Source organism: Neolamprologus brichardi, chromosome 1, assembly GCF_056152115.1.
Source record: "Neolamprologus brichardi isolate AB-2024 chromosome 1, ASM5615211v1, whole genome shotgun sequence".
In the NCBI taxonomy this organism is placed as follows: Eukaryota; Metazoa; Chordata; class Actinopteri; order Cichliformes; family Cichlidae; genus Neolamprologus; species Neolamprologus brichardi.
In genome coordinates this window covers 26,644,566-26,762,416 of record NC_142104.1, presented here as the reverse complement: position 1 = coordinate 26,762,416, position 117,851 = coordinate 26,644,566, and the positions used below count along the sequence as shown (strand labels likewise).

At 39.9% G+C, this 117,851-nt stretch overlaps 8 protein-coding genes across 18 annotated transcripts; 4 read left to right on the top strand and 4 right to left on the bottom strand.

The window, feature by feature from the left end:
• Positions 1-293: 293 nt before the first annotated feature.
• On the bottom strand, positions 294-7,382 carry LOC102777018 (BTB/POZ domain-containing protein 1-like). 2 transcript variants are annotated; one of them, XM_006780427.3, is made up of 8 exons: positions 6,792-7,382; positions 5,229-5,385; positions 4,278-4,383; positions 3,989-4,186; positions 3,642-3,834; positions 3,460-3,547; positions 1,193-1,339; positions 294-1,098 (listed from the first exon to the last, which is right to left on the bottom strand). In XM_006780427.3, exons 1-8 carry the CDS (start codon positions 7,205-7,207, stop codon positions 940-942), a joined length of 1,464 nt encoding a protein of 487 aa, XP_006780490.1. In that variant the 5' UTR covers positions 7,208-7,382; the 3' UTR covers positions 294-939. The 2 variants fall into 2 exon arrangements, with proteins under 2 accessions (XP_006780490.1, XP_006780491.1); XM_006780428.3 differs by having other exon boundaries at positions 3,642-3,771.
• On the top strand, positions 6,956-15,862 carry LOC102777497 (transmembrane 6 superfamily member 1-like). 4 transcript variants are annotated; one of them, XM_087840022.1, is made up of 10 exons: positions 6,956-7,377; positions 9,741-9,844; positions 10,062-10,163; positions 10,246-10,345; positions 10,528-10,610; positions 10,804-10,922; positions 12,072-12,176; positions 12,285-12,377; positions 12,474-12,593; positions 14,686-15,862. In XM_087840022.1, exons 2-10 carry the CDS (start codon positions 9,805-9,807, stop codon positions 14,875-14,877), a joined length of 954 nt encoding a protein of 317 aa, XP_087696148.1. In that variant the 5' UTR covers positions 6,956-7,377; positions 9,741-9,804; the 3' UTR covers positions 14,878-15,862. The 4 variants fall into 4 exon arrangements, with proteins under 4 accessions (XP_087696148.1, XP_087696141.1, XP_087696140.1 ...); XM_087840015.1 differs by lacking the exon at positions 6,956-7,377 and adding an exon at positions 9,262-9,631; XM_087840014.1 differs by lacking the exon at positions 6,956-7,377 and adding an exon at positions 9,262-9,631 and having other exon boundaries at positions 12,072-12,377.
• A 669-nt stretch (positions 15,863-16,531) lies between these two features.
• On the top strand, positions 16,532-23,520 carry zrsr2 (zinc finger (CCCH type), RNA-binding motif and serine/arginine rich 2). Its single transcript, XM_006780425.3, has 11 exons — positions 16,532-16,820; positions 17,275-17,354; positions 17,449-17,536; positions 17,645-17,753; positions 18,916-19,002; positions 19,400-19,438; positions 20,788-20,918; positions 21,706-21,919; positions 22,033-22,088; positions 22,180-22,289; positions 22,376-23,520. The coding sequence occupies exons 1-11, from the start codon at positions 16,777-16,779 to the stop codon at positions 23,152-23,154; spliced, it is 1,737 nt and encodes a 578-aa protein (XP_006780488.1). The 5' UTR covers positions 16,532-16,776; the 3' UTR covers positions 23,155-23,520.
• LOC102776720 (AP-1 complex subunit sigma-2-like) lies at positions 23,501-29,350 on the bottom strand. Its single transcript, XM_006780426.2, has 5 exons — positions 29,173-29,350; positions 28,540-28,718; positions 26,520-26,628; positions 26,239-26,376; positions 23,501-25,525 (listed from the first exon to the last, which is right to left on the bottom strand). Exons 2-5 carry the CDS (start codon positions 28,716-28,718, stop codon positions 25,478-25,480), a joined length of 474 nt encoding a protein of 157 aa, XP_006780489.1. The 5' UTR covers positions 29,173-29,350; the 3' UTR covers positions 23,501-25,477.
• Positions 29,351-31,670: 2,320 nt separating this feature from the next.
• Positions 31,671-46,373, top strand: phka2 (phosphorylase kinase, alpha 2 (liver)). 3 transcript variants are annotated; one of them, XM_006780421.3, is made up of 33 exons: positions 31,671-31,963; positions 32,077-32,166; positions 33,852-34,010; positions 34,828-34,875; positions 35,054-35,222; positions 35,371-35,453; positions 35,834-35,914; positions 36,016-36,114; positions 36,200-36,346; positions 36,451-36,504; positions 36,654-36,776; positions 36,890-36,985; positions 38,334-38,441; positions 38,651-38,729; positions 39,146-39,280; positions 39,373-39,482; positions 39,591-39,735; positions 39,934-40,012; positions 40,099-40,250; positions 40,343-40,513; positions 41,167-41,276; positions 41,377-41,513; positions 41,607-41,769; positions 42,247-42,326; positions 42,409-42,487; positions 42,572-42,701; positions 42,820-42,921; positions 43,103-43,221; positions 43,445-43,468; positions 43,918-43,971; positions 44,796-45,029; positions 45,106-45,306; positions 45,387-46,373. In XM_006780421.3, the coding sequence occupies exons 2-33, from the start codon at positions 32,089-32,091 to the stop codon at positions 45,558-45,560; spliced, it is 3,723 nt and encodes a 1,240-aa protein (XP_006780484.1). In that variant the 5' UTR covers positions 31,671-31,963; positions 32,077-32,088; the 3' UTR covers positions 45,561-46,373. The 3 variants fall into 3 exon arrangements, with proteins under 3 accessions (XP_006780484.1, XP_006780485.1, XP_006780486.1); XM_006780422.3 differs by lacking the exon at positions 43,445-43,468; XM_006780423.3 differs by lacking the exon at positions 43,918-43,971.
• Positions 46,374-51,248: 4,875 nt separating this feature from the next.
• ppef1 (protein phosphatase, EF-hand calcium binding domain 1) lies at positions 51,249-62,876 on the bottom strand. Its single transcript, XM_035905805.2, has 18 exons — positions 62,710-62,876; positions 61,711-61,743; positions 59,621-59,748; positions 59,478-59,538; positions 57,891-58,054; positions 57,686-57,800; positions 57,217-57,263; positions 56,731-56,897; positions 56,585-56,621; positions 56,315-56,464; positions 54,220-54,371; positions 53,862-54,102; positions 53,572-53,757; positions 52,596-52,738; positions 52,328-52,434; positions 52,054-52,217; positions 51,570-51,654; positions 51,249-51,478 (listed from the first exon to the last, which is right to left on the bottom strand). The coding sequence occupies exons 1-18, from the start codon at positions 62,762-62,764 to the stop codon at positions 51,249-51,251; spliced, it is 2,265 nt and encodes a 754-aa protein (XP_035761698.2). The 5' UTR covers positions 62,765-62,876.
• A 2,880-nt stretch (positions 62,877-65,756) lies between these two features.
• rs1a (retinoschisin 1a) lies at positions 65,757-70,551 on the top strand. Its single transcript, XM_087839971.1, has 6 exons — positions 65,757-65,868; positions 66,088-66,113; positions 66,332-66,452; positions 68,528-68,669; positions 69,174-69,369; positions 70,397-70,551. The coding sequence occupies exons 1-6, from the start codon at positions 65,778-65,780 to the stop codon at positions 70,547-70,549; spliced, it is 729 nt and encodes a 242-aa protein (XP_087696097.1). The 5' UTR covers positions 65,757-65,777; the 3' UTR covers positions 70,550-70,551.
• A 2,721-nt stretch (positions 70,552-73,272) lies between these two features.
• cdkl5 (cyclin dependent kinase like 5) lies at positions 73,273-115,702 on the bottom strand. Of its 5 annotated transcripts, none has more exons than XM_006780415.2 (21): positions 115,184-115,702; positions 112,068-112,443; positions 108,250-108,284; positions 96,927-96,972; positions 96,712-96,848; positions 96,205-96,325; positions 95,841-95,900; positions 94,849-94,939; positions 92,360-92,462; positions 88,404-88,490; positions 87,855-87,935; positions 87,542-87,717; positions 84,024-84,865; positions 83,459-83,799; positions 82,034-82,135; positions 81,601-81,706; positions 81,319-81,451; positions 79,089-79,194; positions 78,547-78,708; positions 76,872-77,129; positions 73,273-75,418 (listed from the first exon to the last, which is right to left on the bottom strand). In XM_006780415.2, exons 2-21 carry the CDS (start codon positions 112,102-112,104, stop codon positions 75,008-75,010), a joined length of 3,435 nt encoding a protein of 1,144 aa, XP_006780478.1. In that variant the 5' UTR covers positions 112,105-112,443; positions 115,184-115,702; the 3' UTR covers positions 73,273-75,007. The 5 variants fall into 5 exon arrangements, with proteins under 5 accessions (XP_006780478.1, XP_087696095.1, XP_006780479.1 ...); XM_087839969.1 differs by having other exon boundaries at positions 78,586-78,708; XM_006780416.2 differs by having other exon boundaries at positions 115,364-115,702.
• Between the last annotated feature and the right edge of the window lie 2,149 nt (positions 115,703-117,851).

Genomic DNA, 117,851 nt, shown 5'->3' with positions numbered 1-117,851 from the left:
GTTATTGCCAACAAAGGTTATGTTACAAAGTATTGAGTTGTATTTTTGTTATTGACCAAATACTTATTTTCCACCCTGATTTACGAATAAATTCTTTACAAATCCTACCATGTGAATTCATGGATTTTTTTTTTTTCACATTCTGTCTCTCACAGTTGAAGTGTACCTCTGGTGCAAATTACTGACCTCTGTCATCATTTTAAGTGGGGGAACTTGCACAATCGGTGGCTGACTAAATACTTTTTTGCCCCACTGTATCTCACTTTTTAAGCCATATTAAAAAAACCAAAACATTTATTTCCCCATAAAACTGGAACGTTTATTTTGTTGTTGCTGGTTTTTTTTCCTTCTTCTTTTTTCATTTTAACTCTAAGCAAACATGAAGTCATAAATAACAGCATGTACCACTGGCAAAGTTACACAACATACACACACGGAGCGTGATTACAATGCCAAAACAAAGTACTTGAACAGACACATGTTGAATACATGATAAACAGTGCACAATAAAAAAATAATAAAAAATGTAAATATTGTACTTTGGATAAATGCATCAGCAAAACAGATTGTAACCATCTGCAGTCTGACGTGCAGCTCAGATTCACATGTTAACAGACAGACAGCTCTCAGGCCTGTCTCCAGGATGTGTCTGTATTTAGATCATTCATAGCCGATGATACACTTTGTCCCCCGAAAAGCTTTTTTTCTTCTTTTTTTTGACAACAGAGCTGTGATTTTTCCACAACTCAGGCTGTTTCCACATTGCTGATCATGCCTGTACACCAACATCGTATAGACAAATACACACATACAGCACACATACACACACACACTCACATTCGTTATTCCATAGGCTCATGAGGCACTAAGAACAGTCCAGTCTTCCCAGCAGTCCGAGGTCTCCTTGTTTCAGTGTACCTGAATGACACTGCAGCGAGTTCAGCTGTAGTAGATGATTTCTGGTATCTGCCCGTCCTCCACGGATGTGCCGTTGTTATTTCCAGGTGAACTAAAAAAGAAAAATGTTGTCTTGGCCCCCGATGCCAATTCCTGGGTCACTTTCTTTAACCCTTTAGTGCCGTAATGCGAGTCGGGGCCCTGAGTTATAAAATGAAAAAGACAGACGTTAAATTAAGCTCATTTTCAATCATTCCTTCAATTCAGTTTTCAAATACAGCGACCTCAGGCTGACCTTTAAGGTGGCGCACGCAGTGTAGCTGACGTTGGGTAGGATTTCCACGGGCTCTTTGAACATCACTCGGAACGTGTTTGCTGTGCCATCGCAGCTGAAACCTGTCTCGTTCTGTCCCAGTGTGATGCGTTTGTCGCTCTCTATGATCTACGGAGGAACAGGAGAAGGTCTTCACTGAATGTACAACAACAAAATCAACTTCTTACACAGCTGGCAGCATCAGTGTCACATCTGTTTACTGGTGGATTTCTGTAGCTGTAACAAATGTGGAAGCCCCCTGAAATAAACTGTGACACAGCACATATTCAGCTATGTCTCTTCTTACTGGGGACTAAAGTTAACAGGCACAGAGACCAGCCTGTGACCGCTAAACTGCTGAATTCAGTCGTCGATTGTTTACGCCTGTGTGACTGGGGTTTTAGTTTAGTTTAGATGAGCAGCAGCGATAGGAGGGATCACACGCATAAAGGGCCCCAGGCTATACTTTGAAATGCAGGGATGATGCAAATATTGGACCTTTACATCACAGATTGTAATCAGAACATCTACCAAGCACTGTAAGAACCTGGGCTGTTCACTGGTGTGCAGAAGCTTCTGTTAGACTTTTTAACAAATACAGGGAACTGAACAAGTCAGTTGGCATTTGATGGCACATTTTTAGTAAAATAACTGAAAGGCAAACACGTGTCAGGGCTTGGTGTGTGACAGAGATAAAAGGTCAGCTACTGAACACTCGCTTTTAGCAATCGCACATGTTTTATCTTAAAGCTTGTGTTCAAGCAGGAAACAGAGAAACCCGTCATATAAAGAGGAATTATAAATTACACAATAAAAGAGAGTGAGTTTACCATAAAGCAGATCTAGACAGCACACCCTTTTTTGGTATCTTTATTGCATATTTTGGAAAGGATATTACTACTGGTTTCTGTGTTCAGATTTCTAATTTCCCCACTTACCGGTATTTTTTTAACATTATTTCAGCTTTTTTCATAAAAGCAATGTTTTTATCTTTATTGCCAATGTGTGAGCGGACTGTAACGTTACTTAAAAAATAAGATATTTTCCAGCTCTGGGTTACCTCCAAGCAGCCTGTGCAGTAACCTTAATGTGAGGGACTCAGATGAGTTGCCCGCTCCTTAACGCCTTGCCTTTGTCTCTTTCTTCCATTCCTCTACAGCACCAACACTGAGCAATACTGGCTATTTTAGATTGGAAATGGAGCCCACTAATTTATAATGTATGCTTTCCTTCCTGCTAATGGTACTGCTAGCAAAATCTGATGTGACTAGAAACACTAGCTGGCTAGATTGACTCTAAAGCTAAGAGGATTAATAACAGTAACTAATGTATTATGTGTGTATTATATAAAACGATGCTGACTTTAGCCTGTAATTATAGAATAAAAGCTTTGATGCATAAATAACAGTAATAAATAACAGAAATACCCAAGGGTAATGTCAGGGTTCAGTTAGCTCACTATAAGTATTATACTGGTATAAGGAACTGAGGCATACAGATTATACACTGGCGTCTCGCTTGCTTTTACACTGAAGAACATTATTCTGAAATTGTCCCACAATTTGTAGATTTGCAGTTTTTTGCAAAACAGTGAAACTCTGTCTCTGCTGTTACTGAACTCAGTAGCGCTTATTTTTCCATTCTTTTGTTTCCCTTGTCCCAATCTTTTGACAGGTGTTGCTGCCATCAAATTCAGAAGGAGCTGATGTTTTTCATTCAGTGGTAAAAAAGTTCTTATTTTAAACATGTGACATTTTTCTGTGAATAAATTACATGTTTATGAGATTTGCACTGTATTCTGTTTTTGTTTACATTTCACTCTCCATCCCAATTTCTTTGGACATGACACACAGTATACAAAGCTGCACGACAGTCTTATGTATATCTCATCATTATTTTGGCCAATGCTAGCTCTTAGTTTGAGCATATGCTGTATGCTCATGCGAGCTACAGAAACCTGGCTGCAGTTTAGTTAAAGCCTTGAGGAATAATTTGGGGGGATTTTACACACTGAGCCCTTAATTTATAGTTTAAAGCTAAGATATATTAAAGTGAGGATTGATGCTTGTGTTACCACAACTCTGTATTTTAGAAAAGTTGTTTTTCAAAGTTGATGTTTTGTTTTTTACTTGCTGGCAATAATATAAAAATGAAATGACACTGAGTTCTACTAAAAAGTTATAAACCCACTCATCAGCAGTGTAAGTATTTTTTCTTGAACCTCATTATGTCTCCGTGCCAGAAGTTACCTGTATGTTGACCTGATAGTCAGTGGGTCCATGTATGGAACCATACAAGCCAAAGCCCACTATGGATATTCTTCTGTTAACATTGAATCTGCAGAGAGAGAAAGAGATGGAAAGAAAATGAGAAAAAAATCAAGTGTTAATAATTAAAAAACAAAAAAAACAACCATCAAGCCTCCGCTCACCTGATCCTGTCGCTGGTACCACTGTACCCCCATCGACTCTCAACCTGCTGGAATCTATTAATGCTGCACTCCTCCCCCCTGAGGCAGCAGCGAGGCCTGTCGATGTAGTCGACCCGCGGTTTGGGGTTTACTGTAAAGTGTAAAAACAGATTTACCACCTCCCGATCGAACAATATTCCAGACTGGGCAGGCCCTGTTGCACAAGAAAGAATATCAAACTGGTTTCTGTGGTTTGAGTTGTACATGAGGAACATGATGGATATGCTTAGTGATGGCTGAACTGGTAAGAAGAGTGTTGCAAACATCACAGCATTGCAAATAAACTCATATTTCTGTGATTCACTTACCGGCAGCAAACTCCTCAACAGTCATGAGCGGGAAGCGGATGAGCGGGAGGGCTTTCCCCAGAACCTTCTGTTTGTTCTCCGCGGTCAGAGGAAGCTGTTGCCTGTAACACTCAGCCTCCGCCCAGCGGACCACCGCTCCAAACAGACGGTTCTCCCTGATGCTTAGTGTGTCTCTTTCAAGCACCGCGCAAAGAGTGTCTACACATGCAAATACACAAAAGTCTTAATATTTAACAACTCGCATGCAAACCGTGGACAAGAAAACACCTGATCATAAACGCTCACATACCAAGGTCAATATCTGTAAATCCCTCTGCATTTATTGCATCTGCTGTGCTTTTGTCGATGGTGTCTAAGCAGAGACTGGCGAGCTGAGGCTCATCAAATAACCTGGCCTGTAACGAGACCACAAAAGTATCCGTGTAAGTGTCTTGAACGCACCAAAGGAGGGTATCGAATTTACCCCAAACACGTTAGAACAAGCAAAAACAAAACTGAAAGTTTAATGCAAACACTAAAACAATCTAAGTTGGGTGGAACTTCATAATGCTAATGAATAAATCTCCCAAACCACCACTGCTAATAGAGAAAACACTGCTCAGAATATGGTTGCTTTAGCTGATTTACAGTATTGTTTATAGTTTTGTTCTAGTTGCTGCTGAGACCTTTTCTACCCCCCAATCAGATTCAGTAGCAGCCTGAGGGCACAGCAGCCAGCCACTGAACAGAATGCTGAACCCAAACAAACGGCAGCATAAACTAAAAATAGAACAGCTAATGTTGTAAAAGTCCTGCCAGCAATGGCTGGGAGTTGGTCTGGTGCTGACACACACACACACACACACACACACACACACACACACACTTAAAAGAAATACAGTTTATCTCTAACTGTAAGAGCTGCTGTTGAACAGATGGTAAGAGCAATGCCAGATTTTCATTAGATTTTTTTAACATATTGCCTGGAAAATGCATTAAAAAAAATACACACAGCTGATATTAAAACCCTATTCATGCCCACCATTAAAGAAATCTGACTCTTTGTAGACTACATAAATCTGACTATCTATATCTAGTGCCATCGAGGAAGGATAATTCAAAACCAAGCAAGTTAACTTGCAGAATTAAAAAGAATATTTCAACATTAAAAAATTGACAAACCGAAAGTACAATCCAGGCCATCTGGATCTCTCAGTTTTAACGTAAAGGATGCACTATAGTCGAGGAGAGTGAAAGTAACCTGAGTGAGAAGCATAAATGCGTTGTCAGCTCTGAGATGTTTGGTGAGGAACTCCACGCAGTGCCCCTCCAGAGCAGGGACTGCATACTTCTTAGCCGTGTACAGAGTCGTCATCACCGTCTCGGGACCAATGTGGACCTCGTCAGAATAGAGGAACCTGTAGAGAGGAAACAGGCACCAGAACAAAGGGAACAATTACATTTTCATAGTTATTCTACGTAAATTCTGAATATTTGTAGGCCATGCTAAGTTGGAGGTGCCGCAACATTTTGAGTTATTAAATAAACCTCTATATAATTTTCGGCTGTGGTGGTACCTTTCCAGATGTGCAAATTGCAAATTCGCAAACAAGGCACACCGTAACCATCAGTGATGCCACATTTTTAGCTTAATAACTGAAGGGTTTGATTTTGAGATAATAACCCCAAATTTTGATTTAGCTGTGCCTGAGATTTTTTATTTCCAATGGCAGGAACAAGTTCATACAAACATCACTACTCATTTGGCATAAACTGAAATGGTCCTCTAGATAATCACAACAGTTCTTTACTCATTATTAGCTTGAATCACCAGACACCCTGAGATACTATCACAATATTTCCCTCATGATTTGCTATAATTGTAATTTTTACCATTTTGCAATAAGCTGAGTATTTCAATAAGATATACAGTTATTTATTACCTAAATATGTCATCAAAGTATCTGTTTTATCCAATAATATAAAGTTATGTGCTTCAGTTATTTTTCTGTTGAAAAAATGAGATTGTCAAGCATAACAACAATGTCACTAAAATCATCCATCAATGTTGCCATAAGATGGAGTGGGTGGGCTATCAGTCTGTGATTGAATGGGGTCAAGTTGGCAATTATATACTTTGTCCAGCTGAGTGTGTCCATCATTTGTGGTGATAGGTTTTTTTTTTTCAGTTGAGCCCATGTATTGTAAGTTTGCTTGGCTAGCATTATCTTTTCCTGCACCACCATCCTAAATCAGAATCAGAATTCTAATTTAGGATGGTGGTGCAGGAGATGAGCCCTCTTCTTAGTAGAGTAGTATTACAGGGTGTTTTCATGTACTTATTATTTATCTGTTTATTTTCATTCATCTAATAAAATATCGATATTTGGTGTCCCTGCGTCGATACAATATCGTGAAACTGTACTGTATCAATATACCCCCCCACCCCCCTTCTAGTTTTTTACCTTTCAAATTCTTTAATTAAAAAGAAAAGGTCTGAAGGTCACTTTGCTGTGAGACCTCTAAAATGAGGTAGTCAAATTAATAAGTGATAAACTGTTTTTTTAATACAGTACGTTAGAGCGAGGTTTCGTATTTTTCATTAGGCCTATAATTGGTTACCTTCTTTGTATCAACAACAGCTCAGAACGTAAACTTTATATCACCACATAAGCGCCTTGACTTTGATTAACTTTTAAATGCTGTTTTTAATGTTTATGTACACTTGGATCATGAGGTATGCATATTGGTTTTTACCACCCGGAAATAGTGTGGTACTAGGTGGTCTCGAATGCAGGCAGGGCTTGGGGTTCACCTGTCCTACCTGAGCAGCGCGAGGAAGGCGGCCGGCTCCACATCAGGCAGCTCGATTTCAGCAGAGGTCGTGGCCATCCCACCGTTAAACATGGCATCAAAAACGGCACTGCCAGCGGCCAGGACGAACTTATGGGCCGGTATCCTCTGGGCCTGTCTTCCTTTCCCGACTATGAACCTGACGTCGCTGAGAAGCTCGTTGTTGAAGAGGAAGGCGAAGCGCTCCTTTAGGGACCTCTTCGTCGCCTGCCAGTTGTACATGGGCTCCCGGTGAAGGCCGAGGACGGGCGGGGAGCCGGACGGGGTAGGAGCGGAGGCTGGGACGTTGGAGAGCGCTGCTGGTGCTCCGCAATGAGCCGAGTTGGATGCTGCCTCCTGACCGTCATGGTTTGACGGCAATCCGCCACCACTGCTCCCGGTCGCCATAACGACACACTGTTTTTAAGCGTACTTCTACAGAAACGGCCTCGTTATTTGCACGCAGACACGCACTCGCCGTAATGTTTTTGTTGTTATTCATTTACGTGGTATCCATCGCAGCAGACGCCATCACTCATCACTAGCTACCTGCTAGCTACAGAGTCTCCGGAAGTAGCGTGAGTATACTTCCTCCAAAATACATTTTGTCCTGAAACTTTATTGTTCACTTCTAGATGAAAAAAAAAAACTTGAACAGTGTCTTAACATACAGATTTTTTTTTCTTTTTATCTATGTGACCGTTTTGGGCACAATACAATCGGCAAATATGTTAAATAGAATAGAATTAAAATAATAAAATTCTTATTAAAAGCAGCGTTTATACATTCAAACGTGGACGGACGTGTGAGCAAGAGGCACTACACTCTATTTTTTAATTTTTTAAAAATATTTTTTGATCATTACACAATTGGCGCCTTAATTCAAACTTAAAAATGTAAACAAATAAATAAATACATGTGTAATTTATAAAAACAAATAATAAGCCATCAAAAACTGATTTATAAAGGTCAGGCATCAATTGTAAACTTTTTATCAGATATTAGCTGCTGTGTGCTATAATTTTTAAAAACCTATTTTAATTATTAACCATAAAGTTAAAAATTGTCTCTCATACTGAATACTCATTCAGTATTTATTGGCAAATATTGGCTTGAATACCCTATTCACTATAGTAATTCAAACAATTACAAAGCATATAGATCAACCCTCTGTGAACTAAGAGAATCATTTATGCTTACTTTATTAAAAATGTTATGGCAGAAGGGTTGAAATTGGAGTAATATGGTTGAAAGGGTATCTTACTTTTATTTGTAGCTCATGACATAAATGACATAAATAAATACTCAGGACCACCAAAATACTGATTAATAATATTTTATATGCTTTTAACACATGTTTGTAATATTTGTTCTATATGCATGGTAACAGTGTTACAAATCGGTGCTACGATTAGTGTTTTCTTAGAAAAAAGATTCAGCTGTGAATTGCAATAGACTGTGAATTAATAAATGCAGGTGTACTAATAAAGAAATAAAACGCTGAAATTTAATTGTCTTCTTTTGGCTAGTGAAACACTTAATCCAGTGAGAAAAGATTAGAAAATGCTAAATATGTCAAAGAAGACTGACGTTTTGTCGACCAGTGGTAGCTATCAACACAAGGATGAAAGTGCCACTTCATCTTTGTCATGTTGTCTCATGGTCTCACTGCTTGTCTATTCTTTTGTCAGGTCGAATAGGTTTCAGTAACAGGACTGTTAGATTCTTCTTTAAAATATGTCAATGTTTAATAAATTGGTTTAAAAATCACAAGAGACGCTGCAAAACAAAATGGTGGATTTATAACTTATTTCAAATCGTATATTTGACAATAATATCTTTGGATAATTGATTTCAACAACTGGGTTCAAATTTAGTCTCAGAACAAAAGTAATTTACACACCAAATGTATGTTTAAGTATTTTGTGCTGTTTTTTGTTTTATCCACTTTTCTTTATTCTCCTATTATAAACCTCCTCATCCTTGCTTGAAGTTTTCCAGTTGACCGCTGGGTGTCAGTGTCTCTTCGTTAAAAACAAACAAACAAGCAAAACCGTTTTTTTTTCGCAGATGGTAAAATATATATTTTTGTTAAGCACAATGAAGCTGCCCGAGAACAAACATCTTAATTTCTCATTTAGGACGAATATAAAGTTGTGGCGTCCCTGTCCTATTTTGTTGTTTTGTAATTTTTTTGTATTTTTCATGGACTATCATATAAATTCATTTGCACAGCCCCTATATGTATTATTTTACTGTTCCCTCCAGCTTAGTATTTGGATGTATAGAATAATATTAATGAATAAAAAAAAATCGCCACTTCCATCAAATCAGAGATAAAAAGAGAGTAAAAAATGTTTCAAGAAGAAGAAGAAGAGAAAGGCACGAGAATTGTTAATTTACGACATTAAGTTCTGCAGAAAGTCGTTTTTTTGACGTTTTTTTTCCAGGTGAGGGCCCGCCCCCACCATCTGAAAGCTGAAGCTCGTTTGGGTGTAGTGCATGTGTAGGTAAACTGAAAGAGAGAGAGGAGAGGAGAGCAGGCCGACAGACCAGACAAGATTGAGCATGCATGCGGGAGCCGAGCTCAAAGTTTCATTTTTTTCCGGCAAAACTCTGACTTTCCTCCCATCCTGTGAAATGTAACTCGCAAGCTAAGCATGAACATTTTCTGGGGCTGATTCATTTAATTTGAAATTTTAAGTTCTCGCTCAGACAAATCGCTCATAGTCGGTGCGCAATGAGCGCGTCTGCGGGAACGGGAGTGTTCCTGCTCTCCCTGATGTCTATCCCCATCTGCTATTTATTCAATTCTCTCATTTACAGCAACAGGTACGTGGAAACTGGTTCACATATTAACTGTTGGACTTCCGACTTCCACCATCAGCAGCGAGGAGTAACTACTCTGAGAATCATTTATCTGTTTTTTTCCCCCATGCAGTGCTGAAGCTTTCTTCTTCGCTTGGTGCACAACAGTTCTTATTCTGGCCATTTCAGCTCGTTTTATGCTTAAAAAGAAGACTCCAGTAGATCCACTTTTTTATGGTAGGATTTCTCAAATGCACGTTTCTTGCTTTGACCAACAGCGAGCGAGGTTAGTGTTCATTACAGATCAAAGCTCGAGCTAGGACCTTCTGCATATTGTACCTATAAAAACCTGTTGCAGTATTTAAAAAGCAGTGATATTCAAAGCAGCACGTAATGTTTGCAAGTTGTCCTGTCTTTAATTAGAAATTAATATATCAAATATACATCTGTGAAGTGTATGCAGTGCATGCATTCCTCAGTGTGGTGAATCTGATCATTGGACTGGAGCAAGACAACATCATTGATGGATTTGTGACATTTTACCTCAAAGAGGCAAGTGTTGCTCTATTGTGTCCAGATTATGAATGCCCCCACTTCGTCACAGTTTTACTGATAAATCTACATCGTGTTTCAGGCAGATCCACATGTCAACACAGCACATGGGCACATGATATCCTACTGGGATGGCTGCGTGCACTATCTCATGTATCTGCTCATGATTGCTGCAATAACTTGGGGGTAAGAGCTGTCTTGTTTCCAATGTTATTCACCACAGCTGCATCACTAAGTAAGGAAAATATCTGCCACTTAATCCCATCCATATTATACTGTTTGATAAGATAATCTTGATAATGTATTTATATACCTAACGCTTTGAAACTACAATATGATCATCTGGCTTTGCTACATGGTTTGGGCAGGGACAATTACAGAGCTATTGGACTCTACTGGGTGGGATCTTTTCTCATGCGTGCAATGGTCTACATTCTTGGGAATGCTGTGGGTAAGTACACTAAAAATAATGGGATGCTTTTAGATGGCCTGTGTAGGGTAACCCCCCCCCCAACCACACACACATACACACACATGCACACACACACACACACACACACACACACAAACTTTTATATCCTACTTGCTTACAGGGATTTAAACTAGATCATTTCTGATCTAGTTTTTCCCTCATTTTTCCCCAGGGAAGTATGGGACTCACGTTGGCCCTCTCTTCATCCTCCATTTGTTGTACATCTCAGTGTCGGTGTGGGCTTGCTTCCGCATCTTTTGTCAGCCTTCTGCACGGGACGTTGAGCTATCAGTAAGAACCTGACCGCCGCCCCTCTCACAGAGAAAACACCTACTTTTATTGCCCTTAGTCCAATCCATCAGTGAGTCCGTCTCAGGTGTCTGTGAGATTATTCTGATGAGTAATTACCACCACAGAAACAGTGCAAAAAAAATGTATGGGCACATTTCTCAGAGTCACACAAAATGACGACATATTCATCAAAAGTGTTCACGAGTTCCTGCATTCACAATATTCCATCGTTCCCATGAGTATTAATTAAAACTGGCAGAGCCTTTCTCTGTAAAGTATAATATGTAATTACTATGTTTTGTTTTATATCCTTGAGGTGAATTTTTTCTTCAGCAAAGACTGATACATGTTGAGCTGATAAGTCGCTTTACATAAAGAACTGAGGGATAAAGACATAAAACGACAGGAATGTTTATTATTATGCTTTTAGTTGAGCTACAGAGTGTTGTTATGTTGTTATGTCAACAACAATTACAATACAGTGCATTATAAGTTAGGCAAATATGTCTTTGATAGTAGATATATTTAAACATAACTGAAGTTTAAACAGATGCCCATTTATTGGTGACATTTCTTTCTGAAGGGCAGCACGGTGGCACGGTGGTTACAACTGTTGCCGCACAGCAAGAAGGTCCTGAGTTCAATTCCGCCTTTCTGTGTGGAGTTTGCATGTTCTCCCTCTGGGTACTCCGGCTTCCTCCCACAGTCCAAAGGCATGCAGTTTGTGGGGATAGGTTAATTGGTTAATCCAAATTGCCCGTAGGTGTGAATGTGAGCGCGAATGGTGTCTGTCCCTGTGTGTTAGCCCTGCAACAGACTGGCGACCTGTCCAGGGTGTACCCCACCTCTGTCCCCAATCTCAGTCCACGAGGGCAGGTGTCCCTGCAGGTTTTAGATGTGTCCTGGATCCATCACAGCTGATTTAAATGGATAAATTACCTTCTCAACATGTCTTGAAGTTCTCCAGAGGCCTGGTAATGAACTAATCATGTGATTCAGGTGTGTTGACCCAGGGTGATATCTAAAACCTGCAGGGACACCAGCCCTCGTGGACTGGGATTGGGGACCCCTAGGTTAAAGTGTCTTATCTGCTGGAAACACATCCATACTTTGCATCTGCAAATGTTAGTGTTGCTGTTGTGTTCTCAGGACATCGAGAAGGCTCAGAGGGCAGGCTTGCTCCGCAGACCTGTGGACTTGGTATTCATCATCTACCTCATTCCAGCGCTGGCTTTCTGTGTGTTCAGAGGCCTGGTAAGAAACCTCATGGTGATCTGCTTGCCCAGCACGCACACAACTCTAGATTACTTTCTTAGCGTTGGGTGTCTCTCACATATCAAACTGTTATGTTATGTGTTCGAGGTTGTTCTTGACTGTTCTAGCAAATGGTGCCAAGACTACACACAACAGTATGAGCCATACCTCAAAGACCCTTCAGCCTACCCTAAAGTACAGGTAACACGGTGACAGTAAACACTCCAAAAACGTCACTCTAATGCTGTAATGTTAAGCCACATATCTAAAAAAGTAAACTGTGTTACTATTTGACAGATGCTGGTGAGCATGCTGTATTCTGGGCCCTACTACATCATTACTCTGTATGGGCTGTTGGTCCCAGGATGTGACTGGATGCCAGACCTGACTCTTGTACACTCGGGAGCATTGGCACAGGTACTGTTGATCTCTGTATACAGTGAGGGGCCCCAGGTATGATTTACATTAGACACCTAACGTCTCTTACTTATCTGGAATATCTGGAAACCAAATGTCTAAGTGATGAAAGGGTTGTCAGGTTTTAAAAATGAAGGTCATGTGAAAGAGTCGTTTACAGTCTTTTGTTTTCCCACATGACATCATAGATCCAGGTAGATTATGTAATGTTACACAGAGACTGAGAGCCGGCTTCTGGCCAGTTCGGTAAACTTTCTCCTCTGTAGTGATTGCAAGTTGGTCTTTGTTTAGCGTACTCTTCAGAGCTGACAGACTCCAGTGGCTCTATTTACATCTAAAGATGGAAAGTGAAGAGTTGTGGGAGCGGCTATTGGACTGATCACATCTCCACTGCACAATGCAGCCATTGTGTTTGAGCTGCAGGCTGGCGCGTCACTCATCGGCAGGATAAGGGCAGAAGCTGACTTCAGACCAAGAGGAATGGTGGTATTGGTGGTATTCACTTAAATGTCAGCTGTTCAGCCAGGATATAAATAGGAAGGTTGATCCTCTGGCAGCCTTGGTTGCTATGAAACATGTCATGTGTCAGCAGCTTTCTACGAAAAGGTAAATGACAGAAGTGTATTAGATTGAAAATCATCTGAGGATCAGTGGTGGTGCCAGAATGCAGGCATCGTCAGTCCAGTAAAGGAATAATTCACTCCAAAACAGCTGTTACTTTGTTTGTTTTATGCTTCAAATGGGTTTCCTGTGTAAGCCCTTTTTGCTCTGTTATTGTAGATAGATCATTGCTTCCAGCAAGAAAATGTGGGCTTTAGCATCACAGGATTTCCTATAAGATTTATGACTTTGAACTGATGTTTAATACTAATACATGATAATAAGACAATAATGTGCCCAAATTTCTCACTATCCCAGACCACTGAGATTCTGTGGGACAAAACAACAACTAAAAATCTTAGTTAGTTTAGTTTTTTATTTTCTATTATTTTCTGTTTTGATTTTTTTTTTAAATTCAGTTTAGTTTCAGTTAGGATATTTCTGCTATATTCTTATTTTATTTTTGTTAGTTTTCCAACTTCACAAAACAATTTCAATTTTTTTTTATTTAGTTTTTATTTCTGTTAACTAACATTTTTCTGCTTTTAGTTTGGTTTTAGTTAACTATATTAACCCTGGTGCTGACATCTAATTCTATCTCGTTTTCTAAAATTCATAATTCTTCCAGCGCTTTGGTTGTTAAATTACAAAAAAAAAAAGGGGGGGTAGAAAATTGAATTGATTCTATCATTTTTTTTACATCATGAGCTCATAATATTGTTAAAAATATAAGAGATATTTAAGACCAAGATACACGGTATGGACAAAAGTATTGGGCAGCACCTTTTAGTGACTGATTTCAGGTGTTTCGTTCAGTATTGAGCTGTGCATCCACCCTTTATAAACATTTGTCCTTCTAAACAGCTCACTGAATTTGAGTGCAGCAAGTCAGTGTCTGAAATTTCTTCCCTCCTAGATAGATAATGCTTTGGGGCTTGTGTTTCTGGCCTGTACACTTTAGTTCCAGTGGAGGGGACTCTTAAAGCTTCAGGTTACAAAGACATTTTTGACTATTAACAGTTTAGGGAAGGGCCTTTTTCGTTCCCAGCATCTCTGTGCACCATGCCATAAAGCAAGGCCCATGAAGGTTTGGTCAAATGAGTAGAGTGGAAGAACTTGACTTGACACAGCCCTGACCTTAACCCCATTTACCACCTTTGGGATCAACCAGAATGGAAGTTGTGAGCCGACCCCTCTTGTCCAACATCAGTGTCAGGCCTTGCAAATACCCTTCTGGGTGAAAGGGCAAATATTTCTACAGGCACCGTTCAAAATCTTGTAGAAAGCCAGAAGAGTGGAAGCTATAGCTGTAAACAGGGACCAACTCCATAGTAATCCCTATGAATTCACAGTGGGATGTCAAACAAGCTCCTGCAGATGTAATATGTAGGTGACTTAAGATCTTTGTCCATATAGTGGTTATATAAGAATCTTGGTGAACATACCAGCTGTGAAGCACATGCTTATTATCCCTCTCTGCTGCGTTTCACAGGCCCAGTTCTCCCACATCGGTGCATCTCTTCACACACGGACACCGTTTTCATACAGAGTACCTGTGGACAGCCAGCCTGTTTTCTTGCTGGTCAATGTGCTGTACATGCTGGTGCCTCAGGCTCTGTGCTACCGCTGCTGCACACAGCCCGCCTTCTTCCTCAGGACAGCGCCAGAGAAGAAAAATGAATGACAGACTGTCGGGGGGAAAGAGAGAGTGCCACAGATGCCAAAGATGCCTAAAATAAAGGCCCGAAGAACTCGCAAATTCCTGCTGTGTTTGCAGTTATTAGCGGTTGCTATTTTAGAGAGGAAACTGCCACCTGTAAACTTCATGGGGCTATGAGGTGCTAGAAATGGACAAAAATGGAAATTGTGCCATCTACTGTTTTTGATCTGCCGCTTTTTATTGAAAATCTCTGTGTGTAAAGCAGCAGCATCCACATAAGGCACGCACAATGTTACACTGCAGGCAATGGTGCGTTAGAGTTGTGTAACAGATTGATATGACTCACAATAATCATTGTTTGGTATAAAAACAAAACTGTCGTTTGTTGCTGAGATTTCTGCACAGTGCCTTCTTGGCAAATAAATGAATGTGTCTGTGCCTTTCACAGTATTTATTAGCTAATAGCAATTTTTTTAAATTTCTTTTAACTTTTTGTTTTTTTATTCAGTGTGGTTTCAGTCAGTTTGCAGAGTGGGCTCCCTTGATTCAGTTTAGTTTTAATTGTCTTAGTAGTTTCCTTGTTAGTCTGAGTTTCCTTAATTACATTTTAATTATTATTGTATGCCAGGGGCAAAATTTAGGAAAATCCTTACAGCTAATGCAATGAAATCTGTAACAAACTAACAAATACTAAAATTAAGGATATTTTCTATTAATTTTTTTCTTTTCCAAGTTCACAAAATCATTTAATTTCATTTTTTGGTCTAGTTTTTATTTTTTTATTTTGTTAACTAAAATGGGGTTTGTTTGTTTTTGTTTTTTTTAACATCTAGTTCTAATTCACAAGCACTGTCTCCCTGCATTAAACAGTTACATCCGTTATATTTGACACCACCACCATCCCACTTTTAGGCGCTCTCTAGCCCTCATACAATCCTGCTTTCATCTTAATGGGATTAATTGTGATGAAGAAAAGCATAGCACTGAAATGAAATAATAGTTATGGAAAATAATAGAAAATAAAAAATAATAGAAACCTAAACCTGCCCTTGTACTGCCATTGCACCGCCTCTTTATTTCATCCTTTGCGTCTTTTATAATCCTCTTGTGTGCTATATGCTGTGTTATTATATTTGGCCTGTATTTTGTTATTTGTTAATCAAGATGCTCTATAAAATGATCCCTGATGATAGTTAATAAAGTTGTAGAAAGACTTTTTTTGTAGGAAAACAAAAGAGCAAAAGCTAATTTAGCTTTTTCTAAGGTGGTAGAGGAGAGATGAAGACTCAGTTGGTAATAGATGTGTAGCACAGTTAAGCTTAGATAACTGACCGATGGGTTTTCTGTGCACAAGGCAGAATTTATAGCTATGGTATGGGTGCTGCAGTGGGTGGAGGAGGTCAGATTGTGGAAATTGCACATGTGAAGAAATGGAAACTGTTAAGCATGTTTTGATGGACTGCTCCAGCTATTTTATTGAGACAAATATTATGAACATTAAGCCTTTTCTCCTAAAATCAGTAATCGACTTGTATCATTAGGAAGTTTTAAAGGTTTTCTTTTATCTAAAGTTCTGCACCCAAATGGACTACTCGTAAGGATTTAATCCTTGATGTACATTTAGGAAGTACCTGAGCAGGGCAGCAATACGCCTGTGTTGCGTCCTGCCTGCCGGAAATCCACAAAGAAGAAGATAAAGAAGGCAAAACAACTCCGCATGTAGCTAACATTTACAATAAACATTTTTTAGTTGTGCCTCTAACCTGACAAATTATTCCACCTGGAAAATATTTCGTATGAGCAGAGAAGATTTTCTCTAATGTTTCTAATTACATGCAGGCGAGAACAAACAACGCGGGCAGAATTACACTGGGCAGCTAGGTTTAGCCAAAGAAGCTAACCAGCTAGCTCCCATTAGCTGCAATGGCAGCGTCCACTCCTCCAGTGATTTCAGCTCCTGTATTAAGGTCTGTGTTTCTTTGTAGGTCTTTTGAACGTATTTATTTAATGATTTTGAGACACGTAGAAAACAGTGGCGTCTGCCTGCATTTAAAGTATTGTTAAATAAACGCAATAATCGTACAAATTTAGCCTTAGGTTAGATACATTTTTATGAGTGTGGTGGTACTAAAGAAACCGATTTGAATGACTGAACCTTTTCTTTGCAGATAGTGAGATTTTTCAGTATTGGGAAAGGCAGAAGGTGGTGTAATATGGCTAACTGAAGCAAATAGCACATGAAGTCTGTCTTCTTTAGAAGCACCAGTGATGGGAAGAGTTCAGTGATTATTATATGTGACAGGGCACAGGGTCTGCTGTGAACATTGGCTTTTATTGTTTAAGGTGCAAGCCCCGGCTTAGTCTCCCATCTACCTTTTGCTCCTCTGTTGTGATTATTGTTTTCAATCTCTTTCACTTCAGTCAGAAGCAACGCAGGGCTGCTCTGAGGAAAAAGAGGAGGAAACGGAAACGCCAGGCTCTCGCCCATGCTAGAGAACGAGGTATGTGATAGATGTATGAGTCCAGGTTGTGTTGTTCTCATTTGTCTAGTTGCAGTTGTTAAGCAAATTCTTCACCACCTTTTCTCTGTTTCAGATTTAAAAAATGGAGCAAGCCCTACTCCTGGAGAAGAAGACGAAGTAAATGAAGATGGTGAGGATGACGATGTTGCAGAGCAAGAAAGGTAGGGCCATACTGACGCTGCTCTGAAGCTGCTCATTCATTGATACCAGCACAGACCATTTTGCTGCACATGCTGGATGTGTTTGATTTTGTATTTATTTACCTTTAGACAGCGTCTTCATGAAGAGTGGCTGGAAAGAGAGCGGATTGCCCAAGAGGAATTCAGACTGCGGTTGGAGAAGGAGGAAACAGCAAGGAAAAGAAAAGAGGAGGAGGAGGTATAGGGATGGGAATTGACAGGAATTTAGCGTTACTTATTCCGTTATCAATATCAATTATGGATTTAATTCCTTATCGATTCTCTAATCAATTCTCATTGAGTTAGAGAATAAAATGTAGTACAGATGTAGCTAAAGGTATATGAGAGAGCCTCTGAGCCAGACCTTGTCAACTAAATGTTAATACGAGATGGAGATTATTCATACAGTATGGCGCTAACATATTACAATCAACATGACCTGGAGAAGTTTTACGTTGCTTGTGCTGTGCTGTAAGCTTCCCCTCGAGAGTCGCCACCGTCGCTAAGCAGCGTACCAAAGACATTACAGTAGTGCAAATTAACTGTGTGGTCAAATGTTTAAGCATGTTGGAGGCATTTCTCCCCTTTGTTATGATCAAAGCTCTGCACGTGTTGGACCCCCTCCCCCCCAGAAAGGCCCACTGCCTCATAAGAAGCTTGTACAATTCCAGTAACGTAATAATTAACCACCTTGACAGCAGATGTTCCTGGTTCCTTACTGGTTAGCTGATTCAGGAGTTTACAGCGAACACACAACATAACTGTTTTATAATGAGTCAGAGAGGATTAGAAAGATCATTATAAAAATACTCTGGTTTGTTTTCCTATTTTCAGCAGTTCCCATTGACCCACCAAAGCCTCAAAGAACGTGTTCTGATAGATAGAGCTATTTCCCGTTTAGCAGAAGCCTGATCTTGCTTGTTTCATTCAGTCATTATTCTGGTGAACATGACCAGTTTAGTCTAGCTCAGTCCAGCGCACAGCATCCTGCTGCTGTAAATATTGACTGGAGACCCCAACAGATCCATTGTTCTGTTTGAGTAATGGCTTTTACAAACTGCAGTTCACATCAGAATTTTACTGAGCATTTTTAATTATTTACATTTAAAAACACATTATATTTCATTTCGCTGTTGTATGGGATAAAAGCCCAGTACAGCTGACTGGATAAAGACAGTCCGGGCATGATGGCCATACATGCTTGATTTAAAAGAGCTGCATTTGTGGTGAAATGAAAAAAAGGGGGAAAAAAGCATTTCATGGCACCAAAATGAATGGAAATAACAGCACAGTGGAGTCAGTGGAAATTATTTGCAATAAGAATTCCAAATAACTGTCTTTATGTCTTTTTGTGCCTGTAGCGGATGATAAAGGAGGAATGGGAAGCGCAGCAGAGGCGAGAACAAGAAGAAAAAGAGCAGAAGCAGCAGGAGAAGCGAGACAGAGAGGTGATATGGGCTCCAGGAGGATAGAAACAAAAAAGACATATATATCCTCTTCTACATAATCTTGAGATTAAGCTAATGAACCGGCTTAATGTCTCACCCACTGATTGTTTCTTTTGTAACGTGTTTGTGCAACTTTTCCTTGACTGAACCATTTTACTCCTTAACTGAGATACACTCAAAGAGAAAACCCTCAGCTCTCACAACAAGGATGTATCTTTTATATTGTGTTAAAGCTGTGAAATCGCTCCACTAGTGTTGAAAGGATACCTCCCATTAACAACTTTTTTTGTGCCTCTCAGTCTCTGTGAACGTGGTCTTAACCCACAGAAAACAGATATGCTGCAGTTATATTGACTTCTACACATTTTCACCAGCCGTGTCTTTACACCATTTGTAGGAGGCTGTTCAGAAAATGTTGGATGAAGCTGAAAATCAGGTATTCACACACACAAACACGAGTAAAAATTGTCTGTCTTAGCCACAAACCCCCCAAAGTATCATATAGTACATATATACTACTGGTATTCGTCTTTTAATGGGACTTTACTTGAATCGGTTAAATAAAGTTCAGTTAAATGTCATACACTAACAGTGGAAATTCTCCCAAGCCATCATGACTTCAGAAATAAACTTTGAAAATAAATGAGACGCAGAATGATAGTAACTCATTTCCAGTATATTGTATTTTGTAAATGTGTCTGCAGATTAGCAGTAAGTAGGGCTGTTCGATATAACGATATATATCGGATGACGATATAAAAACGTCTCGTTTCATTTTACGCTATTGTTTGTTTCGTGGTGTCGCAAAATAAACTTTACGGCAATATTTTTTTCAATATTTTATGTTCCACATAAACCTTTCACAATAAAGCTCAAGATCCTGTTGAGACTTTTCAAAATAAACTGAATCACGTGAAATAGTATGCAGAGTTTTAACGGATGAGAAGCAAAAAAGAGCCGTCAGATGCTAAAAAATAAACCATAGACGTTAGAACAGGCTTTTCCCCGCAGCACGCCGTGTAATAAATACTCACAAAGAAAACGGCGGCCGTTACAACTTATGTCTAAAAATGTATAGTTTCATACATCGCTAAAACACTCGACTCCAGGTACATGACGCCCAGGTGGAAACACTTCACGCAAGTCGAGCTGCCCGAGATTCACAGAATTTACAGAAAATGTTACATTTTTGTGATTTATATCGTTATCAGACGATAGATGGCTTATATCGGGATATGAGATTTTGGTCATATCGCACAGCCCTAGCAGTAAGACTTGCAGTTACTTCTCAGGAAATGGAAAATATATTTCTTTATTTAAAAAAAATTGCTTTTCTATCAAATCACCAGGGAGTGTGATATTTTTTTTCTTTTTCTGTTTAACCAAATAAAGAGATTTGGAACAGACTTGGTTTAATGACAAAATATTATTTTAATATTGTTAAATGTTAGTATTTGTATTGGCAGTGTACAAATAAAAGCTTTAGGCCTTGTTGTCCAATGTTTTTAAACTCAGCCAGATACTTTCATTTGAGCCTACTGTTCATTTTGATGACTTTTGATGGGCTTTTCTGTTGGTTGGCTTTAAATTTTACTCAAAGTGGTATTTAGAAGCTCTGAAGTTTTTAATTTCACTTGTTTATACCTATAGAAGCATTTAAATTCTTTCAATTCAGTTTACTCTAACTAGTGTCACTGCACTTTGGTGTCATTGCAAACATCTCTAAATATAATAAAAGACTGAAAACTAAGACAGTTTAAATATTGCTCATGGCCTGTCTTACAGCTGGATAATGGTGGCCCGTGGATGAACCCTGAGGCTCCTGTGACAGTGAACTCTGAGAACTTTGGAACGGAGCGTGACGTAGCCAACTGTCCGTTCTTCCTCAAGACTGGAGCGTGTCGATTTGGAGACAGGTACTGATGGGTTTTGGTTTCTTCTGACTTGTTGATAATAATAATTATAACAATAATAATACATTTCTTTTTAGGTGTTTTTCAAAACACTCAAGGTCACCTCACCCAGAAGAGTTAAGAACAATAGGAATAGACAAAAAATCCTATAAAATTAAAAGCAAAGTTACAATAGTTAAAGATCCTTGAGAACAGAGGATTTATGTGAGAAGTGGAAGGCAATCAGAGTGAATAAACTAGTTTAAAGAGGTGCGTTTTGACATGCCACTTATATGCCCTTGAAAAGAAAGCGTCCTGGCAAGGATGACCCCAGACTCTTAATCTGAGGCGAGGGAGAAACTAAGGAGTTGTCAACAAGGAATGAATAGCTGTTACGTTTGGACAGTGAGAAGAACCTCTGTTTTATCACTGTAGTTTGAGAAGGTTGCAGTAGAACCAGGATTTAATTTCCTGGAGGCAAACACAGAGGGCAGTGAGTGGGAGGTGCTGGTAGTTTGGCATGTGGGTAGAGCTGGGTGTCATCAGGATAACAATGGAAACTGATTTATGGAAGATTTGACCAAGAGGAAGGAGATGAGAAAAAAAAAAGGCGGCTCAGGACAGATACCTGGGAGACTCCAGTAATAACTGGAAATTGATGGAATTTGAATTTTTCAGTTGAATGAACGGAGTGCATCCAGTTCAATAGGAGCTAGTCTGTCAAGAAGAATGTTATGTTAGGTTAAATTACACGATGACACTAAAGTGGCCTTTCCCCACGTATTTGAATGTCTTCTCTCTATGAATCCAGATGTTCTCGAAAACATACGTATCCTGCAACCAGTCCAACGCTGATGATCCGCGGAATGTTTAGAACATTCGGTATGGAAGAGTCGCGCCGTGATGACTATGACATTGATGCTTGTTTGGAGCACAGCGAGGAGGAGATGCAGGAGTCCTTCCTCGAGTTCTACCACGATGTTCTGCCAGAGTTCAAGAGCGTCGGCAAAGTGTTGCAGTTTAAGGTGAGATGACATCAAGAAGCTTTCCTCCCGTCATCCTGTCTGTGTTGTAAAACAGACTCACTTATTCCCCCTAAAAACATTTATAGATTTCACCTATTCCTCTCCTCTAATAGGTCAGCTGTAACTATGAACCACACCTGAGAGGAAACGTTTATGTTCAGTTTGACACGTAAGAAGTCACTCAGCCACTTCCCGTCTCTTTGCAATTGAAGTAACACTTCAGAGAAAACACATCATTCTTTGACTTGTTGTCTCTCCAGAGAGGAGCAATGCAAAGAGGCCTTCATCAAATTCAATGGGAGGTGGTATGCAGGCCGGCAGCTTCACTGTGAGATATCACCTGTTACACGGTGGAAGAATGCCATATGCGGTGAGCTACTTTTTAATGCTGACGACACGCACAGTTTCACTTGAAGACATTCCCACAGTGTTTAGCTTGTTTGTTTATCTTCTCAGGATTGTTTGACAGACACAAGTGCCCTAAAGGGAAGCACTGCAACTTTCTGCATGTATTTCGAAACCCTGGGAATGAATTCTGGGAGGCTGACAGGGACCTGCACATGTCCCCTGACCGCAGTGTAAGGGGCAGTCACAGAGACGGGTGGCATTCGAGCCGATCATGGAGGCAGCGTCATTACAGCAGGAGCCCGGTGAGATCGGAGAGATCTGAAAGGAGACGAGACGAAGACAGGCGAAGGAGCAGGAGCAGAGAGAGGAGGCCGTCATACCACAACAGAGAGGACACATGGTCGTCCAGATCCAGACACAGTGACAGGTGGAAAGACAGGCGAAGGAGCAGGAGTAGAGGCAGGTCAAGGAGCAGAAGTAGAGACGACGAGCAAGACAGGCGGAGAAACAGAAGTAGGGACAGAGAGAAGGAGCATAGGGGTAGAGATCAAGAGAGAGACGGTAGAGGAACGAATGACGTTGCTCACATGGGAACGAGAGAAAAGTCGAGAAGTAAAGAAAGAAGCCCCAAGTCACCTGATAAAAGTAAGAAAAAGTCTAATGATGACAGCAGCACACATCGTCGCCACAAACACTCCAAAAAGAGCAAGAAGAAGAGCAAGAAGAAGCACAAGAAGAAAAGCCATTTGCCTGAAGAGACAGCTTCATCGGGAGAGTCTGAAAAAGAGGAGTCAGGGGAGGAGACGGTGGAAAATCTTTCAACATCAAGTCCCGGTGGAGAAAGAAATGAGATGGAGCCAACGCAAAAAAACAGTGAAAGTGAATAGTCCGAGGAAATGTGAGGTGACCTCACTGAAAATATGTTCTCTTTGTAGCGCACACATTTTAAAATCTACAAATCAGATTTTCTTAAAAATAACTTCTAGAAATGTGTGCACACTGCGATACATCTCCGCCTTACCGATCTGGATTTTAAATGAATAAAAAGGGATGCATTGCAGTTTGTGAGTCCTGAGATCACTGTATTCTGATGCGTTAATCCAGTTTAAAATGCAATGATTTTAATGTAGTCAACATTGGCACTTGTCAACACCTTTTGTGTACATATGTGAATATTTTCAAAATGCTCATTGTGGCACTACATGTTACGAAAAATATAAAAACAAAAAACCCTTGCTTTTTGAATACATTTATTTTTAATATCTTTCAAATATAAGAAAAATGTGTTGTCAGTGTTTAATACAAAAACTGATTTCTTTTGCACAAATCAAAGTTTGATAATACGAGTGTTCAACGACAACAGTTTTGATCTTGATAAGGAAAAAAAAAAAGACTTCCACACAGTTTGAGATGAGTAACTATTTAGAAGTTGTTTCCTTGCACATTACAATGATATACCTGATATCTGCAGTTCATGTTTTTATGTTCCCACTCCATGAAGAAAGTCATGATCAACATGTCTGGGTAGACTGGAGTAATTCCATAATACTGGTTTATTGTAGCCAAATAATTCCCACATCCAGTGACATCAACCTGCAGTTATAAATCCCTTTTTTTCTGCTGTTTTAGCCTCCTATAGACACCACTGAGAAGGTAAAACACAGTGTTCTTTGGTCATATGTTAGTCTTTAAGAGTAAGCCAGAGCTATATAATACACAAAATAGTGGTTTTATCTGGGTCACTATCCTAACCTAATTCAGCACTAAGGGAGGAACTGGACCTAAGATATACTTTCAGAGGCTTTTACAAACCTCAGTGTTATTTTTTTTTTTTTGTAAGGACAATAAGTCGATGGTCAAAAACACTACAGAAATACAGTATAGCAAACGTAACACTAGTTACACAGAAACCACCCACATATAGCAAACAATTAGTCTGGAAATGTGAATATGAAATTTGAAGAGAACAATCACAGAAAATAAACCTGTATTAAGCGTTAACACAGACAATGATTATTAAATGTGTAATTTTAGTTACTGGGTTCAGTTTAGCCATGAATAAGTGATTGTAACAGTGTCTGTGGTTCCCTTAACAGCACTGGCCCCAGCTGGTGGCTTTGATGCATTGCCATTACATATGAGCATGCAAGATAGGAACACTGGTTGCTTGTTCACTCATTCAGTCCAACCCTTGTACCTGAACATTTTCAGATGAATGTGTGTTTTTTTTTAACTTGTTAAGCCACTTAACACTGACTGTGAGACAATTAGGCATAAAAAGGTATCATGGGATGAACCAGCATCATCTCCACATGTAACAAAAAACTATGCAAAGGACCAATTTCAAATTTTATCTTTAAGCACTAGGAGCCTGTAACCCCGTAAAAAAACAATTTTTTTTTTCGCCATTTCTTCAGTTGAATCTCAAAAATGTCAGAAATAACAGCCTGAAGTACAGAAAACTGCATTTTTGCAGCAACAAGTCAATTCCCAAAGAGCTGTTATCTTGGCGTGGTGTGCAGTGGAGCCTTAAAACTGAGGAAACTGGACAAAACGATTTACAGCAACATCTGAAGAAGAGCTTTAAATGTCCTTTCAGAACTATTCCTGAACACTAGTTTCTTACACAGCTGGTTTAAGAGAGTTCAGGCTGCAGACTCAAGATGATTAGACCAAACAGAATTTTTCAGGCTGTATTTCCACATATGTTTTTACATGTTTCAATAAACCACTGCACCCATATTCAATTTTCCTAGCAAAGCATAAAGAAATGAGGGGTAGCTCAAGATTTTTTGCAGTGCTGTATTTTCATGATTCTTTGCTATGTGATGGTAAAACATGAGAAGCACCAGCTGCAGACAACACCTTAACAAGCACTTGAGGCCAAACATGTACAGCTCTGCAGTGGGTGATGATGGATTATCTAATGATGCTGGAGTTCATGTCGGTGCTACATTGTTCTCTGTGGAGTTTTAAGTTAAGGGAGTGAAGTACGCTGAGTGCTGCTGAATACAGTGAGGGAGCTTGCACATAGGGAACACATCAGAACCACAGTTGGCACTACACTGAAAGGACAATACAGGATAGTACAGTACAGAATAATACAGTACATAGATGGTGACCACACACACACAACACTGACACGGTAAACAGGAGAGGACTTGGTCGACACACGGAGGTGAGAATCAAACAAGGCAGAAACACGTTGATCTATGTCAGCCCAATCTCTTCTAAAACGCTCCGTGGTGCCTCAGCCTCCTGCAGAAGAAGACAGACAAGTGCTCTTTAAAGCTGTTATGTCAGGTTTTTTAAGTACCCCTTACAAAACATAATTAATAGTGCATGAGTCATAATTGCTAGCTGCTGAATCTAAGATGGGAACAGAAGGGCTTGACAGTGAGTTAGGCATGCACAGCCAGTCCTTCTGTTATAACAATAGTACTGCATGCTTTGCTTTAAATAAATCAAAGAGCACTGAATCTGTCCACTGGAAACAGCCACCTAGGCAGAATGTTCTTTAGTGCACTGGCACAAGAGATGGAAAGAGGTATTAATCAAGTCCTGCAGCCTAAGAATAAACATGATAGCAGGTGCAGGTGAGTGTAAGATGGAGAAAGCCAGCCTTCTGTTTGGATCAACACTTGAATTATTGAGTAAAATTAATTCTATTTCCACAAAGTCAGTGCTCCAGCAACCAACAGAAAGTTGCTGAATTTTGGCAAATGTTTCATTTTGAAAGGATTTATGTCTGTTTTTGTTTCAGCTTATCAAATGTGAAGAACTGCTAGCTTTCCTTGTCTTAGTTGAAAAGATAACACCTTTAAATTTTTGAAGAAAACAAAAAAAACCCCACAAACAAACAAAAAACAAACAAACATGATAGGTTTATCAACACTTTGTCATTGCAACCCCCTGTTCATAGTTACAAGTCAAATGGATTTATTTATCTGCTAAAGAAGAACTGAGCGTACCTCCTGCAGCAGGTCAGCCTGCTCGATGGCCTTCAGCACATTCTTCTTGGATGTTTCCTGGGCCTCTCCGCCCAGCAGGAACTCATCCAGGATGAAGTAAGCCTTCTCAAAGTTGAAGATGATATCCAGCTCGCACACCTGAGAGTCCACAAAACAACAAATAGCAGCAGATCAGAGGAGACACTGTCCCTACTAAAAATCCTTGCAGGAACATTTTTACAGATTTCCCCTTCTGATACCATCGATCAGCATGTTATGTGCGTGATGTTGACACGACTTACGCTGCCAAAATATTTGTCCAGCAGCTCCACGTATCTGTGGATGATCTCGAGTGTGATCAGCTCATTATCCTGATCCTCGACGGCACAGCAGAAATACAGGCTTGCATATCTAGTACACGAAGAAAGAAGATATGCAAAGCATCAATATTTGCGACATCAGCAGTATTAAGTAATGCATTATGACTGTTAAGTGTATATTTGGTAATAAAAGTCAGTCACAAAAAAAAAGAAAGAAAAACAAAAAGCATAGACACCAAGCTAAAATGTCTCATGTCTGGTCCAGAATGTGATAGAAAGAGAGAGCATGCAGCGATATCACAACCCAGCAAGTGTCTGCAGGGCATTTAAAAATGGGCAGGAAGTTGATGCTGAGATAATACACTAACAATCTTTTCTTTTGATACACTTGTTCAAATGCTCCGTAGTGCAAATATTTGATCAGACAATCACATGTTATGAATACAACACATTTAGGCCTGTGTATTGAACTGCATGTGTGTGTATAATACAGCACTATCATGTGGCTGAAATGTTTGTTTGTTTTGCCTTGATAAAGTGGACATTTACATTACTTAGCAGTCATATGTTCATGACAAATCAGGCAATCTCCCCATCTACTCTGTACTCCATTTTTTGGCAGTTATTATTTGAAAAGGAGGTGTTTTTGGCTTCCACAACACACCAGAAGGTGAGCTCTAGATGCCAGAAATCTCAGTGCCTGACAAAATAATCACTGAATCACCAGCTCCCATTAACCACCCCAACAAACCACCACAGATTTACCAGTGATGCAATGAACCAAACGTTAACACATCCTACTAATAAGATCATACCCTGACCTAAAGAAATTACACAACAGTCGGAGTGAAGCTTATCTGGGCCATTTACAGGTTAAACATAAATGCCTGAAGTCAACGATCCTCTTCCTAATGGTTTTTGAAGGTTTCAACCACACCACAGTCATCATGAATTCGGGAACTGAAACTACGCAGTTCTCTTCCTTATAAACTTCTGTTGTCATGTGAACAGTGTTTTATCCAAGTTAAAACACCTCTCCATGAGCCAACTCCATCTGCTGCTGAGACGCAAACTGAAACAATGAAAAAAAAACTAGTATGTGCACCTGGAAACTGGCACTTCACCAGTACCAGCCCTTATTATATTGCTAACAAGGAGGGACAACCATTCAGGAGCCGTCAGACGAGAGCCATTTTGGCCTGACATGAACAGTACACTTGATCAGCTATGATACAGCGAGCAGGAACGCGCTGACAGGCCTGTCAGAGTCCACATATCAGGCACCACTGTTTCACCCTGGAAGAACTGTCCGCATCCCACATGTGCCAATATGGACATCTCTTGGCAAAGCACTCAATCCTGACTTCCCTAATGAATTTCTATTTCAGTTTATGTAAGTCACAAATATTTTTTCACACCGAATTTACTTTTTTTCCTGTTTATTTAAGTCACAACTTGTAGTGCACGGATTACCGCTTCAAAATATGGCAACAGGTAGTCTGGTGCTGCTTGAGGCAGCAGGGGAGAAGCGAGAGGGAGTCTAATTACACAGGTAATTAATGTTGGGAATTACACTCTCTCCTTTAGGTGTAGTGTGTTGGAATCCACAACCTAAGGGAAGAAGCACTGGAAGGGAGTGGGAGTTTGCTCCCACCAGTTGGGGATTTAGAGGAGCACGCATCTTGCTTTAATTCCTCTTACTACTCTCCTCCCTCCTGAGGAGAACCGACGACTGGCACACTAAAAAACAAAATCCCAATAAATAATTTTTTTGACCATTTCTCAACTCAAGTGAACCAATACAAGTTACTTTGTAGAAAACAAATGGTGGTGCTAATAAGCATTACTTAATCTTTAAGGGCAATATTGTGCTGTTGCATTTGAGGATCTGATCTACTCTTACTACTGCACCAAAAGCTGAGCGCAAATGCCACCTGTGATAGAAAGGGAGAGCGTGCAGCGGTATCATAACCCAGTATTTAAACTTGCATTATACACCTACCTTTTGTACACAATCTTCAGGTCTCGCCACTCCAAGAAGCTGCACATTTTGGGCTTCCTGGCCAGTATAGTCTGGACCAGATCCCTGGAGATCTTCTTTCTCTCCTTGTCTGACAGAGGAACATACCACTTCTGCAGCCGCAGCTTTCCCTGCCGGCTGAACAGCAGCATGAACTGCATCTGCGGGAGGAAGTCCAGTTATACAAGAGTGAGATAAACACCGACTGAAAGAGTTATTTGAAGATGAGAGAGAAAGATGAGGAGAAATTAAAATAGCTAGAGGAGGGGGTGCAATCAGCAAGCCTGTGGCAACTACTGAATAACACGTTGGCATGGTATGAAACTTTGAATCACCCAGTTGACTTAGTCACAACAATAAGGAGAGACGTCCAAACAGGAAATACACACATTCTTGACAATGATAACACGACCGCCTAGCCGCCCGTTAAGAATATGTCCAACTTATTATTTTACGCTGAAGAGGTTTTAATACAAAGTTGCATTAGCTAATATCAGCTAATCTTAATTGACGGCCACATAATAACATCAACAACGCGTCTCGTGTCATTTGCGCCCCATCCTGCGAAGGGTTATCTAGCTAAAGCATGCACAAGAAGTAAACACCAGTCTTTACCTTCGACCAAAACGTGAAGATAATCACTTGGATGACTGCTAACTTCACTATGTCCCAGCGAAATACACAAACAAACCGAGTGAAGAAGCTGCTTCTGTGTATCTGCGGTTTAGCCCCTCACCCAGCTTGTTGCTAAACTAGCTAGCGGGTAGTGGTCGAAGGTAAGCAGCGATTGAGACGGCTGCGCTGTGATTGGTTTAAAAAGACACAGCTCTGAAATTTGATTGGATTAAAGATTCCGTTATTCGTTACGTTATTACAAGGAAACAGCAATGGCTGCCTGTGGGTGTAAAGTGACCACTCAGTCAAATTGACTTCTTCTTGTTCAGTAAAGAGCGTATATTAATCCAAGTAACTGGTTTCACGATATGTGTGTGTGTGTGTGTGTGTGTGTGTGTGTGTGTGTGTGTGTGTGTGTGTGTGTGTGTGTGTGTGTAATTTTTACATTTTTGATTTTTGATGATTTCTTTGGAAATTTTCTTTTTTCCAGGGTTTAATGATTGTACGGCGTACATCTTTTATTACTTTAAAAAACTAGAACTGGTGCACAAGTTTGAATTTATTTTGAATTACTCAATTCCACACAGGGTGGAAAGTATACATACATGTTCACATACATACTTACACCCCCACTAATATCTGGTTATCCATTTGCCAGTTGCAGCTTGACCAGATGCGTTTGGTTGCCATTAACAAGCTTCAACAATGCGGCATTATTTTGGCTCGATATTTGACCACTCTTCTCGGCTGAAATAGTGGAGTTAATTTAAATTGGTTGGTTTCCTGTCACGGATCCAGCTTTTAAGCATAGTCCACAAATTTTCAAAGGGGTTGAAGTCACAGCTTTGGGAAGACCGCTCTAAAAGGATAATGTTAGCTTGCATTATTCATTTCAAAACCAGTTTTTATGTGTGTTTGGGTAATTGTCCTGTTGGAATACCCAGTTGTGTCTAGCTATTGATTTCACTATCTGTGACTACATCCTCTTTTTAGTTTTGACAGCATTTCTAATAGATAATGGCAGATGGCTTGCGAATTGAGGCTGCAGTTTGGGGAACTGTTTTGCCTCAGAGGGAACTGGTGGTGGCTCCTGAGCCAGGCAGATCTCCATGTACTAATGACAAGTATATAAATTGAAAAAGGAAGGGAGGGTCAGGCACACAAAATGCAGCTTGTAGTGTCTGGGGGTCATATTTAGACAGAGATCCAGAAGGGAGGTGTATGGAGATGTGGTCCCAGTCCTGAAATTCAGATAAATTTTATCTCCAATTGAGGTGAAGTTGACGAAGTTGGAAGTAGTCCTTCTTCATTATTCCAAAATGGCTTCAGAGTATGATGCTACCACCACCATGCTTGACAGTTGGAGCAGTTTTCTGTAAAACATGTTTGAAAGGGGTTCAAATCCATCATCTGTCTCTGTCTTTCTATGTGGAGTTTGCATGTTATCCTGGTGTTTGTGTGAGTTCTGGGTACGCTGGCTTGCAAATTAGTGGCTTAAGTTGATAGGTTATTCTAAATTGCCTACAGGTGTTATGTGTGTGTGTGAATGGTTTTCTGTCTCTGTGTATCAGATGGGTGAGCTGTCCAGGGTGTACTCCACCTTGTCTTGTGGCAGATGGGATAGACTCCAGTCCCCCCAGAAAATCCAAAATAATTATGAACTTGTGCACCCAATTCTTTTTTTTTCTTTTTTTCTTTAACAGCCATTAGAGACATACACTATGCAATCATTCCTGGAAAAACAACTTTTTATGATTTGAAGAAATCATAAAAAGCCTCAAATTACCATGAAATCTTTTGACCACATATTTTTATGCATTTAACTATGTATATTTAAATTAAATGCTACTTTTAACTGTTCTTTACTTTCCCTGATTTTGAAATCAAGATATACTGGAGATACATTTACTTGAGTACTGGACTAAAATACTGAATCTGCACTACAGCACTGTAATATAGTCCTGGTATACATAAATAATAAACAACAAGGGAAGTTTATGTCTGTTTCTATTTTTTTCTGCTGATATATCTTTCTCAGATTATACGTAAAAAGTCGTCTATACTGTCAACATTTACACAATACACCAACTGTATGTTCTTTACAGTGATGATGACTTTAAGGGCAAAGAACAATGCATGAATTACATTTTAAGTAATGTGCAAAAGTACAGTTCTGTGGTACTCAACGAGTGTTTTCCTTTAATGCTGCTTTAAAATCGAGGGAAATAAAGGGAAACTCTAGCTGAATGCATTTAATAGCTAGATACTTAAACTATTTACATTTTGTATATAAAATATAACCCCCCAAAACCCAACAGTACATGTAATAAATCTATTGTTTGTGAAACGAAGCATATAAACTAGCAGGATACTCGGTCAGTTTTCCCCATTTCTAAATAAAGTGAATACGCTTAAGGCTTAAAGCCTTGGAGTGGAAGGAACGAAAGTGATCTGGTGCCCCCTGTCGTCGAGCAGGGAAACAACAAGAACATAATGTATTATTTTTCTACAGATTGGATGTACAGTCGCTCACAGACGTTTCTGCCCTCCAGCCTCTCTGTGTTTGTGAGACCTTACGTCCGGTCTTCTGCAAGCCCTGACTCGTCTTATCAGGCGCTTTGACCGAGCCGTGTGGTCCTGTGTGCCTAAAAAAATCATGCTGCAAGCTTAATGTTACATGTTGATATCGTCAAAAAACAGCTGGATGCTACCCGGCTAGCGAGCGCTAGCAGAGCAGCCTCTGCGGGGATCGAGTCGGCAAAACAGGAGTGGGAGGATGGGTCGCTGCCTGGTAAGACAGCCTACCTAAGTTATTAAGCGAGAGCCGGTGCTGCTTCGTTTACAAAGAAGTAAATGCTGAGCTTTAAGCGGTCGCTGAGACTTAAACTGTCGTTGTGTGTGCAGTGATCAGAGAGGATGAGGAGTCGCAGTAACTCAGGAGTGCGGCTGGACGGCTATGCCCGGCTAGTCCAGGAGACTATCCTGTGCCATCAGGTGAGTTCAGACATACACCAGAGACGAGGCAGCGCAGTAAAGCTGGAGCACTTCCGCAAAGGTGGATTTACGTTTTTAGGCAGGAAAAGGGAGTAAGAGCCCCTTTTTGCGCAATGTTACTGAGAAACGTTTGAATGAAGCAATAATTCAAGCTCTAAATGTGGAAGCAGTTATTTCAAAATGAAGTATGTACTGTGATTACAGTTATTGATGCGTTACTACCTGTGTACTAGTTTAGATATTGCAGAATGTACGTGGTTGTATATGAAATACTTTCATACATTATTTCAGACACTATAGTCCATTTGAACGTTTAAGTCATGTAAACTTTAAACGAGACAACACCAGGACCCAGTGTTATGCATTTCAGTTATGCATCTCTCCTTCAGAAGCATGCTAGGTATGGACATGTTTTGTAGCCCATATAGGTTAGAGTTCAGCCAAAAGTGAGCTGCACAGAAATAAACAAAGTGTGGGCAAAGTTCAGGCACTGGAACAGGCTTAGGACTGGAAAGCTATGTACTGTTATCTACTGGCTCTTGAGCTCACATTGAGGCACCGTCAACAGCTGTCTATGCTAAACTGTGACCCAGAGAGTACTCAGCTGATAGGAAACATCATCAGCTTTCCACGCATAGCATATACTGACATGTCGGGGTATATGTTTAGTGAGAGAGGAGGGGTGACACAATGATGTCTCAGGCTCCTCCAAATATAAACTGCAACTGCTGTATTATTATTATTATTGGGCACACATTAACTTTCAGTAACTTTCAGTCAAAGGACTTTGATACTTTTTAACAATTTCAGTTTGAATTGTAATCAGTGGGACCATGCTTTCATTCATTTTCAGCTCTGCTCATAGGAGATCACAATAACACATATAAGAATAATAGCTATGAATCTGTGATAGCCAAAGAAGAATCATGCCTCGTTGGCTTAAAGTGTGTATTGGGTCCTGTCTGTGCGTTGTAGTCGTTGGTGGAGTGTTCAGCAGCTAGCTAAAAAGCTGCATCTGTGTGTCTTGTCGTGGATCTTTCACACATGGATTATAGAAAAAAGCTCCTGCTTCTTCAAGCTTGACCGAAATTTGCAACAGCCCACATGGATAAGTCAAATACTCTCTGGAGAAAAATGTTATGGTCAGATGAGACAAACATTGAGCTGTTTGGACACAATGGCACAATGTATGTTTGGGAGAGTAAAGCTGAGGCTTTCAAACCTAAGAACACTTTACAAACTGTCAAGCATGGTGGTGGTAGCATCATGCTCTGTAGCTGTAATGCTGCTTATGATACTGGTACATTGCACAAAGTGGATGGAATAATGAAGGATGACTGACTATCTTCAAATTTTTCAGCTTCACGTCAGATCAACAGCTAGAAAGTTGAAACTTGGACACAGTTGGGTTTTCCAACGGGACAATGATCCCAAACACACCAGAATTGGTTTTGGAATGGAGCTTCTGTAAAGGCCTTCCCAAAGCCCTGACCTCAGAAATGTTAAAGATTTGTGTTTGTGGTACAATCATTCAACTCTGAAAAAACAAAACAAAACCCTAAATCACAATTATGATCACATTCAGGCTCATGATGAGTGCAGGTAAACTATTGACCACAACTGTATCCTTCATACCACCCCTGTCTTTGCTATTAGTTAACATGTCACATGTGTCTTGGTTTCAGAATCCAGTGACAGGACTTCTTCCTGCCAGCGCGCAGAAGAAGGATGCCTGGGTGAGGGATAATGTTTACAGTGTCCTGGCGGTGTGGGGGCTGGGAATGGCCTACCGGAAGAATGCAGACCGTGATGAAGACAAGGCCAAAGCTTATGAACTGGAGCAGGTGTGTTTGCAACATAAATAGAGCGAGTGAAAAAGGGGCCTGTGCATTCTTTCAGTTATGACGGGTTAAATATTTGAAGATAGCAATATTTAGTAAAACTTTAATGAATGTGGGCTTTAGTTAAGCTAAAGTATCACATTAGCTCAACATAAAATATTGTTTTACTCTTAAATAGCTTGAAGTGAAAGGGAATATAAAAGAATCACATTTGTTTTGGTCAGCACTGCGATCATAACGTTTTAGTAGGCTTTAGAAAGAAGAGGATTAAAGAAAGAGGAAAGGATTATTTCACTCTGACATAACATAGTGCACATACTGAACATGCACAGGCTTTCACCCATACATACAACCTACAGTGCATGTACTGAGTGCCATCAATCAACAAGTAGCACTCTGCCCCTAATTATAGGTGGTGTTATAATGTCTAACTTTAAAATCAGGCCAGCAATGATAAAAGTTCCTGATTGAGATTCACTAAAAGAATTAATAAAAAAATCATCTAATGTGTATGAAAAAACCCCCCAATTCATAGTTCTGTTAGAAATTTTTAAGTACATTTTTAGCTCTTGTAACTTTGAGTCAGTGTTTAATAGTCCAAGCTGATAAATTTGCTAACCTGTTTGATACAATACAGCACATTGCAAAAGTCTCGAGCCCCCCCTCCACGGGTTCTTGTGGGAAATGTGAGAATAAATACACAGAGCCACAAGAGATGATTGTAGCTGTTTCCTTTCTAGCTTGCTAGAAATAGAAAGTAAATTGCATCACGGTGAGATTTTTGCCGTTTACTGATAGAGCTGTTTTTGTTTGCTGGCAGAGTGTGGTGAAACTGATGCAGGGGCTTCTGCAGTGCATGATGAGACAGGTAAGATATACCCTGGGTTTGAGTACTGGACTGCCGGGCAAACAAAACAAACAACTTGATGACGTCGCTTTGTACTGTGAAATTATTGACATTGCTGATTAGCTTATGAAGAAACGCATTATAAACTTAGCTAAAGCTTTAGACAAAAAACAATGAGTCTTTGGTCATGTGTTTCCAGGTGGCCAAGGTGGAGAAGTTCAAACACACCCAGAGTACAAAAGATTGCTTGCATGCCAAATATGATACTCCCACTTGTGCCACAGTGGTCAGGGATGATCAGTGGGGTCATCTCCAGGTGGACGCCACCTCGATTTACCTGCTGATGCTGGCACAGATGACAGCCTCAGGTACAATAGTGATGCAGGCTGCTTTTTTTATGTATATATATATAATTTTTGCCTTTTCTTCGCCTTGGTGTTGTAACATCATGTTATTAAAGAATGAGTTTTCCTTTGTTCAAACAGAACTGAACATAGTTGTTATCTTATCCCGCAGGTCTTCGTATCATTTCCAACCTGGACGAGGTAGCCTTCATCCAAAACTTGGTCTTCTACATAGAGGCTGCCTACAAAGTAGCGGTGGGTAATGTTTTTTAGAGGTCTTGTTTGGGTATGTGGTGTCTGGAGGGTGACATATGAGTAGTTAAATGAAAAGACACAGAATAAAAGCTGCTCCCAAAGTATGTGCATGTCGAGTCTTCTACTGTAACACGTCCAGATGTTTGGAAACACTTCTGGGTTTTGGACTGACTTCAGAGTAGTGTAACCACAGGTTTTTGAAACAATGAATGAAAGAAGAATTAGTAGTAAAAAGTCAGAGGTTTGTTTGTTTTTTTTTTGTTTCTGTTATCATAGTTTAATGATAAATTAGCTGAATAGGCTTTTCAGTGCCATGATGAGTTTCAGTACTGGAGAGTTGCTATAAAGAAATGAAGCCATAACCATTTTTACCACTGCAGGACTATGGAATGTGGGAACGAGGTGACAAGACTAACCAGGGCATTCCTGAGCTCAATGCCAGCTCTGTAGGAATGGCTAAGGTACAAAGGATATGTGTTATTTAATAATTATCAGCATGTATGATACACTGTACTGTCCATTCATGGATATAGGGAGATTCATCTGCGTATGCACGTTGCAGGCAGCGCTTGAGGCTATAGATGAGCTGGATCTGTTTGGTGCCCATGGAGGGCCGAAGTCAGTAATCCATGTGTTGCCTGATGAAGTCGAACACTGTCAGGTATCATTTTTAATTAGCCTTTAGCTATGGTAGCATCACCTCTGTTTGTCTTTCTTGTATTCAGCGTGCTGTTTTTCCCCTTCAGTCTATTCTGTGCTCCATGCTGCCAAGAGCTTCAACTTCAAAGGAAATAGATGCTGGTCTTCTGTCCATTACTTCTTTCCCTGCGTTTGCTGTGGAGGATGCTGACCTGGTGGCCGTGACGAAGTCAGAGATCATAAGCAAACTGCAGGTGAAGTCAAAGCATGAGCAAGCTGGACATTTCTGCCAAGGAAAAGTATATAGTTTGGTATTTTGACCTGCGCTCTTTAAATTCTACTCTTTGCTTTATTTCAGGGTCGCTATGGCTGCTGTCGCTTTATCAGGGACGGATATCGATGTCCCAAAGAGGTGATATATTCTAGTATTAAGGCTCATGGGACATGTAAATGCATTACAGCAGTGAACCCAGGGAGGAGGTGCTCTTTTTTAGTGAAGAGTATAGATGTTTATGTTTTTTTGCAGGAAAGCTTATGTAAGCTCTTGATCTTTCTCTCTAGGATCCATCTCGGCTGCATTATGATCCAGCTGAGCTGAAGCTATTTGAGAATATCGAGTGTGAGTGGCCTGTGTTTTGGACTTACCTCATCCTGGATGGTATTTTTGCTGGTGATCAAGTTCAGGTAAAGCAACCAAGGACACTGGTTCATATGCACTTTCTGCTGTACTCACACAATCATTGAGTCACTTTGGATATGGCTTTTTTAACATTAACAACAAATTTGCTTTTGTACAGGTGCAAGAGTACCGTGAAGCACTGGAGGGTGTTTTAATCAGAGGGAAGAATGGCATTAAGTTGGTGCCTGAACTTTATTCTGTTCCTCCTGACAAGGTATCCTAGACTCACGGGGAGCACAACATACAGTTAGTGCAGTTAGTACCTCTGTACACCACCATAGTATGGGTTATATTTTAAAATGAATGTGTGTTTTAAGAGTATTAACAAAAGTATTGCATTAGCTATGTAGGAATTACAGCCATTTTTAAACATGGTCCCACATTTTGACAGATATATGCACCCGTTCTCATAGTAAGGGCTACATTATTGTGTCATGGTCTGACTTAATCCACCTTTCATTGCTTTGTTTTGTTAGACTGGTAATTTTTTAAAGCAGTCTTGAGCAGTAATTCTCTAAGCTTTCTGAAGATCTTTCGAAGTTTGTCTTTGGTCATTGGCATCCTCTTTTTCAGTCCAGTCCTCATACCTGACCATTTTCAGAGAAATGCTTTTTATGGTTTGTTGTTACTGACCTGTGAATCGTTCTGGCATAAAAAGGCAAATAACTCAAGGGATGAACCTGTGTTGTATCAACACATAACAGACAACTTGGCAAAAAAAAAAAAAAAAAAATATCTTGAAGCATTTTGTTACTATCTGGGGAGGATGAAAGAAGCTTATTAGAAATGTGCAAACTCTTTTTTTTTGTCTACTACATTTCTTTGGCATATATTTCAATTAAATCACTGCACCTATTTCCCATTTTCCTAGTGAAATATACAAAATGATGGGGGACTCAAGATTGTGCTGTAAATTAGTCTAAAGAAACTTAATCGAAGATACAAAATTGAGTCTTTTATGAAAAATACTTTTAAAATGTCTGTTGTAATATGACACATATGCCATAGGACCAGCTTTCACATGTGCAATGCTATTGTCGTGTATTATTTTATATTTTTTCAGTATCAAGTTTAACCATAATTAGTTGCATTGTCCTCTAAAAATCAAAAGGTAAAAAAATGGTTGTGCCAAAAAAATGTTTTATTTATTATTATTATATTTACTATTTGTTTTATTCTCGTTTCACAAAATAGTTTGTAGAAGTCATTAAACTTTGTTTAATGACAAATTTTAGACAAGTGAAAAATTAGCTAACTAATGATGGTTTAGCGCTAATTAGAGAACATTAGCATACTAGCATTTGCTAATTAGCTAATAGCTGCGGTTAATACTCTTTTCCCTGTTTTTGTCATCATCTATATTCTATAAAGTTGTAGTTTTGTTTACATAAGGGTTATTTTTGCTAATTTTACTCATAAATTGTCAATCTGTTGGGTAGAAATATTAGCTCCAGACCCTGTCTGCTCCCTGCTGTTCTGTTTATCTGTTGTGACAAAGACAGGGACTGTTTCAATGTATATATCTGTTTATTAAGATACCAAAAAATATGTACCTCTTGCAGGTTGAGGAGGAGTATAGCAATCCTCACTCAGTAGACAGGGTAGCCATGGGTCAGCTGCCACACATGTGGGGACAGTCACTCTACATCTTGGGGTGCCTTCTGGCTGAGGTAGGTCCTGAGCTACACACTAGCTTAAATGTTAGCTAGCCACAAGGCAACTGTTTTTTATCAATGTGTGTATGGCAGACAAATTGGGAATAATGCAGTATTCTAACAGACATTCAATACACAAAAACCACCTCACTTTTTATACGTATAAGCATTCAACGAATGTTATAAATCTTCTGCTTCGTCTTGCCTTTTCTTTTCGGATTAAGGGTTTTTTAGCACCAGGAGAAATAGATCCGCTCAACAGGAGATTCTCTACAAGCTTCAAACCAGATGTTGTGGTACAAGGTTGGTGATTAATTTGTAGGAAACAACTGATATGGGCTGAGAGTTAAAGTCTGGTACATTAAGTAAGATATTAACTAAACACTGCTTTGAAAATAGAGGGACTTTCAGCTTCAGTAACCAATGTCACATTTCTGAAATTAGTCATTTCTGATGTTCTAAAGCCAGCATATTTTTTGTACACACCAATGCACCAATGTGCACACCAATTCATACAAGCACTTTTTTATGCTTAAATGCTTTTTATCTAACACTCACACTCCAATAAATGCATCGGAGAGCAACTTGGGTTTAGTAACTTGCCCCAGGATATTTGGCATCCAGACTGGAGCAGCCAGATATTGAACTACCAATATTTTTAATATCTTTTAAAAATCTTTAAATATCTAAATTGCTTTTTATATGTTTGTTGTTTTTAGTTTGTGTTCTAGCAGAGTCGGAGGAGATCCAGGAGTTGTTAAGAGATCTGGGGATCGAGGTACAGACGATGGCAGAAGTTCTGCCCATCAGGGTCATGCCAGCTCGCATCCTGAGCCATGTCTATGTTAGACTGGGTAAACGAGCACTCTTTTCCTTACAGTGTACAGCTGTGCATGTGAGTTCATATTAAAATAAATAAGAGTACCATCTGGTGTCTCTGCCACAGGGAACAGCAAGAAGCTGAATCTGAGTGGGCGGCCGTACAGACACATTGGTGTCCTGGGAACATCCAAATTCTACGAGATCCGAAATCGCTCTTACATATTCACCCCTCAGGTAAAACTAGGGCATGTTGTGACCTTGTTATGTTAGCCACATTAACATTAATAATTGAACAATAAATATTTGAATTTCTTTATTTCTGCTTGGGCCCCCTTTGTTCAGTTTCTGGATCTGCACCATTTCTATCTGGCTCTGGACAACCAGATGATTGTGGAGATGTTACGGACCGAACTGGCCTATCTCTCTTGTTGCTGGAGGATGACAGGACGGCCCACGCTCACATTCCCCATCACCCGTAGCATGCTGGGTAATAACCAAAGCATATCAGTCTGGAATTGTTCTACATAATATAATTAATAATGTACTGTATTTTTTAGCTAATATAAAAAATAAACTTAGATGTTTAGACTGCATGTTCAAAACAGGAGATGACACTGCTGAACACATGAACTGTGAGTAGCTCCTAATTTTTTACCTGATGAATGTCCATCTTTTTTCTGTCTAGATGAAGATGGAGAAACAATTGATTCATGTATCCTGTCAACTCTAAGGAAACTACAGGATGGCTATTTTGCTGGAGCGAGGTTTGTTTCCCTCTATAGCTTAAAACAACAGATGATGTGACTTTTGTATAAAGTTTGTGTCTGAGTACTTTGGCTGACCACTACAGGGTGCAGATGTCAGACGTCTCCAGTGTCCAGACCACTTCTTTTCACACTCGTCTCAGCTTCCTGGATGAAGAGAATGATGACATATTGCTTGAGGATGGAGGCGATGATGATGATGGATATGGAGAGGAGTATAATATCTGTCGTCCCTCGGGTAATCACTTATTGTCCAAGACTGTACAGCAGTTGAGTGGGATGATTAATTTGTCCTGTGTGTAAACATGGTTCAATTCGATTTAACTCTAGAGGACTCAGAAGATGTATTTGACCAGTACCTCACCCAGCTCCTTCACAGCACCACTACCAAGTGCCATCTTCCTCCCATCCAGAGGGGGCAGCACCATGTCTTCAGTCCAGAACATACCACAAGAGACATCCTGTCTTTTATGGCGCAGGTCCAGGGCCTGAACGTTCCCAGTGAGTTTCTCAACAATGTAATGACCATGCTAGTTTTCATGCTAGTGCAGATACACTAACCATAGTGTGTATTTAAAAGATGGATGTGGTCACAACAATGCCTTGAAGCCTTGTCTTGAGCGTTTTGAGCGTTTTGAGCGTTTTGGTTGTTTTGTTTATTTGAGACAAGCACGGTGTCAGCGTGACTGAAAATGTTTGCTGAGGTCACACATTAAGCAAGGACTTTCACCCCTTGCTGGCCATTAGAAGGACAGGCAGGTTTATGGCACTCGAGCACTGGCTTCCCCCTCCTAGCACAGCCATCTTTTATAAGGAGTCTGTAATGATATAATAAGACTGATGTTAGATTTTTTTGACATCAAAGTAACAAATCTTGTCAAAACACTAAGCCATTGTCAAGTCTGTCAAACCTGCACAGGTCTGGTCTACCTCCTGAACCCAAGGGACGAGTCATCACAGTGTAAGCTGTTACTGCAGTAAAAACTGTGATTGAAGGAACTTTCTAATAATAATCCAGTAATAATCAAAGGCGTCCTCCCTGTTTAACAGCAAAGCAGAGACCTTAAAAGGCATTTTTTTGTAATAAGCTGCCAGTGTGTTAAAAAGCAGAGACTCTCTTTTTAATGCTCCGTTTTAATGACACGCATTTTCAGAGTCTTCCATGTATCTGCCTGTGACTCCGGTCAAGAACAAACATCGCAAATCTCTCAACCTTCTTGATGTTCCTCATCCTCAGCACGGCCCACAGGCGAAACAGCACAAGGTAGGAACAGCACATCCTTCCACCAGCAAACTCATTTCTCTCATGACTTCATCATTGCTATGAGTACATTTGTCTAACCCTGGCACTTTTCCTTTACTAGCCACACTCTGCTGCTGATCTTCATCTGCCTCGAGACTCTCAGGGCAACACAGACTTTGCAGCATTGGTCAGGCAGCTAAAAGAATGCCCCACTCTTCAGGACCAGGCTGACATCCTCTACATTCTCTATGTGATGAAGTATGATCATCAAGACAAAAGTAGAGCAAACGTTTGATTAAAAAAATGCTGCTTTTGTAATTGCCCATCGTGTGTTGTTGTTCTCTTGAGCAGAGGAGCTGATTGGCTGGTGGAGTTGTCAGGTCCTGGGCAGGGTGGGGTCAGTGTGCGATCACTGTTGGAGGAGCTGTATGTAGAAGCCGGAGCCTGCAAAGAGTGGGGGCTCATTAGGTACATCTCTGGAATACTGCGCAAGAGGGTGGAGGTCCTCGCTGAGGTCAGTGTCTTAGGAAAAAGGTGGCTTAGCACCTGGTTAGAGATTATTTTAAACAAAGTGTGTCAGCAACTTGCAGCAGAGATTATGTGCTTGACTTGGACACCTAAGTAATAAGACAGCACTACCACCAACATCATGATGATGCCATTCCACATGTGACCACAAATTGACCTTACAAACATATATCATAAATCATGTATACTTATATATTCAGTCTTTAGCCATGTCATTGGTATCTTCCACGTGGATCAGTCACTGTGATCAGATATCTGGACTCTGTTCTGATCCAGTGTTGTTGAATCATTGCTGTCTGTTTGTTGACCTACCCTATTCCTCCTGCAACAAACAGCTCCAGTAACTCACTCATGCTGCAAGTAAGATTTAGGAAGTTCCTAATAGGTGTGTTTTGAACAGGATCAACAGTGTCCATGACCATTTATTAATAATTCATTCCACATGTATTTGTCCTTTCTGCAGGCCTGCACAGATCTGATTTCCCATCACAAGCAGCTGACTGTAGGTCTACCTCCTCAACCCAGGGAAAGAGTGATCACAGTGTAAGTCGTTATCGCAGTAAAACAGTGTGGCTGAAGAAATGTTCCAATAATAATCCAAGGTCTCTGTCCTGATTCTTTTCAGCCCTCTTCCGCCAGATGAGTTAAACAACCTCATCTACGAAGCCAGTGGTCAGGACATCAGTGTAGCAGTGGTCACTCAGGTAAATCAGTCACCGTTTGGACTGTCTGATAATTTTTTCACACACCAATCTTACAGTCTTGAACTGTGTGTGTCTGTCATGTAGGAAATCATGGTGTATCTAGCCATGTATGTGCGTTCCCAGCCCGCTCTGTTCGGGGACATGCTCAGACTCAGGATAGGACTCATCATGCAAGTGATGGCCACTGAGTTAGCTCGCAGCCTGCACTGTTCTGGTAGGAAAAAACACCCAAACACAACGTACACATGCACATGCACGCATAACCGAGTGGTTGAGCAAAGGAATTAAGTCTGCAGAGTGTGCAATATGAAAAGCTTGAAATGTCTTTGTAGGGGAGGAGGCGTCAGAGAGTTTGATGAGCTTGAGTCCATTTGGCATGAAGAACCTACTGCATCACATCCTCAGTGGCAAAGAATTTGGGGTGGAGAGAAGCAGTGAGTTTTGTTGTTCCCTATGCATCCATCCCTCATCCCTCAGGAACAGCTGAACACCTTTGTAATAATCATGGTCATATATTTTGTTGCTCTCACACAGAGTCTATGTATGTAAATGTATTTGACTTCCCCTAAAACAATCCTGAATCTTTGATCTGTGACTCTTGTTTTTTTCCATCAGTGCGCCCAATCCAGTCTGCAGCCACTAGCCCTGCGATATCCATCCATGAACTAGGTCACACAGGAGCTACAAAGACTGAACGCACAGGAATACACAAGCTAAAGAGTGAGATAAAACAGGTGGGAATAATAAGACATAGAATTCTAAGTATTGTAATTTAAGTATATATATTTCATCTGCTTCAAGTGCCTTTTTATCTATCTATCTATCTATCTATCTATCTATCTATCTATCTATCTATCTATCTATCTATCTATCTATCTATCTATCTATCTATCTATCTATCTATCTATCTATCTATCTATCTGTGAATATAATGACACTGTTCTTCTCTTTTTGCAGCTGGATGACTCTCGCCCTACAAGTGTGGGTTGGCTTTAATAATATCTAGCATGTGACTTTTTCTGACCTTGGTCTAAATGACTAAATCAGTCTAAATCCATAGCTGGAGTGACTCTCATCCCATCCCATGACAGTAGGAGAACAAGACTTGGACTTCAGATAACTTTTCTGCAGTTTGATGAACCAGTCCAGACCTTCATTAAGCTGTTTTCCCCCCACCCCCATAACCCATCTTGTTATAGCATTTGGTCATGGATTGGCATGGTTTGTTTGTTAAAGGATTTCTGTTGTGATCAGCCCTGTCCAGCTATCGTTTTGCTTACAGCAATCTTTCGCGTGTGCTGATTTTCGCAGCTCTGTTTTACCCATGCCCTTGCTCTGTGTGGCACCAGCGCCATCATATTTGCAGTGCGACAACCGTGTGAACCATCTCAAACTGTTCTCTGTCATCTGTCATCCATATCCATGTGTAGATCTTCAGTGGCGGTTTTTCCTTGAGTAGCAATGTCACATCTCCTCGCTCTACGGTAAACCATTTCACCTCGCCTGCTTCATGTCACCTTATTTGTTTTAAGGTTGCAATAGGAAGCATGTGTAGACCAAGCAAACTCCATTCGGATTTCATAGTTTATGTAGATATCTTACAGTTTACTCGTGGCTTTATTTATTTAAGGATGAGGATGCTGTTATTTTGTAATCTATTATTATTAACAACGGTTTTAATGAGAACACAATTGCTCACAAATGTACCCAACTAACAAGTATAGTGTGTTAGAGCTCAATTGATTACTTTCATCTATTTATAAATGATGAAACAGTACATATCAAGACAAGATTCCAATTCTTTGCATTATGTTAAAAACAACGTTAACACAACGTTTTTATTTGATGTCATATCAGCACGGGCTCTACTGTGGCCGAAGCCTGGGGAAGCTTGTGATCATAAATCTCTGGGTCTGGGAGACGTCTGCAGTTATAATAGCTTGACAAAAATAACCCTGGGTGTTTTTATCATAATGAAGCAATGTGGCAGCTGTTGCAACAGTATACAGCATCATTTCTGGTTGGAAGATAATTAGTGAAGGCACAAGTTATATCAGGCTGTTACTACGGCTGCAACACTAGTTAGTAAGCTCTTTAGAGTATTTATCATTAACACCAATAATATAATAATAGCAGCGTTGTCCTTCAGCATATATACTAAAGTGCTTTTTTGCCAAGTTTGATGGAGTGTCAGTATGCATGGATAACTGCATGAAAGGTGGAAAAGCTATAATTTTGTGGTCTGGTGAGCCGGAAAAAAAAGTGCTCCAATATTTCAACCTTTTTTACATGTTTTGGCTCGCCACAGCGGTGCAGTAGCCCTTCCACTCCCAGTGGAATGCTGTCCCCGGTGAGCACTTGTCCAGGAGACGCCCAGCTGCACTGGGAGGAGAGGCAAGGCCAGTGGCTGAGGAGACGCAGGCTAGATGGTGCCATCAACAGAGTACCTATGGGTTTCTACCAAAAGGTGTGGAAGATCCTGCAGAAGTGCCACGGTCTGTCCATTGACGGATACGTGTTACCCTCTTCTACCACAAGAGAGGTAGATACTCGCAGACCTGCTGCAGATTTGGACTTCCTGCATATGCGTGTGTTTAAATTCTGTGTTTTCTGTGTAGATGACAGCAGGAGAGATTAAGTTTGCAGTGCAGGTTGAATCTGTGCTGAACCACGTCCCTCAGCCAGAGTACCGGCAGCTGCTAGTGGAGACTGTGATGGTTTTGGGCCTGATAGCGGACGTAGACGTGGACAACATCGGCGGCATCATCCACGTGGATCGCGTCTTGCATTTGGCCAATGACCTTTTCCTCAGTGACCAGGTACTAACAGAGAAAGGTTTTTGGTTTGTTGCAAGTATTCGTTCACTGGGCTTCACTCTGCGTTGCCTCTTCATCTTTAGAAATCCCACGGCGCCAGTGAGTATTTCCTTGAGAAGGACCCAGCAACCGGAATCTGCAACTTTTTCTACGACAGCGCTCCTAGTGGTAGCTATGGCACCATGACCTATCTCTCCAAAGCAGCAGTCACTTACGTCCAGGACTTCCTGCCAAGTTCCAGCTGCCTGATGCAGTGAATAGGCAGACTGGTGTGTTTTACTAACAGACTCTATAAACACCCGAAGAGGCATGTTTCATAAAACTAACTTCCCGTCATAACCTCATACTGTTCATGCGGTGCTTGTAAGTATACTCTTTAATAAGCTGTGTAGCGCTCATATAACTGATCCAACATCGTAGCCTTAGCTGCCAGTGCAGACCTCTGTATTTCAGTTTATTTCGTCTTTGTGAGTCTAGACCGTAAACCTATTTATTTTGTGAACGTGCTGCTCAGACGTATGTTTATGACACTTACAATCTTACTCTGTTGTCTGTCTTGTAATTTATCGTATGTTAAAGTTCTATTCAGGCTCAGCATTTACCAGAGGAATGTCAATCATATATGCACTACTTATTCCTCATAAATCAAATCCATTTCTGCTGTTAATATCTATTTTTTTTACTTAGTAACATCGTAATTTATTGTTCTGCTGTAATTAATGAGATAATTCCCCAGATATGTGGGAAAAACGAGTAAAATTTACAACTTGTGCCCCCAGATTAGCTTTTCACTCACACATGACCACGTTCATAACAACACATGTATTTATTTTTAAGTGTGATAGTTTCCATGTTCTTTATTATTTTGTTTTCATTGCAGCCAAATATGTTTTAGTACTAACAATACTCTGTTTGGGAACAGTTTTTTTAAAATCTGTGTTGTGTGTATAAAGAATAAAAATCAGTCTATTTCTGCAAATCTCCAGGGTTATGCTACTGATATGTCTGGTCAACTTTACCTCAACATATACTAAAGATTTGTTCATTTAGTGTGAAATAAATAAAGAAAAAAAAAGCTTTCATGTGTCTTTTTTAATATGCACATCCATTTTCCTGTTTCACAGAAAGGACTGCAATGTCGTAATTAATTTACAGCAAAAGTAAGTTAACGACTACCCAACAGGTGGAAGTTGGCCAGGTGTTTTCCTTGGCATAGACTAGCAGTGGGTGTCTAGTCTGTTTTCCCAGCTGCTGAAATTATAGTAGGCCTCTTTTTGCTGACATTTCTATCTGCAATAGTAGCGCAGTAGAGTAACCACATGTGCAGTTAATGATGGCTCAGTGTCACTATTTCTTTTCGAGATACAATTTAAAATAGGTTGTTTGCTAATTTCTCTATTATGTGTAAATACAACACCGGTTTGTTAATTCAGTTAGGTGCCTTTTTTATGCTTTAGTGATTCATAGATGAGTGTTAAATACCTTAAATTTAAAAAAGCATTCCTCTGAAAATGGTCAGGTTAATGTGAAAAAGCAGCTAATGTCCAAAGAAAAATAGAAAGATCTTCAGAAAGCCCGGAGAACTATTTCTCAAGACCACTTTAAAAATCACAAGACAGTGTGGCTCATTGGATGCAAAATAGGACTTCTCCACATTGCTGTGACTTTATCAAGAAGTGAAGTACAATCGCTTTGAACCAACTCACTACTATAAAAACCAACTCACAGTTGTCTACAGTTTGAATTTTTGCATGACATGATCATGAAATAAGATGAAAAATACTTTATTTAGTCCACAGCTGTGCTCACCACAACAGTACCCCGGGACTTTTACTCCTTCCCCACATCAACATCCTTTCCCAGGAACGGCTCGCACAGTTGTCCTTTGGTCCTATTCACATTCAGAAACAGTTGATTTTCCCAAGACAATGCCACAAAATCATCCACTAGTGCTCTGTACTCCTCCTGCCCAACACTATTACATTCAACCACTGCATAATCAGAGTATTTTTGCAGGTGGTATGACCCAGAGTTGTGCTAAAACTCTGAGATACAAGGTGAACAGAAATGGAGACAGCACAGTCTGCAGCTACTGTACTGCTGACAAACTCCAGGCTTTAATGTGGGACTCTTATTTAAAGCCTAAAGTCTGCATGCATGAAGTCTGTACTAATGTTAGTGTTTGCTTTAAACTTTGGTGAAAAACAGTATTTAAGCAGTACTCAGAGTAACAGTAATATAGTTAATCGATTCAGTAAGTTATATCAAGCAAATGTTCTGCAACCTTGGCAGAGGCTATCTGCAATCTGAAGGCTGTGGTCTGCAGGACACAGGCAGTGGAAGCTCCCAGGAGTGTTAGCATATCCAGACATGGAATCTGTGACAACTGCAGGCAATAGGCACTCAACCACATCTGGAAAGCTGGAAAGTGCTGTACTATGCAATGTTCATCGACATAAATGATAGAAACAGTCACAAGTGCACAAATACACACAGCCACTCACACACCTGTACAGCAGGCCTGGTCATGAGTTAACCTTCATTGCAGCCACACTTAAAAGAGCCAAAACATGTTGCAGCATCTCAGCTAAATCTACATTTAGACAGAAGATAAAAGCTGATCATGTCCCTCACTGCTCTGAATCAAACTGGAATCTGAAATCTCATTGATGTGTCTCCATGCTTGCCTGCTGTTGTGGTTTGTAACAAACAAGCCATAGCAAAGATGTTTGCTCGCTTCCTCTTCAGTTTTCCCACACTAACAATTTTCTGCACATGTGCCCTTTCTTTGCATATATTTATGTCCACTGGTAGCCTTCAAAGGTTATGGGGTATCAGGGCGCAGACATAAACACATAAAACATGTTAAGGAGCTTCCCTGAGGTGCTGTAACATGCCTCAGTGCAAACTGTTGTGTAATCAGAAAGAGCCCGAGGGCATCTAGAGAGGAAGAAAAACAACAAATGTTCACTGGTGATCGAGCAGCAAAACTCCAGGTCAGCAGTGTCACCGAGTCCTGGTTTGGGCCTGGCCAGAACTTTGAATTTTGTGGGAGTAGGAACACATCTGGGAACAGCCTTCATTGTTTAGGGTGTCAGTTCTGTATAACAGAAGAACTGATATAACTAAAAAAAAAAACTAAATTTAAGATTAAGGGAGACTTATTGTGCTAATTTCCAACTCTATAAAAATTCTCATGGACTACTAGATCATGATTACATGATTCACGTTTGACAATAATTCTTTGTACTGAATTTTGGTGCAACCCGTGCACATTCACTCTCTATAACAAGCTTTTATATCACCCTCCAAGTCAACTTCCTTTTGAGCAACTTCTCTTAGCAAACAGAAGGTTTGAACAGCGCCTCGAGGCAACTGTTGTTGTGATTTGGGGTTATATAAATAAAATTGAATTGAACAGCAGGGGAGTGTAGCTGCTGATGCATTTTGGCATCATAAAGATCTAAGACTCAAAGTGTGCATGTCCAGAACCATATCCATTTTCCAAAACAGTCCCATCTTTTATTAGAAACTTACAAAATTGTCCTAGTCATATGCAAGCCCGATTTGAATATAAGACATAAGTCAGACCATCTCATACCTACTAAGTTTGCTATTTTGCAGCTTTTAACCTTTTACTGGGAACTTGAAATGCTTGCACACGGCATATTTCACAACCCTAGAGAGTTACTGGAGGATATTACAAGACTGTTACCTTTTATCTTTCCTAAAAAAAATTAAAAAAAAGGTCATTGTTAAGATGCAAATCAAGTAACTGTTTAGATTCCTTGCCAGATAAAGCGTTAATTGAAAATATAAATATTGTATTACAAATTGCTATAGTCATACAGCTAAGTTGCAAAGTGCTTCATAACTGAAATTTTGTAAAACATTAAAAAACAAGAAAAAGTTAAAAACATTTGTAAAAAAAAAAATCTTTTTGATTCAAATAAAAAAGAAAATAAAAACTAAAAACGTTACCAGGATGTTGTTGTTCAGACAGGGGCTAAAATCCTGAGATGTGATAAAAGAACAAAAAAAACCCCCAAACAAACAAACAAACATTGGGATTTGAATAACATTTGTGCAAAATGTTGACTCACTGCAGCTCGTGGACATTTCTGACTGTTTGCAAAAACTCACGAGCAAAAAAACAAATCCACCTATACCCAACCTCATACCGGTGTAATGACATAATTTCCCCGAAAGATGGCAGCATAACAGTGCTACTGTGATGTAAAGGTTTTCGCTAACTGCTACCAGAGACTGGTCTGATAAGCACTGGTCTGATAAGCACACTACAAATCCCATGTCACTGGTATCTGAAAAGATCTATGGCCTGTGTCCCTGTTCTTCTTCACCATCATTAGCTTTTTTGTGTGTTGTTCGCTTCTAAAATGCAGTTGAACGCTGCTCTGTCGACACAGTTGTGCTGCTTTCAAATACTGTGTGTAAAATCTGTCAAATTACCGTGGTGCGTTCAAGCGCTCTCCTTTTATCATATAATTGCTTCAAATTTAAGCAAGTATAATAATAATAATAATTTATTATAATTATAATTATGATGATAAAAAAACACACTCCTTATTTTCTATAATTATAGTGTTGGAATTGATATTTCTTATATTGTCATTTGTGCTAAAATATATAGATATATAATCATTGCCTTTATGTGTCCTAATATGGCTATCATTATGAAGAAAAGGCCGGACAGTCAGAGGATTTATTTTCAACCTTCTAACATTTCCTTTATCTGTGTCTGTGCTGATGTATGGTATGGCTGGAAACACACACACACACACACACACACACACACATACATGCACCTACATGCACCTACACACACAGAATACAGACACTGATGTTGTTCAGATATGACTGCTTAAGAATGTCATGTGTATTTGTAATTGCATATTCATGAATGATTGCTTGTTGACAATAAAAAGGGCTGTAGCAGAGGAATCAGTCGAAGTTGGCTAAGGACAGGTGAAGGCCTGGGCTGACTTCCCTCGCGAGCCACAAAGACAAAAGAGCTCTGTCTTGCCTTGTTTTGTCGTGTAGTTATTGAGTGTCTCGTCTTCCAGCGGGGTTTGTGCCTAGATAAACCCAACAATAGTTATTTAGACCAACTAGTAAATGAAGAGAAAATGTGTGTATACAACTGATGCCAAAGCAGTTTCTAGCGTACTCTCCATCTCTGGACTCTGGTGGAGACAAGAATACATTTAACTAAACATCTTATAGTTTTGGACAAATAATTTAGGGACCTCCCACTGGACACTTATATTTTACAATTTAAGAAATAATAATAAAATTAAAATAAAATAAAATAAAATAATAAAAAAAATATATTTTTTTAAAATAAAAAAATTTAATTAAAAAAACAAACAAACATCTTTTACACCAATACTTGTAAACCTACATTCAGTCAACTTTATTAGGTACAGCTGTACAATCGTTTTCAATTGCACCATATTTTTCAGTTCAATTTCTGTGGAAGAAAATGAATAAAAGTAAATCAAACAGTGCCTGAAGTACACAACGCCTCGAGAGGTTCTTCTGATTTTGTAGCTGATTTTTTTTAATCAGCTCACTGTAAAGGTTTTTCACTCTATTGTGCTGTTCTTTGAAATATTCATTTTACTAGGCCAGCAGTTGTTAAGATGTTTTTTTCTCCACAGTCAGCCCCTCTAAAAAGCTGGTGGTGCAATAAAATACATAATAAAATTAGGGATATATCACTTTATTTAAATCAGCCTTAGATATCGGCATTCCCACAGCCATACCCCTCCTAACCCTAACCCACACACCACAATTGAGAAATCTGCTAATGAATCATGACCTCATCACTTCCGGTGGTATTGTCTTCAAATATTCTGAGATGTATATGCTGTCCTTTGTTATATCCTACAGTATCCTACATTGGTACTTCCACAGTTTAGTATTCAGCCTGTCCTCTTCTCTCCATCCATCTTTTCATGCAGTTGCTGATCTTTGCTGTCCAGTTTGTGTACCACTCTAAATGCCTCTAGGAACTCAGTGAAGTCTATACTGCCATCCTTATTAAAGTCAATACTCCGGGCCAGGTCATCAATGGCACTGTCGTCGATGGCAACTCCCAAGTGAGCGCTAAAAAGACGCCAAGTTTGACGAAACTCCTCAATGGAAATCAGACCTACAGGTTAAAACAAACATCACTCACGTACAAGTCAGTTTTGGCTTATTTGAAACATTATCTCGAAAAAGATTTTTTGCTTTTTATTTACCTGAATGATCTTTGTCTATGATGTTGAATATTATCTCAATGTCTGTCCTGTATCTGAACAGAGTTTCAGCCAAATTTGAAGTGACCTGAAAGATAAAAAACAGGAGTCCTTCCAGCTGTGTTTAACAGCAGCAGTGCTGGGAATATGTACTGCGAAGCTAGAAGTAACTGTACCACTGGGGGCAAAATCCCTCCTCGCAGATACAAGTTCGACATTGTAGACAAAAGAACAGGATCAGGAGTAAAATGGACTCGTTTTAAAAGTGCAAATGAGAAAGAACTGCTATGTAAAAAAAAAAATGCTGTGAAGAGCCTTTCGATAATCTGGATGTTTGTGACTGGAGTATTGTATAATAAGACAAAGGGATGTTTATATTAAGCGTATAACTTCAGATGAAAACAGGGTTTTCCTTCATCTCCTTTTTCCTTTAAGGTCATTTCTCGAGCGAATGTACATGTTTCTTTTGTACCCCTTTGTTTCTGACCTGCGGCAGAGGAATGCCTGGTCCCATATCCTCGAAGCAGGACTGATACTCCAGGCTGCCATCTGGTGCCAGACGGGCTAAGTGTGGACGAAGCGTCCTCCACGGCAGGTCCAGTCTCAGTACAGACTCCAGAACCAGAGCCCACTCGCAGACCGACACACGACCTGAAGCAAGGCGTGTGCAAATGTAAAAACTCTCCAAGTCAGCCTGGGAATCAAACCTGAATATTAAAACAACATGACATTTATAAGAAAATGGAGTGAGAAGAGAGCACCTGTGTTATTCTGGTCGTACTGCTGGAAGCCGGCCATCAGCTCGGAGCGGTGAGCGAACAGCTTCTCCTTTAAGGCTCTGAGAGCAGAGCCCTCAGCGGCTCGCACTCTGCAGACACAAACGTTAACCTAGACCAACCTTTCTTACACATTTAATAGAATTATAAAATTATGCACAAGATTTTGTCATGATTAGTTTCAGTGCTACTACCCTGAGCATTGCTTCATCGCCCCCACAGTACACACAGACAAACCAGACACCCATGTTACCTCTGTGTCAGAGTAAGTTTGCGAGTAGTCCGGCTGACTTGGTACTGGTAGAAGCGGGGCACCAGCTCTCGCCCCAGTTTGACATAGGCTCCTCGGTTGCTTCCCTCCTCGTAATAATTGGATGCAGAGAAGATGGTGATCACCTACAATATGGAAATAGACTCAACAAGGCAAAACCTTTAGACAGTGAACAACCTTTTTTAGAATTTTTCAGAATTTCTTTTTTAATTTGTTGGAATTTCAATGTACTTTATTTGAAATTATAATGTAATTATATTTACCTACAAATACCTAAAGGTAGGCACACTAGAATAAGAGGTAACAAGTCAGTGCTAATGTTGATGCTCATGATGAATGTTTTATTATTCAACTGTCCTTATACTTTTCCAATATAAATGAAATGACTGTTCCGCCTTAAAATTCTCAGGCCTATGTGACCTTATGATGGAGCCAGAGTTAAGCCACTCCATAACACGGCTGGTTCCCCTAAATTGTACAATGTAAGATGGGAAAATACTGTTTGTTTTTCAGCAAAATTAAAGAAATGATGCAGTACAAAATTACTTTAGAAGTACTTAAAATGACAAACAGTCCTTTCCTGTACTATATCTAGAATTTAGGCACAACTAAAATTACTTATGCACTACTTAAATGTAATTACATTGTAATTATTGCTTCTTTAATATAAAATACCTTACGTTATACAAAGTTTAAAGTTCCTCATGCGCCATTTAAAATTACTTAGACATTCATTATAATTATTTAAAGAGTACTTATATTTGCTTAGAGTATAATTATTTCTTTAATTTGTGTAAAAATATTACTTATTATCCTCTTACCCGAGGGTACCTACACTTAACTGTAATTATAATTACAGTGAAATTCCATTTAATTACAGGGGAATTAAGCCCTTAGTCTTGGCTGTATTTTAAAGTGTTAGTGAGACTTTTAAATGAAATGATTGCACCTTGTGTACCTTTCCATTGTGACAGAACTCGTATCCTTCTTGTTTGCACTCATGTGAGCGGATGAGCAGCTGGAGTCCGTGTTGGAGCAGTAGTCTCTGGGTGACGTCAGGGCCAAAGTAGCAGCCGCCACCTCTAAAGGTGTTGGGACTGCAGCCATCTTGGATTTTAGGGTCACTCCACAATATATCCACTATCTGCTCCAGAGTAAAGCAGATGAAAGTGTTGACCAAGGCAAAGAAGGAGCTCATCAAATGAGCGGATTATTAAACAGTGTTAATGTGTTCTCTGCTCCTCTCACCTGCTTCCATTCCTGCTCATGCTGCGAAGGTGACGGGAGGGGAACGGAGGACAGAGAGTCCAGGAAAGGCACTTGGAGGACGTTAACAGAGTAAGGCATGCAAGGAGAAGATGGAAAAGCATGCGGGGAGAGGCAGGATGGGGTTCGAGGAGAGCAGAGTGAAGAGGATGACGAGGAAGACGAGGAGGAGGAAGAGGTGGAGGCGGCACTGTCTTGTCGGCTGAGCCTGCATCGCTTCTTCCTAGAGAAAAAACAAATGGCGGTAGAAAAGAGGCCCTGTAGCTGCTAACAGGAGCTAACTGCACATGGACCTTACTACATGAAAACACATGTGAGTGTCTGTGGGCTGCGGTCACACCTCGTGTTGGGTGTCCTTTGGTTCTTGTTTTGACTGCGACTGCTGCTGGGACGAGAGCTGTCTGTGGATCTCGTTCTTTTGGTCTGTCTGCAGGACTGACTGATGTCCAGGTGCTCCAAACTGCACCTGGGAAATCTCAGGGCTGATTTTACCTACAAGAGGAAGGAATGGGAGGTAGCAGTGAGGTGGAAACAACGTGCTGACAAACAGCAAAATGTGAAGACAGAAAAGTAACATAAGAAAAGGGTGGAAAAAAAAGGTATATACACATCTTTAGTGCAGTGCTTAGCAAGTACTAAAGGAGTATTTTAATGTAAAAAATAAACAAATAAATCAATAAAATCCTCCTTAATGATAACTTTCATACATATTAAAGCATTCTCTGAAATACCTGTGATGACCATTCATGCTCTGTGCTTTCTGCATTTTAAGAGAATAAATGCAATAATTTATTCAAATACAATTTTATTTTTGTGTCATTTTCTTTCAAAACCAAGAGTCCATCATTGAAAATAAAAACAAATAATAAATAATAATAAAACAATAAAATAGCATAGGTACAGGACAGAGTGTTGAAGGTTGCCATATTAGAAGCATTTAAACATCTTTTTGCAATTGTCTGAGACACGCCAGAAGAAAAGCTCTGTGAAACGGAAACTTCGTGAACGTCACCTGAGCACCAAACAGTGAAGCAAAGTCAAACTACTCTGTATTGGTCCTGCAAAATAAGGTGAACCCTCACAAATAGTTTCTCTTAATGTGCATGAATTTCCTACTTTTTTAACCCTTCTGCTGGAAACCTGGCCTCCGGTTTGCTGCTTCATTATTCAGCTAATCCTACCGTGAAACACTGCAATGTCACAGAAACCTTCAAAATTTGTCAGGCTAAATATATATATATTTTTTTATCAAGCAGGAGTCCATTAATCGGACTTTGAGTAGCAATCTTGAATGCAGATTGATACCATAATAAAAGCCCACAAACTGGGGTTAAGGTGGGCTGGAAGTGTCTGGAAAGGCACTGAGGCACTTTAGATTAATGAGCAATTAAATGTGTCTGCTTACACCATCAACACATCCCTTTTTACCTCTCATCTCTGTGATGTGTTCAAGGTGCAGATGTGACTATAGTTTGTTCATGATGGCCTAATTCAGAATCTAATCAGTGCTATAGAGGAGTGAGCATAAACAGAGTAATCATGCAGGGAATTTCAAATGCAACTTTTCAAACAGTTTAACAAACACACAAACAGGTGAACTTTACAATGATGCTGTATGTTGGACTGCAAAGCACACTTTGCTTTTGTTTTCAGTGTTTCATCAAGGACACCAGATTTATGGTGCTGATTAGATTCACTCACCAAATTCCACTTTTTTTTAACTTCTACTTTTTACCAGCTTTATGTTGTCTAGGGGTTGGAAATCAGCCAACCAGCTCACAAACATCTGCTTAGGTCTTAATGAATTCAGTTGGCTAAATCCACAAGGAGCAGTGAATATTGGAACAGCAGCAGAGGCCAGCTGATTATAGGTAGCATACAAATAAAATTTAACTAGAGCTTATGTGACTGATATCTATCATACACATCACACACAGAATCACACTACTCAGGGTTTAGCATCTTGCTTAAGGATGCTTCGGCACACAGACCGGAGGAGTCCGGGATCGATCTGCTACCTTTCCAGTGGGTAAAAGTCCCATTTCACCACCTGAGCCACAGCCACCCCTACTGAGAAGTAGGGAAAGTGATGCCTTTCTCCACACCGCACTCCGACACCCAACCTTAGGGTCTCCCCACCTGCCAAATCCCATTTTAACCCCTATTCACACAGTAGCAGACCTAGAAAGAAGCTACTCGAATAACTTGTCAATAACTGAGCCTTGCAGCTGTTACCGAGAAGCTGCTGAACCAACTCTACAACATGTCTCGATATGCGTCTCAGGAATCGGACTCCTGTTGCTGGATAAAACTACAAACCACTTTTTTCCACGCTGCACACAGCAACATTGTTGTGTGGTGGGTATGAGTGTGTCAGCATGTAAAAAGTTGTTTTTTCTGACCCCTGGTGGCCAAAGCTGATTGATTCCGCTGACCTTGTGTCTCTCTATGGAGCTCAGGAAGTCTAAGTCAGTCTGGTCTGAAATCCCTCCGTGAACAATCAGAATCTTTCCGTCTATAACTGTTGCGATGGGCAGGAGGCTGAAAACATCCTGAAACAGCTGAAGGATCTCACGGCCATGAGTCTGCAAACAGGCGAGAACAGTAATTTAAAATAAAAATCAGCTGTGACAGTCACCAAGCTGCAAAGTGCTTACTGAGTTGTGGACATAAAATCAGACTGACGGCATGAATTTGGACTTCACCTTGTACTTCTGCATGACTTCCTTTGTGAACCCGTATCTGGAAAACGAAAACCACAAACCTTTAAACCCTGATACTCTATTCTCCTCGTGTTTGTGGTGAACCTAGACAGGTAACTATTTTTCACTTCACCCTTTTCTAAACTTGCCTGAGGTTCATTATGTGGTCTTCATGGTTTCCTCGGTTCAGGTGCATGTAGTCTGGGTAAAGCAAAAGGAAGGCAAACAGCAGGATAACCACTTCAACTGACTTTTTTCCACGGTCCACAAAGTCCCCATTAAACACGTACAGTGTCTCTGCAGAGGGAAGGCCATTCTGAGAAAAACAAAAACATGAAAACAGTCAGACCTTCAGCTTTTACTTATTTAACCATCTGAGGTTTGTTGTCATAGAAACCCCCCCCTGCAATGACCCTACAGTCTAAAAAATGACTGATGCGTCTCAGTTAGTTGTTCTTTGCTCTCTGACGGGCAGAAGAATTTATTAAAAAGATAAAAATTACATATAGTGACTGCTTAGGGTTTAACTGCAGACGGTCTTTTATTTATAAAATATCTACATGAAATCTGATATTGCTATGAGGTAGAGGATGCACGAATTATGCTTAAGAAAGCTGTTGTACGGGCAGCCTCACCTTATAAAATATAAGTAGTAAGTCATCAAGTCGCCCGTGCAGATCACCTGTACCAAAAGAAAAAAGTCACTGCAATCAAGAAACTGAAGTCCTGTTGCTTTATGGGTTTACAGAAGTGGTCTAAAACTCCCTAATCATTAGGAAGCTCCACCTCAGCCTTATGAGTGTGTGTTTTCATTTTTGTTACTCAAGTATTCTTGAGTTTAATGACATGCAAAGGTAGGAGGAGGAAAGCTGTGCAAGAGGAGTCAAGTGGCTGATCAGTGTGCAAATAAGTAGGACTTACCTTTCTTGGGAAGCTGCCAGTAAGATACAATCAACTGTTTTTAAACAACACCATCTCTCATTTAAAAACTACAGAGATCATTCATTTGGTCTGTGCTTCACTGATATTAAAATAGATATTTTTTTATTGTCCTCAAAACGTATAATTTTGAATCTTAAATTAACAAGAGACACTGAGACCCACCACATATAGTGATCTCTTTGTAGTAGGATGTCGACAAGTGGACTATGTTTGGCATCTGTTTGAGGAGCTTTTTGGTCTCATACAGCAGCTGGAGAACATATCTGGCATGGAGAGTCTGTGTGGAAAAAAGCAGTGAGCACCCCAAATCCAAACCACCAGACAATCAGATGTTTAAGAGACAAAGTGAAAGGCTCATATTTGGTACCTGCTGATCCTTAAACGCACTCAGGAGCGCATTTGTATCAGCGACGGAGAGAGGAAAGGATAGTCTAGGTCCGGTGTAGGACTCTGGAACATGGATCAAGTTGTAGCAGGTTTCTCTGTCTAACCATGGGTCCACCACCGGATCCAGCAGCTGGGAGATCAAGTCTGAAACGCAATTTACATATCATATAATTTATTTAAAATGAAAGCTAGATGTTCACAAACATGAAATCTTATCTTTCTCAAGAAAAAAATGAGTAAATGGTATATATCTTGTACCTTTTCCTCTATCCTCACCTTTACATCCTTTAAATCAAAAACAGGAATGCGCAATATTTGGTTATATGAAAAAATTATATAACAGCTTAAAAAACCTCAGCTATCAATCCTGGTAAATCCACTGTTGTTAATGCCAGCTCACGAGAGATGATGGCTTAGCTGATGCCCTTCTAAGCACCCCAGTGCAAAATGTTTTCTAGGTGGCACCTTTTAACCTGCTTTAACACGACTATAGGTGCAGCACATCTGCAAGCTGCTTTGCAACCCACCCACCACACAGCTCTTCTTTTTCTGACTTAATCAATGATAAGCTTGTCATCAACAATTTCTATATTGTCTGTACTGGGAGTGTATTGTTGCTTTTTCCCCTCTCTCTTGTAGTCTTAAACTACAAAAATCTCATATACAGGTGCTATACTATAATCTTATATACAGGAAATATAGGATATACTAAATATTCTTCTCATATTTGAGACCTCACTGAAGTTTCAAATATAAGAACAAATCCCGACAGCCTTTAAATTATGCAAACAAGCAGTGCTGGGACAGATGTCTACCCAGAGGCCCATATCCCTCTCCTATTGTGTTATTTCCTCTATAGTGTCTCTGACAAACAAATATAAAAACACAGATCCTGTACGTAGTAAACCGAGACAGCAGAGTCTGGCCTCTTTGCATCCCTTATGTAGACTTAACGTAAAACCCATGAAGAGGATGTTCAGGAGATGATGAGCAAAAAAAGGGTTTCCCTGAGGATTAGCTTGTCAATGAAACATTATGCTTTTGAGCTGGAAGAGCGGGTCAATACACACTTAAGCCACAGCTGTTTCAGTGCACCACACCGACACATTGGCCTCCGCATTCACAGTAGTTGCTAAGCAACAGGGTATACGCAATGGGTTTCCTCGTCTAGATCAAAATATCTAAAGTACAGTGGCATAACAAACAAAATGGTGTTAATTTAAACAACGGGGGTGTTGGAAAAGTTAAAAAGAACAATCATTAAACACCAACTGATAAGAAAACGAATGTTTCTTAAAATGAGGCACATTTATTTAGCTGCTACAGTGTGATAAGTTTGTCGTTTCTGCATACATTAATACCCAGTGAGACCCTGTCTACATAGCAGGACTAGGAAATTATATTTTATTTCAAAAGGAAGCAAACATTACTTCAGCAGTTCCAAATATTATAGGCAAAAATCTAAGTTTTAGACATGCAAAATAATAATAATAATAATAATAATAATAATAATAATAATAATAATACACCCTTTTACGCTGTAGATATGAGAATTTTCTCCCCTAACCTGGCCCATTCCCATTCAGCTGAGTGAAGTTGTCCAGCATGAAAGTGAAGAAACTAGAGAGCTGAAAAACCAAAAAGAAACGCATGTTTAAGCTTTATGATACTTCTGAAATTTGCAAAATAGATGCCTGTAGTGAGAGACACCTGTAGCTGGTCTTGTTCCCCGGCGTATTCAATAGACTGAAAGATGTTCCAAGTGTACCTGCGTCTCATCTCAAGACGGGCCATGTAGCGCCGGTACCATCGCTGGATCAAAACAGCTGCCTTCATAGCTGCAACAAAATGTTGTATTTTTTATTTACAGGCTAAACATGTGAGAAAATACCGGCCACTCTATTAGGTACGCCTCTTCAACTGCTCATTAACACAAATATCTAATCAACCAATCAAATAGCAGCAACTTAGTGCATTTAGGTCAAGATGACCTGATGAAGTTCAAACTGAGCATCACAATAGAGAAGAGAGGTGATGTAAGTAACATGGCATGGGTGTTGGTGACAGATGGGCTGGTTTGAATATTTAAGAAACTGCTGATCTCTGGGTGATGCCAAAGCTCCGAGGACAATGGCCAGACTGCTTTGAGCTGATAGGATGGCAACAGTAACTCAAATAACCACTGGTTACAATCGAAGTATGGAGAAGAGCATCTCTGAAATAAACGGGCTACAGGTGGCATTCCTGTCAGTTAGGAACAGGAAACTGAGGCTACGATTCAAGGATCACAAAAATTGTATGATAGCAACATGCTACATGCTGAAACATTCAAATTGTAGGGCTAAAATTAGTACCCTTGTGATGGCTGCTTCCAGGAAGACAACGCACCATACCACAATGCTCAAATCCCAGCTCCCTTGGGATGTGGTGGAACAGAAATGTCACATCATGGATGTGTAGCAGATGAATCTGCAGGTACTGTGTGATGCTATCATCTCAGTATGGATCAAATCTCTGAGCAATGTTTCCAGCACCTTGTTAAATCTATGGCATGAAGAACTAAGGCAGTTCTGTGGGCAAAAGGCGTACCTAATAAAGTGCCCAGTGAGTGTAAGTAGTAGCAAACAAAGATGAAAACAGATGAAAATGAAAACGTCTTTTTTAGCTGTCTCCATCTCACCCCATCCCTAGCATCGTCCTCCGTCACACCAACCCTCTGGATGTCCTCCTTCACTACACACATGACCCTTCTGTGGTCTTCCTCTTTCCTACTGCCTGGCAGCTCCATACTCAACTTTATCCAATATATCCACCATCCCTCCTATGAACATGTCTGAACTATCTCATCCTCGCCTCTAACCTTGTCTCTACTCAACCTGAGCTGTCCCTCTGATGTACTCATTTCTAATCTTGTCCGTTCTTGTCACTCTTAATAAAAATTTTAGCATCTTCAACTTTGCCATGTCCAGTTCTACCTCCTGTCATTTTGTCAGCACCACCATCTCCAAACCATACATCATAGCAGGCCACAAATCACTCCTGACATTGTGCGCAGTCCATTGCTCTGCATGGCTAAACCCAAATATTTAAACTTGTGCGTCTTTACTACCTGTACTCCTTGCAGCTTCACTGTTACACCTTTCTTCCTCTCATTCACACACGTATTGTCTTGCTTCTACCTACTTCCCCTCTTCTTCTCTTCTCTCCAGTGCCTCCATTGCTCCAGGCTCCACCTGCTCCCTCCTCTCATTATAGATCATAATGTCAGTGAACATCATAGTGTATGCAGACTCCTGTCTGAGCTTCATCTCTCAGCCAGTCCATCACCGCTTTGAACAAAAAGGGGCTCAGAGCTGACTGCTGATATAATCCCACCCCTACCTTGAACCCTTGTGTCACTCCTACTCCACATCTCACCGTCCTCACATACTTCTCTGCCTCTCCTTACTTCCTCATACAGTCCCTCTCTAGATCCACAAAGAGAAAGTGAAGCTCCTTCTGACCTCCCCATACATCTCCACCAGCACACTCAAAGCAAACATCCCATTTGTAGCGCTCACTCATAGCGTGAAACCATACTACTGCTAAACCTTGCTTCAACAACTCATACCTCAGATGCCTATGACTCTTCAGCTGTTATTTACCCATTGTTTTCTTTTTAGTTCTACAGAACTCCACAGGCCACAGGAATCCTCCGTTACTCTTGCAAAATGTAAAAATGCAGACAGACAAGCACACAAACACAGATATACATGCCACATGAGTAAAAGCCTGGCAGTTAAGGATGAGCGGGGTCTTACTCAGAGCCGGGCTGGGAGTCTTAACTGGTTCATCTGCATGAAGGGAAAACTACAATTCAGCGAGAAAACGTGAAACGTGTAATTCAATAAAACTGTGTGAAAATGAGCACACACACACACACACACGATATGAGAGATAACAAGACACAAGGGAGGTCGTGTGCAACAATGGGATTGGGAAAACTAAGCAAATTAAACAAGCTTCTGGGAGCAGCAGCACTCATTAAAGAGAAGAAAAGACAGACTGCAAAGGAGGGAAAGCATCATCTGTCAAAATCAGAGGCACATTTACTGCAGCAAAAAAATAGCTATCATCACCTTGCTGCAGCAGAACAGGTTAGTAACTTACTAAAGCATAGCATTACAAAATGCCTTTGCATAAACACAAGCATTCAGTAACACCTGGAGTACACCCTGCAATTTAGGTGAACTGACTGCAGTCATTTTTTAATAAGGGGCAACTGTATGTGTCTGATGTGTAATCATTTATTAAACTATCTTGTACTCGAGTAACAGGAAATAAGTCTCTGTAAGGGCCCAGAAACAGTAGAGGTGGGCGGATCCATTAAAAAAATATATTGATATTATCACATATCCGTATTGGTACAAGCACGATGGGATCGATACTTTGCTTTAATCTTCTTTGTTCAGTATGTAGCTCACTGAATTATGTTAATCATTTGCTAAGTCGCTGCTTTTCCCTACATAAGCTCTTTATAAGTTAAAAGTATCGGTATTGGTAACATTGGCAGTGTATTTACTTAGTATCGGATCTATACCAACATTTGCAGTATTACACAGCACGAATAAATATGCTGTTTAACATCACATGAGCTTTGCTTTCCAATTAGTGTTTAACACCTATGGCGTGTTTTGTGTGTGTGACGTCTTTGCATGTGGGTTTTTGCCACCTTTCACAGGAGGAACAAATCTCTCTAGGGACAGTATATACACCAATATCCAGTGTACTCCAGCATTAAACCATCTACACATGCTTACCCTGCTCCAGTGTTTCCCCTTGCTTTTCTGTGGCGACAGAGGTGCCACATCCCATGATGGCTAACAGAGAGGGTCCAGAAGGGCTCACATTAGCCGCTTCTTCCAAAGCTGTTTGGTGGCATTTGGTGACATGACACTGATTGATATGAGAACGTGCTCCCTTTATAGAGACACATCGTTAAAGCAGTACTCGATTATCACGTTGCCTTCAATGTATTCAAACAGTGCAGGATTAACTTCAACTTACAAAAATAAAACAATACAAAAAAAAAAAAAAAAAAAAAGACAGTAAGAATTATCCTGCTAGTTAATCGAGTCAAATCATACCAAAATAAAATAAAAACGCTGCTCACTGTCTTACTGTGCGTTACCTTTTAGGACAGCATCGTATTCCAACGAGGTGTTTGTTTGGCAAAAATCATCAGTTCAAACCTACCTGTAGCTCTTATCCGCGCGACAGGGTCATGCAGTTCATTCATACCAATAATAATAAAATACGGTTGCGCTCTATATTGCCTTATTAGCTTATGGAATCGATTTGAGCGTAAAAACGGGTCGATATGAGGACTCTGGAGCGTTTCCGGAGCAGCTCTACATGCAACAGGAGCTACTGGTGCAGGAGGAGAGCTCACAGGAGAGGCGGAGGCATCAGCTGGAGTGAAACCTCAACCCGGGAGGGGCCGGTGTTTGACGAGTGGGAAGTCTCGTTTTTCCTTTGACAGCGTTTTAAGTTTTCAGATGCAGTTTAATTAGCTTGTTAACCAAGTATAATAAGAAAACAGTGTGTATTCTTACTTCTGTCCTCCTGAGAAAAAAAACAAACCAAAAAAACAAACTCAAAATAGTCTGGTTTTCATCCTAGTTATGACAAGAGAGCTTTTATTTGGGGGCAGCCTGGAAAAATCCTCCCACACCCCAAGACACATTTGCACTTAAGGTCATGCCACACCATTTCCACAGGGTTAAGGTCATGACTTCGCCATTTCAAAGGATGGAAATTTCCTTTTAAGTTTACTGATGTTTGAACCATATTGTTGAATCATCCAGCCTCTCCTGAAACTTCAGATTGGACTGAGAAAGCAGCTGTAAAAACCTACTTCAGTGTTTCTAAGCCACTTCAGTGTGAGGATGTTCATACAAAACAGTATCATTTTGTTTTTGTAGTCAGTGATCCTGAAGCCCGTTAACACTGATAGTGTTATAGTGATCTCGCCACATACCACAGGGTGAGCAACTCCAGGCCTCGAGGGCCGGTGTCCTGCAGGTTTTAGATCTCACCCTGGGTCAACACACCTGAATCAAATGATGTGTTCATTACCAGGCCTCTGGAGAACTTCAAGACATGTTGAGGAGGTCATTTAGCCATTTGGATCAGCTGTGTTGGATCAAGGACACACCTAAAGCCTGGAGTTGCCCACCCCTGACATACCACATTTCCAACCATAAATCTGAGCGTACACACTTCCTGTCAGTCCTAGTCTTTCATCTACCAGCTATTAGGGTTAATTACCTAATAGTTTTACTTCAATAAAGAGGCAAAGATTAAAATAAACCCTTTAATAATAAAAAATAAAATTTTGGTATAAAGTCTATATCTTCATGCAGCAGCTCGTGCATGAATCCTCCATTGTACATGTGCAATAGCAGCACTGAGCTCTCTCCGAGTGATGACTTTCAACCTGTTTGACTTGGACAGCCGAGAAGCCTCTAAGCCTACAAGCCTGAGCAGGACTGGTCTGGGGACACCATGCCTCCTGGTCAGAAACTCAGGACTTCTCAGTCCAACAGGACTAACCTGCAGAAGAAGAATACCATGAAAGAAGTGCATGTGAAACCAGTCCTTCATCACATAATAACAGAACATGTACAGGCCAGACAATTACAGTGTGCATTCTGACCTCTTTATGAGCTCTGTAGATGAGAGTGGAGTAAGTATGAATCCTCTTTTTGGTGCGTGGAGGGATCCTACGCGTTGCATGAACAGCCGCCTTCATGTTTGCTGTGTCAAGTTCCTAGAAGGGGAAAAAATGTCATGAAGAGAAATCACCTAGTGAAACATGCAGAATCTTTTTTATAAGGCCACTGGTGAAAGCAAAAGGGCGCACAGGGAGTGAAACTCGTGCTCTAATCAGCACAAATTGGAAACAGCTTTGCTTGATTAGGCTTAATTACTTTTACCCACCTGGCTTTAAAACCCTCAGTGGGAGGAGGGAGAAACGCCACGCTCAAACAAACACAGGAACAGGACACTCGCTTATTTTGTTTTTAAAAGTTGCTTCTGATGATAATTATCCACGTGCTTGTCACCTGCAGCATTTCAAATCCACTCAAAAACAAAATAACTAAATAACATGAAAGAAAATAGATCTATAAGCAATATATACAATGCATGCATTCATTTTATGTTTATGAGAGACTTTTACCTTCAGAAAAATGGTTTATAAATAAAAAATAGTACATTGATACATTTGTGAAATAGTAATATCATCTATGTACTTAGACTCTTAATTGAATTCTTTTCTTTTTTTTTTAAATTTTCTTAATTTAAATTTGTTTTTTATTTTTTTAAACATTTTTTAAATAAAAATAAAATTAAACAATAAATACGATACAATTTTATGTCACTCTAGTTACATCACAGCAAAGAACCAAGTATTAAAAACCAGGTTCCTTCATTCCTTCCTTCAAGCCTAACGTGATAGAAGAGAACTGCAAACATTTGAGGATGACATCCAACTGCAGGTCCTTCTGTCCAATCATATGGATCACTAGGCCCAGCATCAGCCACCAGCATCCATCTCTCTTGCTTTCACTCTTGTACACACACACACACAACTCTAGTGTGGCAATTGGGTGCGCTGGTGTCTTCTTTTTTTTTAATGCAGGATTTTTGACTTGACCTCTGTGACCACATGGAGATTTTCCAGGTATGATGGCATTAATGGTGATGGGTGAATAGCTGTAGGAGGGGCTTTGTTAGATAAGGATGGCATTAGATAAGGCCATTAGTGTCCCGTGGATTATTGTAATCCAGCCTTCCTATCACTACTAGCTTGAATGCTCAGTCTATGGTCAGTCTGGTCTGGTTTGGAGCAGGTTGGAAGATGGCTCTCATCATACAACATTTCCTGCTGGGCCTCCTTCTCCTGGGAACAAACGGTACAGTTTCACTCTTACACTTGCACTGATATTATATTTTATCACCAGTGTGTGTTGTGTTTATTTACCTTTTCTTAATGTGGTTAAACTAACAGATTGATTCACAGATTTTAGTATCCAGAAAGGGTGACTATGATGTCCTAACAGTCCTGTTTTTTTTCTTCTTCTTCTGTGCCTCATCAACTGGCTTTTTTCCCTCCTGTCCATCTGGCTGAACAGTGATCATCAGTATTTATGCTCAGGAGGTATGAAAAATCTCAGCAACCCAGCAAAATGTCACAGATGATTTAACTGTCACAGTGTTAGGATTTGCTTGTAAAGAAAAAGAAAGAAAAACAACATCAACAGCAAAACACAGATAACACCAGAGTTATTATGTTAAATTATTCTCTTTTTATCATTTGTAAATGAGCTCTATGTCAATTTTCAGCTGATAAACGTTGTTTATGTGTGTCTGTATAAGAACCCTGGGGCGTGGACTAACAAGTCCTGCAAATGTGATTGTGATGGAGGCGAATCGCAGACGGAGGTTTACTCCATTGGGTCTGGCTCATCTTTGGTGCGAGGAGTGGACTGCATGCCGGGTGAGAGCCATTAAACGTCACTCTGAGTGGACATGAATCATATAAGTAGCTTAAATCTCAATCACTACTTAATTTATTCATAACACCAGTGTGCTTTAACCCTCTGTGTCAAGACTTATTTACTAATGAGATTTATTACGTGACTTTTGCTGATCTACAATTGCACCACTAAAGTGATAATAGTTCTTAAAAGGAGGAGGGAAGGGTGTGTTAGATAGACAAGAATTAACTGTTGTTTAACCTGCTCAAAACTGAAAGGTCTGTACTTAACAGTGATTTTTATTACTGATTAATCTGCTGCACAACCAGAGAATTGAAGCCAACTGAAGACAAAGTAAGACTGCAAATCTTCATATATGAGGAGCTGAACGCTTTAATTTTCTGGGACTCTTGCTTGAAAATTGCTCAAACGATTATCGCTGCTGATACAAGTAGATGGACAGTTTCAGTGTGTGCGCAATTGTGTGTCTATAGTTCGTGTTCATGCAATGAGTGCATTAGGCTCCAGATTTGACACCGCAGGGTGGATGGACATGCTTCACTGGACATCCTTGGAGAAAGGGAAGAAGAGGGGGGGACATATGAAGAAACAGAAGCTACCTGTGATAACACTGCACAGTCCTCCAGAATTCCCGTTTCAGTAACAGGAAATCTGCATTTGGATGTTTGTCAGAAACACTCAAAAAATAATCTCACTGCAGCGCCCAATAATAGCTGATCTTGAGTTTTCAATCGTACCATATTCATCCTCAAACTGAACGCTCTCTCTCTGATGCTCTCTCACTTTGCCAACTTAGCTTGGGATTTAGCTTTTAAACTAAATCCCAGTGAAATCTGTAAACCTGTTTTGTTTTCCTATTTTTTTGGACCTCCTACAAAGAAACTACAAAAAAGGTCTTCTGACAGCCTCACTTGAGCCTGAGAGCTAAAGATCAGATCTGAATCACATCTGACTCGATGAGGAGAGGAGCTGACAAACGAGTGAATCAGTGTGTTTGAGCTGAGCCGCAAATCACATGGCAACCAGAAACAGATAGGAGGAAGACGTTCTGCCGACTATCATTATATTAGAGCATGATTCGGAGATTACGGGGCTCATAATAGACCATGCTGATCTCACAATTACAGAAACCAGCAATTACCGCTACGTGGATGAGAACTGATGAGTGAGAAAGACTTTCCTGCCCGCTCTGCGTCAGGGTTCGCAGAGTTCCTCAATCCACGGAGTCTCACCTCGCAGTTTGCCTGTTGATTCAGCCATCTGAATATGTGTTGTTTTAGTCAGGAAACACATTAGGGAGGACTACAGAGGCATTTGCATTACTGTTATGTAAACACTTATCTCCTGACTCACACAGACGCTTCTGCCGGGTGTGTTGTAATACTGGGATTAGACAGGATGCAACCCTGTGCCAGATAGGCTTAAGCCAGTAGTAAACAAAAGAGCAGCAGGCTACTTCTACTACAGTTTCTGTTCCATGTGTCCACAGCTGATGTTTTTCTCACTCATGTACCACTGTCTCTCTCTCTCATTCACATATTTAAAGGCTTTATTTACCAAGTAAAGGAGTGGCTCTCGTGCGATTTTAAAGGAAGCGAGAGAACAACACGGAGCCAAAGCCACGGAGAGCAGAACATGGCCATCTGTCCGTCTGCTGCCCTAATGGACATCACTGATCTCTCACCACGGAGAATTAAACTGCAGGATTTTAGGATGGGATATGGGTCACACAGAGGCTCCTAACAGTGGGGGCCACGGGAGCGAGAGGGTGTGATTATGGGAATCTGCAGGGGTTAGGAGAGAGGAAAGGATGGCGAAATGGAGAATTAAGGAGAGGCTTAGTGGTTTGATGGTCTTTATATATATATATATATATATATATATATATATATATATATATATATATATATATATATATATATATATATTTGTGATGCACTGCTAGCCGTTTGTATTCTCTTCTCTCAGGGTGACGATATTAAAATCTCATGGCCACGAGAACTTTCAGCGAAAGAAGACATATTACCTGAAACTAAGAGCGCTCATATTCAGTTGTCTTCGATCTCCTTTGCAGAGTGTCCCTACCACAGACCTCTTGGCTTTGAGGCTGGATCAGTGAGTCAAGAACAGATTACCTGCTCCAACCAGGACCAGTACACTGGCTGGTTCTCCTCATGGGTACCGAGTAAGGCGCGACTCAACAGCCAGGGCTTTGGGTAGGTATATATATATATAGGCCAGCACCACACAGCCAACTGTTGTGTCTCTTTAAAAAAAAGATCATGACTCTTACCATCTGTGAGGAAAAGTGTAGTAAACACACTCCTTATGTACATTTTGTTACTTAAACACACCAAAATGCTCTTGCTTAAAAAACCATATAGATGAGACAAAATGGGAAAAAAAACATACTGCAAGAAACCATACAGAATCTAGTAGGACTTTTTAAAAATGCTAAATATTGTATTTTCTAAGCATTAAGTTGAATCCTTTCTTTCATTTTCTCTCTTTCCGAAAACAAAACATCATATCGCATGTTAAAAACTGTCAGTTTCCTCAGAACACAAAACAACAGGATTTTATCTTTAGAGAAGATATTGTAAAAACAGCACAGGCACAGTAAATTTCTCTGTCCTGCGTTGTGCTAAACTCTCGTGACCAACTATGATATTTGTTGTATAAATCAGTGCTGATATTAAATGTTTTTCTTTCTCCTCCAGCTGCGCCTGGCTGTCTAAGTTCCAGGACAGCAGTCAGTGGCTGCAGATTGACTTAAGGGAAGTGACGGTGGTGTCAGGGATTCTCACTCAGGGCCGCTGTGATGCCGATGAGTGGATTACCAAGTACAGTGTTCAGTACAGAACAGATGAGAAGCTCAACTGGATCTATTACAAAGACCAGACTGGAAACAACAGGGTCAGTTAAGTGCACTTTGGATACACTGACGTTCAACACTTCAAGTATGGAGGCCTGAAAGTGCCTAAATTAATAAATAATATGACATGAAATGTATGAAAATATAATATTAAAAAAAATAAGGAGTCTGTATTAATTGACCTTCAGTTCCTTTTATTTTTTCATCTTTTTTGTTTATGTATTTATGCAGTATTTGACAGTTAAATAAAATACTAAATTGAATGGAACATAAATAAACAGAGGAATCAATATAACAGTAACCTAATTCAAAAGACATTTATGTCAGCGAATTTAATTGCTGCCAACATTTTTTAAATATATTTTTTCTATGTATTCAATGGTTTTTAAATTTATTTTTTGAGCCATTTATTATTCTCTTTATTTACATTTTTTTTATGTAATGCCCTTCATACTCAGACACCGGAGGTTTCTTTTGGATTAGGCTAAGAATGAGGCTACATAGTTCTTTGTCCATGCCTCTTTGCATGAAACATTAGGCATTTTATATTTGCCTGATACTGACGTCATGAGAAGTCATATTTTAGAAGTGATTTAAACTGTTAATCAGTCATTTTAAAACCACCTGAATGATAACTGTTTGCAAGTCAACTACCACAGCGGTCTCCAACCTTTTTTGCGCCACGGACCGGTTTATGCCCGACAATATTTTCATGGACCGGCCATTAAGGTGTCGCGGATAAATACAACAAAATAAAACTAGTACCGGTACCGAAAAAAAGAAAATTTATTCATAACACACGTGAAAAGACCAAAGAAAACCGAGTAAACGATAAAAACAATAACAAAATAATGCTGAAAACCGATAAAAACCCTGAAAACTATACATTTTACACCTGAGATTCAACTCTCGGGGCCCGGTACCAAACGACTCACGGACCGGTACCGGTCCGAGGCCCGGGGGTTGGGGACCGCTGAACTACCATGTGGTTCTAGAAATAGTAGCTTTAATGCAATGGCCAGTTTTAACTAATCTACACCTTAATCTTGCCTTTCTGTCTTTCCTCAGGTGTTCTATGGGAACTCTGACCGGTCCTCGTCTGTGCAGAACCTTCTGCGGCCGCCCATCGTTGCTCGCTACATTCGCATCCTCCCTCTGGGATGGCACACACGCATTGCTCTGCGCCTGGAGCTGCTGCTCTGCATGAACAAATGCATGTAACCCCCCCCCCCCCCCCCTCCCACCCCCCACTTCCCCCAACCCCCACCCCCTTTAAAAAATACAAACAAAACAGCTAAAACACACTTACATAAATGCATTAAAACAGGTTTGTTTGATATGTACAATGAGCTCTCATTCACTCCACTCTGCATTGTCTGTATTAAACCAGTCTCACTATGGGGACTTCAATTTGGGGAGTTCTCAATAGCATTTGCAATGAAAAGGCATAAACTGAAAGCAGTAATTAGGCATGGAGAGGGAGAGGTAGCGTTGCTATGGCGGTTGAATCTGCGCTCATGTTAGAAATCCAAATCGTTCTGTGATAGGTCAATAAAATTCTGTCTGCTTCTCCTGATAATCTGAGCGTAGCTGGGAATTTACACAGTAAGTCTCCCCTCCTTATTTACCTTAATGAATCGGTGTGGTAGTAGTCTGCATTTTTCATATTTTCAACAAATCCCATGAAAAGACCGAAAACAACAACAAGGTCATCCTAATTACAATTACTGTTTGCATTTACAGCATTTTTTTAAATTCAGATTTTATTTATTTAATTTTGAATGTTTGTTTTGCTTTTTTACATTTCTAATTAATTATTTGTCCAAATATAATATATAGTAAACAGTCATATATACATAATTTATCATCTGGTGGGTCAAATGAGAACAAATGCATATTATTCTGCAGCTTAAACACCAGTTACCACCAGATGTTGTGCACAGCTGTTAGATAATCGGATAGGTGTAACAGACTGCTGTCTTTAGTCTTTTCAATGAATTTGTTAGTACGGATTTTTTTTTTTGGTCTTATTGCCTCATTTGAGTTACTGTTTTCTTGTTTGATTTTTTTGTTGTCGTTTGGTGCTGTTGTTAAAAATTCCTGATTGCTTTCTTTAATGTTATATTTAAATTTCCCGTTACACTTAGGAATACATTGCAGAGTTGAATCGCTCTGAAGATGTTCTCTTTATTGTATTTTTAAACCATGTCCTTGAATAAACAAATATGTGTCTGTTTTTATGTTGCGTCTGTGCTCCAAAACAAACTCCGAGACATTCAAAAATGTACAGTTGGCATTTATTATGAGACCCTATCATTTTTAAAGTAGAACGGTCAGTATAGATACTCTGTTATTTTTTATTTACACCCTGTCAGAAGTGGGAAACAGCTTAATGACAAAAAAAAGAGAATTGATGTTATAGGAAACACATTCATATTTCTGAACAAAAAGTCTTCTTCTCATCTCAGTTTTCAGCGTGTGCGACCTGCTGAGGGTTGAAGCCTTCATTTCCATCTGACGCGTTGAGTCGATAAACTAACGTAAGGCTTCGGGTCACTAGCAAGGTAAACTTCATCATCACTTTGTCCCATTAGTGATATAAACAAACCCATGTCAGCAGTCATTTACAATCATTAGCAATGAGGATTTTGTACACAAGCGCACAACATGGGACAGTTTTACCTTCTGTGGGATAAACTTAAGAAAAATTTAAAAAATGTATTGCAGAATGATGTGATGTCACATACCAACAGTTGCCAACACTTGCTGTAATCACAGTCTCCTGCAGGAAATCCTTCTTTGTGCTATATTTGGCTCAAATCCATCTAGCTGCTGATTTGGCTAATACAATCTGCATCACTCCGAGTCTTTTTATGAGTGTTATTGCTTTCAGTCAACCATCAATTTACTGTGATTGATTCTTATTTTCACCAAATGAGGATCCAAACTTTTCATGGACAATTCTTCTTTTCTTTGTTCCTTTTGTCTGTGATGGCATTTTTGCTTTATGCTTTCAAATCACAAAGGTATGAAAGGGAATTAAGGCCACTGAAGAAAAAAATTTGAGGTCATGACTTTTTTCCCCTTCAAAATCATGAGGAAAAGAAAATCTTAAGTCTAACTTTAAACTAAGAATTCTCTGAGAGAGAGATTTGTTTGAGAGTTAATCATAATTTTGAGAAGAATTCAGAGTTTTGAAGAAAAGACAGACATTGAGAAAACTGAAGTCAGATTTTTGAGGAAAAGGTCAGAATTCTTAGATTAAAGACAGACTTTTGAGAAAAAGCATGAATTGCTAAAATCAGAATTTTGAGAAAAACAAAAAAAGTCAGAAATTTGCAACTGAAGTCAGATTTTTGAGGAAAAGGTCACAGTTCTTAGATTACATCCAGAATTTAGAGAAAAAGCCTGAATTGCAAATGTCAGACTTTGAGAAAAAGTCAGAATTTTGGGAAAAAGTCAGAATTTTGAGAAAAAGTCAGAATTTTGGAAAAAGTCAGAATTTTGGGAAAAAGCCTGAATTGCTAAAATCAGAATTTTTAGAAAAACAAAAAAAGTCCGAATTTCCCAACTGAATTCAGATTTTTGTGGAGAATGTTAGAATTCTTAGATTAAAGACAGACTTTTGAGAACAAGTCAGAAGTTTGAGCAAAATGTCTGGAAAAATAGTCAGAATTGTCAGATTAAAGAATTATGCAACTGAAGTCAGATTTTTGAGAAAAAGTCAGAATTCTCAAATTAAAATCAAAATTCTGAGAATAATGTAGCAAGACTGTTTTTTTTGTTTTTGGTCCCCCCCTCCCCAGCGGCCTTAATACTATTTTCTATTAAGGAGGACAGAATGAAGAATAATGGAAAAACTGGGGAAAAACAATGCTGTATACTTCCCCTAGGCCACAAAATGTTTTTCATTCTACACACCTCAGCTTTACATTGCCCACAGATCAGAAGACAATTAGTAAATGCTTTAATGAACAATCAAGTTAAGTAAAATCATCCCTGATTATGACTGTTAATGTTAATAGTAATGCAAATTGGAAAATCAAATTCAGATTTACAAAAGACTTTTACAAAACTCTTGATAACACAAGCTTTTAAAATGCACACAGGAAATGTAAACACATATTATAGGATAAGTCTGGTGTTATTTCATATAATTCATGACGTCAGCAAAGTCCTATGAAAAGCCCACACCCAGCCAGTGGGGGGATGTAAGAAACCACATTCACTCAAGTACTGTACTTACTATATTTAAATGAGCATATTCTCTACTTTAGTCAATAACAAATTTCAATAACAAATTAAAATGAATCTAAAGATTTTTAGAGCACATACACCCCACTTTGGCTGCACAGACAATGCACTTGGAATTTCTGACAAAATAAATAAATGGATAAAGATAAAGTATTACCAGACTTATCCTTTAAGATTTTAAAGGTTGCAGGTGAGGTATGCCTTTTTGCAGAGAGCTTCCCTGCCGTCTCAAAACACTTTAAATTTTCAATGTCATGTTAGGTAAACCTCCCTCACTAGAGCTGCGTGGTGATGTGGGCGAAGATGCCCGTTAAATGGTTTTTAAGGCTGTGGACAAAACCAACATGGCAGCAACAAGATGCTGGAAAGCTGTTTGTCACTAAACGAACTGAGGGACTGAAAAATGGGCAAATTTGAAAACTGCGACAATGGGAATGTAAGATAAAATGACCTGACAATTACAATATGTGAAGCACAGAGCCTAACAGTCTCACTCTGGCTGTTCTGCTACCAAACCCTGCTAACAAATAGCCCAACTTGTCACAAAACGTCAAAACTGATGTCATGAGGGTGATGGGCAGATTTGCACTATTTGTAATATCAGATATTTTATATATTTGTCAGTATTTCTTTTTACATTTTGATGAAACAATCAGAAAAAAGGGTAAAAACAACATAACATGATAATCTGCTAATAACATATCAAATCAAACAAACAAACAAAAAAAAAGACATTCACCATTATTAAATATTCCTTGTGACATATTGTATTATCAACACATAAATATCTATGCATTTCTTTGTGTCGAAACTAAAGCTCTTGCAATTACACATTTAATTCTATATTACCTTATAATATTCCCATATAACCTACATACTGTGTCATTTATAGCTTATATCCTTGAATTTAAAACAAATAAATATTTCATAAATAATGTTAATATAAATCATTTTTTATGTTCTTATCAAATATCAGAGCTTGAAAAACATTTGAGTTTATTGGCCACTGCTATGACAGCGGCTGTCTAATGTGTTGCAGTAGCGTCCTGTGAGCAGAAGATGGCAGCAAAGAGGCCACATGGGCAGTGTCTCCTTGACAGGGATGATCAGCTTATTCTGATGTAACCTTGCAAGTAGAGACAGACAATAATATAGAGCTGATACAGTACTGGCATCTCAAGAAAGGATGGGCCCTTCCCTATCTTTGCTTCCCTAAACCACACTGTCCCAGGTGTTTGGCCGGTCAACGTCTAGGCTTTTAGATTTCAGAGGCATGAGCATCGACAGATTACTACATTTCTGAATTAGGACTTGATCCAGTGAAAAAGGCTCTTGTGTAGACCCTTACTGCAGTACTACGATGTCTGCATTCTGGCAGGTGCTTCCGGGATGGAGCTGCATCGGAGGTGGTGTGGTTGAGAGGTTTTAGAGGGCGGTCTCCTTCAGGTCGTTGAGGTTTGGCATCCTGGTGCGGGAGGCTCGGGTAAAAGTGGGTCCATTCTGACCCGGTTTGATGCCCAGCTGTTCAGGGGTGAACTGAGCGCCCTCTGCCCGCTGTAAAGCAGATACGTGCCAGCTGGACTCTATCTGTCCCGGCAGGGGGTAGCTGGCCTTGCGGCTCTTAGCCTGGGTGGAGCTGCTCACCCCAGTGTGCCCCCTGCTGTCGGCATGACCTCGACCCTCGGGGTAGCCTGCTTTGGAGGAGGGCTGAGGAGGGTTGGGCATGGGGGCTTGGAAGCGCAGGTCTTGAGGAGGAGGAGGAGGGGGAGCCTGTCCTTGATTTGAGGAAGAAGGGGAGAGGTGAAGGAGCCTACGTAGTGACTTGAGTGGTTGGCTCTGGCAGGGGGGGAAAGAGACACCACTGATGAATTATCTTAAAAAATAAGACTATATTTTTGTTATTGTTTACAAATCTCATGACCAAGCCCAACAGTGTGTCACATCTGCTGAGGCCATATGACAGTAGTGCAGGTAACTGTCTGTTGAATTCACATTGGCTCAAGGATGCTATCCCCAGGTAGCTATCTTGCCTAAAATGTGCATTTCGATTAGTGAGCATGGACCTGAGGAGGACTATCTCCTGCTGTGTGCCACTTGAAAGAAAGGTCAACTTCAGACAAAACCCCGACCTGATTCTCCTGACATTGTCTGGAGTTGATGGGTGAAAATGATGTTTTCTGTCTGCCGAGTACTAAAGCCAGTCTCACACACTGTTGGGAGAATCTAGGTCAGTCTCACATGCACTATACAGTAGGAGATAGTCTTTCCCAGCAACATTACCAGCTATATTCTTAAATTAAACAGTTGCTTTAATAGTAAATAGCTGGCAGGATAAAACTGATTTTAATATCAGACCTTTGTGTTTTAATATATCTTTTGTTAGGTAGGGTGACCAGATCCCAAAAGCTAACTGTGGGTCAAACAGCATGTGTATGTGGGACAAGGCAGGAAATGCTACTAATGTTTCGGTTACTTTGATTTTAATTAGTGGTTTGTGAAGAACAAATTGCAAATTGTAACATTTTAAGTCCCATTATAAATAAATGCAATAAAAATAAATTCAAGCTTAAGGTTTGATTTTGTTGAATAGTTTTCTTTCACTCATTTATTCCCTTTCTGTCCCAATAACATTTAAACCTTAATGGTTACTCCAGCTGCTGTTCTCCCTGCTAATCATCTTTGGGTTTGAGTAAACCACTTGCTTCCTTTGAGACTAACACGTGTTGACTCCACTAAATCAGAATGTGGGGCATTGTCTCACTATGTGGGTTGGGGGAACGGAGGATAAAACACTGTGCTGTCCTACATAAAGTGGGACACCTGGGCGCCCTACTGCTGGGTAATGTCTGGAAAAGTTCAGGTCTACACTGCATGTGTGGAAATAGCTTCCTCCTTTGTACTCCTAAAAGCATGAAAGTAAATGTAGGAATAATGCGAGAATGGCATTAATACTAAATGTGCTTCTACAAGGCCTGTTTTTTTTTTCATTCTCAAGGTTCTTCTTAAGGTTCAGTTTTATTAAAAACCTTTGACCTTTTATAGATTATACAGTTTCCCTTTCTTTGGGCCTTGAGTCTTGGGAGCTTTATTATGACACTTTTTATGAGCACGGCGCTATATATTCTAGTTTCGTGACTTCAGTATATAATTTATAGGAAAACTTAAGTATGTATGACAAGATAAAGTATTGTTTTTAAAAAAAAATCTAATAAAGAAAATCAGATGAAAGACTCAAACTGGGTTGTGATCTGCAGATAAATCTAAACTGAAGATTAAAGTAGGCACATACCTGAGAGTGTGAGTCCACTTGTTTGTCCGGCCAGTCAGTGACTCTCTCTCTCTCCCTCCCTCTCTCCCTCTCTCTCTCCCTTTCTCTCTCTCGTTCTCGCTCCCGTTCCCTCTCCCTGTCTCGGTCTCTGTCCCGGCTCTGTTCCCGGTCTCGATCTCTGTCTCGGGATCGCTCGCGGTTTTTCCGCCGGCTGCTGTGGTGAGAGGACGACTTGGAGCTCCTCTGCAGGGACAAGTGATCCTGTCCGTTCCCGGGAACCTGACGTTCCAGAAATAGAAATATGGAAGTGTTATTTATAATCCAAAACAAATACATAAAAATGATGATCGCACATCTCACTAAAATCCCAGTGAAGCCCTTCATGCACTGCTCTGGCAGAAACAGACATAAGACAAGAAAGTGGCGATGATGATTGTCTTATGAAAAAATGCTTAACTCTCTGCTCTGGTGTCTGAGTGTGTTTAGATAAGCTTTAATATAAACTGGAGATGCAACTAATAATTAATTTCATCACTGGGCAGTTTGATAGTTGGTCATTTGTTTGCATAAAAGGTCAAAAAGAAAAATGATACAAACCTGCGACAAACAGCAAATTCTTACTGTTGGTAAAATGAAACTAATAAATCTTTGGCCTTTTTTCTTTTCGCTTCATACACAATTACTCAGCTTCATGTACCAGTTGGCTACATAAGAACTACTTAAAGTGTACTTCTTTTCCTTATTCCAGTTCTGTATTTTTTGGACTACATAAGGAGTAGTTTTGCACTGTTATTTCAAAATATTTCATTGTATATTGTACACTCGTGCAGCCCTTCTGTTCATCCACTGTCTGAAACAATCTGTTCTAGCTCCTCCTTTTTTAACTCCGCCTCAGTTTAATACAACTTTCATCTGATTGGTCACCCTTTACAAACAAAAAGTCTTTAAAAAATGGGTGGGGCTACTGTGCTTACAGCCAGATCTGTCTAGCTGAGTTGACCATACTAAGAAGAACAGATCAAAGAATAAAAAAAAAAACATTCTATAAGTATTTGTATATAGAAGTTTAGCCTAAGCTTTTACGTCATAGGGATTATTTGCACATAGTAGCATCATTATCAGAAAATGTAACCAGGTGCACTACAAGTAAAGAAACATAAAATAAGGAAAAGAATAATCAGCTCCCTTTAGGAAGTGCTGATAAGTTGAATTATCTGCCATTTTCCTTGTTTCCAGCCTTGCTAAGCTAGCTAGTTAGCCTAATCTAGCTCTCAGAAAGGAGCTAAATGAGCACATTTTATGAAATAACTATTCATGATTTCAGCATTATTACACAACATAGCAAAGAGACCAGTAATTTCTACAGCAGGATTGTGTGTTCGTGTGCTGAACATGTTCGTGACCCTCTCATGATAAAATGATGCCTTACGCTGGCCTGACAAACAGCACACTGCACGTTGAAATGTCTCATGATGCAATGTGAGTGCAACGTGACTGCATTTGACAAACGTTATAGCACGACAAAATGGATGTGAAAACAGCGTGCAGCATTAAATATATGTTTGTGTTTGAAATCCTTTCAGCAAAAAAATGTTCTTTAGCCAATCAATCAGTCAACTGAGAGGATTTCAAGCTGGGTCATTCCAGTGAGTGCAAAATAAGTCAACATGCAGCCACAGCGTCGGGGTTAGATTACTGGTGAGGCAGGGTAGGGCGCGGCAGGCTGGTGTTGTACCATAGGCGAGGCGACTACAGGTAGGACTTTGACAGCTGAGTTGTGCTTTAAGCTATTTTTAGAGCTAAAGAGGGGAAAAAGGCTTTTCTTGATGCTGGGATTCCTCCCGTCCTCCATGTCGGTCTGTGGAGCAGAAGATGCACAGCCACAACTCTAAACACAAATCTCTGACATCCAAGAGAAGAACAACTGCAGAGGAGGAGGAATATGTGATAAACAGGAAGCAAAAAAGAGACGGTGAAACTTCAGAGCAACTTTTGCTTTAAGATATTTTAAGAGCTTTCTAATAAATTCGAATTTCCCTTTAATCTTACTAGATGTCAGTGTTAAGCTCATATGAAACATTTTTGCAAGAAAATATTGACACTGCAGATTCTGCCTTACAATCAGTACGTGCTAAACTCAAAAGGCGCACAGCACATGGAACCAAAATACAAATATTTGATTTGAAAAACCAGGTGACAAGAATAATCTTATTAATAAAAAGTCATTAATAATCTTACTATTTGTGACTTCTTCTTTTTCTTTTTAATGGCTCTGAAGAAGCCTTGCTTTTCCTTCTCTTTGGCGGGCTCTGGAGGATTCATGACCATTGCTTCTGCAGTAGTCCTGCATGGCAAAGAAACGTTTCATATGACTTGGATTATAACGTGCATGGGAGCAAACAAAATACATAGTACAGTAATACATAGAAACCATACACTATGAAATAACACATGCAGCACAGTAAAGGAGTCTAACTTAATAATCCTCACGATTTACAATTTCAAACCAGCTGCATGTGAAAACGGAAACACTTAATCAAATTATTCATGCTTTGAAACAGAAAATCTAAAAAAAATATGTTGTAATAAGGAATCTGAATAAAATAGTCATTACGTAAAAAACAATATACTCTTTCTGAGGAACTCAGGCTTCTTCTGTAGCCACTGATACCACAAACAACCCACTTGAAGAATAAACAAAGCAAAACCCAGTTTTGTGATTTTGGTCCATGTTGACATGATAGCATCACAGGTTCATTGGTTGCAAATTATAAGAATCTATGGTTCCACTACATCCCAAATATGCTCTATTGGACTGAGATCGGGTGACTGTGCAGGCCATTTAAGTACAATGAGCTCAGTGTCATATTTAAGAACTCTTCTTTGGTGTATTAAGAGTTTTTTTTTCATGTGCTATGTGCAGAGGTGTTTTTTTCTGTTCTCAAACTGATCTCCCTGTTGGAGCTCAGTCTGGGGGGAGTTATTTTTTTCTCCTTATCTTTCCTCATGTGGCGCATTTTCCATTGTTATACCTCTCTGACCTGTCTTTCCCATGTGATGTTTTGTGTAATGTATGTATGGTTGGAGGGTAAGATGGCGTCGCCATTGCGTGCAATAGGCTGGCAGCCTTATGAAATTTCCCCTTGTGGGACTAATAAAGGTATATCAAAAGAAACCAGTTTGTGATTTTTTGAGCTTTGTGACACGGCACATTACCCTGCTGGAAGTAGCCATCAGAAGATGAGTACACTGTGGTCATAAAGGGATGGAAATGGTCTACTCAGATAGGCTGTGGCATTTGAACAATGCTTAGTTCAGGGTAGTAAGGGTCCCAGAGGGTCCCAAGAAAATATCTCCATACTAGTATCTGGTATATCTCTACACCAGTATGAGCAGCCATAACCATTGAGAGGCAGGATAGAGCCACGCTTTCATCTTTTTATGCCAAAGTTTGACCCTAAAATTCAAAGGTCGCAGCAGAAACTAAGACTCATCAAACCAGGCAGCGTTTTCCACTCTTCAACTGTAAGGCTATGAAAACTGTAGCATCAGTTTCCTGTTCTTAGCTGGGAGGAGTGGCACCCAGTGTGGTCTTCTGCTTCTGTAGTCCATCTGCTTCAAGTGTCAGAAATGCTCTTCTGCATGCCTTGGTTGTAATGCGTGTTTTTTGGATTTACTGTTGCTTTCCAGTAACCTTGAAGCTGTTTGACCTCTTACACAAATAAGGCTCTTTCACCCAGAGGCTGCTGGTCACTGGATATTTTCTCTTTTTTGGATCTATGCAAACCCTTGAGATGACAGTGTGGGAAAATCAGAGTAGATCAGCAGTTTCTGAAATGCTCAAAAAACAACCATACAGCATTCAACATTACTTAAATCCTCTTTTTTCCTCACTTTGATGCTCAGTTTGAACAGATCATATCTACATGCCTAAATTCACTAAGGTGCTATGTGATTGGCTGATTTTATGTTTGTATTAATGAGCAGCTAAACAGAGTGACTGGTAAGTGTATATAGAACACCTGCAAGTACAGATTTTATTAGTGAATTAGTTATCTTAAAAAAAAAAAAAATCAATAAATGTGACAATCTCATGGAATAACCCATCATATATATAAAGAGTTTATATGTATTCAGTGCAGCAGCACAGAGTCTGAACAATAGATCTTAATTGGTGTTAATGACACACTGTCATGTAACAGCGAGGGAAAAAAAAGTCAGACACTTTAACAGCAGGGATGATGTTCAGATCGGGGAAGGAAACTATAAAGAAGAAAAAAACCAAAACAAAACGTTTTCATCCATTAATGTCCTGCACGTCTGACACACTCTGTACTGGACGTGCACAATTCTAACAGCAGGCTTAACAATTTAAAAGTTGTTCATGTTTCTTTAATCCACTGTTGTTCCTACAGTTACTGCACTGCTGCGTCAACATGCCACATAAAGACTACAAATGAACTCTCACCAGTCAAAAGCAGTCTGGCGTTTGGAGTGGTTGGCCATGGCGACAGGGTCTCCGGGTACAATGGGTACGACTGGGCCTCGACCCTGGCCGACGCCGTCGTGGAAAGAGGAGTTATCTGGCCTGGGAGAAGGGACTGAGGCGAAACAACGAGAGGTGGAAATGACTGTTTTTGATCATTTAAATATGATGAATGTGTGACCTGTAATCTTCTTTGTGTCAAAGAAATAATAAACAAAAGAAAGAGGAACCATACAGGTTTTACTGTTATTTCTTGCTCCTTACCTCGATAAAAGCTCCCTACTCTCCGAGGCATGGACTCAGTGAAGATCATCCGGTTCTCCTTGGAGGAAGCTCCGTCCTCAACATGAGGGTCGTGGTACATGCCAACCTAAAGAGTGCACACATCGTGCAGACCCACGAACACACACAGGGAAACAGGAACATACAATTTTTTTTCTCAGCCTTTTTTGTTTTAAGCGACATTCCTGTTTAATCTCACTTCATCCCTTATCATTAGCTATCGCAGTCTTTTCTGGCTTACAACACAAACATTCAGGACATCTTAGCGCTTTTCAGTGAGGCTACATTTATACCAGCGACAACGTGCAGTGAAGCTGTTGGCTTAAGTAGGAACACAAAAAGAAAAGCAGTCAGAAGAGCTACTCTCTGTGTTTGCTGAACTGGCTGGAGACAGGGAGGAGTCGGGGGGTCGGACCTCGTTTTTAGAGCGCTGTGTAAGAAAAGCAGCAGTGTTGTCCCGCGTAGAGTCTTTGATGGGGGCACAAGGGTGGCTCATGTCTTTAGGGGACTGCTCACTCTGTTGAGAAGACGGACAGCTGCAGGTCAAAGCAGACTGGAGAAGCAGCATGAAGCAGTGGCAATGAAAATGCGAGACAGTGGCACTTCCTACACACACACGCACATCACATCATGAAACACCCATACTCACAAACACACACACGCGCACAGACAGTCAGTGCACATAACAAAGGAACATTTCACCCTTTGTTCCGCTTCCATTGTTTAATATCTTCCGCGGATGAGCTTTCATACATTTCAGGAACTGTAATTTTGTCTCTGTGTGATTTTTCACCAACCTGCCTCATCCTCCATCATCTTTCTGTAACTTAGAACAATTCCAAGAAAACAGCCCCAGTTATTATTGCCTTCAGACGGGCTTTTAAACTGCAGACGCAGAGCTTTAGTGATCGTGTTTGGGAAACAGAAAAAGGTTTTCAAGCACTTACTGAAAAGTTAAAACATTGACGCTGCACCCACCTCCCATTATCTCACGAGAAATTAAGTTAAAATGTCAAAGTCTTTTACGAATGAGCAACACCTCACCTGCCTTTTCTGCTGACCTTAGTGCTTTCCAATCACCGTCAACATCCCTTTTAAAACAATTTTTGACACATCATTTATGCGTTATTGTGCCACTATTGCTGTGGAGGTTGAAATTTTGTGTGTTTTGGGCAATTTTACTTGTGTTTATGACTTATTTCTATTGTACATGAGTAAGCGGCAGCCTGTTTGGAAACACCAAAAACAGTTCCTCGAATGGCCACTTGGATCGGACTCCAAAAGTGAGTCAACCCCCACAGAGGCTCCTATTAAATGCCCAGGTTTAGTCTGACACAAAGCTCTTTTGAAATATATATACGGCTTATTTATTGTCCCTTCTTGACAAATATATCGGGGTGAATAGTTCTTGCACTTCACCCATTTTAGTGTTATCAAAGCTTAGTGTCTGAAAGGTACTTTCTGAACTAATTCATGTCATTGAAATGCACCATTTGACCTTGTTTGTGGTTTGCTGTACTAGCATTAGGACAAATGGGTTTAAAAGTGGGGCAAACAGCAATTTTAGTTCTTTTTAATTTTGGAGGACTCTGGACTCGGTCGTTAAAATGTGGAGAGATCCTGGTCAGATAATTCTGGCATTAACAATGGCAATGTGTTTAGAAATCCTTATGAGCGATGACTGGTGTTGGTTTTTCAGATTGGTGGGGAAGTGTGTGGGGAACTACAAAAACTGCTGTCACCATTCAACATAATGCACCCTAATTTAAGCTTTTCATTGTGTGTCTGTTGCTATTTTAGACTCAATCCTGCCACGATCAAGGCACTTTCTGCCACTAACCCTCGTCATGTCGTCCGTGCAGTCCTCCCTCGAAGAACTCACTGAGTGTCCAGCGAGGGTGGTCCTGTGCTGCAGCTGTGGGGAGAGGAGCTGCAGGCTACTGGCTCGTGTTGGTATCGCCTGCCCCGGCGGAGGCAAGCCCGCCATCGCCGTCTCCACTCCGTGTGGTCGGTGGCGTTCCCTTCTCACGTACATGGAGTGGCGCTGTGGCCGCTGCTGAGAGGAGAAAGGCGAGGTATAGCCGAGGCCGTAATGATAAGACTCGTGAGGGGAAGGCAGAGTGTGAGTGGAGGGCATCCCAGGTCCTCCTGGGTCCAAGAGCTCCGGAGCACCAGCGTCCTCTGGAGATGAGAAAAGAAGTCAAAGTTAGCAGAGCAATAAGTGAACAGTTACAAGTGTTCTACTATTTAACTGTCCAAACTAATTGAAGTGATCAGGCTAACCTTTTTTCATTTCCTTATTTGTTTTTCTTGCTGGAATCCACTGTGATGATGTGTTTTGTTTTTGTTTTGTTTTTTTATAAAGCTTTTAAAGTGTAAAATGAATAGACTTGAATGAAACCTACCTGGCACTAAAGATTTATGTCTGGATTTGTGCCTGGATGAAGAGTCCAGCGTGCTGCTCTCCATGCGGGCATTGCCGCTGCTACGAGAGGCGGGGCTGTGTCCAGATCGATCACTGTGTCGAGTAGAGGGGCTGCCAGGAGGCCCAGAAGGACCTGAAGGGGTGTTGAGGTCTAAACAGCTGGCAGGGAAGAAGCGGGCACTGGGTCCCACCCCAGCTGTCGTGTTAGAGTTTGGGTCATCCGGGTGGAGTCGACCGTCGCTGAGATTCCCCACAGATTTGGCATCGCTCAGTCCGCTGTGGCTCTTGGACAGACTGAGATAAGACGCCGAGCTCTTAGAGGATGAGGACATGGATCCGTGGGCAGAGTCGGCCATACTGTGGGCGTGTCGACTGTGTTGTTTTTCTGCCCCAGACTGTAGGGTGTTAGTTTTGTTTTCCAGGAAAGTGTGCCGACTGACCTGCTGCTGCTGCTGCTGCTGTTGCTGCTGAGAGCGAGAGGAGCTGGGTTTGCCGTGGCCATACTTTACCCCATGTCCCTGGTCCGGCAACTTCGGGGAGGGCCCCAAGTTGAAATCAAACTCTGTTTTGCTTTTGGATTCTTTGGGGCTGAGCAGGTGTGGCAGGTTGTTGTTAACCAGATCTTTGCTGGAGGAGATAGAACGATTAAGAGTCTGGGACATGTACTGGCCCTTGGGGTGCAGAGTCGGACTTAAACTGGATGGTGCCGGTTTGTTGCCGTTGAGAAAACTCTCATTCCCGAGGTGATGGAGGTCTCCGTGGCGAGGGAGGCTGGAACATTCTTTGCTATTGGAACGACGGCTTGAACTCTTAGTGTGACTCCTGTAGGAGCAGAGGGAGGGCCGTTTAGCATGGTGTTCTAATATTTACTGCTGTAAACCAAAAACACCATCTGGATATGACAGTCTATGTTTTTAAATTGAAAATAATCTCTTACACAAATATTACAACCGTTTATTAAAGTGCTTGTGGAAGCATTTCCTATATGACATTACAAAAAGTTAAAATAGCTATAGTATTTTACTTTAAAAATATATTTAAAAAAATGTTTTTAACAACCCCCACCCCCCCCAAAAGAAAAAACAAAACAAAACAAAAAAAAACCCACTGATCTGTCCGGTTTCTAAGACCTTGATTTGTGGCTTATTAGTTGGATGTAGTTTTACAAGCCTTGATGATCCATCATCGAGAGCTGTATCTTGGTCAGAGAACTAAAAGTGTAACTTTCAAGCACCAGAAAAAGCATCTTATTATATCAATCTATATGATTTTCCTGTCAGCATGGTGTCAGAACCAAAGTAATCTATGTAAAGTATAACTATTCTTGCAAACTCTGATTCTGTTTGTTATCCTTTCTTTCATTAAAATGTTACGAGCTTATCAAGCCTTAGATGAGCATTTTAATCTAAAATATACAATTTGAAACCAAGAGTTTGTTTAATATTTTTCAGTTCCACATCTACAAGTGAGTCAAAAATAATGATAATAACTTTTTTTTGATGTATCTTTTTGAGTCCCAAATAAAAAAAAAGAAAAAAAAGAAGCAGAAGAGAACAACAAGGAAAGAATCTGAGCAGACGCGTTGAAAGAAAATATTCTGTTATCTCACAAAAGCATTGTTTATATAGTTATAAAATACAGTTGTGTGAAAATGAAAGCCAGTGAAGTGTTATATATCAGGACAGGTTTGTTTACTTATTTAACCCTTAAGAGCCCAGACCTATTTCTACTTTCATGAAAATTACGGGGGTCTTATATCAAATGAATCATATATAACCAAGTCTCTAAGTGTAAAGAGGCAGTGACACCAGTGTCACTGTGGGTCCTTAAGGGTTAATTTAACTTTTATGAACACAGGTTGAGACTCAATGTCTCATTTATGAGAGAGACGCGTTTCCGACAAACATATTAAAATGACAGCAAAAAATAGCTCAAATTAGATAAATACAACCCCAGATGAACTAGAACATGTGGCCTATGACACTGTGTCATTATCTGTTTAAGAAAAACTAAATAAAAATGCAGACACAGTGTTCGAAAAGCCAAATACACTCGAACTGCTTCCATAGGAATTCGTAGGGTAAGTAGCAGCCGGGGTCTAATGAAATGCACTTGATTAACTGAACATCAGAAGGTGCGAGCATTTAAGTGTTATTTTAGAGTAACAACAGTTTCTGGCCATCAGTATTGGAAGGTTTATAAGGCCATTTCCAAACTAATTGAATTTCATCACTATACAGTGGGAAAGATTACTCACAAGTGTAAAACATTTCAGATAGTTGCCAAGAGTGGACATCCCAGCAAACTCACTCTAAGGTCAGACTGTGCAGTTCTCAGAGAATTTCAAGAAAACCCAAGAGCTGCATCTTAGACTCTACAGCCCTCTGTGAGCAGGTTAAAGTTCACGACACTACAATTAGACAGACTGAATAGTTGACTGAACAGGAAAGGGTGCCAAGATGGTAAATGGTAAATGGACTGGTTCTTATATAGCGCTTTTCTACTCTGTCCGAGCACTCAAAGCGCTTTATACAGCTAATTCATTCACCCAATCACACCCATTCACACAAGCACTTCTAAGCTTAAGTGCTAAGTATCTAACATTCATACACATTCACACTCCGATGGATGCATCAGAGAGCAACATGGGGTTAGTATCTTGCCCAAGGATATTTGGCATGCAGACTGGAGCAGCCTGGGATTGAACCACCGACCTTCTGGTTAGTGGCTGATCTGCTCTGCCACCTGAGCTATAGCCACCCCCAAGATCGAGGTTCCTGTCTCGAAAAATAACACGGCAGCACAGCTTTGCTTTGAAACGTCGCATCTAAACAAAGACCTCTGAAGCAATGTCCTTTGGACAGAGAAGAACGAAGTGGAGATGTTTAGTCGTTACACACAACGCCACATTTGACGAAAACCAAACGCACTTTATGCTAACTGTCAAGCACGGTGGTGTAGTGGTGATGATTTGTGCTTGTTGAGCTTGTTTTACAGTCTTAACAACCATGAACTCCTCTGTATACTAAAGTAATCAGGAGTCAAACCTGAGGTCTGATAGCCCGATGCAAACCTGGTCAACCAACATGACAACGACCACAAGCACAGCAGCAAATCTTCAGCAGAATGGCTGAAAAATGAATGCAGGAACTAAAGAGAGTTGTGCATAAATTAACACTGCATGTGGTTGCCTGCTCAACTCAGTGAGCTAAACTGGTTTTGCAGCTTTCAACTTGGGCTGGGATATTAAAATGAAAAAAACAAACAAACAAACAAACAAACAAACAAAAACACTAAAACGGCATTGGTTTTAAAAAAACAAAGAAACACTAAATCTTGATGTAATCAGATACAAACAGTATCTGACATTAGATGTGATGAAAAGTCCGTCACTATAACACAGCATTAGTTCCAGTGTTAACACAGAGACATCCAAACGGGGCTTTGTAAGATGACCGCATGTAGACAGAAGCCTGAAATAAAGGATTGCTGTCTAACCTTGTAGGAACCGTGTTTTCTCCATGATGGTGTGTTTTTCTCTTGGAGGAGCGTGGCGGGTTGGGAGAAGCAGGCGGAGGCCTCTCTCTCTCTGCCTGCCTCAGAGGCTGGAAGGCTGGATGGTTCAAACTCTGCTCTGTTAGGTAACGCTCAGTAGGGTTGAGCAGCAACAGATTCTGATTGGAAAAAGACATGCACGTAAAGGGAATGATGCATTTTAGTGACCCCTGTCTCAGGTTTCATATACGATAGAGCAGTCTAATCAATAATTCTTATTCTTGTGTGAGAGTTGGAATGTTTCTTGGCATTTTACCTTCATCAAATCCAACATCAAACCACTCAAGATGCCTTGGTAACGTCTCTCCAAAGTCTGAGGATGAGTAACTGATGGAAACTGGCAGAAGCACAAAGACACAAACACTGGATCAAATTCATAACCAACGCAAACTTTCTGTGCATTAAAGACTACTATTACGATTTCCAATGCACAGTTTATGTAGCTGCCAGTAAAAAAACAAACAAAAAGGAGCTCTCACTTCAAATCACACAGAAATCTATCAGCGGATCACGCTGAACAAACTACAAAGCGTGCGCATACACACAAGCACACACACAAGTCCTGATCGTCCCTCTGGGGCATTTTCTCTTGCTGCTAAACTGAACACCAACCACCTATCTCATGAGTCATAGCAATCCACTCAGTCATGGTGCTGGGAACACTGCCACAAAAGAGAGAGAGATTTGACACAAAGCTGAGATAGAAGGAAAGGAGGTAAAAAAAAAAAAAAAAACAGAAGAGGAGGGCGAGGAGAAAGGAGATGAAAAAGTAGAGAAGAATTCAAGCACAGTTAGTATTTTGTACCCTGATTCCATGAAATCGAGGGTTGTTGTAGAAGAGTTTCATCTGTTCTGCAGGAAGTGGCCCCAAAACCTTCTGAATGGTAAAAAGCTGGCGACAAAAAAAGAGAGAAATATCATTAAAAACACCACCTACCATAAATGATTCTTTTTCTTTTAATATTTACGCAAGTCTGTAAAAGATATATGCAGATCTCAAGCATCAAAGTTCATTCTTGACTTTGTAAACAGCAGTTAATCCCACACAAATAATCTCACTTCAAGATGTATTTGTGGACAAGGAGTTTCCAAAGCTTCAAAACAACAATGCAGAGCATCTACAGCACATTTCTGTGACAGCCGGGCAAACTGATGAAGATCATGTAACACGATCGAAGGTGGCAGCACAACTAGGGAACAGATGATGAGCTCATTTTGTTCTCCATTATAGTTTTTTATTGTTACACATTTCCAACAGCGATGTTTTATTACCTAACAAATCTGACGATGTGCACATTTTAGACAAGGAGGAACGTTTTCGTTTCTCTGGAGGGGTGAACGTCTGCTAAACCAATCACACTCTTCGTCAACCTGATTCAGCACAATCTTCAGCAGCTGCTTTCTGCCCAGTAAAATAATGTTCATGTGAGTGGTGAAAGCGAAACGTTAAAGATGTGAGTTGTAAACTCAAACCGACAGGAAACACTCTGTAAAGCCATATATCATGGATTTATATTTTACAGTATCATACATATAAACGACACACTGCTCAACCGCAATACAGCTGACAGGTGATTTGAATCATTTTGATCATCTTGATGCATATGATGATCTGCTGGGACACTCTGGGCTCTGATTAAACTTTGGGCCCCTGGGCCCCTGGGCCCCGTGTTCCCAGACTATAATGGTGCTGGTGATTCTTCTTCCTGCCCCTTGCCCCTTGGTTTCTCTTCAGTCCTGGGTAAAAACTCAATTTAACAGCAATTTTAAAAAAAAGCATGTTGACACCCTGATATAAAAAATGCTTTTTCTTAAAAACTGTGTGTGGTAAATATTTAGTGGTATAATAATATACACATTTGTCTAATTAGCACAGTTTCTCAGTTCAATCCTGGAAGGAGACAAATCCCTTTACGGTTGTGTCAGGTTATGGTGAATAAAGGAGCTGGATAAAATACCGTCTTCACTTTATAAATGATAGCTGTTTTGCTAACATGGGCAACAGCTGCAGCTGATAGCGTTCTGCTAAGCCTCATCTTTGATAATTCAGATCACCAAACTTGACCTGTTGACCATGTTTGTGGTGTTGGTGCCTTTCGGAGCAATGGAACTATTGCATAAATTATAAAACACACTGGCTGGAACAACCTGTTCAAGAAGTCCATGTTTCATCTTTGGTGATTGAAATTTATCATTAAGACATGATCATCGGTTGTTTTATATCTGTCTCAATTTCACTCAGTATAGCACTTCATATATGTACAGTGGGGCAAAAAAGTATTTAGTCAGCCACCGATTGTGCAAGTTCCCCCACTTAAAATGATGACAGAGGTCAGTAATTTGCACCAGAGGTACACTTCAACTGTGAGAGACAGAATGTGAAAAAAAAAAAATAATAAATCCATGAATTCACATGGTAGGATTTGTAAAGAATTTATTCGTAAATCAGGGTGGAAAATAAGTATTTGGTCAATAACAAAAATACAACTCAATACTTTGTAACATAACCTTTGTTGGCAATAACAGAGGTCAAACGTTTACTATAGGTCTTTACCAGGTTTGCACACACAGTAGCTGGTATTTTGGCCCATTCCTCCATGCAGATCTTCTCAAGAGCAGTGATGTTTTGGGGCTGTCGCCGAGCAACACGGACTTTCAACTCCCGCCACAGATTTTCTATGGGGTTGAGGTCTGGAGACTGGCTAGGCCACTCCAGGACTTTCAAATGCTTCTTACGGAGCCACTCCTTTGTTGCCCGGGCGGTGTGTTTTGGATCATTGTCATGTTGGAAGACCCAGCCTCGTTTCATCTTCAAAGTTCTCACTGATGGAAGGAGGTTTTGGCTCAAAATCTCACGATACTTGGCCCCATTCATTCTGTCCTTAACACGGATCAGTCGTCCTGTCCCCTTGGCAGAAAAACAGCCCCATAGCATGATGTTTCCACCCCCATGCTTCACAGGTATGGTGTTCTTGGGATGCAACTCAGTATTCTTCTTCCTCCAAACACGACGAGTTGAGTTTATACCAAAAAGTTCTACTTTGGTTTCATCTGACCACATGACATTCTCCCAATCCTCTGCTGTATCATCCATGTGCTCTCTGACAAACTTCAGACGGGCCTGGACATGCACTGGCTTCAGCAGCGGAACACGTCTGGCACTGCGGGATTTGATTCCCTGCCGTTGTAGTGTGTTACTGATGGTGACCTTTGTTACTTTGGTCCCAGCTCTCTGCAGGTCATTCACCAGGTCCCCCCGTGTGGTTCTGGGATCTTTGCTCACCGTTCTCATGATCATTTTGACCCCACGGGATGAGATCTTGCGTGGAGCCCCAGATCGAGGGAGATTATCAGTGGTCTTGTATGTCTTCCATTTTCTGATGATTGCTCCCACAGTTGATTTTTTCACACCAAGCTGCTTGCCTATTGTAGATTCACTCTTCCCAGTCTGGTGCAGGTCTACAATTCTTTTCCTGGTGTCCTTCGAAAGCTCTTTGGTCTTGGCCATGGCTGGGTTTGGAGTCTGACTGGTTGAGGCTGTGGACAGGTGTCTTTTATACAGATGATGAGGTCAAACAGGTGCCATTCATACAGGTAACGAGTGGGGGACAGAAAAGCTTCTTACAGAAGACGTTACAGGTCTGTGAGAGCCAGGGATTTTCCTTGTTTGAGGTGACCAAATACTTATTTTCCACCCTGATTTACGAATAAATTCTTTACAAATCCTACCATGTGAATTCAAGGATTTTTTTTTCACATTCTGTCTCTCACAGTTGAAGTGTACCTCTGGTGCAAATTACTGACCTCTGTCATCATTTTAAGTGGGGGAACTTGCACAATCGGTGGCTGACTAAATACTTTTTTGCCCCACTGTATATATATATATTTATAATTCTTTCTGGGTGTTATTGTTTAGAAATATAGTGTACAATTTATTTAGATCTTCATCAGAGGTTACAAAAACTCAAAACCACAGTATCATAAATGATACACCTGTTGTTAGATGGTTAAACACAGCATGCTGTCCAATCAACGAAAGTGCTTTAAATGAGAGCACCAGCCCAGGTGCACTGACCTGAAAGTGATGCACATTGTTTCCATAAATTTCCTACTAAATTGGACACATAATCCATAAAGTGTTTGAGGGCAGGCCTGAGACAGATTATTTGTGTTAATACATTTTCTTTCTTATATATATATATATATATTATATATCGATGGGTTGTGTGCGAGCTAACAGAGAGACAGTTTCTTCTGGTGCAGATCTCAGATCTCAGAGCTCTGATGGACAAACTTGTGATTTGGGGATGAATAAAATTTAATTTGACTTGCTATTAAATTTCCAAAATTAGCGCTCATCACCATCTCTGAGATCTCCCCCCAGTCGCTCTGTTGTCTCCCAGTTGCTTTATTTCCGACAACACAATAGAAATTTCTCTTGCCCAGGTGTGAAGTCCAAAAAAGCCCCTGTAACTGTGATTTTCACACGAGGACTCTCAGTAATTCTTCTTTTGTTTTATTATAGCAGAGAAGAAACCAAAGTGGGCGTTCTGTCAGGTGCATAAGCGTCAAATATTATGAATGCCTGTTCCCTTTATAACAATCTGAAATAAATAGATAAAACCTGTCAGCCCACCTTAAACATCACACAGTAGGACTTTGAATGTGACGTTTTGATTTATTTACATCAAAAGCTATTTCCGTTTTTCAGTCAGCCTGTTTAATTAGCTATACGCTTCACCCTTGTTTCGGCTCACCAACCTGATCAATCTCACTTTCCCCTGGAAACAAGGGCTGTCCATCACTCAGCTCCCCGAGGATACACCCCACCGACCACATGTCCACCGCCTTTCCATAAGGAGCCCTGAGACGGAGAAAAACAGACAAATATGTAATCATCAGCAAAAAGACCTCGTTAATTAGACGGTAGGGTGATAATAATGAGAGAGGAAATGAAAATGGCGAGGAAAAAGGGTAAAAACCAAGTCCCCGAATGAAGAGGAGACGATTATGAGAGGGATGACAGCGGGGCGGGGGTGACAGAATTCACGGAGGTGGTGCAATTAAAATAAAACGATCGATGTTGTGTTTCTGATGGAGAAGCTCATAAAGAAGATGGTCATTTCTGAGGGAACAGAGCTGAGAAGTCTGGTGAGAAATGGTGAGAGATCTGGCAGCAGAGAAGCAGAGGAGAGGTGGTGTTGGAGGGAGAGAGTATTTGAGTGGGCGGCATTCAAACGCTGTCTCAATAAATGTTCCAGGGCATTTACTAAATCAGGCTACAGAACCGAGGCTAGATGACGTTCAGCTGTCTCCAAGCTAGAATGGACATTAAATGCAGCAAAAGCACCAAAACAACATCGGCAAGAGAAGTCCACGAGGAAAGTGAAATTTGATCTGTGGGTATGGTGTGTGCATGGTGGCTCATGTCATAATGCAGCAGATGAATCACTGACTGTTTTTTCAGTCATCTGAATTAAAGAAATGAAATGAAAAATTTTAGCAGTGAAATTACATTAAAAAAATGGTTTGTTAGCTTAATTTCGTGCTCAAAAACACACAGAGATGCAGTTAGAGCACACTAAGTGGGTGACATTTATCATACAGGCAACAATCAGTCAACTTTTGTGTTTTGTCAACTTTTATTCAGCATAATGCTGTAATGTTTATTATATTTGCCCAGATGTAATAAAACCCAAATAAACACAATCCAGTTAGACTTACTGGGGATTTGGGAGTGTTTGTGTCATGTAAAAGTCCAGATATAGAGCATGTCGAATCATATTTAACTAGCTTTTACAGCCGAGGTCTCTTAGACTGAACGGAATGAATACATCGCTTTCAGTAGTGAACTAATTAAAAATGAAATTGGTTTGTCAATTTTCATTAAATTATAAAAGAATATAGGACGAATTAAAAAGATGAAATCGTGTTCAGTACAGTTTTTGAGCTGTTTGAGAGAGAGACCGCGTTTTACAAGGAAACAAAAACAGCCTATTTGCAGACACAGTGAAAGCACAGACTTCATTTCTGAACATCCATTAATAGTTTTCTTTTAAGAGTAATTTTACAAGATTTTCATATTTATTGATTTGACTGCTGCTTGGACAATTGATTCACTCTAAAAGGAAAAAAATCTATAGTTCCAGTATCTTTTACACATACTCATCAGCCACTTTGTTAGGAAAAAAATTATTCAACTGCTTGTTAATGTAAATATCTAATCAGCCAATCACATGGCAGAAACTCAATGCAATTATGCACGTCGACATGGTCAAGGCGAGCTGCAGAATTTCAAACTGAGCATCAGAATGGGGGAAAAATGTTTAAAGAACTGTTGATCTTCTGGGATTTTCCCACACAAACATCTCTGGGGTTTACAGAGTGGTCCAAAAATGCTGAGCAGCAGCTCTCTCACCAAAAACCCCTTGTTTATACCAGAGGAGAACGGCAAGGCTGCTTAGAGCTGATAGTAACTTAAATAACCACAAACAAGGTATGCAGAGGAACATCTCACAATATGCTGAATCTTGAAGAAGACCACACTGGTTGTCATTGAGAACAAGAAAATTAGGCTACAGTTCACATGAACTCACTAGAACAGAAGATTGATTTGCAACATTCAGATTTTAGTATTTTGGCATAAACATCATGAAAGCATGGATCCTTCCTACCTGTCAGTGGTGTCGGGATGTTTTCTTGGTACATTTCATTCATGCTGATGAATGCATGCTGGTACATATGCAATAAAATAGATCTCATATTAGCCCAGACACTTTAAGTCTATTTTTACTGGCCTCCTGTTTAAACAGATTAAAATCGTGTTCATTTCTTCTTCTTCGTCTTATTCCAGAAAATGCAGCTGGACATTTTTGGGATCTTTGGAAAGTTTGGCCTCAGTTTGTAATGAGATGAGATCTCTGTTTAAAGCTGCTTTGATATAATAAGATTTCTGTTATAACTTGCTTTCATTTATTCGTGTCAGGCTGTAGGCACGAGCTGATACATTAAACATATAATGCAAAAATGAATGAGTATTAGCTGAGAAAATGAGACCAGTACTGTGTTATTTTGTTTAAGGTATGGTGGTATCACAAGAGAAAAGCTTCTGATACCCTCTGTGGAAAAACACAGAAACATATCTTGTGCTCTGTGCTCTTTCCTTCTCTTCATGTTTCTCACTTCAGCTCCTGCATATATATACATGTATGCACAGACATGCACACGCAGATGCACACACAGGAACTCACCCCAGCAGCAGCTCAGGTGAGCGGTACCACCTTGTGGCGACATACTCAGTGTAGTTGGCATCTGTTCCTTCAGACAGGTTACGAGCAAAACCTGAGCCAGAGTAACAGATATTCAATAAATCACGTACACCTGATTCTGTATGTTACACAGCCATCACACTAAAGTGTGATAATATACAATTTAGACTCTTTCAAAGATCAATTAAAAACAAAAAAAGGACTCTCAGTGTTCAAGTAATTTGGACAGCTTAGTAACAACACAGACTTCCCATGTGATCAAACTAATTAGTTATGTCACTGCAGGCGGATGGAGACTGTGCTTTGGAAAAGTGTCGTACAGAGAGTCCATTTTAATCATAAAAAAGTCACAATAAACAGAACGCCAGCTCCAACAGTGAATAACAAACAAATCTCACCCCAGCTGACTAAATAGCATTGCATTAGCCAATTATGCAACGCTAACTAACCATGTGACCCTGCTGATATTGACGCTAATGTAAAACACACACCTGGAAAACAGTAAAATGGCAAAGACGTGTCATATCAATGCACTTTATTAGTGTTTTACAGAGAAAATAGGTGCTTCACTAATTGGACTTCTTTGGCGGATTAATTGTGTTAAAACCCAGCAGGCTGCACTTTATAATGCTGCTTGGCTGCTTCCCAAATGGCAGAATTGATCCTTCTGATATACAACTTATAAGGTGACATATTAATGGTGGGATTTTTCACACCGAACTAAGCCCAAGAAACCAAACTGGACACAATGCAAACACAGAGATAACTGCAAAAACTCAAATAATCACAATCAATCGGCAGCTGAAAGCGATTTACTGCGTTAAAGAGTTTGCTTGATTTTAAAAGCAGTTATCATCACTCGAGCAGCGAAATGTGCGTGGTCTGGGAGTTTTTACTGCCTTGCACACAGACTCTAAATCCTTACAGCACCGTGACACATGGCTGGCTGCTGTAAAAAACCGAAGAAGACTCACCAAAGTCACAAAGTTTGAGAACATCCTCGGAGCTGATAAGGAGGTTCTCTGGTTTAATATCTGGAAGAAAAATGAGGCATTAACAATATGCTTCAAATGCTGTCCTACTACATGAATACGTAACATGAATACAAGACAACAATATACATTTTTTGCAGAGAGTTGAAGGTCTACTTCAGCTTCAGTTTCCCTCCTATGACAGTACTTTGTTTTAGAAAACTATTCTTGATGTGTGGAAAGGCTCAACCAACATGCTCGTGTACAACAGCATAATTGGAACTGAATTCTTCCTTTTTTGAATCATTATTGAATCACAAAAGTGTGATTTTCAGATGTGACATTAGACCGAGTGACACTTCCTCACCTCTGTGCACAATCTCATTCTTGTGACACCAGTTGATGGCTTTGATGAGCTGGTAAATATAGCTGCGGACTTTGTCAGGCGGAGCACCGTTGGGCATTTCCTCTAGTAGCTCCAGCATATTCTGCAAGGTGCAAGAAATTCCCTGTTAGAAAGTGTGCTCTAAAAATATAAATGGTGTTAACCTTTAATTTCTTTTTTGTTTCATTTTTGTATTTTAGCCCTGACAGGGGGTGAGAGGGGACACCATGCTAAATGACTAGAGTACAGCATGAAAATAAAACCTGTCATAAAATAAACACTTGGCCGGGTACCCTGGCAACACAGTGGGGAATACCATTACTCACCAACAGCATAGTTCATATGTTGCCATGGCGACACTTTTTAATGCTTAAGTGAGCAGTCTCAACATCCTGAAACTTAGAAGTGGGCTAGGAATCTAGATACGGCAGAGCAGAGAGGAGGAAAGTGTGCGAAGTCAAATGATAACGACGCAGTCGCTGAACTGACCCTCTCAACATATTCGAAGACGAGGTAGAGCTTCCCCCGCCTTCGAAAAGCCTCCTTCAGCTCGACGATGTTGTCCTGCTTCAGTGTCCGAAGCATCTTCAGCTCCCGAAGAGTGGTCTCTTTGACCTCCTCATTTTCTGTGCAGAAATTAAAGCAGCAGAAATTAGACAGCAGCTCCTCTCTCCTCTCCTAACTTCCTGGCTCACTCCACTCACCTTCACTGTCTTTGAACTTCTTAATCGCCACCAGCTCATTGGTTTCCTGTGAAGACATGAGGATAAAAGTCAAATAAAACCACTTACCAAGCCAAACACCTCAACAACCAGACCTATACGACACAAGACCATTAAGATCAAAGAAGAAGTAAGAAATAGAAAGTATCTGCAGAACAACAACGACAAAAAAAGGTAAAAAGAAAGAGAGAGGACATTTAAATTCCACTCCTGCCCACTCCTAACATTAAGAAGGAAAAGTTGCCGTGGCAGTGCCAAAACAAGAGCGATGCTGGTGCTCTCATTTCAGTTATTTTACTCAGGGCTATCTCTCTCTCACACACATGCACACAAGTGCGCACATACACACGGACAGACAAAACAGCACTTCTTTGGCATAGCTAAAACGCTCTTAGGCCTCCTTCAGCTTCTTGCAGGTTGCTTGATTGACCTTGCTGAATTTTTACAACACAAGCGCAGAGATTTTTGCTGCTGCTAGACTGCCATGGCCCAGCAGCAGCACACTTTAAAAAGCCTCTTAGCAACTACTGCAAAAGGATGGACCCTCAGTCTATACCATAGGAACTCCTTTTTGTTTGACTCTGTATGGACTGGGGCAGGCTATTGGACGGAAAATGCATGATTTTTCAGAGGTAAACGCAGTGATTTACAAGTGCACCAGCTTGTTTGATGCTAGGTGATTACATTTCCCCTACATACAATAATGCTGCAGTCATATAATGCAACAGCCTGACTTTTTTCACTGAAAATCAAACACCAGGCCTACTTTGTTGAAAGAAAGTAGCAATTTTAGGACTAAGTGGAATCTCCATGACTCTAGCACAGTCCTTCTCGCTGCATGCATTAATTGTTTTATTTAGCGTCTGTGTTGAAGCTAAAGCTACTAGTGATACAGTGTCTCTCAACATGTGTTACCTCATATAAAATGATACAAAGCAAATGTTGTGCATGTCACAACATAAAGCAAAACGTCTTGTTGCAGTCAACATGACATTGTTTGTCTATTTGGTGTTGATGCTATACCCAGAGGCTCTACGAGAATTACAACATACTGGGCAGTGTCCTTGGCCGCTCTTGTGTCCCGCTATTGTTCTTTTGTTTTCTGTGGAATAGGCAACAGAATCGGCCTCAGTGTGGGGGAAAAGCCAGCGTGATGATGAGCTACGCGTCATTTGTAGTGCTTTTGCTCACACAAACAAATCGTTTGACTGCCTGTGTGTTTTTTCAGTACCAAGTTGTCTGTTTAGAGATTTTTACATGAGAGGCAAATGAAATGAAACAACAAGGATTTACAGCTCTGACAGCACTTAATCCTCAGAGTAAAGTTAGAGATTTTAGCCAAGGGGGGAAAAAATCTGAAGAGCAAACTGGGAGCTTTACAGTGTTTACTAGACAGACAAAAACACACACACCAGCAGCCATGCACCATATGGGACATTTCAAGCTCTGTGGCAGCAATATCTAAAGCGCTGATGATACTTGTGCTCATGTGTGGGCTCTCTGACCTCCACTGATTTACCTTTGAAACCACAGATATGTCAGCACACTCCAAAATAGCCTCACCTTTGCTAAATTGGTGATGCTGATTTAAACAAGTCAAACAAAGTACATGAAAAAGCAAAGCTTAAATGCCCCCCTGACCCAAGAGGTACAACCTATGGATGAGCAGAAGGCCATGCTGACCAAGAAGCAGCCGATAGCTCAGTGCTTTAACGTCAAAAGAAGGAAGCAGTTAGTGAGCTGAGGATCCCGAGGAGACAACTCAAAAGGAACAATACTGAGCAGTAGTCGAGACTAGCCAGACTCAAGACAGTTGTACAACATCTGGGGCTCATTAACAAAATCCTAACTGACGATGTTAACACCGCCATAGTTACTATCCCCACTGCCAGCAGCCCATGGATAAGTACAAAATTTCCGTAACTGAGGCTCTCAAAACTGCCAAACAGAGTCTCACACCTCTGGCTACTAGTCTGATGAGATAAAGCAGAGAGGTAGAGTTCAAAAGAACAAACGGCCTGCTCTCCAAAGACCCTTTCACCGATAGAGTCAGAGACTCTAGGACCAGGCAGACCAACCTGAGCACTGCCTGGACTGACTACAAGAAAGCCTGTGCCTTACATGGACTACTGGAGTGTTTGGTGCTATAAAAGATTAATGGCGTACTAATAGCCTTCATCAGGTACTGAATGAATCTCTGGAAGACACCAACTCCATGCCAACTGCACAAGTCACCATCAAAGTTCAGATTATATCAAGGTGATACACTGTTCCCGCTGCTGTGCTGTATAGGCCTCAACACCCTCAGCTAGCTCATCACAGCAAGTGGTTATAGAAACACATTCAGGAGTTGAATGACCATCTGCCACCTCCTGTACATGGATGGCATCAAGCTGTATGCCAGGAGCAAGTGAGACATTGACTCACTGATATATCTCATCAGGATCTACAGCAAGGACATCAGGATGTCATTTGGACTGAATAAGTGTTGCTGTAAGGATGGCAAAGAGAGGGAAGATGATCTAGATTGTCTAAATTTTGATTCACCTTCAAAATCAGACTCTAAGCAAAGTGTGTCCTTCATAATAAAAGCTTGCAAACAACAAATATTGCAGCCAATTGCTGGGGCTCATAAATGATGCTGGCTCTTCTGTATATAATGAGCTATTCAATTCTTTTTTTATATAGCACCAAATCACAACAACAGTTGGCTCAAGGTACTTCATTTTGTGACGTAAACTCGCTACAGTAATGCATGAATATAATGGACTATTGTGTGGATGCCATAGTGGTTTAAGCAGGATATGTTTAAAAATGTGGCCTTTCAAAATAAGATCTACTCAATAACCAAATTCCATTTTAATACGCTTCTTTCCTGTCTCCTTCACACTTGGACATGGGGGGGCTGATGAACAATGTCTACACTTTGTCTCTCATTTCTAAAAAGACTAGCTAAATAGTACTAGACTGTTAAAATAAAAGCTTGCAAATAGTAAAGCTTCTTTTCAGGGCTGAAAAGGATAGTGGGTTTTATTCTTTCAATTATGACTACTACTGTGAAAACAGGATGCCTGCAAAAGATTTAGACTTTCAGAATAAAATTCCTTTCATATTCTAATGACCATTCCACACCTGTTTCTTTTTTTTTTTAATCCACGGTTATTTATTAATTCATTTATTTATTTATGTTTGGCTACCTAAATCTTGACCTTAAAATGTCTTACAGCTTCCCCAAAGCTATTATTTGGTTAGCTCTTACTTGTGGTGACATCTTCATGGCCAGCTGGTGCATTGGGACACTCAAAATTTCCTGAGAAATGTACGTCTTTTTGTTTTCTAGTTTTCTAGCTTTTTTTTTTTCTTACAATTATTATTATGCTTTCAAATTGCTTGGATTGAAAAGTGAAATTAACACATCAGGTTCTGATCACAAAGTTTTTAAACGGAGAAATTCAAGTAAAACCCGTGTGAGAATCTATAACCAGTAAAAGAATGGGACTGTAATATGACAAACCACTTAAACAAGTAATCAATTATCAAAGAGTCACTGATGAATTTTCTGCTGGTCGCCTACCAGTAATTAATTAACAAGTCCTCTCAGCCCTCCAGCACTGCACTGAAATACTGTATAGGCACCAGGAAACACTGGCTGTGTAGGTTGTGCTATTGTCACTCCAAAAACACAAATTCAAGATAACACAAGCTTCTATGCACACACCCACATACGCTAATAAAAACACTTGCATAAAGTGGCGGAACATTGCACAAACGCTGGCGCATGTTCACTAGACTAATTATATGTGCCATCAAATGCATACCGTGAGGTGAAGCATATATAATTTACACATGAACATACATTTAAAATGCATTTAATTCCTTCCTTGTACAGTTACCGTGTCACCGGGTAAGGTTTTAGCCCAGCACACACAGCCTACAGGCATGATTCTCTTAACTACACGCAGGTCTGCTGTAGACTCCTAACAGGGTGACCCATTTACCATCAGCGTAGTCTCCCTGTTCGATACATCCCTCTGCATCTCCTTCTCTTCATTGTGCACGCACACACATTCACACATTGCTTCTCTGTCTCTCTCCCTCAGCTATCCTTTTCTCTTTTGCCCTGCTTCCAGCTGAGAAAAGTAAAAATAACTGCTCTCTTGCAGCAAAGCTAAAAAGCTTTTATTGCAATGGTCTGAATCTTTGGCTCCAAGTGTGTGTGAAAATGAATCCCTACGCTGTTATATAAATGAGAAACATGTCACATGTCACTTCTTAGTAACCCAGAGGAAGGGAAGCAATACCCAGTTTAACATACCCACACTTTGACAGCTGGTATTTAATTTCATATGAAATGGAGATTTGCTGAAAACAACAAATCTGTGGTCCAGAGAAAGAAAGAAAATTCAGTCTGTGACAGAAAAATACTGAATTTTAAAGATATGCTATGTTATTAGCTGGAAATATTAACTGTTCTTGTGCCAGAGTGGACTTTGTGAGCCACACACACACACACACACACACACACACACACACACACACACACACACACACACACACACACACACACACACACACGCACAGAGACAATTCACGGTGTAAAGAAAGGTCATCTTTTAAAATCATGGCTATAATAAATTAATATAAAGACTGAACATTGTCATAGCCTATGTAGGCAGGCATACTGTGAGGTGAGCTCTGTTACTGAACAAGCCTGCCAATGAGACTCGACAGCAGAACAAGTACGCTGATGGTAAAGCTAAAGTATTAGCTAAGTTAGGTGGTATTTTCACCTCTGTGCATTAAGTTAGGGTCCCCTTTACTGTTAAGCTCATATCTTGTTTTCTACCACCAAAAAAAATGCATATAGAACGCTTGGGATTTAAAAGTCACTATTATCACTCACTAGTCCCTCAGATATTTTATGCACATCAAATTTAATTAAAAGTTAATGAATGGTTTTATGGAGTAATCAATACAGTACAATAAACCTTGGAGAGTAATGGTTATGCTCTAGTGGTATTTTGCTCTCCTGCTCTGTCTCTCACTCTGTGTCTGACTAAAGTGCATACAATAATACAAACAGTACCAATAACCAGTGGAAAGTAATTTACTGGTAAATGGTAAATGGACTGGTTCTTACTGTATGCAGTGCTTTTCTACTCTACTGAAGCACTCAAAGCACATTTATACAACTCGCCTCATTCACCCAACCACTTTTTTCTATACGTAAGTGCTTTCTTTCTAATATTCACACTCTGATGGATGCATCAGAGCAACTTGTGGTTAGTATCTTGCTCAAAAATACACCTTCTGATTAGTAGATTACCTGCTTTACCTCTTTAGCTACAGCCACCAAAAAGATTTATTTTAATTTGACTGGGATTTACTATGCTTTGGCATTTCTCTGTGTGTCTTAGGCATATTAGGATTCTGTGACCGTAGCCATAACGGGTAGACAAACATTTCTCTCACAAATGCAGGGTTTACCTTTAGAGCACAAAGACAGTACAAAGAGCCAAAGAACTAAACCTTCCTCCACAACAGGCCAATATGTTTAAGAGATGAGGCGCTGTCCAAATTTACATTCAGCTGCATCCTGCATGTTAATACATCTGGTTCCCAGATTTTTCTTCTAGCTTCTCTTTTATCTGTCCCTCTTTGAATTTCAACTTCCTGCCTAACCACTGTGTTCTACTTACAGTGTCATTTTGTTCATGTTCTCAGAATGCAAGTATGTGCATATTCAGAATGTCACTTAATATGTATAATTTATGGCTTTTTTGAAAGTTTTATGAAGCACAGCAAAGAAAGGACGTCATAATGATAGGATTTATATTGGCTGAAACATGCTCAGACTGTATGGTATGTAGGAAAATGGACTACAGGGAAAACACCAACCAATCCTGAGTACTCAATGCTAAGTCTGCCTTTAAACATTCAGTTATCAAAAACATTCAATTATCTGTCTGTTAAAAACAACTGAAACATTGAGGACGATTAAAAAAAAATCACATAATAGCCACAAAACTATTCTGTGTGCACTGACAATATCAAAAAAGTACAAATTATACACACATAGAATCCAAACAAATAAGGAGGTCAAGTAACTTTAAACTGTCACTAAACAGATGGCAATTTCAATGTTTCTGCAAATCTAAGGGTAAAGTGTCTTTAAAAACAATGTGCAATTTAGCTTCTTTAATCTTTAAATTTGCTTTAGTGTTTATATTAAAGAAAGCCCAGAAAATTCATTTCAACAGGCACAGCGTGGAGCAATCTGTTTCACATGTAAACCACATCAGTGCTGATCAAAAAGGGCCCCCTTTGTTAGTTTCAGTGTAATTAAACTCTTCGTTAATGTCTATTTATTAATGAATGTCTGAATACAGGTGCTCATAATATTTGCTGTAATCCACCATTAACCCCATTCCTCTCTGACCAAGCCAGGATACCAATGTGTGTGTATTTGTGTTCAGTTGTAACATGCTGATTCATCCACAGATGTTTTTATATCCCAAGATTGCTTCCAAGTTTATTGCTTGAATAGCTGCATTGTTTGTAGCTGACAGCATTATTCCTGCTTTCTAAAACATCAGTGCTCCACTCGGCATACCGGCACTCAACTTGCCTAAGACTGATTCCAAAGCCTGGAAAGGCCCTAAATAAGCCTGATCAATGAACACATAAAATACAAAAAATATGAAAAGACGAATGGAAAATACTTGACTATCAATCCAAACCACTGTGTCAGTATCGGACTTTCACATGTGCTGTCTGGTTATTGTACTGCACCATGTGAAAAGAGGTGAGATTTATTGGAGAAGACTATATTGTGAATTTAAAGGTTTTATAAATAAAAATAGTAAATAAACAATCACACTAACTAAAACTAATTAAAACCACTGACTGAAAATCATGTTTTCTGAACATCAAGCTCATCAGTCTTAGACAAATAAAAGACATTTTCTTAAAACCATTTAAGGGATTTTTGTTTCCACTTTCTCAACAAGCACTTTAGACAAAGTTGGGTTAGACATTAGGTGCCGTTTTTATTAATGAATAACTAGTGGTTGTGAACGGAGTACTATGTAACACAATTGTCATTCATAAGAAATTACCGTAATCATTTGAATTAGCAGTAACAAAATTTGCTTTTACATTAAGTACTGCTTTATTTAAGAGGCAAATATTGCACTTTTTTCGTTAACTACAGCTGCAGTCATACATTCACAGTCACCACATTCACCAAAAAAAAAAAAAAAAAAGGAAAGAAAAAGAAATTGAGTGCAGTTTGAATTTTTTTTGCATTTCCTCTCATCCACAAAGGATTATAAGTATACATACAGGCTCACATATATATGAATACACTCACATTAATATTTGGTCAAATATCCTTTAGCAAGTTGTAAGTCAAGCAGACGCTTTGGTAGCCATAAACTACCTTCAGTAATTCTGCATAATTTTGGCTGGATATTTGACCACTCTTCTTGCCACAGTTAGTTGGTTATATTTGAAAAATTCTCAGTAGAGCTGAGGTCAGGGCTTTGGGAAAGTCATTCCAGAAGCCTATGTTAACGTGAATGATTTATTAATTCCAGATCCCGTTTTGATGTGTTTGGGATCATTGTCCTCCTGTTGGAACATACAACTATGTCCAAGTTTCAACCATCTAGTTCTTGATTTGGGGTGAAGTTTAAAAATTTGGAGGTAATCTGCCTTTATTATTCCATCCACTGTTCCCGCAAAGCATGATGCTACCACCACCATGCTTGATAGTTGCTACAGTCTTCTTAGGCCTGAGATACTCACCTTTACTCTTGTCACTGTGTCCAAAAATCTTAGTCTTTGTCTCATGTGACCATAAAATTTTCTTCAGAAGGTATTTGGTTTGTCCATTTGGGCAGCTTCTTTCTTCGTTGGCTTTACTGTGGGCAGCGACACTGGTGTTTCAGCAGTTTCCAGTTCATAGCAGCCTTGAGACTCAGTAGTTCCTGGGTTGTTTTGGAGGGTAAAAGTCTGGTTCCTTTTTCAGACCCTGGCGAAGTGTTGACACATCCAAATAAGTTGTACTTATGTAAACTGTTTGAACTGAATTTCTTGGACTCTGTTGTTGTTTAGAAATGATTCAGAAACCCATAGTTCAGCCTGTATGTATACTTTTGTCCTTCAGCCAATTAGAGAAAGTTTAAATTGTTTTTTAAAGTCATTAAGCATACAGCAACGACAATCATTCACCCTGAAAAAAAAAAAACAATTAAAGAAATCATTCAAATTTAAAAGTTACCATGACTTCTATGTCCATGTGTGTAAACTTCGGACAACAACTCTACGTTGATTTGAAAGCTATAGCTACATATTACTTTGCAAAAATGGACAGAATTTTATTAGAAGGGGGTTAATCTACACAACTACCTTCTGTAAGTTTAAGCACATTTAGCTGCTAATTATGATCACGTAGCAAAAGGACTTGTTATTTCTGAAAGATGAAATAACAGTCTACTTCCTACTAACTGAATTAATAAGGTATTAAATATGTCTGGTAAATTTGTTACATTTTTTTTACCCTCAAAATTCACAGCATATAAGCAACATGCACAGGTAGCAGCGTGCTGTGCTGTCACTGTGACCTGCTCACGCTTCTTGACCATTAGGCTATACTTGTTCTTGGCGCTAATAGAAAACAACAGAAACAATGCTGAATGGATATGCATGATGCCAAACCACAGAACTACGTGGGAGCCTTTCAGATTTGACAACATAAAAACTCTAATAAAGATAACTGACTGCACACGTTTAACATGACCAGTAGAGATAAAAGGTGCTAACTGAATGAGTGTGTTAGCTTACTACTTATTTTGCAGATAACTTTCAACAGCGTAGCAGCAATCATCATGCAAGTTTACCTAATGTTACATTGTGTAGGATGGGTCCAATAAAATCTATTAGACAATATCCTCCTGAGGCATGTCGTATATTCCAGTGAATTGTGGCATTAATTAAAAAATATACTGGCAACCACCAGTGCTACCCCCAAGCCTACGAGCAGACACCCCTGTGGTATCACTTTCAAAATCCCATGTCGCCTCGTTCTTGAGTCATCACATTCACAAACTTAGGTGTGTATGCCGCCCACCTGACATGGCGACAAAATACCCAGTCAGCCTTTTACGGATGAGGGTTAAAAGGCATATGTGAGCTAGCTTGCCCTCATATCCAACTGCACAACTCTTCTGTTTGGCCCACAAGCCCATGCAGAGAGTCCAAACACATGATGGCAGTAAGAGAAAAAGGAGAGATTTGACGTGGTTGGGAAGGAAATGTTTTATTCCTAACATTTATTCAAATATTACAAAACTGGCCCTTTGTATTTTGCCTCGTTTCCTTTTGACTGGTTGGTATGCACATGCGAGCCTTATTAGAAGTCACACTGTGAAAATTTGTCCTTCAGCTGCAGGCGGTCTTTGGTTGCATGTGCACTACTGTTTCGCAGAGCAGTTTTAATAAATTTGGACTAAAGTCCAAAATTTCAACAGGGTAAAAAAGGTCTTTGGGCTTTGTTTGAGAATTCCCAATCATTACAAGTCAAAAAGACAAACAATGTAATTTAATCATTTTGATCTGGAAAGTTCTCACATGTTGAGAAAATTCATTTACTTTATAAACAGACTGCAGAGAAACAAGTAATAGGACCATATAACAGATAAGCTTGAAACCGCACAGTTATATTAAGTAAGACACAGCTGGATGAGTCACACCTTCAGCCCTTTCATTCATGCATACAAAGTACATTAATGGCTCACATTTAATAACTTTGTTTTAAGAGTCACCGCTAAAATCCAACGTGATCTAACAATGTCTGTCAGAGAACATTCAGATTCATGCTTACAGCGTGACACGGTGAGTAAGCACCAAGTAAGTGATTCATATGAGGGTGCACATGTGCAAGTGGTGACATTAAAGTTTCTAATCTACCTTTAAAGTGGCTGTAACCATTCTTTCACTCTGAAGGGATTCCCTGTCTATTCATCCATCCCATCATCGGATAAATGAACCACTTTCTCCACTATTTTTTAGGACATAAATGCAACACTAACGGTTCCATCTGCCTCAGCTTTACCTTGTGTTTTATAACAATTGGCAAATGATAATAACTTGCATGATAAACACTTGCTTGGCATTGCAAGTATACGTACCCTAGCATAAATAGCCTCACAGCTTTGAGATGTGCTTTTGGTGAGGCTGCAAATGTTGGTGTGCATGAGGTAAATTTTGCCATCTGCCAATGAGCACAGTGGTCTGTAGCTCAAAATTTGTGACCACGCACATTGTCTGCAAAACAAATGGACCAACTGTGGGTGTGTTAGAAAAGCGAAATGAACTTTATTTCGTTTTGCATTATAATTGCTCGCTGGTCGATTTTGTGCAATAGCAGAATCTTCGAAACTAAGCCATCAATAAATGTTCTCTATGAAAACAGCGGATCTGTTCCTTATTAAATGAATTAGACCTGTAAGTCTAAGCTGTGCTTATACAGCTTGTCTCCCTACTGTAAGCTACAGAAATATGGTTGTTAAAATACAGACCAGACATACGCTTTATATGTGGGCCACACAGTCTTTTAATCTTTCAGCTGTTTTCAGTCCCATTGCCACAGATGTATAAAATCCAGCACATAGCCATGCAGTCTGGCTTTACAACCATTTGTGAAAGAATGATTTGTTCTACAGAGCTCACTGGTTCTCATTTCTTCCCTCCCTCAACTGTAAATGATAACATTGCAAAGTGTCTAAGAACCACTGCAACTCAGCGACAAAGGGTCAGACCACTGGAGTTACAGAGCGGGGTCACTGAATGCATGCATAGTATGTAAAAGTTGCTAGTGCTCTGCAGACATCCAAACCTTCTCTGGCATTAACATCTGCACAAAACTGTGAGCTGGGAGCTTCAGGGTATCCGTTTCCATTACTGAGCAGCTACTCTTGATAATGTGTTGGTGGCTCAGCACTTCTGTCTACATAGTATATCGACTTAGAGCCAAGCAAAGGATTTCCTCCATTACTGTATGCTTTTACAATGGGTTAAAACATGCTAGCTAACATTTCAGGGATGAAATAGGGATGAAACGTCACTGTTGACATTGTAGTTTTCTGAGTATTTTAACCATCATACCAGTCACATTTGTTTCAATCTTCATCACCGTACCATTCTTCTCAGTGAAAGTTTGCCACCATCCAAACACTTTACATCACAATAAAACAAACCAGGCATACTGTAAGACTCTGAGAAATCAGAAGTACTATCTTACCTTATGCCTGCACTTGAGCACCACTCCATATGCTCCTGGACAACAAGAAAGGGAGAGAAAGATGCAAACGTTCAATAAAGAAGTGAGACTCAGATGTGGTGTTAAAGTTTTGACATCTTAATTATGCTTTGACCTCCAAACCTCAAACAAACAGGTTCATGAAAAAGAAGTACAGTAGGTGAGAACCACCAGAGAAACAGCCGTTAATAGGTGAGGCGGAGGCATGCATACTCGCTCTCCCACACACTCAACACACACTCACAGCTATACCTTTCACAAGTAACACACACACACACACACACACACACACACACACACACACACACACACCGTGTCCCTGTTCCTGTCTTTACTAAGACAGATGATTGTGTCAGTTTAACAAGACTGGGATGATGGCTGATATTTCAGAAGTCGAGTCTCTGGCTCTGTCCTGCAAGGATGTCAGCTGGACTCGCATTTGGTGAAGTTAATTGTTTTCCACGTCTTTCCAAACTGCTCTTGTTGCTGTTCAGATCACATATGCAACGTAATGGGTTAGGTAATGCAGCTTGTCTTTCTGCCAGAATCGGTCTGTTTTTGTGGCAATGGCCTGATTTCTGTGCAGAGTTTTAGAGATTTTTATAGCTTCAGTCTTACGGAGAATGATGCCCTTTTGCCTTGACACCATCTGTCACTTAGCTTGCTTTCGGAGTTACTTTCAGTGTTTATTTTTTTCTTGTTTTTCTTTTTTTTTTTGTGAAAGGAAATTAAAAACAACAACAATTAAAACCTATTTTTTATAATGATATTTCTTATCATAAGATTTTTGATTGAAATATTTATCTGTTTGCTATAGGGGCAGAAAGAGGTGCAGATATGAAGAGAAGCCTGTAGAAATATAGTTTGTCTTTACAGAAAAACTGTAGAAATGGTCTCTGTGGTAACATTTATGCAGTTCCAGAGTTTTACAAAGTTGATTTACTTACATGGTAAAACAAACATTTTATCAATACACATAAATTGCTGGCAATAAATGGCACAGACCTCTCACCAGCGTCTTCATGAGTTACATGATTATGGGAATTTCAAAAACCCACTTAAGTTGTTTCATAATTCCTTTCTTCCTTTCTTACTTTTTCCATGGACAACAGTAGGTGAGTGGTGCTAGTTAGAGTATTGAATGTCCCAGCAGTATTATGAGTACATGTACAAATGTGTTTCTTTGATAAATCACAGGAACATGAATGTGTAAATAAGCAGTAAGGAGAGAATGGTGACTCCTAAATAACATTCTTAAACCCATTGTTCCTTCACTGGGCTGGTTTCAGTCATTATGCAAATGTACTGTTTATAAGATGGGGGAAACCTGCAGTCAGCTGAGACTGAAGAAGTCACTTGGATGAGTGACGAAACGTTTCTCCCACAAAACGCTACGTCCAGATGAACAGAATCGACTTTTGTAGATTCTTAAGAAAGATCCTTACAACATTCAAACTTCCTGTTTAGCTAACTGCATGCTAAAAGGAAACACTTAAAAAAATATTAGAACCTAGAAATGCAGCAGCTGTTTAATCGGATCATTTTTTTTGATTCTCTGTAACGTTTGAAAAACATGTAGCAACTGTGAAGGAGTTTTGTCTACAAAGAACAAAATGTTCTGAAGTTGCTTTACCTCTGATTCATGAGTATGACAAAAAAATCTTCTTTATAGTTTTGCTGACTGAAGTTTACATACATTGGTATTAGGATGTATTTAGAGAAAAAAAAGACACAATTTCACTGGAAGAAAAAGATGAAACAATTTTTAGTGATAGCATACATTTAAAATACAGCAAACCCATCTGTGTCAATGTTGAAGAAAAATGGCAATACAATAAAAAAGCGAGTTCCCAGAGACAACAGTTAACTTTAATATATGCCGCCAGGGTTACACTGTATATATAAAACATACTCTGTGTAAAGTATGAAAAATGTGTACACACAGAGCTTTTAACATGAGAAAAAAAAAAACAGAAAACTGTGTGAAAACTGTTATTGCGGTTCGTTGTGTACATAACTTTTTGATAGATGTAGTAACGAGTGCTGGTGTAGATCACAGTTTGCGAGAATTACCAACAGCAGAATAAACACTTGGCTACTCTGTCTTCTCACATTAGAGTAAAGCAGGAATACATGTCGATCCAGCTCAGTCAAATCAGCTGCAAATCACGCTGCTGGCTACAAGAAGCAGAAGCCACACGGATTGCTAATTAAAGGGCGTTTGTGTGGCTCACTTAAGAGTCACTCACAGCTAAAAGTGCAATTTTATTTATTTGATTTATATAAACCTTAAAGAAAAGTACGATTAGGAATAAAAATAGCAGAATTAAGGATGAGCTTTTCAGAAGAACCAAGACTAATTTATGCTGTTGAAAATTTCACAAAGTTGATTTGCAAGAATTACTTACATGCATATTCAACATTTCAGCAATACTCATATGGTGCTGAAAAATGTGTGGTTTCTATGATTTCTTAATAAGGCATTTTACATCCTCCAAGCTAAACACTTCCAACCAAAACCATATACAGTGCTTTTCTCATCTATAAGCAGGATGTCTTTGTCAGACAGGCACTAATTTTATCCTAAACAGTAAAACAAGTGATTATATTAAATCATCTCATACTAACCATGAACAAAGTAAGGCTAGAGTAACATTGAAAGTTAGAACTACCTGTACATGGCAAATTCAGCGTTTTATAGATTGAAGCAATATACGTTTCATCAGCACTACAAATCAGTTCTTGCTCTTGAGTTTGGAGTGTCTTTTAATTCAATAAGTAATTTTAATTGAAACTAGATTTTCTAAGCAGTGCTTATCAAACTCAGCACTTCTTTCTGGCCAGGAAGGGGCTGATCCTACCCTTTGAACTAAAGGCTTTAGGCATGGGAACCCATTGGCTATCATCTGATAACATTTTGGGGCTTCCAGAGTAGCAGACTTCCTATCCCACATGAAAGTTATCGTTTAGCAATGCAGACAAATTCAAAAAAACAAAAAAAAATCTAATTGAATAAAAATGTGCAATTCTTTGGACTGGCTGTTTACCTGTATGCAAACAACACCTTCTTAAAGATGTTTGGTCTAAACAAAAATCTTGTCCCTGTGCCTGCAGATTCTGCATATTCATACTCATATTTTTGTTTGCTGCACCAAGACCAAGAAGGGTTGGACTGCACTGATGATGATGATAATCACACAGAATAGAAGCAACTGAACGTGATTAAGGAATAAAAACAGAGACTGTTAGAGAAGATAAACTGAGCAGCAGAGGGGTGAGCATGCTTGACTGTTAACATACTGATTAAATTAGTGCTGTGGAAAGGATCCAAACAACAGGTATATGCAGGGGATGTTTTCAATTTGCAAAACGGGAAAGAGCGAGGATTCATAGTAAAACCTTTAAAGGTATTCTTATCAAACAGGCATACATGCAAACAAAAAACCCCAAAACGAAACAAAAAAACCCACCCCCCTATTTCACAATTTTGTTTTAAGATAAATATGGCGACCTAATGACCAAAGCTATTATTACAACGAATTAGACATTACTCCATGGGAGACTTCACCAAACTCTGAGGCTCATGCGCCCCTTTAAAATCTGCCTGTGCTCAAAAATGCTAAAGTAGGATATATACTCTCTGTCAACAGCTATGTGTGTAGGTTTCAACTGTGCAGTGTAAGACACCTGAATCCCATTAAAATGTACACTGGTTATGACCCCAGTGTTACCAGCAACAGTACATAAAGTCTTCAAGTTTTAAAGCATGCAGTGAAATCTGCCGTGTAAAATCCACCCACCTTCGCCCACAATGCCAAGGACTTCAAACTTATTCATTACATCACCGAGAGTGAGGGCTCCTCCAGCGGGTGAAATGAGCTGCTCGGGTTTTTAGCGAGGAGACTCCTGCTTTGACCAGCCGGTGGAGTGAACTGTGGACTCCAGGAGGAACATTGCAAGCGTCTGATCACGGCCCATCTTCACTCCCTTTACACCATAGCTTCTCTCTTTCTCTCTCTGCCTCTTTTCTGGACTTTTTTTGTTTTTTTAAAAATCTCTTATTATTGTAATTATTAGGTATCTCAGTTGAGTGTATTCAGATGTCCTTTGCGCTCCCTTTATTCCATGTGCTGATGTCCTTCTTCTATTTCCATCCAACACTGCATGCCGGCAAACCTGGAAGACCAGAGACAAAAACAAAGATGCAGTTAAATATGTTGTCAAAGAGTCTCTCTGAAGGTCCAAATATCCCATCATTCCTTGCACAGGGAGTTGCATGCTCTTAGTCTTCCTGACACAGACAGTGAATAAGTAGGACATGTAGATATACAGAAAGGCAATATTTCCTTCAGGACATGTTTAAATAATTCATGGCTTAAGTATGACTTCCACACAGATCCCATCTATTCTAATTAGCTATACATCAACATGGAGGATGCTGCAGGAAGCATGTCAACAACATAGGTGCTCAGAAGATCCTCAGAAGAGGACTCCTCTGAGTGATCCCCTACCTTTTTCTCTACCGTCACTACAAAAAAAAAGAGATTTTTGCTATTTAATAAAGTTATTGACAGCCATTGGATGGAGTGCTTTACTATCCATTGTGCGAGGAGAATGAATCCTCTTTAATTTGCCTACAGCACTCGGCAACCATCAGCAGGTCAAAGTTTTCACTTATCCGATAAAACATCTCCGCACTTACTAAATGGGTTGGCACAATTTTGGTAACAAACAGTGATGCATGATATAGCCCACAGATTTCGGCCTGACTTTCCCTCTGGAGACACCAGCTGAGTGATGTTTGTGGTTTTCAGTGAAAGGTCTCTACTTGATTAACCATCACATTCTGTGTCGTCACTCGTGTTTCCTGTCGTCGTTTACAAAAAAATTTGTCAAGTACTTTATGTAATCCAAGAAAGCTGATTGTGTTCATCATCTTGGTGGGAGAAATGTTTCGTCACTCATCCAAGTGAGTGAGACTGAAGAAGTCACTTGGATGAGTGATTAAACGTTTCTCCCACTGTAAACACGACGTCCAGGTGAACATGATCAAGCTTTCTGGGATTTCCTTACCTGGATGATTGAGCATGCATCAAGATATTTTACATAACACCTAAATATTGCAAAACTATTAACAGTTTTTGTGTTTGGGCTAACAAGGAAGTGTTAACGAGGTAAACTGGATGTTGAACACAGTAAAAATGACACATTCTTGGTATTAGCAAGTTAACCCTCTGAGGTCTAAGTCATCACAACCCAAACAAGCAAAAAGAATATGTTTTTTAATAAGTTGTTCTCCCAGTTTTAGCAATCACAGAACAAAGAAAATAATCATTCTAAATGACAAACATCAAAATCTACTCTCATTTGTTCCTCAAATAGGTCTGCTTTGTCTTTCTCCAAACTATAGCATTAGGGTAAGAATTGGGTCATCATCACAACCTACACCTCAGCAATACTCTCTCAGGTGTGGCGTCAGACTTGAACTTAGCTCCGAGCACTCAATCACACAGCGTGACAACACCCAGATCATCTGAAGAATTATTAGGTGAAATTCAATCAAACGGGCTGCCTAGGAAAGCGGATGTGTGAATTCACGTCTGCGTCAGGAGGATTTAGAACAATCCCGGTGACCTTTTGGGTTTTAAGCTAAAGGATCATTAGGTCAAAAACAGTTGTTTTACTTTCCAAAACCACTCTCACATCAGCAACAGTTACACTTTGTGTAGTGACCGCTGTCTCTGCAGAACTCTGAATCTGTCAAGCCGAGATGGTTGATGTGAAGATTTAACAATCTCTCTCTTTGCTTATATTTACCCCTCGGTCTTTCTGTGAGGTTATTATACATCTATGTACAAGTAATATTATTATTATTTTGTTTAAGCAAAGCGAAGAACCCCCCCCCAGAACAATTACATCTAAAGGCAGACTGTCTCTTGTCACACATCCAAAAACTGACCACGAATATTAAATGCCTCTTTTGTAATGTGAATGCTGTTGGACTGGAACCATCAAAGCTTCTCACAGTATCAGTCCAACTTAATTTGTATAACACTTGATTTATTCAGCAGTGCAAAAAAAACACTTTAATGTTGACTTGGCTCATGTGCCTGTGTGGGCGTTTTCCTATGCAGTGTACGCTCACACAGCTAAGTCTTTCCAGGGGAAGAGATAAGGTGGACGTTAAGGCCACCCATGGCTTGTCATTTAAGGACAGTGGGTAGTGAATTAATTCGTAGTGCACATTTTAATAGGTATACGCCAGCGACAAGAGTGACCTATGAGACATTAGAGCTCATACTTTAGGGAGGAAATAAAATGGATACAGCATGCATTCGGTTTATTGATAAGCTGCTTCCTCTCCTTGCAAAACGAAATGGAAACAAGGTGAAAACATCACCGTGAAGGTCCAGGAAATACTGAATGAATATAGAATGGACGGCAGCACGACACTGCAACTGAGGCTCGTTGGAGTCTGCATGCAAAGAAACCTCGGCAATAAGTGAGTTTGGGAGTGTAAATTTAATAGGCAGGTGCGTGCGTCCGCGTGCACGAGACTATGTGTGTTTGCGTGAGGTGAGAGAGGGGGTGGGGGGGAGGATAGTAATGCTGCTCTCTCTGCACCGAAACTGCGTCTCTTTCGTCGCTGCGTTGCAGAGCGCACCACCATTCCATCGCTGTCCACGCGATTCTCAGCCTACACAGCAACCAGTGCATACATTATAACGGTCCACGTTCACGACAATGTTGCACAACAACATCCACAATTCAAGAAGAAAAAAAAGCCTTCACTCATGAACCCGTGGTAAGACATCATTCCCAACACATACCAAAAATTAAATCAAATCAAATCCTACGAGATAACGAGCAAAAAACCTCGTAGCCCATCCACCGTTTAAACCACGCGAAGGTTTACCTGCAGATGCGATGTGACGCCTGTACGAGGTGAGAAAGCTCAATCTGTGAAGCACGGAGCATCATGCCCATGAAAATGATGATGTGGGAAGACGAAGAAACATCATGTGGAGCGACAGGAGATGGAGGAGGGGGGAAACCCGGGCCTGTGCGTCGTGACACGATCAAATGTCCTACTCACTCAGTCTTTGGACGGACGGGAGACCGAATCCGCAGGCATAATGCCGATGACGGGGTGTCAATGTACCGTCAACAGTTCTTCAGAGGCTCCGCGTTCATAGCCTCAGCATCAGCTGGTTATAGCAGCAAAATCGTCATTCCTCTGAGCGACGCTGCGCACAGCCAATAGAAACACGGACGTCTGCGCGTTCCAGCAGTGGTTTAAGATCCACAGCGAGTCGAGATAAAATAAAACTTTGGGATGGAAATGCAGTCCAGCGCACTGTTTGTTGAGCGTTTGATAAGCCCGGTGATCATCTCCTTCCAGCAGCACGCAGATTTTTACACTGTTAATTACTGCTGCTGCCTCCCTCCCCTCCCCTTTGGTCAACCCATGTTGTGTCACTGATTAAAAATCTTCCTGCAGCTCCTCTCCACTCGCTCTCACCTACACCTCCCCTCCACCAATGCACTAATTGGCGAAATCGGTGTGAATCCACTGGACTCACGGACACTGCATCGACCGGCTTCGTAATGAGAGCAGGTGTTAGAAAGATGGTGCACATTAAATGCTGCATTATTTTGTTTGTGTGTGACACCCCCCCCCCCCCCCCCCACACACACACACACCTCCCTCTGGTCTCGGTTTGACCTTCTGGAGTTCATTTTGGCAGGTGTGATTTATCTTTTCTGAGGTAATGTGTTTAACGTGTTCATAAGATAAATATTTTTTTCAGTTTCCGTCCAGCAGCCATGAGGTGGAGAATAGTTTATGTAGAAAGAGAAATGCCATTAAGGCGTGTCTTTATGTAAATACTGTAGCAAATATCAGCAAGTACAGGCTAAATGTACTTTAAAAAATTACTTACCTTTTTGTCTGAGCAACATTTGTTATACTAAAAGTTAATGACTTATAAACCCCAGTTGTCCTTTTTCAGACTGAGAGCTCCACCTGTGCCTGTATTGGATCATTTTGTCTGCCAGTGCATCACAGCGTGTGAGGTGATTGTTTATTAAAATCTAAACCTATTAAAGTAATTCCCAATGCAACAAGATACCACAATAATTATAGCACAAGGCTTGAGATTATTTCTATGTAAAAGAAAAGATATTACAATAAACTATTAAACTAAAACAAACAAACAGGTTTCTCTGTACTGTAATGTCTAAACTCAATCTGAATACATAATAGCATCCAGGTAAATGGACAGCTCATTTCTTTTGCTACACAAAGAAGTAAAAGTGCAAACATGAAATCAATTTTAAATGCCAGCCCTGCAGTTTGCTGCAGCAGCACCTTATATGTTGGTTTAACACATTACTTTGTTTTAGCACATTATGACTGGATTAGTAACCCCAGTCATTAACATGGGCTTCATTACTGTGGAGAAAGATGACATTTGAATTACTTTGTTGCTTGATATGTGACAAAGTGTCAGTTTCAAACAGCACAGTTTATAAACGTTTTAATGGACAGTAGCCAACTGACTATTACGTTACATGTTGTGTGGTGTCATTTGGTTGGTGAATGTGCATAACCATTTTACAAAGGAAAAAAACCCCACTTTGCCACTTGGATTTCATACCACAATTACTATGAGAGAGAAAAGTAATTACTGTTCATATACTGAGATTTGAAAGAGTTTGTTTTCTGCCACATTGTCACAACTGGATAAGGATCTTAACTTTTAAACGACTGCCATGTGACAATATTACTAGACTATTATGTAGCTTTTAAATCCGTAGCTGTGTTACATAACTAATGCATTTAACTGAAATACGGTACACAAAACATACTTGAGGAACCTTAGTTGAGTATTTCTGTTACTCTATACTACTTTGGATGTTTATTCCATTACATTTCAGGTGGAAACAGTTCATTCATTACTCCTATATAGTATGGTGCTGTTATAGTCACTGAATAAATAAATGGAGAAAGAAAAAAAAAGGGGAAAAATATACTAGAATTAACCCAAAAGGCGTTTTTATACCATGAAATTAAAAAAAGCAAAACAAAAAAGTGACAAATGTTCAATTAGCATTATAAGAAATACTTTTTACACAAAAAATACAACATACAAAATGTTACCTAATTATATTGGTTACAATCAATTAAAATGCAATTTTAGAAAACTGAACTGTTTGAAACAGACACGTTGTTACAAATGAAGTGACAAAGCAAACAAAATGAACTCCTTCTCAACCAGCCATGACTATATCAGCTTTGATAATATACCACAAATCACATCATTGTCATTTGCTGATTTTACTATTTAAAATGCATGGTTTTCGCGAAAGCGCATCTATAGTTTTACATTAATAAATTATTCAAAATTCAAAATTGTACATTTTGAATGTAACTGCTCTGTTGTTACTGTAACACAGATTACGTGTCTGCTTTTTCAGTTAATTTAATTTATTGATTAAAAACATTTTTTAATTATTAACACAGCTTACCTTCCGTCACTTACATTGCATGTCATCTCTATTCTCATCACCCCCTGTGTGAT

Coding starts and splice junctions, on each gene's coding strand:
- LOC102777018 (XM_006780427.3), bottom strand. CDS start 7,207: ATGGCGACCGGGAGCAGTGGTGGCGGATTGCCGTCAAACCATGACGGT. Junction 4,384..5,228: donor CATTTATGCTTCTCACTCAG/GTTACTTTCACT, acceptor GTCTCGTTACAG/GCCAGGTTATTTGATGAGCC. Junction 1,099..1,192: donor CTGCGTGCGCCACCTTAAAG/GTCAGCCTGAGG, acceptor TTTATAACTCAG/GGCCCCGACTCGCATTACGG.
- LOC102777497 (XM_087840014.1), top strand. CDS start 9,540: ATGAGCGCGTCTGCGGGAACGGGAGTGTTCCTGCTCTCCCTGATGTCT. Junction 9,845..10,061: donor AGTAGATCCACTTTTTTATG/GTAGGATTTCTC, acceptor ACATCTGTGAAG/TGTATGCAGTGCATGCATTC. Junction 10,923..12,071: donor CACGGGACGTTGAGCTATCA/GTAAGAACCTGA, acceptor TTGTGTTCTCAG/GACATCGAGAAGGCTCAGAG.
- zrsr2 (XM_006780425.3), top strand. CDS start 16,777: ATGGCAGCGTCCACTCCTCCAGTGATTTCAGCTCCTGTATTAAG. Junction 16,821..17,274: donor ATTTCAGCTCCTGTATTAAG/GTCTGTGTTTCT, acceptor CTTTCACTTCAG/TCAGAAGCAACGCAGGGCTG. Junction 17,754..18,915: donor AAAGAAAAGAGGAGGAGGAG/GTATAGGGATGG, acceptor TTGTGCCTGTAG/CGGATGATAAAGGAGGAATG.
- LOC102776720 (XM_006780426.2), bottom strand. CDS start 28,718: ATGCAGTTCATGCTGCTGTTCAGCCGGCAGGGAAAGCTGCGGCTGCAG. Junction 26,377..26,519: donor TGGACAAATATTTTGGCAGC/GTAAGTCGTGTC, acceptor GTGGACTCTCAG/GTGTGCGAGCTGGATATCAT. Junction 25,526..26,238: donor AGGCTGACCTGCTGCAGGAG/GTACGCTCAGTT, acceptor CTTCTTCTGCAG/GAGGCTGAGGCACCACGGAG.
- phka2 (XM_006780421.3), top strand. CDS start 32,089: ATGAGGAGTCGCAGTAACTCAGGAGTGCGGCTGGACGGCTATGCCCGG. Junction 36,347..36,450: donor AGATCATAAGCAAACTGCAG/GTGAAGTCAAAG, acceptor GCTTTATTTCAG/GGTCGCTATGGCTGCTGTCG. Junction 36,986..38,333: donor ATTCTGTTCCTCCTGACAAG/GTATCCTAGACT, acceptor TACCTCTTGCAG/GTTGAGGAGGAGTATAGCAA.
- ppef1 (XM_035905805.2), bottom strand. CDS start 62,764: ATGGGATGTGGCACCTCTGTCGCCACAGAAAAGCAAGGGGAAACACTG. Junction 54,372..56,314: donor GCTCCATAGAGAGACACAAG/GTCAGCGGAATC, acceptor TTCCTCTTGTAG/GTAAAATCAGCCCTGAGATT. Junction 54,103..54,219: donor CAAAGGACACCCAACACGAG/GTGTGACCGCAG, acceptor TTTTTTCTCTAG/GAAGAAGCGATGCAGGCTCA.
- rs1a (XM_087839971.1), top strand. CDS start 65,778: ATGGTCAGTCTGGTCTGGTTTGGAGCAGGTTGGAAGATGGCTCTCATC. Junction 68,670..69,173: donor CTCAACAGCCAGGGCTTTGG/GTAGGTATATAT, acceptor TTTCTCCTCCAG/CTGCGCCTGGCTGTCTAAGT. Junction 69,370..70,396: donor ACCAGACTGGAAACAACAGG/GTCAGTTAAGTG, acceptor GTCTTTCCTCAG/GTGTTCTATGGGAACTCTGA.
- cdkl5 (XM_006780415.2), bottom strand. CDS start 112,104: ATGAATAAGTTTGAAGTCCTTGGCATTGTGGGCGAAG. Junction 87,936..88,403: donor CTCGATTTCATGGAATCAGG/GTACAAAATACT, acceptor TGCTTCTGCCAG/TTTCCATCAGTTACTCATCC. Junction 81,707..82,033: donor CACAGCGCTCTAAAAACGAG/GTCCGACCCCCC, acceptor TGCACTCTTTAG/GTTGGCATGTACCACGACCC.